The 128,018-nt window shown below is 42.1% G+C and overlaps 2 protein-coding genes across 2 annotated transcripts; both read right to left on the reverse strand.

Moving 5' to 3' along the window:
* Positions 1-37,650: 37,650 nt before the first annotated feature.
* On the reverse strand, positions 37,651-41,609 carry FAM124B (family with sequence similarity 124 member B). Its single transcript, XM_082288102.1, has 2 exons — positions 40,400-41,609; positions 37,651-38,893 (listed from the first exon to the last, which is right to left on the reverse strand). The coding sequence occupies exons 1-2, from the start codon at positions 41,126-41,128 to the stop codon at positions 38,270-38,272; spliced, it is 1,353 nt and encodes a 450-aa protein (XP_082144228.1). The 5' UTR covers positions 41,129-41,609; the 3' UTR covers positions 37,651-38,269.
* Positions 41,610-52,546: 10,937 nt separating this feature from the next.
* Positions 52,547-108,354, reverse strand: CUL3 (cullin 3). Its single transcript, XM_082288188.1, has 16 exons — positions 107,873-108,354; positions 89,203-89,400; positions 81,736-81,849; positions 74,780-74,940; positions 73,375-73,489; positions 71,880-72,108; positions 70,101-70,246; positions 67,052-67,228; positions 65,855-66,025; positions 64,365-64,472; positions 61,168-61,292; positions 60,713-60,809; positions 59,580-59,714; positions 54,530-54,716; positions 53,636-53,781; positions 52,547-53,001 (listed from the first exon to the last, which is right to left on the reverse strand). The coding sequence occupies exons 1-16, from the start codon at positions 107,936-107,938 to the stop codon at positions 52,870-52,872; spliced, it is 2,307 nt and encodes a 768-aa protein (XP_082144314.1). The 5' UTR covers positions 107,939-108,354; the 3' UTR covers positions 52,547-52,869.
* Between the last annotated feature and the right edge of the window lie 19,664 nt (positions 108,355-128,018).

A 128,018-nucleotide genomic window follows, 5' to 3' on the forward strand; every position in this document is an offset into this window, starting at 1 on the left:
TCCTAAATTAGATTCATGGGAATTCATTTGGCAGTGCCCATACTGAGGGCTCAGGAGCACTACATCATCCTTTATGGGCACATTAATATGGGTTTCAGTCTCTGTCACATTTAGTATTGGCAATTATTTCACACACAGCTGTAGATCAGCTCCCTTTTGATCACAATCTGCCACCCTTTTCTACCATTCAAATTTACAGCAACATTAATAGTTCAAAAGTAATAGTGTTTACTGTGTACTGGGTTTCAATAAATTAGGAGGAAGCAACAGTTCGTAAACAAAGACTCCAGAAAGCACCAAAGATGAACTGAATGCAAGCTTTTTCACCCCAATTAACACATCCTTGTCTATTGGCAGAAAGTTTCCATTGCAGCTGTGAGAAAATAATTCCATGGATTTGTCACATCAATTCAAAGTGAAATTCAAAGCCAAAGAGAAAGCAGAAAGCATTCCCTGTGCTCTTACAGAAAATATCACTGCTTCAATTAGGTGCTACAGATGCTTGGAGTAAACATATTTTCCACTGGTTTTCTTAGAACCATACCCACTTAAATCTCCAATATTCTTCTGCATGTTCATTTCTTATCCCAGTTTAATACCACGCCTCCGGGTGTTCGTGGTTAAGGGGATACTGCCAAGCAATGAAAGCCAAGGAAAGCTGGGATAAGAAGGGAAAATATGGCCTTTATATAGTAAATAAACTTTTCAGCCTTAATGTTACGGCTGCTGTCAGCATAACTCAGAAGGGAAAAAAATAACCCAGTGCTAGTTGTACCTTTCAGTTCTTGGGCCATGTGAATGTCCAGTTCTCCAGTTTTGAATCTGCTCCCAATCCAATGGAAATAGTGCACACAACTGAGCATTCAAGCCTCTAATAAGTCTCATCTTTGTGTGGAATCCCTGGGATTCAGAACAAAACCAAAGCTAGATAAGGCTTCTCAATATTTCAGTAAATACCATCCCTTTTTTCCAGTAAAATCTTGAATTCTAGGAAATCTAGATATCCTTTTGATGTAACATGCATGGAGCAATAAGGTTGGAACGGAAACATCGAGTAATTAGTACATGTGAACTGCACATGCATACATGTCACACATATCTGGATCTCTTCAAAACAATAACTACAGTTAGCAGTATCCAAAATATGAATGCTCTAGAAGATACAAACCTCCTCTCCCACCAAAGTCCTTCCCAGAAAATTTTCACCCCAAGTTACTACCATGTGTATCCTTCCCTTGCAAAAGTGTGGGCAGAGAAGCGGGGAAGAAATCACTGGGTTTATAAGTGTTATAAACTGCAGCTTACTTTAGAGCTAAAACATCCTGGCAGATGGTACCCAGCATCTGGGAGAATGCAAATGCCCAGATATAAAATTTGTTTTCTTTATTCCTCTTTATTGGGACTCTATTTGGTTACACTGTATTGTGATAAGATCTATTTCCTATGCTTGTCTCTTAAATTTAAATCTCAAAGCAACGTTTATAAACATTACAACCTATCAGTTATTGCTGTAGTGCAGTATCACTGATCTGAATTCTGATTAGTGACAGTTTGCATAAATATATCACATAAAAATATATCTAACAACACTTTCCCAAACAAACATCTAAGAATTTTTTTTAAGAGATGGCTGAGGAAGAAGAAAAAATAGATTACATTAGCATACCTTGTGAAAACAAATGGTTTGACCTTGTAGGAATAAAGGTAGGAAAAGCTCCATTAGTCAGGTAAAACCCCCTAAAATTATAAAGGTTGGCTGTTTGAGGGGCAAGAACCACCTGTCTTTATTTGTCCTTGACAGCAGCGGGTGCCGCAGGCAGCACGAGCCATGGAGAGCTCTCCTCAGCCCTGCAATAACCCTGTGCCACACTGGATCTGCCCTCAGTCCCGGGGCAGCACAGGCAGGATGCCACAGCAGTGGGCCCTGAGCCTGTCCCAGCTGGTCACCAGTAAGCTGTGAGGACCCCAGTGGGGAGCAGACCCGAGATGACACCAGGCTCCTGCCTGGGGAGCCTTGCTGGGGTGCAGCAGCACAGCAGGCTCCTCACTCCTGCCTTGCGCTCTCCTGTAATTAGTTCCGTGTTCTATGTAAGTGGGAAAATCTGGGTTTACCTGCTCGGGCTGCTGCTGCAGCTTCCCCAGTCCCCCTAGGGATGCCATGCAGATTTTGCTTTTCATCAGTGTGCTGGAAAACCATAGGACCTCTTTGTTTAGGATAGCAGGTCAAGGATGTTCCCAGCTGAAATACTGCAGGAGAAAACAACAATCAAAAGAAGGATAGCTTCTTCCCAGCACCACCAACATGCTGAGAGCCTTCTGTGACAACTTTCCTGGGGCTAAGGGGAGTGAGCACCTCGATTTTGCTTGCTAAATTAGCAGCTAGGGTATCAAGGGCTATCTGCAACAGCTGTTCACCTGAAAAACATAGAAAATATTCCCATCAGAGGTCTGGGAGTAAGAGACCTGGAGACACATGTCTTTTAAAAGTTGTGTCTCTCCTTAGCATTGCTCTCTTCTTCTGCCATGAACACAGGTGAGAGTAGACAGGCGACAGGATGCTGGTAAACACAACCTGCTGCAGAACCTGCAGATGGCCCAGCTGTTACCAGAAATGGGAATGGAATGGGAATATTTTCTTCAAACCAAGTAAAATCTAATCGTAACAGTTTGTTTCCACAGCCCAATCCCCTTTGTAGTGCATTACTAGCTCTTGCTCCAGCCCCTTCCCTCTCTCCCCACTACATCCACCCCCCAAGATCCCTGTGGAGAGGCAGCATCACTCCTGTGCACAGGCTAAGGTGCTGCTCCTCATGGAGAGGCTTCAGGTTTCTGTCCTGTACTCTGAAGGCCCTTCCTCTCCTTCTCCTGCCTGGCTGCCAGGCTGGCTCAGCTGCCTCCACCTGCCTCACCCCACTGCTCTGGCCAGTCTCCAGCTTTCAGATTTGGATGGCAAGGGCCAGTCCCACACAGAAAGTCTAATGAGAACCAGGACTGTCACTCATTCCAAATCAAGTTGCTGCACTATGTATCTAATTCTGAGCACCTCAGTTTGAAAGGCTTGATTCACCAAGTCATTTCCTTATTGCTGCCCTTGTGTTATTGGTGGTAGCTGTAGATTTCCTTCCTGTCCCCTCATAACAGGGTGGTTCTCTCCTCCCCACAGTGGCATCTGTCTTGCCTATTGTCAGCTCAAACACTTTGCTGGGGATGCCCAGCACCAGGTCCAGATAACCCCCAGCCAGTCTGGTGGAGGAACCTGCAGCCCCCCAGGTGATCCCTTGGTGCTGTCTCAGGGGTGTTGCTGTTCCAGAGGATGTCACAAGCTGCAATAAGCAAAAAGAAGTTTTTTACACTCCATACCCAGAATGGGACATCACTGTCCAGTGAGATCAGGTGTTCTCCAGAAACTTTCCCTTATCTTTGGCCAAGTAAATGGTTGCATGTAAGGAAAAGAGAGAAGAGAGAAACTCCCTTTTGTAAATGTTAGTGTGGTCTGCAAGAAATTCATAGGCTGACGAGATAAAATGAGAGCATGCTTTTAATAGCAAGTATGTTTTCTTTGGCCTAAATGCAACCCAGGGTTTTCCAGTGCTCAAACTTAAGCTAGGGTGATATTAATTATTTAACAGGCACAAAAAGAGACCTGAGGAAATTATTCCTCCTTCTTCCTATTCAGTGTGAGGGTACAGCCAACCCTGGATCTGGGATCACAGAGGGATTTTTCATCTGTTCTGAAAACATGAGGTTTAGTTTTCCCTTCATTTCCTTGCTGCTAACAACCTCCTTGGTGCACAAAGCCTTGGAGTTTATCCATGTTCTCTTACCAGGAGCACAGCTTTGGGTGAGCCCAGTCTGAAGTCCATTGCTTGGGCCCTGAAGACAAACACTCACCCTCAGAGGTGCAGCTGGAGCCCATCAAAAACTGCTGCCAGAAGTTTCAGTTCTTTATCTAGTGTCAGGAGGGGAGTGTGGGGTAGAGTTGCTCCCTTCTCAACACCAGGTAAATGCAGCTTGCCAGGAAGCTGCGAGGGTGCCACAGGGACCAGTGTCCATCGGGAATGATCCCCATCCCTGCCGTGCTGCCCGTGTGCCCAGACCCTGGTGCCCATGCACTGGTCATCCTGGTCACACCTCTGGTCCTGCTGATTTGAAATACAGGCAATTAATCTCCTGCCTAAATTTACTGCAAATGCTTCCTGTCATGGCACAGGAACTGCGCCAAGGGATTGTCCTGGGAAATAAACAGCTGTAACAATTTCCAGAAGCCAGTGACTGTGCACACAGTTCCCAGGGCAGATGATTCAGTGGATTCATCTTGTGTTTCATTCTCAGCCTCTCAGCCCCTGACACCAGAGTCCCCAGAAGAACCTATTGCCCTAGCTTTTGCCCCACAGCTTCCTGGCTTTACACCTGGCATGAGACAGACACCACTGGGAAGGCACAAGGGAGTTAATTCTAACTGCACAGGGCAGGGAGCAGCACCTGCTGAACAAACACCAATGGTAAGTTGGGGTTGGCTTCTGCCAGGATTTTACCATCACCACCACCAGCCTTGTAGTGATGTTTGCTGACCATGACATTTAATGCTGACTGCATTTTTTTCACAAGAGTTTGCACAAGCTGGGACTACTTTAACTCAATTCAAGAAACCCAAACCAAAACCAAAACCCAAATGGTCAGAAACCATTCAGATGAGTCATTTGTTATTCTCATTTTTCAGGCTGTGTTGAATAATATTTTCTCCACACATAACTAGGTGGAAACAATGGCGATTTGAGAAGGAGCCCTTAGATAAAGCTAAGACATACTGCAAAAGACAGACTTTGCAAGAGAAAAGAGCTGAAGTAGGGCAGAATGATACAGGCAAAAGGGACACGTTCCTCATCTATCACATGATTTTATAAGATGCTGTAAGTGAAGTTAATTTTAAGAGCTGTCTGCAACTGGTCTTCCTAAGGAATTTTCAAGAGAAATCAGTAGGGCTTCAACTTGATGTTAACCCTCCATGTGGGAACTTACTTTATTTGCTGTGCAAAACTTCATTTCTATTCATCCCTCCAAGTGGAATATGAGTGGGGTGATGGTGGGGGTCTTCTTTTCACCCACTGGATCAAGTTTCTTGTCTTTTATGACCCAGGTGTAGAATTACTACTAAGGCAAAATAATCCAACAGTATACTGTAACACAGCTCCTCCGAGCTGTAGCAAACACCTTCGAGGTTGTTTTGGAATACATCAGTGCTGCAAAGTCCCCAGTGAAACCTCACAACACTCACAGCCAACACAACAACAGCTCAGAACAACTACAGGGAAACAATGAAGCGTCATTTTCTGCTTTTAGCACTGGGCAGAAGAGCTCAGTCTTTACCTACTGTCCAGCAGCAGCCCTGTCACACAGAGAACAAGGTGGGATGCCACTGTTTGATCCCACACCTTTCCAAGCAAGTCAGTGATATTCTGGTTCTTACACTCTTCCAACCCATGGTTTAGCACTGGCTTGTCACTTGTCCCATGCCCCTATTGCCCAGCCATGCAGCCCCACAGTGCAGGGGAAATCCCTTCCACCTCGGCCAGGGACTGCAGCGAGCTGGCAGCCCCAGGCAAGGCCATGTTCCTGGGGGCAGAGGTGGTGATTAAATACAGCTTATTGCTGCAATGCTCTGCAAGGTGGGAACACTCTGCAGAGGAGGAGTCAGAGCTGTGCTGCTGTCCCTAGCCAACATATTGAAATGTCCTATCTTCCAAACCCACGTGTTTTCTCTTCGTTTAAAATCGCAGTGCTTTGTTTGAGGCAGAGCTGATGACAGAAGAACAATCTGCCCTGGCCATTTCTGTTGCAATCCTTGTAAAATATTTTGGCTGTCTCTAGGGCCACTGTGTATCTGTGCTATTAAGCCTGACTTACAACACCTTAAGGTGGGCCACGGGTGATGGTTCAAGAATCCCTGGGTTTTCCCATTTGAAACTCTGGTTGGCTTTGTCCTAAAGCAGAACATAAAAGGTCATGGTTTTGCAACCTCCCTTGAAGCGTGGGAGCTCAGAACATTCTTGGCTTAAACCTCCCTTTGTGGGGAATCAGCCACATGTACCTGCTGAGATGAGCAGCTGTAGAATTTGTTCAGAGGCCCCCTGCTCCTCCCTGCAGTGTGTGAGGAGCTCCTGGCGGAGCACCTGCCCCAGTGGCAGTGAATCCCTCACAGGACACTGCTCAGCTACTGAGGTTTAGCCACAGCGCTGGCCCGCAGCCACTGTTGTAAAAGCAGACAAGTATCAGCATTTCATCAACATTTCCCAGAGGAAGTGTCTCCTCCTGATTTCCTTGACAGAGAATTGAATTGCCCTGCTCCTCCAAATCAAGTGTTGGATTTTTCTTTCTTAAAAAAAAAGAAACACTGTGTTTTACTAAAACCACATATTTATCTCAGGAAATAGTGAGGGCAACCTCCCAGCCAGATCAATGTTCTTTACAGCCTCTGCCACCAAGACACACAGGCTTTCCAGTCAGGAGGTGGCTTTCCAGCCTAGTACTCCACACCACGCTGCCTTACTGTCATCAGAGCTTCAGCTGGGAAAAAGCACGGGAAACCTGTTACACAAGCACAGGGGTGTTTTGCTATACCAAGGAGGGTCCATGACCACATTCAGAACATGAAAGTTACAGAAGTTTCTCAGAATTTCTACTTAAACTTGTAAACAAAAAAACCCCACCCTCCCAACCAACCAACAAAAAGCCCCAAAATAAAAACACGAAACCCTGAGTTTTGCTTCTTATTCAGTTTGGTCACAAGAGACCAGATGTTTTCAGGCTGCTAGATAGAGAACTCAATAGCAAGTTCAGTTCAGTGTCAGCTGTGAGTCTGAAGTACAAGCATAAGGATGTAAGTGCTATGGACAAGATCACCTCATTTTTCTAGATTAGGTGATGACTTGAACTCAAATACCTGCCACAGTTAAAAGCAGGTCTTTTGGAAGGATAGAAGGCTCAGGCAAAGGGATATGGTACTTATTCCATATTAAAAGGATAATGTCCTTTTAATAAATTAGCATACTTGTAAGAAAGATCTAATTAAAAGGCTCTGTACACAACAGCAGTTTAGGAAAAAAACTTGAATGGAAAAAAGCTTTGGGAAAAAACTTTTGCTTGTGAGTTGGAAAAAAATTTGTTTGACAGGTATGATGATGACTTCCAGAGATCAGTGATGGATGCTGAGTCATGGACATTTTGGCCAAAAAAAAAGCATTCTTACCAACAACTCCTCTGGTAAGTCAGGGCCTTTATACACCTATAAACCTGTTTTGTTCTGCTACGGATATTGTCCTGCCAAGTGCATAGACAGGTAATTGCTAAACCTGCAACCACTCAGAACACAATCTGCACTTTGAAAAAGGTGATTTTAGGAGAAGTAAAAAGGCAGAACAGAGTGAGTATCCCCTGTGGAGCAGGCTGCACCAATGCCATAAAGCCTGGAAGCTGATCTTTGCACTGAGAGCAGGACCTTTGATATATAAAGGCATAACAGAGCAGAAAGCAAGAGCCTCACAGACATGGACTCCTAGGAGTGATGTGTGCTGAAACCTGTGCTAGCCCAAGACAGCACATGGAGCCTGCTGAGCCAGACTCTCTAGGACATTTCCTTAACCTGTGTCTAAAAGCTGAACGTGCAGAACATCAGTTTTGCAATATGTTAGTTGTACTTATTAAATAACTTTCCATAACACATACAGATACCATCTTCTGTCACGGCCTGAGAAACACTCTAAACAACCGTTTCCTCAAAAATCAAACAAAAATTTATATCAAGCTGAGAGATGATGACAGACTTCTGTGGGATTAAGCAATTTCTCTCAGCATTTTTGTGGGTTTAACTAAACTGTGAGATTACAAGCAGAAAGGAAAGAACCACCCCCAGATTTTCCATTAAAAAAACCCAAAACAACAGTGAGGAAACATTCTGAAAGAACTATAGAAGATAAACAACTATTAGACATGACGTACCATAACCTTGACCTCCCATCAACAACTGTCTGTTATTCTCATTCAAATCAATTGCTGATAGGGTTTTCTTCTCACCCAGCAGCTCCAGCTGTTTCTGAACATTCCTGCTTGCCAAAGGAGAGCATTCCTGGGGAGCAAAGGAGAACACAGTAAAAAAGACCCAGTAAAACCCTTGACTCTCTGAGTACCAAGAGACCAACCACAAATGCAGCATCTCTTCCAACAGCTCCTCAGTGCCAAGGCTGCCCAGGCCAATCTCCTGGGAGGGCACAGCAGCTCCACACCATTGCCTGTCCCTACAGCCAGATTTAGGATAAGCTATGCAGGTACAGGCCCATCACTCACCCTCTGAGGGGAACTGAAGCGGGACAAGCATCATAGATAAGCAGGCTGCTTCTCCAGAGCCATTCAGGGAAGTTGCAATGAGTCACTTCCAGTCACAGAGGGGAAAAAACCCACACAGAGGTATTAAGAAGTCAGACGGATTGATTGCACCATCTTCATAATGGGAATCTTGGATTAAAGCACCTCACCTGCTGCTTCAGGAGCACTGTACAGCTGTGAAGCAGAGTTGGTTATTTTGAATTCACAATGTATGACTGATAGGAGAATAAACCATGCTTGGTGCTGTTTTTAAAACAGTTGGGATAAAGTGTAGTCATCTGACACAGAAAACCACATTGTAAAATTAGAGATGAAGCCTGCCAGGATGGATTTAGTTGTATTTATGAAGTGTCTGTCAGTGATGTGGGTACTGTCCAAAAAAATTAAACAATGTACTGGATTGCTAGAGGAAAGACCAAAGATCAGCTGAAGTTCACAGAGGAGCTTGTGCATTTCCACACAGACAACAGCTAAGGTGTTCATGGAATGCACACCCTGTGTATTCGTTGGAACTTCTAACGTGCTTTCTAACACATGTTATTATGCCCCCTATACCTTCAGGGGCATAAAAATTATGCACCAGAATTCATATTGCTAATTGGACCTGGAAGTTCTCCCAAGGTTTGTAGTCCTGGCACAACCTCCTTGCACCAGGTGCCCCCTCTACCTCTGCCCAGGGATGCACAGGGTAGGAATGCTGCCTCAAGCCTGGGCAGCCCGTTCCCCCCAGCCCATGCCCTAGCTTGTTGCCAGACATTAGCAGTAGAGAGGTTAGGGCATTTTTCAGCTTTTCTGTCACCTTTACTTAGTGGCACAAGTCTGTGGATGTCTTTCATATTGCAGGCAGGAGATGCTGTCACCTGAGATAAGTCTCACTGCAAATGGTGCTGATATACAACATGTGACTCTGCAAGTTAACACAGCAATTCTCCCTGAAAGTGTGTCTGTGGGGCAGTGTCTTCACAGATTAATCCTTGCTAGGATCTGAAAACTGGTAACTCTCTAATGTATCAAATCGTAAATCAATAAATTCTAGGATATTAAACCTGAAATGGAGCAAAAAGAGGGAAGTAAATGGTAGTATCTTATGCAGAGAAGAAAAGCCATCGACACTGATTTTCTAGGCTGGGAAGTCAGATTTGACTTCTCTCTCAAATCAGCAATAAAAAGAGAAACACTGAAGTTTCCACAGTTATTAGCTGCTTGTTACATGACCACCAAAGAGTTAAGTACCCAAGGCCTGCAGTTTTTCCAGGGTGTTTTGCATTTTTCAGCCCTTAGACTGAGAGCCATTGAGCACATTACCACAGGCAAACCTCTCTCCAACCAGATGCCAGAGCTTGGGAGGCTGGGGCACTGCTGAGCCTGCTCTGGCGAGCTGGGACAGCAGCCAAGCCACACAGAAAAGAACAAGTCAGGTAACTTCTTACAGCAGCTATTTTTCTGCTTACTCTTCTTCTGAGTCCAAAGAAGCACACAAACCAAAATGCACCAGTGAAGCACATGTGAGTGCCCAGAAGGTCAGGCAGGAAGAGGGAAGGGGGCAGAAGGAGCAGCCCCACAGAAGGGCTGAGTCACCCGCTGCTGGGATTAGGGTCAGCAGTGAAGCAGTGCAGGATGGGGTTGGCAAAGGTTTGGAACACAAATGCCCAGCCCTACTGCAGCCCAAGGAAAATGTGCAGGGAGGGAGGGGGACAGCAAGCAGCTCCAGGGGAGAACAGTGTCCCAAGCAACATGGGGTCCCACTCCACCAGTGGCAGGTCTGGCCCTGCAGCAGCAGCAGCGTTTTGGGTTTCCTCTCATATGCAGAACATTTGGTTCATTATTTTAAATTAAAAATGAGTGAGCTGTAGTTGCTCTGTCAAGGACACTGCCCCTCAGACTGCTTTTCTGCATGGCACACTGGGCTGATTTAGAGGGCGAAAGAAACTGGGCTTGGAAACTCCAGTGTTCTGGGGGTTTGGCAGTGTGACAAAACTTCCTGACGAGAGGGACGCATGTAATGCCCTTTCCCTTGCTGTTCTCCTCAGCTCAGGCACCTGTAAGCACTTCTCTTTAGATCATCTGGAAGTGACATACGGAAGAAGTTAGATTTTAAGTAAAGCTTACTCTCTGCTCAGGCACAAGATTGTTCGTAACCTGGATTTGAAGGGCCAGTTCTCTGTCAGTCCCCTGTGGAGGAATATTCAACAGATAAATTTTAATAGGCAACAAAAACTGTGCGATTCACCAGCTTGGACAGAAATATACCCATCATTAACAATCATTACTTCATCCTCTGCTACTACAGTTATGCTGAGTAACAGAAGAGGATAAATTGCTGTTGAAATAACCTGTGCAAATAAAGAACACATACCCAAAGAACACGTACTCAAATATTGGATGTATTTTGCTTCTAATAATGTATTTATCAACCTGATTTTGCATGGCTCTGATTACTGATTATGTACAATCCAAGTGACTAAACATATAATAGCAATTAGCAACTTGCACACAGCAAAAGAGAAAGGTGCTCCCAAGGGTTTTATGCCTGTCTCTGCTCTCTCTTTGAAGTGGTGAATGCGTTACAAGTGGTGGTTGCTAAGAAAAATAGGCAAACAGAGACTAGTACTTACCCAAACTGTGATCAGCATTGCACCACCCTGCCTTGTGCCTGTTGAGAGGAAAGATTCATTATTTTCCCAAGTGAGCTATCCAGGCCAGCCCATGCTGCCCAGAGCAGGGCCAGGCAGTGAGGCAGGGGACAGGCTCCGAAATGCTAAAACCAAAATTAAACCCGAAGACTGTAGTCCTGTGCTTGACAGGTTAGTTACACACAGGCCTGACCATGCTGATTGCAGCAGAATCTCTTATCTTTCCAGACAGGTATTCTGCTGTGTTCAAACAAAGATGCTTTTCCATTCCCATAATCTTGCTCTTTCCCAGGACAATCCTCTCCTGTTACACAGGCAGGACCCACCCTGCCAAAAAACGGGAGCAGGAAAAGCATCAGTTTAAAGTCACATCACAGCAGTGATTTTGAAAGATGCCTTGAATGCACAGACACAGCCATCTGCCGCGATATGTGCACGGCTTGAAGGCTCTCTGTGCTCTGCCAAACAGCTCCAGACCCACAAAGGATTCCTGTGGCAAAGCCTTGGCAAGTCAGAGAATATTCCCATTCATTTTCCTCTCTCCATAAATTGGCCAAAGTCACCTCCTGCAGCTCAGGCCTCAGCAGAGCTCCTGGGCAGGGGGATTATTTCTTCCCAGGATCCTACACACCCATAACCCTCAGTACTCTTTCCATTAACAAGGTTGAAAACCCCAAAAGCAAGCAAGGATGAAAACCCAGTGGCAGCACATGATTTGGAATGCAGCCCTAGGCTCATGCCCATCTTTGTGTGCAAATTTCCCACTGGAAATTTGTGGAGTTTGAGAAATGGAGTGCCAGTCAGGCCTTGGCTTCTACTTGAGTTGTTGAGGATGCAGAGGTACTTCCGCCTCATGACACAGTCTTACCTCTTCCTTCTTTGCCTCAGTAGTTCATACAATTATGCCCCAAAATACAAGTTTTGGCATGAGAACATGAGCAGATATCAAAATATTCTTTTATAAAGATTTAAAATTACACTGCTGGCTCTCTACAACTATAATTCCCTCCCTGAATTTAAAATTTAACCTGAAGCAGAATTATTATAGCTTTCTCTTCAATGATTTTGTGGAGAATTAAAGATATCGGTCAGTACCATGCAATTGTGCAGGATCCGCTGTACAAGAGGATGTTACAAAGCAAGGTGGGTGTTTCACATTCCCTGCTGGGGTACCAGGGTGAATTTTGCCACCGTGAAAGCATGAAGAAGCTCCAGCAGCAACAGAGTTAAACAGAAGTTTTCCAGGCTTACATACCCTTACCTCTGGTGAAAGTAATATAACATGGACCTGGGCAGCAATTAAAAACCTTCCTCCCCAACTGCCCTTGGCCACACTCAGGACTTCCCAGTGACTGTGCTTAGTGGCACAGGCACAACACAGACAAGCCCTGACACGCCGTGCTTTAAACTTGCTTATCTCACGGGTGTCAGCAGCACATGCTGCAGGACCTTCCCTGCCTAGGCATCCCAGAGTGCATACTGTCAGGAAAAGAAGCACCTGGAAAGGAGTTTAGAGGCAGGCACTTAGTAAAGGCATTTTCTTGAATAACTTTTAAAGAAAATCAAGTGCTTCTTGCCCTCCAGAGGAATCTGAGAACAGGATGAGCATGGGCGCCAGGGCATAACAAGCATTTATTTTTAAATCCATTGCAGGTTTTGTCTGTGTTTGGAGGAGGAGGAGGCATGCCTGGCAGACAGCAGAACAAGAACCACACTGGGGAAAGAGAATAATGTTCAAATTAGGTGGGAGGAGAGGGAGAGGAGGAAAAAGAATTGATTTTCTTCAGTCTGAAGGTGCTTGGCCAGAAACTACAAGCCTGAGAACAAGAAAACACTAATTATTTTTTTAAATGCATATTTCAAAGTATTTGTCATTTCAACTCACCCAACATATTTATATTAAACTACTTTTCTTTTCTTGGAGACTTGGTATTTAAAATGTTAATTGGAGACTAAAGAACACCCTTAAGGAAACAGATTTGCTGGCATTTCTGGCTGGGTATATTCAGATTATAGATTTGAAAGGTTGGGGTCTTGGGGTGTTTTGTCTTTTTCCTCTAAAAGGAAAGTAAGGAATTGCTTACATTTTCGTTGCTGAAACTGTATTTCCTCCGAATACCTTCCCACCCCCATTATAAAGAAAAAGAGCAAGATTTGAAAGCTTGAGAGTTTGGCTTTTCAGTGACCAAGGCTGGAAGGATTTCAAAGGCTTCCAACTTCAAAAATCTGGTGGTGCCCAAATACCATATTGACATAAGCTGCAGGTTCTGGCTTTCACAAGAGTGTCTGCACTCCCCATCCCTTGCTAGAGGCAGCTACATTAATCCTTTTTATAAGGAGTGCACCAAGAAATGAGGTTTTATGGAATAATCTAACCTTAAAAGCAGAAAGGATGGGGAGGTCTGACACACAAAGCTTTGTTGTGAGCTGCTCTCAGAGCTGTCCAAGTGAGGTGGAGGAGCAGCTCTGGGGCAGGCAAAGAGCCCATAGGCAGAGGCTGCTTCACCGACCACAGCCCGGAAAACTTTTCTATCTAAAACTTTAAGTTCTAATTTGTTATGACCTCTGCTAACTGGCAGTTAGATTTATGCACACCGCAGCTCCTAATGCATTTTTGCAAGTGTAGTTTTCTCATTTTTCAGTTGACCTACTTCAAGTCAGGCCTGGTATTAAAGAAATCGTTCAAAAGGCACTACAAACTCTATGTTATATGCGAAACACTTACTTGTGTGTGCCCCTGAAAAGCAGGAGTTGGAAAGGGAAACTCAACAGCGTTCTACTTTAATTCCTGATGAAGCTGCAGCCAAGCTGGCATGCAGGCAGCATGCTCTGGTTGGTGGCCCTGGCCAGCTACTCCCTCCCTGCTCTCAGGCCTCCCAGGTAGCTGCAGCCACAGTTGCCTCCTGCTTTCTGCCTCCAAACCTTCCCTTTCCAGGTGTCTATAGAAGCTGCACAATTGAAATCAATCATCTTGAGATTTTTTTCCCCCCAAGTTAGGTGTTTCACTGAGGCTGAGTTTTTCCAGAAGATTTTAGTGGAAATGTTTGTGTCAGGAATAGGAAGGAAAAGGGAAAATCCTCATTTTGACTCAGTGAAAACCTGGCAGAAATTTATCCAGATGTGGAGCAATGCTTTGACATGATGGAAGGGTGGTCTCAGCAGCCTTCAGTGTCTCTGTATCTGCTTCAGTTCCAGCGTGTCCTGTGCCACTGCAGAGAGCCACCCTGGTGGGGCATGGAGAGAGATGGGGCTTGGGAAGAGAAGTTAGGGATACAGAGATGAGAAGGAAAGCAGCACATCACAGGGACGACAGCTGGATGAGGGGGTTGAGAGGAGCCATCACCACTGCCAATCTCCCCGGAGACAGTTTTGGAAGTGGCTGTCTTGCAGCTGTCCATGGCACCCGGGGGAGGAGCACACAGCCCTCCGTGCAGGAGAAACACTGGGAGCCTTCTGCTGCTGCCGATTCCAGTCCTCGGAAGGTCGGTGGGAAGAAACAAGATACGCAGAGCACATGAACTGCATTTCTGGTTGTGGGGTTGAGACTGTGCCTGAGCAACACCCTGGGAAGGGAAGTGAGAGCTGAGGAGCCTCTGTGGAGCCTGGAGCTGGAGGAGAGCCTGCTGGACCCTCCCGTGGAAACTCGGCTCAGCCTCTCCCGAGCCACAGGCTCTCTCTGGCTGCTGTCCTGCGCTGGCAGCTGCACCGCAGTGGCTCGGGGATGGGAAGGGAAGCACAGAGCACGTGTTCACTCCCTGTCGGACTTTCCATCTGCACTGCCTGGGCTCTGCCCGTGCTTGGCATGGCCAGCAGCAGCCGGCAAAGACAAACCGGGAGCTCTGGAGCAGGGAGAGCAGCTTTGTCCAGCTTGAAGGGTGCTCAAAACCTGCAGGCAAGCAGCCCAGCAGCGAGCAAAGGGAGGGACCCAGGCAGAGACCCAGCCCTGTGTCATGGCTGTGTTCTCCTGCAAGCACAGCAAGGCCCTGCTGCCTGTGTCAGGCTTCACCATGAAGGGGACGGCAGGTCATTTTGGTATCCTCCTGCACTCTGTCCGTGCCCCTCAATCTTTATGGCATTTATAGGAGAGCAAAACTGCCAGTGGCATCCAAGGTCACAGCCTGCGTGAGGTCCTAGGGCTGCCTTTGATGCCCGAGTGTGCTCACAGCACTTCAGTGCTTTTATGCTGAATGGGGAAATAATTTCAATAACAGACTTAGGGAGCTCCACACAGACTTACTCTGAGCACAGCCTGCTGCCTGCCTGCAAAAGCAGCTCCATGTACATGATTGAATTCAAGGGATACTCCGGTGTAAATCTGGAAATCATTGGCCCTGAAGCATCAGGACAATTAGGTTGACATCAGCATCATAACCCCACTGAATGGCAGCTTGCCAGTCTCTCATTTCCCTGAGTGCTGCTGCTCAGGACTGGAAGGGGGCTGTGTCCTACAGGGAGGAGGAGGGGGAAAGCATGACACAGCAAGCCCCCAGAACAGCCACTGCAGCAGGGAGAGAACGGCAGCTCCTGCCAGCTAACCCTGAGAGCCCCAGGACACACCAAAGGGCATCACAAAGAACTGGCGGTCAGCTGGCAAGGGCACAGAGACATCCCCTCCCTGCTGTGCTCTCCCTGATGCCCTAAGCCACCAGCTGTCATTTTGACATTGGAAATCATGTGCTTGCCAGTGATTCCCACTGCAACCATCAACTGCTGTGGGTGTGCAGGAGCACCTTTGCCAAGACCAGCTCCTTTTGCCAGGCACAGCTCCTGACGTGTGCCCAGAGGATTGACCACGGGCAGAGCCAGCACATCCCTCCCCAGCCACCCTGCTGCTGTTCCAGTCTCCTGCAGTCACCAGGCTGGTTCCTGCTCAGCCCCAGCTCATGCATGCTCACACTTCAGCCACAGAGAGTAAAAAATCATAGAAAATACAGCTCATCTGTAGTAAGCAAGGATGTTGTGCAACAGCCTATGTATGGTTCTGAACAAAGAATATGTTGGGGGGGGTTTATAGGGTATTAACATGGGAAAGCAGCTTAACACTGACATAACTACTCCAAAAATATTTTGTTTAGTTCTCCAATCATAATCATAATAAAAAATAATATTTTTATCAAATTTGACTTATTACAAAGCCCATGGCATAATCACAGTTCTCAAAGGGTATAACCTGCCAATATCTTTCCAGAGAGCTGTCTGTGCTTGCCACGAGCTCCATCCCTAGCACAAGCCAGCAAGCTGTGGATGACAAGCTGCAAGGGTACACACTCCCAGCTGCCTGTGAAATGCCAGCTGGTCCCCTGGATGATTAACCATGTGCAGGACACAGGTACCTGATGGGGTTTCAGGCACAGTGTGCACAGTGGCAAAGGACCCCACAACTCCCAGCATGAAGCAATGAAGCTCTACTTTGGTAACCTGGGGCACATGAGGCACCTATGTATTGCTGGATGGGGAAATGCCAGAGACCTGCATCTATCTACAGGGTCTTCTCAGGGAGGGAAGAAGCTCTGAAGATGGCATCTGAACAGAGCCTGGAGACAAACAGCTTACCTCTGAGACCAGAGAGGCCAAAGAAGGCAGAGCAGCTGTTTCTTGTTCAAGTGGCTCGGCAGGCTCCACAGCATCCTGTCCCACTGCAGCACAGCACTGGTAAACCACATGCCTGAAGGGGCAAAAGGAGTGCAGGTTCCTGAAACAGCACAGGGAAAGCAGTGGAGTGGTGGGACTTTGTCAAGAAGAAGGCTACAGGGAACTCCCACCCAGCAGAGTGCTGGTGGAGGAGTCTCCTATAAAAAGTCTTTAAAAATCACAATATTCAGACTCACCTTTACCCCCCCCCCCCAAAAAAAAAAAAAAAAAAAAAAAAAAAAAAAAAAAAAAAAAAGTCTAAAGGTATTTTTGCATCCCAGCCAAAGGAAGGGCAATGGGTGCACTGTAACTTCACAAGCACGTATCAGCACTGTATTTCCAATAAATATTGCCCCAAGACCCTTTCAAAATGATAGGAGGTTTACAATAACACTGTGACTCTGCTAACTTCAGGAGGGTTCCTCCCAGCTTCCCTTCAGAGAGCTGAGAAAGAAATTATCCTCACAGAAAGATCATTTCTGTGAGCTCACATAATCCCACTTTTAATCAAATGATAATTTAAGTGTAAGTTCCACTTCATGCATTTAGGAAAACATTGGTGTAATAAACATTCTTATTAAAGCCTCATCCTCAAAAAAGATCATTCCCACAGTTGCCATTTAACAAGGCAGGAAAAAGAAACAAGTGCAGTTCAGAATTTAGGCAGCTATTTAATCTCTTCCTCCGAAAAAGATGAATTTTATATAATACTAGAATCTCATATAGTAGTTACAGAGCCCAAAAGGGAAACTACAGCAGATAAAGCACACAGAGATATTTATTTTATAAAATAAATATTATTTATTTATTTATTTATTTCCTTCTGAAGGATAAACCTGTACCATGAATATTCTGTTAATAGTCTTCCTTGAGTAATGTGCTTACAAACAATTGCTTTGAAACCATAACTCCTGTGAAGTTTTAGGGACCCGATCTGCTCCTTTACTGACAAAAATGTGAAAATTGGAATATTTACAGGAACATCAAGCGAGTTGAAATTCATTAGCATGAAATTCACATCAAATGCAAGGAGAAAACTGAAATAAATGTACTCAGAAGTTTCTGAGCTCTCAGTAAAAGCCAAGACATTCAACACACGGCTTATGCAGGATGCTCCGTTAGCAGAGATGGGCCACTTCATCAGCTGCTGTATCATAGCAGATATGATGAGCTGGCTCATTAGTCTTGCTAAATTATGCATGCTGGATTGGGGAGGGGGAGGGCTGGGGGGGTCAGGAGTGAAGTCAGAAATTTTTCCAGTTCATCGTGTGCCAGATCACTGGGAAAGCTTCAGTAGCTCCTGCTGGCAGCAAGCAGTGCACAGACTGTGCAGGCAGGCGTTCCCCTGCACAGATATTTCCCTTTCACCTGCGATTGCCCTGCTGCTAACAGTAGGGATGGATCAGAACAACTAGCAAGCTGGAGAAAGTCCTCTATATTAATCCCACATTATCACAGTGATCCAGAGTTGCCTGGCTTGATCAGAAATGAGCAAATGCTTTGGGGCCCAGCACAGCAGGATTCCTCCCTCCAAGCAGCAGGATTGCTGCCTGCACCCAGCCGGGCACAAGTGGGAGGAGGACTGAATTCTCCTGTCATTTAGCATCTTCACATCAAAGTGTGTGAAGAAAAGGCACACAGGAAGGCTGGGCTGGCTCCTCCTCTGCACAGCCATAGTGGAGTGTCAGGAAAGCTTCAAAGATGTGTGCTGGAGGGAAGAACACAAAACCCACATATATTTTATACATATATATGGTGTTGCTCTGACTTATAAAAATGCATAAGGACTCAAACCCTTGAAACAGCCTGACAGACAGGCTCTCGCTTCCCAGCCACCCCTAGCTTCATGCTGAAGGCTGCAGAGATTGTCTTACCGAGCTGGATAATCCAGTTCCTCTGAAGACCAGCCCAAAATAGATTTCAGGGCATTTGCTTATTTTATTTCATATGCAAGCCCATCTCACAATGGAAATTCTTCCTTTTGGAGATACTTATCTGGTGGCTGGGTGTTTAGTCTTAAAAGCACTGAGTCCCAGAGGAGCTGTTCCCAAAGGTCTGGGATGCAGTGGCTCCCGGCAGACCACCCAGCAGAGGCAGGTGCCCCAGGTGCCATGAGCAGGCTGGGTGGCCAGCCACAGGAGCTGCTGGAAAGCCATTTGGTGACTTCCCATCCCTTTTCCCAGCCCCACACGGTGCTGGCACACTGGGTTTGCAAGCAGGCCTGGGCAGCACAGCTATGGAAGGTGCTGGCAGAGGTGGAGCCACCAGCACCTGGCAAAGCAGTCCCACACCCCGGGCTGCTGGCACAGCAGGGATGGCCATGGATCACCTGGCAGCAGGAGCTCACTCAGGCCCTGGGAATCCTGCCAGCAGCCCCAGGAGCTCTGCTCACCCCCTGGGCATCTGGGGCAGCAGCTAAGTGCTCCTTATCAGTGCTGGGAAGATACAGCAGGATGAGAGCAGAATAACAAAAGCCCTGAGACGTGATTTATGGAGAAAAAAAATAAACTTAGTATTAGTTTCCAATGGCATTTAAGTTTGAGAGGCCAGCCAAAATGTCTTTTCTTTTTTTACAAAAAAAATCTACTTCACTGAAATACTCTTTCCTACAGGGACTTCTCTGTGTTGTGCTTAGACAGTGTTATAACGATAAACAGGCATCCTTGCCTTAAGGGACTGGAGATACTGCCAAAGCAGGCAACATTTTAAACCTACAATAACCTTTCACTAATTGCAGAAGTCAAGCCAGACAGCCCAAACAGGCACAGAGCTGGGAGAGCACTTCAAGGAAGAGTGACACAGCATGGGCTTTTACCCAGGCACTGCTGCCAACTGGCTTACAAAGAAACTTTACATCACCCTACAGCCCAGAGCAAGGCCCTGTGGCTGGGAGGAGACCTGGGCTCCCTTCAGGGGCCATGCAGCAGCCCTGGGGTGAGACCACAGCACAAAGTCCAGCCCACACCAAGGCTTCCTTCCCAAAGCCTTTATGGGGCTGTGTACCAAGGCCCTTTCACCTGGCTTACATACTAGAGTGGCTCAGGGAGTTAATTTTAAACTGAGTCAATTTTTAGAGTTATTGTTTATGAGCCAAGAGGATTTAATTTGAAATCCTACATAGTTGTTGGGGGTTTTTTTTTTGTTTTTTGGTTTGTTTTTTTTTTTTTTTTTTTTATTAAATTGAGAGCAGTCTTCCCCCAGCCTGGTCCACAACACTTTCCCTGGAGATGCTCAATTGAAAGGATCTGGAACTCATCACCATACCATCTGCCTCTCTCTGAGAGGTGATCAATCATTCTGAAAGTTTAAACACCCACAGTGCCTAATCTATTACAGTGTTCAAATCCACCTATTTTAAACAGTGAAAGGGAGGACATGCTGTCCCCTCACGGCACAGCAGTCAAGCCCCAGCTTCCATGCCTGCCAAGCTGTAAACCCCCAATGTTTCCTAGTTTTGCAGTTAGTACTAAGAGAGGGAACCTTCTTAGGATAGACAGGCAGACAGAGATGGAGAGCTGTGTGTGACACCACCCTGTAACAGGGCTGCAGGAGCAGTGCATCCTAACACATGGGCCAGAGGAGGGATGGGCACTCCCCAAACCTGCCTTCCTTCTGCCCACATGCAGAAACTTGGCCTGGGAGTAAAGAGCAAAACCAATGCCTCATCCTACCATGATCAGCTTTGGAGGTGCACGAAGGGCTCCTTCTCCATAGGACACAGGTAAATTCAGAAGTCAGTGGAAACCAAACAGGTACTGATGGCTCCACTCCACTCTGCTAGGAGCAGGTACAAGGCTGGGCCAGACCTACAACACAGCTTTATCCATCCCAAAAGAACACTGGTCAATCTACAGAAAAAATGCATGGAAATTCATGTTCCTTGTGCTGTCTGCAAGCTTTGGTCTTGCCCAATGTGGGTGTCTTGGTCCACACGGAATCACTGCCTGAGAATAGGAGTGGCCCCCAGTGCTAGTGAGGTTGGCTTTGCTCTGCCCTGTGTGACTCAGGGCACAGGCTGGGTGTTGCTAATGAAGGTGGCAGAGGCCACAGTTCTGGTCCCCTTGGGTCCCCCTGTCCTGCACAGCCCTTTGTGTCTGAGAGGCATCACTGGCCTGTCGTGGTGGGGCTGTACAGAGACCAAGGGACCCAAAGGAGCTTGCCGGGAGAGCAACAGCCAGCCTTTTAATCTTGCTGGCACCTCTGTCAACAGCAACACATTGCTTCTATGGTTTGAACTGGGGACACACCATGCAAGCCATCAGTGCAGGCACTGCTGTGTGAAACACTGGGGGAAATGGCACAAAGCATTTACTATCATGTCTGTTTCTAGCAGATGAGTAGGCAGACTGTTAACAGAGATCAGTTGAATGTAGAACCTCCTATAACAACCCCAGATGACACATGCTGTCATCATTGGCTTAGAACAAGTCCTGATCAAAAAGTCACTGTTTGTCCAGATTGGCAACAAATTGTTTGTTTTCTTAAACAAGAACACCAGGTAGTCCACATGTTCATGATTCATTCTTCACCACGAAGATCTCCACCCCAAGTTTGTCTAACAGACAGTTACTTATTGACCTGCTAAAACCTATTCCTTAGCTTACCTGGAGACACCAGCCAGCTTCATTGTGCCGATCTTCATCTACAAGGAGAAACAGCTGGAGCACCTGAGGGTTCTGCTCATCACTTCACAGTTCAAGCTCCTGGATGTGGCTCTCCCATGTTGGAAATGAGCTGTAGCGATGCAGGCTGCAATTCTAGAAAACAGATGGAGGTTCAAAAAAGCCCCCCAAAGTTGTCTCAGTTGGAGCTTAATAGGAAAGGAACTAATTTATGGTAATGTTGTGGAGTGCATATGCAGTATCTAAAAGAGGGGTGAAAAATAATTCAGGCACACTTATAGACAAGCCTTTCCTGACTCCATTGAGCCTTGTTAAGATAGGGACAAAAGAAGAAAATGGAGTGGCCAGGGGAGGAAGTAGAATAAAGTTGAAATATATAAGGATTTTCTGGATGAGTATGTGATTTAGGGGAAATTTAGGCATTGAAATTTTGTACTAAAACATCCTGGGTTTTCAGTGCAGATGTCCAAGAGACACCTGCACATTGAGCAATTGTCAGAGGGACACCAAGCCATCTCCAAAGAGGCCACAATAGGCACCACAGGATCCGTGAAAACAGAATAAATATGACAGATGCCCTACATTTATAGATTAAAAGAGAAATTTCCCTGACAAGCTCTGAGCCCAAGCCAATTGTGCTGTGCTGCTGTATGCTGACTACAGGGCAACCGAGGCATGAAATGCAGTGTCCATCCCAGACCTTTTGAGCCTCCATCCAGCTGAGGTTCTCTCTGTCCTGGCCATTAGACAGACCAGACTGTAACAGGGATGGATCCAAACCTGGGTGTGACCCCCACTTCAGAGCCACTTCACCTGCCCGAGCATTGCTGGGTAGAAAAGCATTTTCAAACACACTCACCTGAGTAATAACTCATAGTCACTGGGAGCCAAAGGTGGCAAATGCCCCTGTGCCACTGACCAGGCAGCCCTGCTATTCTCAGTTAGTAATGATATGGACAGCCCACAAGACCTGCTGCCTCTCAGGACTTCAACCACAGACCCATGAAACTTGTCTAGGAGACAGTTTTCCTGAAGAAGAGGGCTTTCTTAAGCTAACAAAGCCACATGAGGATTGGCCAAGACTGATAATTAAAAACTATGGCAAATGATCCCAAAATTAAAAATACAGTTAAAGCGTGTGCTTTGGGAAAGAGCACTAAGGGCCAAAATTTAATTTTCCTTAAGTCAGCATATAAAACCATTGGCTACTGAGTGAAACACAGTGATGCCCACTGAGACTTCTCTGGAAAAGAGAGGGAGAAGAATGTATTCAAGATGTAAGACAAGTAGTGTGAGCTAAGTTGTTTTAATTCTCTCCTTCCCCATCCCCAGGTTTCACTCCAGTGTCACTCACATTGCTGGGTTTTTACCAATGTCTACATCTGACACATTTTCAAAGCCCAGAAGTGAACAGCATTCAAAACACAGTGCAAGCTGCTTGATAACAGCTTTCCAGTATTTATACAAGCAACCTCGGGGCTTTGAAAACATCTCAAAGCTCCCGTGTCCCACAGAGGCCCTCCATCACAGGCGTGAGCTCTGGGTTTGGCCCGCAGCACAGGAAAAGCCTGCACTGGTGAAGCAGAGGTGAGTCAGATGTGACTGAACATCTGGTCATCGTCAGCGCGGAGAGCAGCGCTCCGAGGTGGGCGTTGGTGGTGCTGGCCCTGAACTGCTGCCATCTCTTACAAAATGGACAATGTACAAGCTTGTCCTGTGCAAGGCTGTTTGCTGGATTCTGTTGCGGTTTCCATCAGTTCCCTTTCCCAACGCCCATGCTGCAGGAGAAGCAGTGATCACATCCAGCAGACACCTCCCCAGACACCCAGTACAGACCTGGCTCTGTCAGCAGCAGTGGCACTGCCATGCACCCCGTAGGAACAGCTCCACCTCAGCCTGGGAACCCTCTGCTGCTGATCCTGGGCCAGTCCAGGCTGTTTGCAGCACTCTCAGATCAGCTCCATGGGATTAAAAAGAATACCTAGCTCCAATCACAGTGATAGGCTTATGGAGTTTGCAATTATAAAGAAAATGTAGGCCAGCAATTGCATGTTTGACTCTGGCAGCAGGGACTCCCTCTCACCCCTTGAAACGCAGCCATTTTTGTCAGAGGTGCCTTCTTTGAGGCAGTCGCGCTGGAAAATTGTTGGCCAGAAATGTGTGAATTAATCAGGAACTCTGTGAGTAACAGGAAGGGAGGTCTCACAACCAGATGAGTGCTGCCTCGTCACTTGGGCTGTGGGGCTCCATGGAAAATGGGAAAAGCATTATTCATCCTGGCACTCACCAGGGGTGCACATGCTCCCTGCAAGGCTGGGGGGGATGGTGTCCACCTCTGGGACGTGTCTGGGCAGTGCCCATGCTGGGGACACTGTGAATACTGCCATGGGCCAAATGGGGAACAGGAGCTGTACTCATGCTGTGTCACCACACATTCCCAATGCACATAGGAAGCGGAGATTTCTCTTCCTTGGAGCAAGAGAGAGATTATTTATTGCAGCTGCATGGGGTGACATCCCCAAAACCCAGCTGTTCTCAATAAGACAGCAGCCCTGCCAGTGGGCAGTGCTTATGTGTCCTGTCATGGTCTCCAGGCCAGCTCAGCCTGTGTCAACATTGCTCCAGAGCAGAGAGCCCCATGTGGCACTGGATTCCTCAGCTGTGGAGAGGCTGTAGATCCCAGCAGAGCCCTCCATCAGACCTCTCTGAGGGACTGCATGGTGCAGGTCCCACTACCTCACACAGACCAGAAGAGCCAACCATACTAAAACCCCTCAGAGGAGAGGCACTGCCTCCCCTGTGTCTCTGAAGAGCCTTGCTGTGCCCATCAGAGTCCTTCCCACACTTTGTACTGAGCCTGAAGGGATTCAGAGCAGAAATACTTGAGCACACACTTTCCTGAATCAAGGTCACAGCTCCAGATTGTTTCTCTGTGTTCAAACAACCAGGTTAATAAATCAAAATAAGTTCTCAGAAGAGTCTTTTTCAAAAAGGATTAAAAACATCAGGGTTTTGCCAGAAATAGGCAAAGATACAGGGTTTGACCCCTCTTCTGCTGAACACACAGAAAACATCTGCTTGGCCAAACAAAACTACGGAGTAAACTGGATCAAGATGATTCTGACCATGTTTGTGGGCTCTGAAATCCTTTCTTCAGTTGGATAATAAAGCTAATTCATATGCAATTGTTATAAAGTTGGGATATGCATCAATTTATAGGGGGGCTTTTATGCCTCTAGGTAACAAAGCAATCTACCAAGTGTTTAAAAGAGCACAAGACAGAGAATAGAAGCATTTCCACAGCACAGTGTGAGGCTCTCCATTGTTTGTAGGTTAGATTTAATGCACAAATACAATAAAAAGGAAGTCATGCTGACAAAATACCAAGTTTATCACTGTTCAGCACTAGACACTAAAATTCCAGTATTCACCCATCCCAGAGCAACATCACCAGCAAGTCACAGCCCCTTGAAATGCAGAACATCACAAACATAGGAAAAGACTCAGTTTTTGCCAAGAGAAGTCACACTGACAAAAGAACATTGGGGCTTGGCTGATTTAGGCAAAGAAGTCACCTATACCAAATCCCAATTAAACCACGTATCTCCACCCAAGGTTCTCTACATGTTTCCCTTTGGCCCAAGTTGCTGAATATCCCATAAAATCTGATTTAGAGGTATTGACCTCACACTCTCTGAACATGGGCTAAGAGAAACAGTATTTGTTTACCTTCTGCATAATGCAGATTATATCCCAGAGGATTTACACTGATATCTCATTTCACATTTCCATGACTCGTTGTGAGCTGCCTGCCTACACGGATGGCCCATTCCGGGGCAGATCCCACTGCTCTCCCGGGAGCTCCTCCGCCCCGCCGGCAGCAGCTGCTGGCTGCTGCTGCTGACAGCAGAGGCTTCTGAAAGGTGACGGGCTAAATTCGGTTGTTGTTGCTGAGATTGTGCCACTGAGATCTTATCACCCTGGGAAACACTCTGGGAAGAGATTAAAACAAACACGGACGCACAAAGCCGAGCAGAACATTAGAGCTAAAACTGCACCCGTTAGAAAAACACAGCAATGCCTCGTCTCTCCCTAAACACAGAACCTGCAGCGATGTCCTTGGCTCCTAAGTCCTACGGAGGAGGGACGGCCTGACTACCAGCTAGACCAGCAGTGGGCGTGGGTAAGAGAGAAAGCGTGGCTTCAGGCTATCACTGACAGCTCCTAATTTGAGTGATTGTTTACACAACCCACGATCTCCTGAGAGCAGCAGTACTCTGGACTCACCTTTCTTTTGGTACCTTGATGACACAGGCTAAGCCACACTGAAATGGTATGAGGTACTCCCATGTTTTAACTGGAACACTATCATAACTTTTTAGTTCTTGGCTTGCATTACTCAGTCAGGAGCACTTCTTACAGCTCTGGGACACCTTCCAGGCATAACATCTACCAAAGGCACTGAGTATGTCCTAGTTTTTCTCAGAAAACAGCCTAGAGCAAAATGACTACAATTCAGCAAGTGCAAAAGAGAACCAGCAGTGAGGAGGTCAAATACTAATTAAAACCAAACTGGGAAAAGAGCAAACCAAAACTGCTTAATCTATGACCCCAGGAGAAAATTATTGCAAGCAACAAACAAAATCAATTTCAGTCATGCTTTGCAGAACCAGCAGTACACAACTCTGCAGGGCAACACATGAGCAGGGGCAGCCTTGGTATTTCCAAGGCCCAGCACTGCCAGACCAGCATCTGTTTTCTGTCACTGACAGGAGCCTGGGAATGAGCTCTCCCCACCTGCACACTGAGAAGGGAACCGACAGGTGGATGTGGGGCTTCCTCAGCACCAGAGCACCTGAAGGATGAGGCAAACCTACTGCAGGTGTGTGACTTCTGAAAGGTAGCACCAACCACTGGCTGAGTGACCCAAACCCATGGGAAATGAGCCCAGCAAAGATACCTTAGGATCTACCCCCTGGAACCCAGGGCACTGCACAGCACACAAGTGGAACTGTGCACCTTCACTGGAAGTGAAGCGCAGTGGAAACTGAATGCTGTTAAGAACTTCATTTCCAAGCACAATCAATGCAAAGTAGGACCGTCCTATCCCCAGGATTCCAGCACCCTGTAGTAGTAAGCGCCTCCAAATACAGGGGAGGAAAAAAAAGACAATAGTAGTTCAATTAATATAAACACTCATTAATTATTTCTGTCCCCACTATGCACATCCCTCCAAGATATCCCGTTGTCTGTGAATGCCCAGATTCACCAAGAAGTGCCTTAACTTTAGTCTAGCTGGCCTCTCAACTCCTACTTCAGATGGAAGGAAGGGAAGATGCACTGAATAGCTCATCACTCCTCCAAGCAAGAAGATCGATGTCTTCACTGTCATCCAAAAGCCCCTTCTCCTCCTACAGGTGCTAAGGCTTCCCTCCCTTCCACCCACCACTGACCAGCCTCCACAGAGCCATTCTCAGCAGCCAGCATCTCCAGTTAAAGGCATCATCATTATTTCAGCAAATCCCTGAAAAAGAGGAATTCTAAAAACTGAATCAGGGAGTGATGGTGCAGCATAAGAAAACAGAGAATCCAGCCTGAGTACCTGAGATCACTGCAGTTTGTACGTATGCCATACCTCAGCATTCATCCTCTTCCTACTTGTTCTCATCTTTCTTTCTAAACAATAATGTTTTGGGTTGGTTTTTTTTTTAAATATCAGATAGGGTTCCAACCTCTGGATGCCTGTTCAGGTGTAAAGCCTTGGCACGCTGTTGAATTTCTATTAAGCCAGCTCATTACTGCTGAACAATATCTGTGAATTGGCTATTGTTCAAAGAAGTCACTTACCAAGGCCATGCCCAACAAAAACAAACTGTTAATGCAAAGTTTTGAAGTGTATGAAAGAAGGATTAAGGAAGAAGGATGTTGTTACATTTAATCTGTACGATTAGGAGATGAGAGATCTGGTTTTTATTAAATGGAGTCTCCCTGTGATGTTAGGCAAGCTGTACAAAATCCCTGTTTTTTCATTTCCGTCTGAATAAAACGAGAATAATAGTATTTTCCTATCCAGTGGAGAGGTTTAGATCACTTCAGCCCTAATGCTCACATTGCCGACCACCAAACTGTCTGTGAAGCGTGAGGTGAAAGAAAAAACAACTCAGCCAACCACATCTGATTGACTGAATTTTTAAACTCGAATTGACTTTCATCCAACTTCCAAAACCCAAACCAACTACACACGATTAGGCTAAGAATAAGCATGAGAAATGACACTCCACGGGGTAATTTTCTGGAGAGGCTGGAAGCCCCGAGAGAGGGGCTGGGGACGAGAGCGGCTCCTCAGCCGTGACCGGGCGGCTGCGCCTGTGACAATCTCATTCATTTTGTGCGGCGGCTCCGCGTCCCAGGGGCGGCTGGAGCCGGGGGCTCGCTCCTCATCCCGCCGGCTCCCAGCTCCTGCCCTCACCCCACGGGCCCGATGGCTTCCACGGCATTAAACTGCAGCTATGCACCCGAGCCCTCCGCAGCCCCGCGGAGGTCACCGGTTTTTGTCCTGTCTCTTCGGGGCAGGCTGGTGCATTGCATCCTTCCCAGCAACAGGAGTGGCTGTGCAGTCTCCATGCTGGGGAAAGGCCATGCTCAGAGCCGAGCTCTGTGAGCTGCAGGTGTGCAGGGGCTGGGCACACCTGGGCTGGGAGGGGACGCGGTTGCTCCTCTGACACCTTGGTGGACCAAAGGGCAATTGCATCCAGGGCTTCATTTCCCACATTTCTGGGGAAATTGCTGTGCTGCCTCCTACATGTTTTGAAAAGGATGCTGCACTGAGCGATGCTGCCTCCAGAGCCTGATCCTGCGCTCCACTCTGACACGGCGCAGCTGGAACTGCCAGCCACTGCTGTGAGAAATGGCTTTCAATCATGAAAAGGAAAAAAAAGAAAAGAAAAATTCACTTCAAGCTTGGAAAAGCTTTGTAGTAAATTTTCAATGTTTCTCCCACACAATCTTTGCATCAGCAAGGTTATTGTTATTATTATTATCACAATTTAAGATTACAGGCAAATAGCTTTTAGAACATACAACGGGCAACTGCTTCCAAAAAGCATCCAAAATGTTGATGTTAAAAGGGGCTGCTGCATGCCCAAAACGTCTCCTTTCCCATTACTATCAGCAACCCTGTGCAATCCTCCATAAAGTAAAACCACATGCTGGAGCATTAATGATAATGGATGGACAGGCTGAGGCTGCCAACGTGCATTGCTAGGTGTAGGTCAAGCAAGACAGAGCACAAAACAGACACAGATAGGAGAAATGCTCTCAAATAATAACCCTCCAAGCAGTAACCATGTGTTGAATCAAAACCATGATAGATTCCCTTGCAAACAAATCCTACCCAGAAGAACAACTGAGAAATGCAGACAAGTCCCTAGGTGGCCAGCACTGCCATCTTCACCCACCTCTCAGAGGCCCAGGATCTCCATGGTGGGTGTGGAGGGAAGAGATCTCCATTCAACCTTTGCATTCAACTTGCAAAGTATTTTCATTGTCAACACAGCTTCCCTCACAAACAACTCAAACACAGGTTCTGATGACGAGCCTGGTCTGAAGCTTGTCATTGCTCCTGCCATAAAAGCACAGCAGAACACAGAAAACACAGGAGTCCCTCAAATCTCACAGCTACACCGGAATCAAGAAAAGCTCAAATTAGACCTGGAAAAAAATCCCATCCTGCTCTGCTTTTGCTAAATTGTGTACAATCCAGCTGCAGCAAGTCCCAGGGGCACCTTGCCAGGCAGAGCTGCGGCAGCCCAGGGATGCAGCAGCCCCCACCCTCCCTGGGGATCACAGCCATGGAAGCACCACCTTGCCGGCTCACCATGGATGGCTTGAGTCACCAGGGGGATGGAAGTGGTCCCCACACTTCAAAAGGCTCCAAAACATGCTCTCATGAGTCAAACAGCTGAAAATAAAACCCAGCAGCCAGATAAGTGGGGCAAGGGCTGTGAATCTGCAAGACATTAGAAGAAAGTGTTTTATGGGTTTTCCTTCCTTCCTCTCCTCCCTGTTGTTTTTTGGCTAAAGGCTTAAGGTTGTCTCCGGGACACAGCTTTCTCCATCCCCCGTGAGCTGAAGTGACCCAGCTTGCGCCGGCAGGCTGGCTGGTACTGCAGGGGGCTGCCGGCCTGACCTCAGCCCCTGGCCTGGCAGCTCCCACTCTGAAACCTGAATCCCAGGAGTTCCCAGTGCTGTGAGTGCTGCCTCTCGGGTCACACTGGCTGCTGCTGGGTTTGTGTGTGCTGCACTCCCCCAAGGCAGATTCAGCAGAGGCAGGCTGTGCCAACAGCACCTGGGGACAATGACAAGTGGCAGGAGCTGTTCCTCAAGGCCAGCCTGCCCTGCTGCATGGAGAGAGACCAACTCCACCTCCTGGCATGTCCTCTTGCCCCCACCCTGCTCCTGGTGACCCGTCCACTTGAGCCTGCCTGCCAAGTTACTGCACCTCTGACACCCACACACCTCCTGGTCCTACCTCTTGCTCCCATTGATGCCTTGGCAGCAATTCCCTTTTTCCAAACTAAACCTAGGAACCAAACACAACACGGATGGAGCATGAGGGTGCTTCAGGATGACCATGTCACAGTACCTGCCTTACTGATGCCAGCAAACTACAAATCAAATGAACCTCTTTGAACAAGAGATGCCTCGAAGCACAGACTGAGGGATCCCCTGTGTGGGGAGGCACAGGGATGGTACAAAGTCAGGGTTGTTCACAGCTGAGTTTCATGGCAAGCAGAGCAAGAGAGAGAAAGCCCTTGGTGCTGATGAAGGCAAGCAAAGCCAGCACACTGACACAGGAAGAATTAAATGCTGGGGAGGCTTCTGGCCTGTCATCGCTTAGAACTTGTAAACACAACAGTGGTTATTACCAGAGCTGAACAATGAGACTGGAAAACAGAAGTCTCCACTGAGGCAATTGCTGAATTAAAGCAGCTATAAGAAGTAAAAGATTTGCTCTTCCCTACCAGAAGGCTTGGATTCCCATGGTACCTGTCTGGTCTCAACTGCTTTAACACCTTGTGCCATGTGCTGCAGGATGAGGTGCCTGAGCAGCTCAAGTGGGTGTCAGAGAGCTGCACCTAAGGGTGGCCAAACTTCCAAGTTTGTGAGAAATCTAAGTGTCCTGAAATCTGGTTTCACTCCAACTTGCAAAAAAAGCTAACACTTGTGAAATTTCTCATGACACGGAATGATTTTCCCATCTAAAAAGAATATCTGGTAAACATCAGCATGAGGCATTTCTGCAATCAGCTGTTCTCTCCACAAAGCCCAGTAGCTCTGAATTAAAACAAGATGAGAAAACCACAGTTAAATTCTCAGGGAAACTCTGCTCTCATCCTACCCCTTCCTCTGGGGACCCAGCTCACACAGACTGCCTGGAAACCCTCATAGCCTGTCTTAGGTTGGATTTGTAGATTTTGGGGAGCTGGACTGCAGAGCCAGGAGCCCAGTGCCTTCCTCAGTGTGAAACCACTGAACCTGCAAGTGAAACCAGCTGGTGGCCAAACCACCCCACCAAGGCCATTGGGGACCCAGTAGGACCCTCAGTGAAGCCCAGGGAGTGTCACTGTACATCTGCTCCACCAAGACACTTCTGGTGGTGGCAGAACCAGCCTGATAAGTCACCTTCCAACAACTTGCTTCTGGAGAGTGCAGCAACAGCTCGAAGAGCTGGCTGGACTGGCAGGAGGCCACGTAGGTCACACAACACCCACTATGCCCAGTGGACAAGGAAGCCCCCAGGGAAGTGGAGTCTCAGTGCCATGAAATGATGCATTTCATCTAAGCACAAGGTTTCATAACACCCATTTATTCATCCCAGTTATGTGCACCCACCCCAGTGACCATTTCCAGCTTCCAGACCAGTGCATCCAAAGGAAGCTGCTCTTGGTGCTGTTCCTAGCACATGTGGTCATCCTGAGAGGATGCTTCTAACTAACACAGCCAACAAATAAGGGAGGGACAGGAACACAACCAAGATCTGCTTGCTTAGTTCTGCTGCCAGACTGGAAATAAAACTTCCAGCCACTGGAATGGCCAAAACACGTTCCCTTTGTACTCACTGCACACTCAGAATTACCTCTTTTGTGTTATCCTGGGAGTTTCCTTTAATATAATCTCCTTTTTCTGTTGTTTTAATTGTGAATCCCTGGAGCATTTAAAGCCAATTCTGGTAAAGCAAAAGCAAAACCACAAACCACACTTCCACTCCAAATATCCACTCATAAAGCTTCAGGTTCAAAAAGCAACAAGGGGACAGGATGGCTCAGGTGCCCCCCCAACACCTCTGAGTGAATTGCTCCCACAGTCACTGCTGCCTTGCCAGGAGGAGGGGGCAGCTGAGAAAGGATCAGGGATGAGCATTTATGGCCTGGGCTCCCAAACCGGGCACTCCTATGAGTGTGGCAGATCCAGTTGGAGGCTGATGAGAGCCCTCCTGTGTCTGCAGCCTGTGACCAGGCAGCACCACACCCACCAGGGACAATCTCAGCTCCCAGCACAGCGACACAAGGGCACAAGGGACACAGTGTTAGAAGGACTGGGAGGCTTTGGATACCTCATCATCCCTCCATCTCTCACGCCACTCCCAAGGAGGCAAACTTAAGGCAAGAGTATGAGGAGGAGCTTTCTCCTCTTTCTCCCCACCAAGGTGCTGAAACCCAGTGAGGCCAACGGCAAGGGGGGGGTACCTCAGAGCAAGGGACATCTTTCACCTCCAGTCAGTTGTCAGGGTATTTCAAATCCTATCTTTCAGGTTTGGGAACTGAGGATCAGTCTTTACCAGCTGTGGCAGCTAAGAGCCCCAGCAGCTCCTGCCTGAGCCCTGTGAGGCATCTGCTGATGCTGAGATGCTCCTGGAGATGATCCCAATTAAAGAAGTGAGGCTGACACAATTTCAGCTGCATGAGGGAGATGAGAAAATGAGTGTCACTGAGTGTCTGCAGGAGCAAATTTACAAACCTAATCACCTCCCAGCATAGCCAGACTGCCAGTGCCTGAAGAAGGGTGATAGGGGAGAAGAAAGCTTTTGGGACTCTTAAAGAATATAAATTCACCCTAATAGGAATTGGATCTGTCCCTGCCTGTAATCAACAGCAGAACTTAGATCCTGAACTGGAATATTAATACAAGTGTTCAATGGGAGATGAAAACCTCTCAAAACCTCCCTCAAATGATGAGAATTAAACATCAGAAGCACAGCACAGCAAACTGCAATGCAGTTGTGCTGTCGGGAGGAGTCTGCTGAAAGGGGAGGTTGAGAAATTCCATGGAAGATATGACTGCCTCCTGGTAGTGCCCAGGACAACACATCCATTCTGACTGCTTCCTGGCACACTGATTTTTCACTCCAGATACCCTCCAAACTTGGGTGTGATCCCTGTTTCTCTTTAAAAAACAGGAAAACTGAATTTTTAGTCCAGGTTGATCAGGTGCATCCTCTGTGCCTAAAGAAGACCAATACATGGGAACAGGAAAGAATCTGTTATTGTAACATCTGCTGTATTTTGTTATTCTGCATTACTGCTGTTATGGTTTGGGGGGTGGGGAATATCTCTTGACACTTCAGTGAGGTACTAAGTATTTGGGGTGTTCAGTTTAGGATATTGCATTGCAAATGAGCAGCTTTTCCTTAAAATAAAGTTGATAGGGAACAGCTAACACTGAGAAGGGCACAGTACCAGGACAGAGCTTGCTGCTGAAGCCCAGGCTGCAGGCACACCTTCCTCTGGCAGAAGAGGGGCCTGACAGAGTGATCACCCTGAGGAACATACTCCAGGTGGCAGGTAGCTCTTGCAAAAGGCATTTTTGTTCTCTCACATTCTGTTTCCCTCCATGGTGTGTTTGGCCACAGGGGTTACAAAGCAGCAGAGAGCTCCAGCACACCGAGGCACTGCAGGGTGAGACAGAGCCCACAGCCAGCAGGCACTTGGCCAAATGGAAGCCCATCATACCCCAGGTTCCTCCCCGAGGCCCAAGTGGGGCACTCAGGCCATTCCTGTGCATCCTACCCCATCCTCAGGAAGCTTCTGCTGCCAAGGCCCTCTCCCATGTTCCCTGCTGCCCACAAGCAAGCAGCACTCTGAGACAGGGGTGTGTCTTCCACACTTACCACATCAGGCCCCTGGAGACTGAAGGAAGAATGAGTTTTCACTTCCCTGAGGACAAAAGAAAGGTGCTGGCAAGCCTTGCAGGAAAACACTGTCTTGAGAAGGGGACAAAGCAGAGCTCCAGCAGGAACATGCACAGGTTGGGCAGCTCCATACCAGCTAAGCCCCCAGCCCTGACATGTGCACGCTCCACTCCTGCATGTCCCAATCCAGGTGCTCTGTCAGACTGGCATGACTAATATTTGGAGGTTTACTCAGCAAAATCCAGCAGCAAGACCTTACATCTTCACCACACAGGCCCAAACAGCTGCTGCAAAGCCGAGTCTGTGTTCAGGAGGTGCCAGGAGGGTGCCAGGGAGTTCCAGGCTGCAATGGCCTTCCTCCCCTGAGCAGTGTCAGCAGCACCACGGGCAAAAGGGGCTGCTCAGAATTCTCCTGATTTCCAGCCCACACAGAATGATGGAAGAGAAGGATGTGTGCCACACATACAGGGTGCCACAGGGCGACCCCAGACCCTCTGTGTCCCTCTCACAGCCCAGACCTCTCCTTTGGCTTCACTTTGGCTTCAGCAGAAATTTCCTGTTCCTTAGAGAAAAGCAAAATCTCAGGGCCTTTGAGCTTCGTAATTCACTTCGCAAGCGAGGCACAGAGAGAGACAGACATGACCTAGAATGCTCGGTATCTCCTCCTGCTCTGCCCTGTCAAAGCAAAGGTCCCACTCCTCACCCCACTCCCTGCCCTGCTCCATCACGTCTCTCCTAGAGTGATCATTCAGTGCTCAACTACTGAAGAAAAGGGAGAATTCATAGCATTTTTTAGCAAAACATCTTTGTTGCAAGCTTGTCAGTACCATATCAACTCTTCTTACACACAGCAGATGCACAGTAACAACTGCACATGACATTGCAGAGCATCAGTGACTGAGGCTGCCAAAAAACAATAAAATACATTAAGAAGAACTCTATTTTCCCCTGTCACTTACATGACAGATCTCCTTAATTAACTACTTTGCTGTCAGAGAAAATTAATGAATGAGAGAGAAATGGGCTTTCTTTGTTATTAGTACCTCTATTGCTTTCTAATCTATCAGGTTAATTTCGTGTTAAGGAAAGTGAGGATTAAAAGCCCCAGTTGCTGGAAGGGTGGGGCCAGGGACTGAAGCTCCGTAAGGAGCTGGACCACGGCTGGGCTTAGAGATCTGATGCTGCAGAAAGGCAAAGCCTGAGGAGAGCAGTGCAGAGGGACCCGTGGCTGGGGTTGGCAGGCAGCTCCCATCTTTCTGTCGGGGCAGTGGAGCCATAGAGGCATCATCGCCCAGCCGGTGGGGACTGCTCGGGCCGTGCAGGGCAGGAGGTGAGGGGCAGACTGACGCTGGGACTGAGCTGAAAGGGGCACGAAGACAGCAGCTGCCGCCTGCCCGCAGTCCCCGTGCACCCTGAGCTGCTGCTCCCGAGGGGGCGACAGGGACACACGGCTGGGGGAGGAGGGTGACAGAGACACACCGCCGGGGAGGAGGGTGACGGGGACACAGGGCCGGGGGAGGAGGGTGACGGGGACCCGCGGGAGGAAGGATGCCGGCGGAGCTGGTGCCACAGGGACGGGCGGGACCAGCCCCGCAGCCCCCGCAGCCCGGGACCCCGCCCAGCGCAGCCGCGACACGCGGGGACAACAGAATCCCAACAAACCTAACTATAATAACAACAACAATAGTAACACCAAAAATAACAATAACAACAATAATCTGGCAAACTCTGCAATGACCAAGAGGTGACCGGACAATAGAGGAAGTGACCATCGCTGCTCCAGCCCTGCACAGGTGACCAGTGGGCCCCGATTGCACAGCCTGTGCAGGGGCTGGAGCTGCCACACTCGTCTTCAGCAAACGAGACAATTTCTGGTTTGCGTTCCTGTTACAAACACAAGATTTCTGAAACGTGTGTTTTCCTCTATCAAGCAGCTGCAAACCTTTGTACTGGGTACAGAGCACGGCACCAACACAGGTGAAGAGAAGCAAACTCCCACCCCAGACCCACCAGTGTAAATCTGGGAAGCTCAGCTGTCCCCATAGGACTGCCTTAGGATTTACCAAAGCATTAATGAAAGCTGAATTTGGCCCAGAATTCAGGAAAGAAGAGTGCTTTCAGCATTTTCTTCCCCGAAAGAATCAAGTTTGCCAGCTTCTTTTTAACAAGAGAGGCTGAGCCTGTGATCTCACTGACCACGCCAGTGGTTTCCTGGGTGCCTGCCTGCACCACGGCACCGTGCCAGGAGTGGGGAGCAAGGGAGCACCCCCTGCCTTTGTGCTCGTATCCAGGCATCAGGGAGTGCTCCCGCTGCTCCTGGGCAACTCATCCCTCAGAAATACCACTGTGCTTGCTTCAGCGGAGACAAAAGACACAATTTCTGTTGCCAGGGGCTAAACAACAAAAAAACCCCCACCAAACCAACAGCAGTCACCTCTTCAGGCTGTGTTAAAGTGACCCCAGAGCAAGTTCTCCTGCTTCTTCTGACCCCCACTGCTCATGACTCCATCCCTCAGCACACACCCTGCTCCTGCAAGAACGGATTTCCTGCCTCCACCACCCAGACTGTGCCAGTGACCCAGTGACCCTTGTCAAACTCCCTCTTCAGTTTCCCTCCAAGGCTGTTTTCCCCAGTGTGCTTTGCTGGGACCAGCACACAGGATGGGAAGCCCTGGCTGAGCTTGCTGCCAGCCTTGCCAGCCCCACACACCTCATGCATCCACTCCCTCTGGCTGCTTACCAGGAAGCTCCTCTCAGGGTGTGTGGGACACAGACCTTCAGCAGATCCCGCCAACCTGTGCTCCTTATTAGACTGTTTTTAAAAGCCTGAAAGAAATGACACAGTGTGCAAGGAAGAAGGATAAAATAGAGGCTGCAGAGATATAAACGGTCTGGAAAATGTGAATCTTTGCTTTCCACTACTGAAGCCATCCATGGAGAGATGTGCCCTCTGACCCAATACACCTTGCACACCTGCCTGTGTCATAGAGAATTTGTACTAGATATATCCTGTGCTTAAAATACATAGATTTTACACACTACCTGTTAAAAGCAATATTTTCAGAGCCATTCTCCTTTGACTTGAAGCCCTTTTCCACGAACCTGCTGCAGGCAGGTGAAACTTGTCCCTTTTTTTTTCCAAATGATGAAGCATTTCCCCCAGGCTAGATACTGACCTTCTATCCCTTTCTTTTAGGTAAAATAAGATTTATGATAAATACTCTCACTCAAGTACCTTTGGCATGAGAGAGTAGAGAGAAGGCCATGAAATCTCTCTTTAAAGCTGTTTCTCCCACTTCTGGCTTTATTCCCAAGTTCATGATTATCCCATCCATGCCCACTGCAGGCCTGTAACCTCGTGTTTGAAGAGCACTGCCCTGCTCTGATCCCCCTCCTCTCCCCATATGCCTCCAGCCCACCCTTGCACACACCACAGCAGGCCCAGGGATCCAGCCCCTGCAAGCTCCTCTTTGCTGCTTCCCCACTGACCAGACATTTTCTCCAGCTCTGAAAAGACCTGGCTGAGTTTCTAGTGTGCTAGGAAAGATTAAATAATCACCCTTGTAGATATAAAATAGCACAGTATGAGTCATTAAAAAGTCCACAATTTTTGCAGAGCTTGTGAAAACCTGGGGGATGTTTGTAGGTGTCCAGTGGATGAAGTGTCCTGTTGTGAAGGTTTTGGTCCCCAAATTGAAGGATTCATGAGCATCACTTGGCAGGGTAGCACCAGCTGGGAGGGCCCAGAGCAGGGACTGCCCTATACCCCCAGCAGAATTCAGGTATCTTTAAGGGAGAAAATACCTCTTTGTTGTACTCTTTGGACGGTAAGTATCATCAGATGTGGCTTTTCTTTGAATAATTTCACTCCTCCTTCATATTCTTCCCATCTCTTTCCCTCTGAGATTTATTTAATCCTACTTGAGAAAGAAAACTGATCAAGATGGGAGTTATTTCAGCATCTGTTGATGCTGAATCATGACTACATTTCTCCCGTCCTTTTTACTCTCGAGCATTTAGCAATTCCCTCCAAGACTCTTAACTTCTCTTGTGTTTTGTTAATTAAAACCCAAATAGGATTGCCTGCTAATTGCACACTGGTTTAACAAAGCCTGGCCCGTTGCTGTGTTTATTTTAAGTGTCATATGAATAGGCAACAGCAGATTTTACTGGCACTTCTCTTCAAGTGTGTGGTTTTTTGCATGTACTGTGCCGAGTTGGGAAAGAGGCCTCACAAGAAATATTTTTCTTGAGAAATATTTAAAAGAACATTCTTATGTTTCAAATCTTGCATAAAATTGACAGCACTGATAGATTTTAAATACCAACAACAGGGGAAACAAGAAGGAATACAAAGGAAAACCAGCATAAGCCCTGTGACCATGCCACAACCTTGTTCCAGTACATCCTGGCAAGGGATGGTGAGTCCCCACGGCTGGGGGCATCCAGCTGCCTGGGCAGCTCAGGCAAGCTGCACCTTCAAAAACCGTCTGAAGATGTCACTGTCTATTTTTTAGCATCTTAGAACACCTGTAGGAGTCGTATGGCTTATTCCTGTTCATTGCACAACATACCCATCACCTACTGTGCATTAGAAAAACCAAACCAAAACAACAGCTTTCTGTAAACAGTGTTATTTTTCCTGCAGCCTCCTTAGCACCTCTCCATGGAAAGTTAGCGTCTGCCTCGGTGACCCCATTACTGAGGTGTCACAGCTACAGAGGGACAACCTGAGCAGCAGCAGCCACAGGACATCCAAAAGTGCTCTGCTGTCCTTTGGGAAGGATGAGTCCATCTGGCACGCTTGGTTTCAGTCATATAAAGAATTCCTCCTCGTCGTCCTCTGCTGGGTGTGCGGGGCTGGCCCGCGGTGTCTGCGAGTGGCAGCCCGGAGCTCCGTGCGCCGCTGCTTTGCTCCTTCGCAGCAGCCGGGTCCCGTCCTGGGCGGGCAGGGCAGCGCTGGCCCCCGCCCCGGCCCCGGGGGATGGCGGCTCCAGGAGGCTGCTCCGCAGGGCCCTGGGGAAGTGGCTCAGCGGGCAGCGGCCGCTGCCGGGGTTCCCCACGGCGAGCCCGGTGTCCACATCGGTCTCCGTTCCGCGATGCCGGCGGCTCTCCGGGAGAGGAGCCTGCAGCCTCCTGCCCGCCTGCCTGCGCAGCGATGGCGCTTCCCACCACGGCCGGGCTGCTGCGACACCGGGAGGAGAGCAGGAGTGCCTCTGGAGGTCACTGCTGGCTTGCTCAGAGGCAAGGGCTCCACCTGGGTCAGATTTTGTTTTACTCTTCAGAGCTCTGACCTCCCGGCTCCTCCGCCCAGCATTATCCTGCTTTACATGGAGAGGGGCTGGGATACAGTCCTGCGGGATTTTTCCACTGCCTGTACTATTACACTGCTGGGAAAGCCCGATGCTTGTTTCAAGGGTCTTGGAGCTGTTTGGAACCTGTTGAAAATTAGAGAGAACCCAGTTAACACACAGTTCTAGCTTGACCAGTGATGATGCTCTCGCCCAGCCTCATTGTGCTGAGGTCACCTGCAGCCTGAGTCAGTACACCTGGGGAAGGCCTTGCCGAAGTAGGTTGTGAATACAAAAGATCCACATGCATTCCAGGGAAACCTGGATAAACACCTGGAAAGGAGAGCCACTGCCAGTTACCACAATGGGCTTCAGGGGGGAATGTCAACTCCATGTGGAGTCTACAAGCAGGGCCTTGGATTCAGTTTGCAACGTGGCAGAAAGTCGGGGCAGGGGGGTAAATTGCAGGTACTTAGAATAAAGACGTACAGCTGAAGAGCTGCAAAATAAAGCACTAGGCTGTCAGCCTGCTGAGTGGAGCTTGGACACAAGATATATCCTCAAGTTCAAGTGGATTATGCCTTCCTTTGCGAGAAGCACAGTGCAGCATGGTCACATCCCCAGAAAAGCTTCCAAATTTCCTACCAGTGAATTAATGTACATCTGACAGCTCAAAGACCTTGTATCTACAGCAGGAAGAACCACACAGTAATTTAGGAAGGGACTTTTGGAGGTCACCTGGGCCAGTCCCCTGTTCCAGGTAGGACCAACTTCAAAGCTATGTGAAGATACCCAGGGCCTTGACCAGTCCGAGAGGGTGCAAACCAGTTTACAAAATTGATACTGAGTGAGGCAGCAAGGGCTGCTCTGAGATTAGTGTTCAGAGCAGCATAAAAATAGGCTGAACCGAGTAATTAACTTTATCTGTAACGATTTCTGTAAGGAAAAAGAACAGGATGGGCAAATAATCTAAAATCCAAATTACAAGAAAAAAAAAAAAACAGAGGTGGGAGGGGTTGTTACAATGGAAAGAAAGCACACTGAACTAAACTGCCATTCTGCTCACGTGTATACTTCTCACTACATGTCATCTCAGCACTGACTTTGTCTTTTTTAAAATTTGTATTCATATAACCGCTGAACTGCACACTTAAACAGAAGAGGCCGAGATTTCCTAGGACGCATCTCTTTGTCACTCTTGCCCACCTGCAACTCACTTGTGAGCTCACAGCCTCTATTGCAGGCGGTGCTGTATCAACATTACACTTACAAAACTTCTGGTTTTGGATGCCAAAAAGCAGCTTTGAAAAACATTTAAACAGCAATGACTTATCAGAAAAAGATTAGGCTGCTACAATCATTTGTTTGAGGCAGAGCAGGGAAGATGTTAAGCTAGTGTACCCTAGAAAGCATTAATAATCTCCATTTCAGGCAAGCAGTAATGATATTAATTTAACAGTACGAAAACACTCCAAGGATCAGTGCTTATATTTATCAACAGCATCACAGCACTGGCAGACTCCGATTACTGCATTCACAAATTCAAAAGAAAACATGAACAAACAAAATCGTAATTTCCATTTTGAACCAGTCCTGCTTTCCTTGGAAAAAAGTAGGTAAATCCCCTCCTCTGAGAGCACCACAGACACATACCTTGAGCAGAATTGTATTTCCTTCATAGTCCTGTGTTTGCCACCTGGTGCTGCTGATGGGAACACATGGGTTGGGCAGGAGGGGCACCAGCTGCCCGATTTCTTGTACCTTGAACTGCAAGGCTGACGAGTCCCTGGGCTCGGCAGCCACCCCGATGGGCAGCTGCTTCAGGCACAGCTGCACAGCCACGTGTGGGGTGGCGTGCAGCACGAAGACACAGAAAGTGGTTTTCTGCAGAGTGGCTTCTTTCTGGAGGATCATCTCGTAGAGCCTCACTGCATCCTCATAGTTATCAAAGCTGCAGTAGAGGGTGACGCGCAGGATTTCGGGGCCGCAGTGCACCCGCCTGATGCCCCACACGGGCAGCTGCTCATCCAGGCCATAGAAGTCCTGGTGGGCTGGGGCATAGCGAGGGCTTTGCCCGTTAGCAAACTGGGCACGCTGATACCGCCAGGGTGGGTGCTGGAATTGCTCATGGACCTGGACAATCCGTTCTTCTCCCAAGTCCTCGTGCAGAAAAAGGAGGACAGATATTCCAGGAAAGCTGCAGCTCCTCTTGCAGTATCTCTCGTAGTATTTCAGTGGAGGAATCCGCTCAGACACCAGGAAAAGGCGAATGTCCAGGCAGAGCCACTCCAAAAGCCGATCCAGAGTTTGCTGCAGAAGAAATGTGTGTCCCAAATGGGTGAGGAGATGCACAGTCATCAGAGACTCTGCTCCATCATCCATTGCAAAGACTCCTGGCAAAAAATTAAAACAGACAAATTGGTGCCTTCCTTCTACTCTTGTGGCCTCAGGAACACAAGGTGTACTCTGAGACTTGAACAGAATGAGTTCAGACTCCTGCAGGTTGTGCAGTAGCCTGATGAAACACGTGGGTAAGCACAGTGAACGTGCAGAGCTGGCAGGTGGAGAATGACAAGGCTTTAAGCGAGCAGTCCCAGGTCACATCCCAGCAGAGCTCGGCTCAAGGCTCATTCCCAGCTCTGGAGCTCTGGTCACTGAGTACGTGCAATCCAAGTGTCCAGACTCAGCTCTGTGTCCTCCTGCTCCTGTCGTTCACGACACGGGACAGCAGAGATGCACAGCATTGGAACACAAGCAGCGATTTTCCAGGATGAGGTGATGCTCACTTGTCTCTTGGCAGTGGAAGCCGTGGCCGCTTTGGACCCAGCTGAGTCCCACCAGTGCAATCACTGCCTTTTGTAAAGCCCATGTAGCACTCATGGCTGAAACCCTCAGCAAGTTTTCTTCTAGTCAGCAGGCTGGCTCTGGCTCATTGTAAAAAGCCTGTGATCTCTGGGAGTCCCACCCTTCTGGGGCACACAGATAAGCTATTCTGTGAAAACAAGGAAGGAAAACAGAATAACAAAAGAAAAAACCCAGCCATGTGAACACAACAGATAACAATAAGGGCAGATATAAATCAGGAAAGAGGAGCTTTGGGAAAAAAACTCAACTCCTAGTTACACCCTTCACAACACAGGTAGCTTGCTGCCTAATTGGAAACCAGGTCCTGGGTACTGTAGCCCATAAAAGCTGGCTTTCCATTTTCAGTGCCCTCTTTGCTTCTTTTTCCTCCTTTATTTTTTTTTTTTTCCTGAGATACCCATGTCATCAGCAGCCTTAAGCAAAGTCCAAGGGTTTTTTTTTCCTTGCTCCTTGGCTTTACATATTAGTACTTAGCTTAGCTTACTTCATAAGCTACAATAGGAGTGCTGAAAATACACCTCTTTCCAGGTCTCTTCTAGTGTCTGGACAATAAATCACACTGACCCTTCATCTCCCTATTTGCAGCCCAGGAGCAACACAATACAGGTCAAGCCAAACCCACTTCCTATACAGAACTGTTCCCACTGCAGCCAGTATGTAAATCAAAACTGGGGCCTCTGGTGGTCTGTCCAGCTCCATCTAATTGAGAGCAGCACACCTCTCTCTGCTGACATACCAACTTCCCTCTCAAACAGCCAAGCACACAAACCAGTGGTTTACTGTGCAGAAATCCCAGCATTAGTAAGTATGTTATTCATAACTCTGAACTATTTTTTTAATATGACCCAAACTTTGTAAGTAAAATCTCCAAGGTCTAAAAGTACAAGCAGCAGTGCCTTGGTTTCGTTTAGGGAGATCTCTCTCACTGGTAGAAACTCACATTCATTCTTTAAAAGCTATGCTGACACCTATGTACAATAAAAATTAAAAAGACTGTCTAGAAAATGAGGAAAAAATTATTTTGCACCCACCTGCAACACTTTGAGCAAGTAACAACTGCTGTTGGGAGGGAGACAAAAACAAAAATCCAGCCTTCAGACAATTGCAGGAAGAAAGCGAAGAGTGCAAGTGCTTAAAACATTAAAATGCTCTAGATGAGTTCTGAACAACACAATTTCACTAAAATATGGAAAAGGAAATGATTCATCAACTCCTTGCTACAGGGCAGGGGCAGACAGTCATCTGCCTTCCTGCTTGTGAAGAACAGGGGGATTTTGTCTGTACAGGAAAACACTGAAACTGAGCAAGTTCATCAGGGCTCAGCTTGTAGCTGGAAGCAGCTCCCATGACAGGTTCCCCTATTCCCACCCCAGGTGAGCACCCCTCGGGCTGCTACTGCACCACAGCCCCAGTGCCTGCTCCCACTCCCCCTTCTCCCTAGGAGCAGGACCCCCACTCCTGCACCTGCAAACTGCTCCCTCTCAGGGCAGTGAAGAGGGAGTGGGGGGACAAGCACTGCTTTCCTTGTGCAGTGCCATCACTGCTGGCTTGGGCAGCTCTCAGCCCCACTCCTGCTCCAATCTGCTGGGTAAAATCCCATGGGCAGCTGCAGCAGTGTGGTGAAGGTGACAGAGGACTGGGTATGCAAATTCCTGCAGAGCAGCCATAGAGAGTAAGGGCTGGTTAGGGAATGATGCAGAAACCTTGGCCCTCTCCAGCTCCTGCTGTGGCCAGTGGGAGCCAAATTGTTTCCCAGATGGGCAGGTGCTTGCTCCAGAGACTGCTGAAGGTGACCAGCATCTATCCTGGGTTTATAACAGCCAAAAACCTGAGCCTTACTCACAAAAAGGGTTAAATCCTTAACCCTCCGCCATGTATTTCTTCTGTGCTTGCTGGGGTGGGACAGGGAAACAATCTCAGCTCTGATACTCTACCTAATGAAACTGCCTGGAGAACAATTTTAGGCCTGGTTCTCAGCTCTCCAGCAGCTCCAGGTCAGGAGCATGAGATGAGCTGAAGCTCAGCCTTTGCCTGACCCTCTCCCTCGGAGGAGGGGAGCCCCACCACCCAGCCTGAGCACCTCTGCTCCTCTTCCACTTGCTTTGACAACTAAATATCCTTGGGGAAGGGCTCAAACCAGGCTCCTCAGCCTCAGACAAGGGTATCCTCATGCCCTCACTTAGTCCCCAGTTTATTGGCCCCCCCAAGCCTTGGGATAAAGCCTGGGTGCCATGGACCTCACTGCTGCAGCCTGGTGAGTTCAGACCCTTCATCCACAGCTCATCTCAGGTGGAAAAGGGATGGCTGCCACGAGAACAAAGTGCTGGCTTTTGCTGGATCTCCTAAGAAAAGCAAAGTGCTGATTTCACTCCGATCCCTGAATGGAATGAGTCCTTGCCCTCCTCTCTGCTTCCCCTTCCCCCAGCTTTCCAGTCTGGCTGCCAAACGGAAAAGCACATTTTTCATAGTGACCTAATGAACACAACAAGAAAGATTTCTTCAGGAGATTAGAAAAATAGCAGTTCAATCTTATGTGAAAAGTCACTTTGCTGAGGGGAGGAGGGGCAGGTAATTCTGATATGGGACTTAAAAAAATTGGGGCCCCATTCCCACATGGCAGTGACTGGTAACACAGCAGAACTTACAGGAAGCTGCTGGGGCACTCCAGCTGTGTGTAAGAGCAAGTCAAAGATGAATATTTGTATCTGGCACTAATACATACACTGGTAAGCCCTGCACAAATTAAAGTCCAAATGTGAACAACTAATAAACACTTTATGATGTGAAGCCTCAGAGAATACTGTCTGCTGTATGTCTAAAATCCTACAGTGGAAAGGTACAGCAAAATAATTAAAAATTCCTTTTCATAATGAATTCCTGAGTTCTGCCTAGTGCTCTCCACTGCTCAGAGCCCTTTGCTTCAGCTGACACCACCAAAACTGATGATGCATCACAGGATTTAAAAGCTCATAGAAACATCTGTAAGGAAGGTACTTTACAAGGATTATTAGAACATAATTAACTTGAGAGAGGCTGAGTATGTATTACCTAAGCACCTTGGGAGAAGGCCTCATTAAATACATGACTCAGGCTTCCTAATTTCTTTTAAAAACATTTTTTTGTTTTGTTTTACACCAATCTGAAGCTCTGCCTATAACAAGGACAAAACTACTAAATTAACCTGCTAGGTGACAGTTATATACAGCATATACAGTACTGAGATAAAAATCAAGATTAAGGCCTTACTTGAATACAAAAGTCTTTTCGGAGTTTGGCTTCAAAACCCATGACTCCAATTTCATCACTGCTTTTGAAGAAGCCAAAGACCCAATGACCAAAAGAGCAAAAACCCATCTAACCTACTGCATTTATTTAAGTGGACTTCTCTCCCAAACGATTCTTGTTTCTTCTTTTTAGCCAGCTATCAAAAAGTAAGCATCCAGCAAGGGTCTGTCAGCAGGCAGAAAATACAGAGAGCTCCACCATACACTGTGAGTCAGGATCCGAGCACATACACACACAAGGAGAAGGAAACAAGAACACAGCCGTAAAGACCAGAGGGAGCTGTCTCAGGCTGCAGCCTGTCCTACCTGGCAGAGCTTCTGTAGCGCTGCCCTGGGCTCTGCTGGAGCCGCAGCTCAGCCTGGCAGCACCGCGGCTTCAGGTCCTCCCAGCGACTCCAGCTCCTGCCGGGAGGAACACCTCGCCTGGAGGCGCACGGACAAGGGAGAGCTTAAAGGCTCACAGGAGATAAAATGTAAAGTGAGAGGGGTTCCTCCTGACACTGAGCCACGGCTCCCGGGGGAACAGGGATCCTCGTGGCACTACGGCACACGCTGCAGAGGGACACCCAGGATTAAACCACATCTTCCCTGTGCACCTGGTGATTACACTAACGAGAGTACAGCAAAGTTATCCTCAGGTGACACAGGCTTTGGGGCAAGGGCAAGGCTGAGAGAGGAGCAATGAGACACAGAGATTAGTGTCCTAGTAGTAACAAATATGTTGGAAAAAGGCAATGTGTGTCCTTGGCTGGTTTTTATATTCGTCTCTCACCAAACATGGGCTATGTGTCCTCAGCCAGTTATGGGACACTTGCAGATAGTTCCATTCTTCCTCATTTTTCAGTTTGTCTAAAATATTAAAAAAAAAAAAACTACCAAAACACTCTATGCACCCAAACCAAGATCCACTAAAAATAATGAGCCAATCGCAGGTCATAGCAGAAACAAGTATTCAATAAAAAAAGTGAGATCACAGAATCATAGAATGGGTCAGATTGGAAGGGACCACCGTGAGGAATCTGCTCCAATCTCCCTGCTCAGGCAGCATCATCCCAGAGCATACATGGCACAGGATTGTGTCCAGATGGTTGTTCTGGAATATCTCCAGTGAGGGAGACTCCACACCCTGTCAGGACAACCTGATCCAGTGCTCAGAGGAAATTCTTCCTCACATTCAGGTGGAACTTCCTGGGCATCAGTTTCTGCCATTGTCTCTTGTCCTATTGCTTCACACCACAGAGCAGAGCCCAGTCCATTCCCTTGACACCCTTCCTTCAGTCTTTTATAGATACTGATTAGATCCCCTCTCAGCCTTCTGGAGACTGAACAAGCCCAACCCTCTCAGCCTTTCCTGTGGTGACTTGACTTCAAAGAGCCAACATTCAGCACTGACCCAAGATGGCATCTTTGGGATCCCTCTGCCCGCATCCCCAGTGTCAGTCCACTTCCACAGAGGTCAGAGTGGGACAAGGGGGAAGTCAGCCTGCCTATGTGTGAATTTAAGTGCCCAGCTTAAGGGACTCATTTCTGAAAGATTCAACCCAGCAATTTTTATATAAATTACACCTCAATTAAAAACCTTTCAGAAAAAGAAAACAGGCAGATCCAAACAAACCCAAGACTTGCAGGAGCCAGCAAAGTGTTTGTTTAATCAGCTTACATTTGGCATTGTTGAAGGCAACTCAAAGCAGACTTCTTGGAAGGCCAGCAGCAGAGCTGGCCGTGACTGCACCCTGCCGGGCGCTAATAAGAGCGAGTCCCCAGGAGATGGTGACCTTGCCAGCGAGGCCAAGCTCCAGCTTAAGGAACAAGTCAGACCCACGCAGTGTGAAGGCTTCTAATTACTCCCTTTCCTGAAGACAACCTTCCTGAGATACAGAATAATACACTCCAACTTCTAATTAAAAAAAAGTGTTGATCCCACATTATGCTGGAATTGAAGATTTGCATAATTAAGTTGATACCAAATGCTGTGACAGACAAGCTGCAGGAGATTATTAGTCTCTTCTTTAACAGAATTTCAAAAGAAGCAAGATCCAAACAGCCAACAAATATTAGCAGAAGTGGTTCTCAAGGTCTAGGAAACTCAGGCATTATTTGGATTTGGGGTGTATGCTGGTAACTTTGCAAAGGAAAATCTGCACACGAACTCAAAAGCCATAGTAAGGCACCACCAGGCTCTGATGTGGCATCACTTTGAGGACTTCAGGAGTTCTTATTGTGAATTTTTCCTCCCAAGAACAGGATTGCTAAAGTTATGAATGCTATTCATAAAGAGGGGCTGGAAGCACTTTATCCAACCTCTATACAACTGAAAAATCAGAGTTCATTATCAAATTTCATCACTCAAAGAACATGAAACATGCACAGGAAATACCCTGTTTCCAAGATTTCCAGTAATACTCATTTTGGGAGGGCAAAATCCCTCCCTGATTTCCACAATACCTGTTTCCTTATACAAGTAACAACCAGTGAGCCCAGGTCCTGTCATATCACATAACTGCACATCAGCTTCTGGAACAACGGAGCTCAAGGCACCAGGATTTTAGCCTAGACAGTTGTTAGTATTTTTCTGTTCACTTCTTGAAACCCACTCCAAGTTCAGGATGTGCAAGACTCTCAGTACATGCTAAATCTCCTAAGTCACTCCAATGCTGCCACACTTATCTAAAGAAGTGGTTACAGTAAGGGAGAAATAAATAATAAATAATAAACATAACAAATATATGTGTCACTGCAAACTAATCCACGTCCTTCTGTGGCCTGTGGAAATCTCAAAGTTTTTTCAGCTTCTAAGAAACATATTCAAGAAATAAAATCTGGCATTATAACTTAAAAAGATGATGTCCCATGACTACATTAAAAAGTCGTGATTTTCAGATTCAATTTGCAGATCTAACAGTGTTTTGTTTCATCATCTGGTGCTGTGTATGTAACTCTCAGTCCTCATTCACCTCAAACATTTTATTCTACATGGGAAGTTGCTTTTCCTGTCACTCCATGCTATTCCAAAACACAATCTCAAAAGTTTTGAGACACAACCTGCAGGAACACCTTGTTAAAGACGCTACTGGATGCTTAACATAGCTTCAGTCAAGGAAAGGAGAAGAAAGGAAAGGGGGAGAAAGAAAAAGGAAAGGGAAAGAAAGACTGGGAAACCCTGTGAGACCAGCAGGCAGGTGAGGTCACTGCCTGGGACACGCCCGGCTCGGCTGCCCCGGCTCCCGCCTTCCGATGTTCAGAGCAGGTCTGTACTGCACACTCCACATCCCCAGTAGCACACGTTTCTTGCTGGCAGTCCCCCAGGATGCCCCGAAGCTACCAGCACAGGTTAACGTCTATACATAGTGAATACCAGTTACTAATCCCGCATTTTGCACCCTCTGCCCCATAAAGCTCAGCACAATCTCAGAACAAGTTTTGCTCCAGCCCTCCGTTGCTCTCCCGAGATGCAGCTGCCTCCCCGCAAGGCAGCCGGCATGATGACAGCCAACAGCCCTGTGGAGCAAACACACCTCACTCGGCTACGTAGACATTTCTCCCCTGAGCATGCACCACATCCTGCACCACCTTTGCTTCAGCTTCAGCTTCTGACAGACCAAACATCACTGCTCTGACAGGATCTGAAGAATACAGCACACAAATGAAGTGAACCGCAGCAGCACGATGTTCACACAGGAGGAATAGAGTAGCTCTAAGATCGGAGGGTTCCGCTGCATCTGTTGTACCTGGGATAAAAGTTAAGTTTTGAACCGCAGGAGAAAGAATAACTAACAAAACATCACTGCTGTATGTTCAAATGTTATTTCTTTTCCTACCCATAAACTCTGTGTTCATCTCAGTGCTACTGAATGCATTAGCTCCCATGGACTTACTCCCCAGGAAAGCTCCAGTTTTGAAGAAAGGAAGAGCAGAAAGGAGGTTGTTTATACAGTTGACACACACTAATGCCAGCACAAAAAGCACTGTCCTGGGGCAAGAGGTCCAACCACGTCCATACTGTTACACCAAACATGAACCACAGCTGAAAGATTCAGAATATTAAATGCAGTTTGTGGGCACAATATATGAACACTTCCTTGCACAGTGAAGGACAGAAAAGTAGGTGAACTATTGTCCTGTACTATTATCCAGCTTTCAGTTGGATGGATATGTAAGTTCTGCATCTTACAATCTTTTCATATGACACATTCCAGAGGACAGAGGAGCCATTAAAACTCACACTTCAGACTGAGCACAATGGTTATTACATTTACTGTCCAATGTATCAAAATGAGTATCAACAGAAACTCAACTTTGGCCCAGACACACACAAGATGATGCCTGTTACCAGCTGTGCACACTACGGAGTCCAGTTCTAGGCTGCCAAACCCTTGCCCTAAAGCACAGGGCTCTATGGAAGGGGGAGCTCAGGGTCAGAGCCCAGCTCACCGCTAAGCATCATGAGGAACAAAGCAGAGCCAAAGGGTTTGATTGCGCTATGGAGGTTCTGGCCAGTTTTGGACATGCAGAGGCCATAAGCAGTTCCAGTTTTTGCTACTTTTGAAAAGTTGGGAACTCCATCTCTGTGCAAGCTTATCCCCAAAATTATCCATTATGACAGGCTCTATTACTGTGTGTATATATATACGAAAGTGCCACCCATCAGGTACTATACAATTTGATTGCAATACATGTAAATAAAAATACTTCAGTCATCCAGCACATTTAGTTCAAGGCTTCTGTTTCCACAGGCAAAGTAAATCTGACACCAGTGGCTCATTCTCAATGAGCAGTGGCAAGGACAACAAATAGTGTTGCCTTGGAAGCTTTAGGGTTGACAGAGCAGTTTGTCCTTGGAAAAAGGGGTGAGGAAAGACATTGCATTCAGGAGTAGCTTAGCATCACAGACTTGGTCTGCTTGGCATTCATTTATTCTGTAGCCAGTGGGAAAATTGTATGGACTAATTCTAGGAGACACAAAGAGTAAATCAAAGCTGTAAAGGTAGCTAACATGGAAAAGAGCAAGAACTGCACCAGGGATCCATAGGATTATATTTGTTATGATGGTAAATGAGGCATACTCTCAATCCTTTTAAATAAACTTGTGTACAAGGAAAGCACATGCCTACACATCTTCAAACAGCTATAAAACTCAAACCCTACTTTTAATTTAAAAAATTCCACAGTATTAAACTCCATGTTTACTAAGTCCTGTTACTGCATTTAGCTGCACGTTAATGCAAACAAACCAAACTTATTAATTGCACTCACACATTTAACTACAATCCTACCAATGAAATTTTAACAAAATTACAAAGAAGCTTTAAGTAGAAATTGAGAAAGAGAAATGAAATTAGATAAGGCACAGCAGAATTCTACTATAGATCGTAAATGGAATCCCATTAACGTACAAACGTGTAAACATCAAACTCACCTTACGCAGTGTTCTAGTGATGTCTTGTTCTCTCTGACAAAATTTTTCATAGTCTCCATTTTTCCATCCTCTACCTCACTGTTCAATGGTAAAGGGCATATTTTTAACATCTGACTTCAGCAGAAATCCCTTCCTGAATAGTGTCTTCAAAATTCTAGTAAAATGCAAAATATGCTCTTAATATTTGCTACTGAAGATAGCCATCACCGCCTGCTGTTCTTCTGGCAAAAACTCTTGCCCACATAGCTTTTAAAAACACACTTTTCAGCACCTAACTATACAGTCATTCATGTAACACTCAGCCTCAGAGCTTCCAAAAGCCACCAGAAGAAAGAAACTTCAGATGATGCACAACAGAAGTACAGAGGCAAAGCAAAGGACAAAGACCTCCTGTCCCAAATCACAACACTCATGGCTCTGTAGACTTCACAGGTAAAAGGACTTGAACCCATTTCTCCCAGCAAAGCACATGGGAAAGCATTAACATGCAGTATCACAACATTCATGCTAATAAAGAGTAAGTTATGCATAAAAGAAAACCTTCATACTGGTACATGGAAGAGCGATTTATATTTTGAGAAAGATGTTTCTGATGACTTTAAACAAAATCAAACCTCCAAATCAGCTCCACCCTGTATTTAGTACTGTTGTATGGCTAAACAATAACCACATTTCTACAGAAGATTTGCATATACTGTGCAGAGACAGAGGTGCTTTAGTAACAGCCAGCAAACACCTTTTCAGAAGGACCAGTGGCCCAGCTCATTTCTCTTGGGGCTGAATTCTTGATGGACAAGGGCAAGAAAGTTCTTCAGCCACCACCTCCTTCTGCTGATTCAAAAAACTACTGTGTGTGTGTAGGTGTGTTGGGGGTGTGCAGTAAACTTAAAGCTTCATTTAAAAAAAGCTTCCAAATAGTAAAGCTAAAATCTCATCCTAATTCCAGTCCCTCTCTTTAGAAGATAGATCCTACGCTCTTGAACAATAGCCAGGATTTGTAGCCTAACAGGCTGGAGAGAGATGAAAGTGTGGACACGTTATGAGAAATACTCTCCAGTCACAGTGGACCATTGCACCAGTACCATGCACTTGTTCAGTACAGCCCATCGAGAACTGCTATGGCAGAACTGAAATGCTCTACAACCAAGCTTTTCTTTTTGCTTCAGTTCCAGCTCTACATCTTGGAAAGCCCATCCCAACTATATTTTTCAAGATCTATGGGTGACAGTAATGTGAACCAAGACAAAAATACCGTCTTGAATTAAAGCAGAAAGATAGTTATGGCCAGGAACCCAGGGAATATATGCACTGGAATGCCAGAAATATGGTTTAATAAAAACTGCAGTACAATGCACACTCAAAAATTTCTAACTGTGAGAAGAATGATGCCACCAAAGTGCTATTTTTAATCTATTTTTGCAGCATACTGTCAAGAAGAAAAAAGTTCCAGGGTAAGAACTAAAAATTTCATTACAGTAACAATTTTTTATTGCATGTTTAAAATGCATTTTTAAAAACAAATAGTGCATGCTGACTTCACTTTAATCTCCTGAAATATGCACTTATGATGGGGAGCCCTGGGGCTACAGATCCATCTATGATGTTTATTAACAAAATATAATCCCAGTACATTTCCCCAGGGGACAGTATTTAGTTCCAAAAGATTGTCAACCCTGTACTCTAACACACTTGAGTTAGTTGTTTGTGTACACTAAGTCCATTTATTTTAAATTTATTTTGTCTACATTTAGTGAAATAAAAACATCGCCCTGTACAATCCACCATCAGCAGTGAGTACAACAGCAAAAATTATTATACAGTTTATACACACTAAAATCTTGTCCTTTTTCCTATAAAGAAACCAGAACAAACCTAATCAATATAAAGTTTAATTTAGAAGAACTCAAATTACAGAAGGGAAAGCCAAAATTATTACGGTCTTTTCTGAGCCCCCAGAAGTTCCTGATTCATGTTGTTGGAACAGTGAGTGCAACTGGCAGAGTGAAACATGCTCAAGTTGTCTTCTCGGGTCTTCAAAAAATTATTAGCAAGTATTTAAATTAAACATGTCTAGTTAAAGAAACATTTGAAGCAGAGCAAGATAAGTGGGAATTTTGCCTTACCACTTGTGGTTTCTTTTGAACCCAACTTATACAATGCGCGAAGTGCTAAGCAACACTACAGAAACACATTTACATCAACACTGAAGATCTGGGGAAATGAAATTCCAACAAATTTATTTTTTTAAATGAGCTGTATTTTCTAAAGTCATTTTTATTTCTCTGTTTTCATACAGTATTGAAAACAAACGCGGCACATTCACATTTCCCGAAGAATTGTAAGGATGATCTCTACAGGGATAACGTTGAAAAGCCTGAAGCTCAATTAATTCATGTCAAAAACTCTCAAAAGGAGTAAAAGGCTTGATCTGAATGGTCTAGAACATGTATTGTAATTTAATAGAGAAGATGGTCGTCTTAATATTAATGATTTAAAAGAACTTCCCAGTTCATGCGAAGAGTATAGTCCAAGAATAAATCAAATTTTCTGAACGCATTTTATGCTACGTAAGTGTATACTTTGCGATCCTCAGGTGTTCGTGCCAAATATTCTCTCTCAATAAGTCCTTCAATACGCTTTTTAATAACAACTGGACTTGGTAAGAATCGGGCCTTCAGCTGCTGAGTTACCTAAAACAAAATAAAACCCGACAATATAAGATCACAGCACAAGTAAGATCTTGAAGTATCCTAACAGAACACAACAAACAGAAAAATGTATTAAGACAGAGATGGTGACAACTATGAAGCATAAAAAGCAGCCTGCAGGCTTCTGACCGTCCCTCCACTTGCTTGCTCATGTTGGGGTATGATTCAAAGCTCTACAGAGGCATGGTCACAACCTGAGATTGCTCCCAATTTCACAGCTCTAAGGGAGTTCAGGAGTGCAAAACGTGTAACGTCCTGGAGCTGTGTGAGCTTAGGAGTGAAGAGCAGCAGGACTGTTTGTCTGCTAAGAACTCAAATCTCTCAAACCTGGACCCAAGAATCAGTAACAAGATCAAAGCACAAAATAATGTTAAGCACAGTGGTTTGCTTTTCAAGGAATTTAACATCATAACAGCACTAAAAGTAGGAAGGAAAATTAGATATCCTGTGAGTACATCCTGAAGTGAAGGGTAAGGATTTAGGTGTGTCTTCAGACAGGGAGAAAAGAATGGATGGGTTAAATACAGCATCCCTCAAAAGCCTTTCAGAATCACGTTAGCGAGAGCTGTGTAACTTTGATGAGTTACTAGCAAAAGCAACCTCTGTACAAGCATACCTCTGCTACTAGCACGTTGTGTTGCATCTTCTTTCTAGATTTCATTATCCGAACTATAGCAGCTTCTATCTCATGTTTTCTGTCATCATCTACCTTCTGCCTTGTTTCTTTCCTTTCTGGATCAGATTCTCCTTGTTTGGCAGCAACTTAAAGAAAATGGAGAATGTAAATAATGTTAGCAAAATTAACAATTATTTCATTGTGTGTTATCTTCACTATTTATTTCATCTAGACATCAAGTTATATTTTCGTGAGTTTTGACATTCTCAAAGTCGATGTTTTTTTTTAAATGAAAACCAGCTACAAGAACATATTAACACTTTCTGGTATGTTTTGATAGCAACTGACAAGATAACAAACTGTTATTTAATTACTACTATGTTAAAATTTGAACAGTACTCAAATCTGCTTACAGGCACAAGCACCAGCACTTCCATAAGCTAATGAAGTGGTATTATACACTTCGCTTCCCTTATTTGTTCAGCCCAAATCATTGCCCAAAACCATTATAAGCTACCTGGTACTTGAAAATGGCTGTTGTATCATGGGCTAAAAACATCACTCATTTCACAGCAGTACAGCAACTTATGAGGCAATTTTCCTATTTCTGAATCAATCAGTAGCTTATTTTTCATTTTATTATTTAATTTGAATTTTATATTTCTTTCAGTATTTCCTGTAAGAGATAATTACAAATTTTGTAAAGTAAAAGGCTTAACTGACTTCCACACTTTTCTTGGTATTTGAATTTTCATTTTGATGCAACTAATCATCAAGGAAAAAAAAAAATCTCTCTTCCTTTCACTTCTATGGACATCAATCCTGTAAAAGATAATTTGAAAGTTTTAAGGCAGTTTTGGGACTGCAAGAGAGTAGAATATAAAGCTCACTTACCCGTCTGAATCTTGACTCTGTGTAGTTTAGATGTGAACTGATCATTCACTGTAAATATATGACCATTTTCTATTTCTTTTGATTTAGGCTCTTTTGTGAGAACACGTTGTGTTGGTTTGCCACATGCAAGGGACTGTAGGGCTCTAACCAGTTCTCTTTCGGGGATATCAGTTTCTTGTTGAATTTCCTAAAGAAGAATACTTAGTTAGCTTATGGCTGTGGCACAAGTATCACCTGCTGCAAACAACATCAGGGACTGCTTAAAAAAGTAATACTGTGACAGTTGTGGCACTTGAAGGGTAAGAACTCGTTCAGCAGCAAGGTCTCAGTTGGTACTGTGCAAAATGATCCACCTGGGTCAGTGCACAGACAGTGAATTCTGTCAAATGAACAGTGCCATGAGCTGAAAGGAGAAGAATGAATAATCAGCTGTTCCATTTCCCTGCAATTTCTGAGAGGGCTGAAAGGATTTGTTAACTGTTTCCGAGGTTTGTTGAACAGGGTGAAACCAAACCTTCTGACTAACTCAGTAATGGGAAACATCCATGACGTTCACGACCATTCCTGACCAAGAGCTGCACAAATGCTTTTGCATTCAGCCATGCTGTTGAAAAGAAGATCTTTACAAATAGAGCAAACAATGTCTGGTTTCACTGTAGCATAGAAATACTCTAGATTCATCATACTTCCTTTCTAAATAACTCAACTTATTTACAGCCCAGATGCCTTTCGCTAGGACTTCTCCAGGTGAAATACAAAAAGACCCCATTATAGTGCAGCAAACATACGAACTTTGAAGACTGTTTGTAAAAACATGTACATAACCTGGTGCACCTCTGTCAGTGTTCTTAAGAGTCAGCTGAGAAATGGATGTTAGGCAAGTCACCAGTGGTCATGAGCTAGTAAATAAATTACACTGGATGCAGAATGATGCTTTAATATGCTCTAGGAGAAGGCCAACTATGTTGCTCTCTCAGACTTGAAGTGTTTACTGAGCTTCCATTCAGTAAAAGTTCATTTTTCCTCATCTCTTTTCTTCCTTTTTCTAGCCTGAGGAAACTGCAGACACTTCTGATTTCACATTCCCATTCAGACTCTTGAGGGACTCATAGCTGCTAAAGAGAAAAAACAAACCTTGCAGACATGCAGCTGTCCACAAGAGCAAATACTGTCTCAGCTTCCCCAGCTTTGGTTCCAAGGGCAGTATCAAGCCCTTACACTGTCCCCATAAATTCCTGATTCTCATGGCACACAAGTCCATGTGATGACCTTAAGTTAAAAAGAGCAGTAACAACTCCAAGTGATCAAAATGCTAAGATCCATAAAGAACTATAAAGAACTTTTAACAAGTTCTTTAAAGAGTGACCAGAAAAATCAAACTAAATTCTATCAAATAATGTTATTTCTTGAGTATACTCAAGAATTTTTTTTCTAAATTTTCTAAATCAACCTAGAAAAAACAGCCACTTTTCTGTTGTTATCCACCATGGACAACATGCAATAAAAATAATTTCTCTGTGATGCCAAGGCTCAGACAAAATAGGCATTATTTTTCAACTCGACCAAACACTACACACAGAGTGTTGACTTTACATGAAACTGTTTTTGACATAAGGTCAAGTTAACTGGAACGAGGTAAAAAGAATAAAATCACTAAGTCCAAAATTTTAAAAATTCAGAATTTTTGGTACCTCCTGCTTAGAGATGATTTGGAAATACTAAAATGGTCTTAAGAGTATTCTTAGCATAATGCACTCAGAAATACTTACACATTTGAAATAAATTGTGAATATCCACATATTTTAACTATTTGCTAGTATCAAAATGTCTCTTCCCAAGCTGCTCATAGAAAGTTACTATTTCTTCCTTTGTTGTTTTATTTAAAACACAGCTGTCACCTTCATACTTTTTTTTTTAGATTCAGCACAAAGTAGCATTAAAAAAATATCCCAAGAAGCTATAATCCTTTACATGGTCACAACAAAAAAGGTCTTTCTGAAATGGACTGATCAGCATAAAATTTAAGAAACCAAGGGAAGGTGCCAGATTTTAGAGCTTATATAAATGTAAAGCCTTAAAGGCTACAAACCAACCCCAGCTTATTAGTGATGTAATGCCAGTGACGTGCAGATTGCCAAACTTTGACTTTTGCTCAACAATTAAAATTAATCCTTTCAAAACTGAATCAGTTCTACAAGGCCATATATATACTCTGCTTTTAACAAAAATGAAATAAAGAGCAAAAAGGAAAATTGAGTGGGGTTTCATGCTACCCGTCCTTATATAAACCACTGTGTATTTGCTATTGTACTTCACTCTGCAGCATTCCAGCTGAGCCATGAACGCACTCAAACCATTTCACTTTTAGTATTTATAAGCCAGCATTAAAGGAAGGACCACAAAGAACTGCACTGCAATATGCTGCCTCAGAAGGAGCCAAAAATTTCGAGCTGAATAAAAAAAAAAATGGTTGTGAATGTAGATGAGGATAACAGATGTTCCTGTGCTGTTTCCTTCAGCCTGTAGCATAAAGTTTTCCTAAACATATTTTTCTGAAGATATTTGATGTAGCAGTGAGAAATGTGCATTTCTTCCCCATCTCCAAGAATGCCTTATTTTAAAGACCACATTAGATTCATGCACAGGAGTAGTGTTGATTACACAATCTCAGTGCTAAAATATTACCAAATGAGCTCTATCTGGAGGCTACAAAAGAGATCATTCTAGGTATGAACTCTGTCAGTTCTACACAAGAAAACAGAATCAAAATGTGCAGAAAAATCAGAAGGAAAAGAATTTTGTCATTTTGTTGAAATAATAAAAAGTATTTTTAGTTTTATTTACAGACTTCAACTTGTGTGCCTTCCAAAGCAGACATCAGCAAAAGATGAAACAGGTAGCCTAATTTACAGTTCTAATCTCTCACTTTTGTGGAATTATTCCACAACCTAACTTCTACTACAGTCACATTTGTATTTCTTATTTGTTAAACATAGAGAACCACCCTTATTTCTCATGTAATTACAAAAAGTGTGCATTTCACCTTTTAAAATACTGAGCTGCAATGTAAATCAACTGAAAAATATGTTATTACATGAGACTTGATTAGAAGAATTGAATTCTTAGAAAAAAATTAGCATTCTTTGAAGGCTTGAATGAAGGTCATTCCTCTTCCACTTCAGCAGCATTAGCCTATGGGGCCAACAGCTATTTTGCATATACAAATAAAATGTTGCTGTACAGTAATACAATAAATTCATATATTTATTGTGAAGAATTTTTTTTATGCAACAATCTTTAAAGTTTCCATAACATTTTGTGGATAATTTTTGCATTATCAGTATCCCATTTTTTCTTCAATCACATGGCCTAATGGCTATTAGGATTATTATGAGGATCTTATCAAGTTTACAATCGATAATCACACAATGCAAAATAAAACAGCAAAGTCTGTTCAGCTGCGAAGGCAACTTCAAATGAATCTGTTGAGCTGTGAAACTGCAGAAACACTTATGTATCAGACAGTTTTAGGATACACAAGCACACACAAGTCAGCTCACATGCTCTGCTGCACTGAAAGCACTAATTTGACACAACAGAGAAGGAACGGTTGCCCAGCACTCAGCAGTTAATCAGGGTATTCAGTAATCAATGAACAAGGATAAAATTCCTTCTCCTCCAAAGTTTTCATAACCTTTCTTGGCTGGAGTTAAAGACAACTCCCACACACTTCACCAAAGAAACCAAACAACACAAATATGCCTCCTTAATGTTTTAGTTCAAGTGGGACACAAAGGGAGAGCTTAAGAACTCCCAAACCAGAAATAAACAAAACACACAACTTAAAAGCAGATGGACAGATTTCTCTATCATCTGGTCTTTGTAAAATAAAGTATAATTAAGAGCATGTATTAAAAATTGTATTTTTCCCTGCTCTACCAAGTGTTATTTATTCATAGATGGGTAAGGGTCTACTACTCATTAAGCCTGCAATTTGGTGGAATAAGGCAGCCACCAGCCCAATTTTAAAATCAGCTTCAAGAAAAAAAGTGAGCCGTAAAGTCTCCCTCCTTGTTTTCACTCCCTCAAATATTCTGCAAAGTACTCAAAGCTGTAATGCTCCTGCAACAGATTTCACAACATACAGGACTTTGTGTTCTAAAATAATGTTTTAAATTATCAGTAGTTTATTAATAATCTCTTATCAAATCCTGCCTTCTTTAATCACTACTGAGACCATTTCAAAGAAACTGCTTTATTAACAAGCTAGAAGTGTGCCAAATAAGCTGAAAACACAATCCAAACAAAAAGGCAAATGATTACTATGCATAGCACAGTCAAGAGCAGATGAGAAAACGTGGAAATCTACTGTTTCAAACTGCACCCATACTACTTTTCAAGGCTGCGAATGGTCTCTCAAACAGAAGATAATGTCTAAAACAAAACTATCAATTAAAATTAACAATATAATGTTCACACAACAAAGCACATGATACTCCTCCACTCCTAAGGTCTTCTTCTTCATCATCATCTTTTAGCTGACATGTCAGCCTTCCCCAGCAACACCCCTCTAGTCTCCTTGTTAAGAATCTCTCCAGACCCTTCTTCACTGTCCTTTCTGGTTGATCAGCTCAGAGAAGGGCTGAAAGTTCTTTGATTCATCCTCCAGCTCAGTCCAGCCTGCCAATTTTACTTACGTATTCAGGAAGCCAGGATACAAACCCCTCTCCACCCTTTGGTCTCTAAATCCAGTTTCTCAAAGACAAAATGAGGAAATGGAGCCACCTACTGCATTTCAACTTCAGCTTTTCTACAGCTCAATGGCCTAGAACAACCACACTCACAATTCTCAAACATTTCTGAAACCTTCTGCTTCCAAATAATTTCCTCCCCTAGAACTGCTTCCCAGGTGCATTGCTAATGATCTGCTTCTTGCGTTTATTGGCCTGATCCATACTCAAATAGAATGACAGGCACCTGATCTTCAAAGAGGACAAGAAAATGCCTAAAACAGTTATTTAGAATCAGGTAAGAAACCCACGCCACTTACCTCAAATGTGTATTTTTCTCTGTTGTTAAATAGCATTAATATTGTCATCTGGAAAGTGGAGACTTGCAATATGTGCTTCCGTGTATTTGAGCCAGTTACTTGGGCACCTCCTACACCAACTTCTGAGCCATCTTCCTATTTTAAAATTCCAAAACTACTATTAGATTATTCTTAACTCAAAAATGTTTTATCCTGGTAAGATGAAACTTAAATTATGAAAAATTTCTCTAGGAGATCAGCCTACAGAAGCGATAGAAAAGCAACCACCTGGGGGCATAACCAGGATGTTCCTCCAGTAGCTGCCTCACAATGCCAGGAGGATTGAGGTTGGAGGCTCATCTGCAGGTCCTGTGGTCCAGCCACCACTCCAGGCCAGGCTATCTACAGCCACCAGTCAAATACTGACCATTGCTAAGGATGGAGACTCCACCACCTCTGTGGCCCCTGTTTCACTACTTGCCCACCCTCCAAGTTTTCTTATGCTTAAAGTTACCAACATATTTATCCTACAGAAACACAATTTCAACATCCTCACAAATGCATATTATTATTAATACTTTGTTATAAGAATTTTGTTTTCATTTTGGATTGCCTCTTACATTCCCAAGCATCATGCCATTACTAGTTGTAACATGGCATTTTAGTACTGGTCTAATCACTATGAAATTCCTTTCTTGTATGCATACAAATTAAGCATTGTAGTTATATAAACTCTGCTTAGAATCTTGTTTTTGAAAAAATGCTGTCTACACCGCACTCTGCATAGGAAAAGCAGGCTGAAATTGGCTTAGCAAAAAAACTCTAACAAATTTCTTTTCACTTTTGACTAAAAAAACCCAGTCAAAAAACCCAAACCACTCAAACCATTGAGGTCCCTTCAAGATCACATTTACTACTTTGCTACAAGTAATGCTGAGCGATGCATTCAAATTAGATTCGGGGGGAGGGAAAAAAGTCAAAGCAAAACTGCTACAAAGAATCAGACTATAAGGCTGATGGAAGGCATCTTTTTCTCATCCTTACATTCTCAATGGGCTTGCTTTTATTTTACAGAATTCTGAAGTTACTAAAAAAATATACATTTGTTTACTTTTAAAAAGAGATACAATATTTACATAATCTTGATTTCCTACCTTTTTAACAGGCCCATAGAAAGTGGCATTGAGATCTGCAGAGCCCATATGATGCTGGAGTGTCAGCTGTCGCCCACTGTGTTTGGCTAAATAAAATCTGTAATAGAATTGAATTGAAAATAATATATAGTTCTGATTTTGTATTGAATAATAAATACTTTTTAAAAGTTACATAGCCTTTTTGAGCTATTGAGGACATTCTTAAAACATTTATAACCATCCGCTTCTTCAAAACATTAACTTTTGCCAGAATTCTATTTAAAATCTCCCAAAACATCAAGCATTGCATTCTCCAATTTTCACATGAGCTAAAGAAGAGCAGTTTGTCAGCACATCTTTAACAGTAAAACTGTTAAAAAAATCTGTACACGTGAATAAAAAAAATCTGTACGGGCAAGTTTAAAAAGTTTCTTCTCAAAAGAAGAAACTACCTAAAAATCTGTTTTAATACATACCTTCTAAATATTTCAAAAGCATGTCTGGGAGCTGGAGGGATGTTGCACTTTGGTGTGGCTGACTGGGTAGGCCAGTAACCTGTTGTGAGGACACGCACTGTGAGATCAACACCTCCTAATGAGACCTAAGGGTAATTGGAAGAAAACATACACTATTTTAAAACAAGACCATGTTTCACCACTTTTTCTATATCAGTGTAAAATGCTTAGAATTTTGTCTAACTATGAAAGAAACAGATGTATCTGTCAACATTCTTTTTACAAAACCAGACAAATAAATTAATTTATCACTGTCAAAATAGATGGTACAGCAAAAATCCTCTACATTATTCCCCTCTGGCATTTAAAAGCATACAGAATTGAACAAAATAAATTCTTAATCAAGAACTAAATGTCTGTGATCATAAACAGAACTTACAATATGTGCAACAAATCTTTCTAAATAGGTTTTCTGATGACATGCAATAAAGCTGGTTTGCACTAAATGTGTCAGTTTCAAAGTAACTCTTTCTAAATGTACTCTCTGGAAGTAGAGAGGAAATACTGAATATCTGATGTTGAACCCTAGAGAGCTTACATGTGGACTGCAATGCCAACAGTTACTCACTTTAACACAGCCCACCTATCCTCTTTCCTTAAAGACAGCCCTGACTGTGAATATGCAACACTGGTGAGGAAACATGCCCCAGCTGAAGTGCTGATCTATAAAGATGTGCTGGCAGATGGTAAAGATCTGGCTACCAGTGATGCATAATTCCCACTAGGTATTCCAACTAAGCAGAACATTATTAAGCTTAAAACTGACTGCTTTCAGCTCTAGGAGGTAGAACCAATACCTTCAAAGAGCACACATTATGAACAATAAAAACCAAAGTATACAATATTCAACTTATATAAATCCACTACACAGAAATAGAGCATATTATGTTTTAGAAGGTCAAAAACTGCCACCTGAACTCAGAAACTTTCACTATTCAACAGCAGAGTAGCATCCCCATGCACTACAGCAGAGTTTTTGTATTGTGTGTACTGAATGCCTGTGTGCACCAACCAACTGTGTGCCCTGGAAACTTCTGAAAAACCTAAAGAAGCTTCAACAGTTTTCTTCCTTTAGCCAAAGTGTGGGAAAAGGCCATCAGTGCAGACAGAAGGACACAAAAAATATATTTATCTGGAACTGAAGCATCTGAGCTGCGATGGCAACTGTTTCCCAAAATTTTTTGGTCTTTGCCAGACCAGAACACAGCATTAATTTAGAATGGCTCCCATCTTACATTATTAAGAGCACTAAGCAGTTGGTGACAAGAAAAAGTTTTGGAAGCACTTTATTATACAGGACATCTTTTCAGCATAAAAATAGCATGAACTAGTGGAAAGTGCCCTGAAGTGATCCAGTCTTTACAGAGCTCCAGCAAATGTTCCAGGAACACATTGCAGAAATTTCTCAATCTATTAGCCTGGACTTTCCCTGGTGCTGAGCTTTCCACTTCCTGAGAGCAAACCAATCATCTAACAAAGACCTTGGCACAGCCTGTATCTCAGGATACAGAATCCAGCAGGAAACTTTGCAGGTAGGATTATTTAGAGAAAAGCAGACGCCTGACTCCTCTAGGAGGCACTGTACACATTCAAGGTATCCAAATTGTTCAAACCAGAGCAGAACAAACTATTTCATATAAAACACAGTATCACCAGCAATTTAACAGTAACAAAATTGCCCAAATCTTCCTGTATTTCCTCTCAAATATTACTGACACTAATAGAAACACATGTACTTCTGTCATAAACAGTAACTCCAGAAATTTCTATAAAAGGACACGATTAGGTTGACCAAAAGGCAACCATTACATGAACTGACATCTTGCCAAGAGAAAGGTGAAGTTTCAAATAAGGCCTAACAGAACATCTGTTAACATTTTAAATTCATCTTCTTAGCTGTACATAGCTAAAAAGAAGATAGAGACATCATTTATTAACTCACTCATTTTAAGACTGTCACGTAAAGTACATGGACCTTTAGCACAATCCCCTTTCCCTCTGCATGTCGAAGTCTAGCATGACACCTAAAAAATGGGAGTGCTCTAACAAGTTTTTATTGAAATTAATATTTCAAGCATTCCAGAAGCAAAACATGACTAGCCTCTAAAGCAAGGAAACCAAACAAACCAGTAGTAAAAGGTGCCTGTCCACAAACACCTTTATCCACATCCTCTCCTCTTCTGAATCCACTTAGAGAACATGCTGCTGTTCTACTCATGATGATTCACAGTATGCTGATGAAGAGGATTTCAGCCAATTGCTTCAAGACTGCAAAGATTTCATGTCACCTTGCACAACCAGGGACATTGGACAGAGCAAATCCATGAAAATATTCTTGGCATTCAGACTTCTGAAACCAAACAGACTTGATGTACAGACCCTGCCTACCTGCACACAGGGAATTACTTGGCTGCTCATTATATACTGTTAGCTGCTGAGTATCAGTACAAAAAAGTGTTTTAGAGAGAGTAAATTGGTATCTCAAAAAGAATGATGTCTCCATAAAATATTCCAGAGGCCTACTTTTACAAGAAGGTGTAATTTTTTCTAATTAAACAACTAAATTCAATTGACAATTTGCAATAAAATTTGAAAAACTGAATTTTGAAATTTGCAATAAAATGGCAGTTTTGCTTTTAGCAAAGGCATTAATTGTGTCAGGAAAGTTCAATATGAGATGGCGTGCTTTGCAAATACCTGCAGCATGCAGTATTTTGCTTGCTCTTAGCAAAAAATACACATCACAACTGGCGATTAACTTTGAAGAATGGGAGTGAGAAGGCTTTGCTGGCAATGCGGGGTTTGGGAAACACACATGGCAGCTGGTGGCTGGCCCCTGGAGCATGGCACGGCCGGGCGGTGCCGCCCGGCAGAGCTGCTGAGCCGCACACCCACGGCCCAGCCCTTTGGGCACACGGATTTTACAGAACGAAACTGGTGCTACTTGAGCTGTGGATCGAGCTCCGAACCGACTCTGGCATTTCAGGCAATGCTAACACAGTTTATAACATAAGAAACACAGTAAAAGGAACAATCTGCACAAGTTGACAAAGTCCTCGGCACACAAATTTAGGAACAAATGAAAAACCACAAGCACGGACAGAAGTGCAGGGTTTGTACTGAAGTTAAAGGACAAGCACACAGACCCCAGCACTTACCCCTGTCGCCTGAAGATGTTGCCTAAACTCATCCATCGTTGTGTTTGAGATGCTCATGTCCCTGAACATTCCTTCCAGTTTTGACGTGAATTGACATCCACATTCAGTCTAAAATCACACAAAATAATTTGTTGTACCAGCACTATGAAAATAAAGCTTCTGATAGGCAAACTACAAGACTAAAGCTAGTTTATAAATCCCCAAAATTACATTTCTGTACTTTTACTGGAATTTCCATTTGCATTACATTCAGATCTTAGAAAAGTTTCCTATCTTATATAAAGATCTAACCCTACACAGCTCTTAACTTGCTTTCCTTTTCTTTTCTCCATTATTGTATCTTTGTTTTAGCTTTCTATATCATATTAAAAAAACTCTGAAAGCTTATCAAATCAAGACATACACTTCCACTTGCTTTGACCACAAGACTGTAAAGGGAAAGGAAAACTATTTATATCACAAGGAAACTCCTGTTGTCCTAGGACTGTTTCATTTGAAGGCTGTCTGCAGGTTACCCAGCAAGATTCCTAGGCCTCATGAGAATCAGGGACATCTGCACACAGACAGATGTGCACAAGCTGATGCATTTCAGTTGCACATGCAGGACTGTGTGCCCATTTCTAAGCCATACTGTGATACAATGGAAAAGGAAGCATGTTAGCTTCAGCAGTTCTTAAGAGGGTACTTCATGTCCACTGATTCATCTTCCAAATGTGTGCCTTCTGAATCACCAGGCTAAAAGTGGTGGAGAGGTAATTGAGAAAGAATTAATACTGAGAAATTTGGAGAAATCTGATACAAACAGGCTTCACTCACTGATAGAATATAAACATAAAAATTAAGGATCAGTGAAGTTTGATTTTAGGATCCTTCTGCTTCAGAAGTTCTCTAGTTATTTGCCATGCTGCTTAGGAAGAAGCTGCAATAGAAGTTCCTTTAAGGTCTGTTCAACTTTAGGCTTTACTTTCTTCTCCATCTCTTGGTCTATTTAATCCATCTCTTGGTATTTAACCATCTAAGGAAAATGTGTTTCTAGAGACTGATATGAAGGTATTTTTTTCCAAACTACTTAACCAAAAAGGAATTGAGTATTATCACCGGTCTGCTAATGGAGGCAACTAAAAAACACCACAAGCAATAATAAAATTGCACTGTGAATAACAGAAAACCTGGGATAACACACAGTCTTATCTTCAAATTCAGTCACTGCAGTTGTCCTATTATTGAAAAAGTTTTAAACGTACAAAAAGATTTTGTTTTCTAGATTGCACTCATCACAGGGGCTTTTCAGTACTTCCTTTCAGTTCAATGAAAATATTCGGAAAAACCCTTTGCATTTTCTTTTGAGGCTTTCAAAATCAACTCTGTATTTAGCACTAATCAAGATGAATGTTATCTATACATCTAATGTAAAACCAGAAGAAACCATATCTATGTAAAATAAAAAATAAAGAGAAAACCCCCTAAAAAGAAAGCAAGTACTGTTTTACCTTTAATTTGGAGATCATATTCTTCTCAGAGTCATCTGAAACACTCTTGTTTGTGAGAAGTCTTCTTGCCAAGTGCTGCTTGTAATAGCGTTCAAAAACATCTTTCTCTTGCATAAACCTGAATAATACCATTGCCTTATCCAATATAGTTTCTACTTCTTGCTCTGTTAGCTGTAAAAGAAATAATTTGTTGGGTTTTAATCTTCCAGCACAAGTGTCTTACACAACCTACATACTAAAAGTAATTCATAGCAGCAGGTGGTCTAACAGTAGCCATCAAAACTGGTTCACCATATGACTGACAGCCGAAAGAACGGTGCACAAACTTAATAAAGTGGAGTAAGAAATAAACCTAAAATGAAGGGAAAGGCAAGAGAAAGGGAGAAGGGAAACACTGAATGGGTAGAATGCCTTGATAAATACATTAAAAGTTCCTGTGTAAGTTCTAAAAAGCACTGATAGAAATCAGTATTACGAGTATGAAAAGTTAATTTGGAATGAAAGCTTTTAAGACTTGTTTTGCAAAGCCCGTCTAGTGCCACAACAAATAAAATGATTATTTGTTTTATAAAAAAATAGAATTTATTATTTGATTACCAAAGCGTAAGTTGCATGCTCTAATATTCAGTTTTATTGAGAATAACTGAAGCCTCAGCTGAACCATCCGTCCAGTTCTGGGTTCTGTACCTCAGAAAATTACATGAAAGAAGCAAAGACTGAAGGCAACAGACGTACTTAGATGACAGATACGGTAATAGACCCCTGGTATGTAAAAACAGTAAAAAGCCGAGAAGTCAAACCCTTTTCCCTAACCAAATTAATTTTCAAAAGAAATTATTAGCTATTGAGAGCAGCTTCCAAACTATAAATATATTTAAGGAAATTAGATGTAAGGTTTCAAAAGAAGGGAGCTGCAGAATCTACTACAACCTGACTGTTTTTTGAGAAAGCATCTGCTAGAAGTAGTTCAGGTATGCTGCTTCAGAGGTAGGTGACATGCCACACAGATCTTGTACCTGATTTTTCTGTAAGTTTAGATCTGAAGTATTATGAGCTCAGATGTGTTATACATACCTTTTTAAGGTAGTACTGTCATTTCTCTTAATATAAAAATAATTCTTAGAAAAGTAGCTTAGTTTAATTCAATCCAAGTTTACACAGCAAAAAGCATGATATTTTGAGTTGATTTATACTTACTCCCTTGACTCCCTTTTTCAGCTTATCATCAATAAATAATGAGAGGTACTCTGGAGACCTGGAGTTGAGGTTGAGGAAGTACTCAAAGTCACCCGCAATTGTCTGCTTGAAGAGCCGATCATTATTGAAAGATTCTTGAAGAAAGCGATCAAACCTACTCTTCAAGTCCAGTAAACCCTTTCAAAAAAAAAAAACCAACAAAACCATTTTCACTGCTATGAAGTTGTAAGCTGGGAAACAATAATAATAGATGAGGCAATAGACAAGACTAGATCTACAGTCAGAGGTTCTGCAATGCTCTGTTCAGCATCGTTAGAAACTATCTGAAATTTTGTTTCCATTTTTACATTTCTATTGCTGCCATGAATCTCTTATAGAAGCAATTTTCAGATAAACTGGCTAAAATATTGGTGTCAAATACTGGTGCAGTTTGCTGTAATACACTTCTCAGATTAAGAAAGCTTTTTAAACACCCTTGTTAAACAGGTTGATTTCCTGTATATTTGAATCTGCAACTTAAAGGAGGTATTTGTTGCACTCATTAAGCATTTTCTATTTCAAACAACACAGACAAAGTCAGTATCATAAACACAGCATCTGGGAAAGCTGAGGTTAAGCACCCATTAAGTGCATCCCTAGAGCTACTCAACAAGTTTTAGGAGAAAACACAATGCAACAACAGGCCTAAACTTGTCAGCGTTTTTGTTTCCCTCTAATTTAATCCAGGGACATGTTCTGCACTATTCAGTCGCGTGTTTCCTGCTGATTCGGAGTCACTGGGCGCATGTGAAAGTTGGATACAAGCACCAGGGACCTGAACTGAACCACTTCCTCTGAACTAAACCATTGGACTCCTAGCATCATTTTTAGGGTTTGCATCATCTTCACCCAGGGTTAAAGCAACTGCATATAGAAGGCGAAAGCATCTTAAAATCACCTGAGCACCTTGCTAAGTATATATGACACACAAAGGTTATAACAGACAGTATTTGGCAGGCAGGGGGAGGAAATTTCACTTGAGAGTTAGATTTGTAATGGACAACCACTGCCTGCAAAAACTGTTCAGGTTAAATGGTATTTAAGTCTCTAGGTTTTTAAGAAATTATTCATAAGCGGTTACTTAAAGAAGCCATTCAAGAATTACTCAAAGAAGTAGTAATGTTTCTTAGGAACTCACCATCTCACTTAAAGGAATGATCTTTAGACAGGCTAATTAATGCGTATTAGAAATTTTAAATTCAAAGTAAATCTCACTATCTCTCTGTTTACCAAGGTTAGCTCATGTCTCCTCTCCAGGAGTACACCATCTGAACAACCTGGTGTTAAACGGGAGAAACTATTAGTACCTTGAATTACAAAAGCATTTCAACATCCCTTCAAACTATTTATACAAAGTTTTAAATCTAATCCCCTGGCAATGCTTGTGCAATCATCTCACCAATTATGCTCAGGGTGATGTCATGTTGTGGAAGCAGTGCTGAGCTATGACGGAGCTGTTTTTCTTGATGGTTTAATGCAGCTTCTTTGTCTGTCTCCTTAGTGCTATTGTCCATGACAGATTCATGTGAACATGGCTGAGATGAGAAGAGCAAGGTGTTTTCTCAATTCATAGGTATTTCTCTCTGCTTCCATCACCTCAGTGGAAGTGGTGGATAAACCTTTTTGGGGGTTTTTCAGTAACTGAGTATCAATCCCTGCCCTGGGACATCTTCGTGAGATGCTGGGGTCCATACTGAGGGGCTGAGCTCTGCCAAAGCACATGGGTATGGCTCCAAGTCTTCCTCAGCCTCTTTGCCTTTGTGACAGGAAACCTTGATAACAGCGTTATAATTAAGTTTCTATATCTATCTTTCTCAGTTGAATTTTTTATGATACCTCTTTAGGCCCATGAGGAGTGAAAATTACTTCAAAGTAATCCAGATACTTATTTTCCACATCATTTGCACCCCTCCCCCCCCCTTTTTTTTTTCCTAAATCACACCACCACAAATGTAAGAGTCCTTAATCATTACACCTAATAATTTTTTCAAGGGCATTCTCTCTTCCTTTTACCAGGCCTTGAAGAGGTGATTCTTGTTCAAGCCTGGTAAGAAGTTTTCTTCAGCACTGCCAGAAAATTAATAATCCAATCAAAAATGTTTTTATACTCAAATGGCTTCTTCAAATAGTAACCAGTTCTAGTGCAGTTATTGTTTTCAAACAAAACACCAGAGACTGACAGACATACAATATTACATGTTTCTCACTAAGAACAGACACAAGGACTTGAACCACACATTTTTAAAAACCTCAATGTTTAATGAATACACACCTTCACATTAAATACAAAACATCTTCCAGCTATAGAAACACAGCTTTAAGGTTCAATGAACTCTAAAGGCTTTATATGCAAATTTCAAACCATCTTCTCAGAGACAATGGAAAAGAAAAGATGACAAGAAGTTCTGAAGCATATTTTGTGATCTTTATAAATTAATGGTACACATCATTTAGTGAGAGAGAGAACAAGAAAGAACACTCACATCTTTAAACATGCAGACCTGTTCTGTTTCTCAGGGAGACAGAGAATGGAATGAGTAATTTGTTATGACTGATAAACACTCATCTCTCAGTCACAGTTAAGCTTGCCATGAAATATTGCCATGTGATTTTTGCCTCAATAAACACTGATAGCTAATGTTACATAAAATTAAACAAAGTGGACACTATAAAGCTATTTGCCAGCAGATGTACAACTCACTCTGGAGACACAGCATTTAGGGAAATCCAAGAAGTTCCCAGCAGTTAGATAATTAGGCTGAATATGTTGTTTATTAAAAGCAACTACTAAAAGCACAAAAACTGAAGTTGCTTGGAAAGCACATACTAAGTAAGAGTTCTAAACATATCTGAAGGTTCAGGGAATGTACATTAAAAAATGTATAAATTTAGCTTATTAATAACAACCCCTTTTGAATCAATACTAAGCTATACCTTATAAATTGTGTAGGTGGTGAACTGCTAATACAGGGAATGTGGGGAAGAAAAGGACGTTAAATACTTTAACTACCTGAATGTAGTCAACTGGATTCTTTCCTTCTCCCTCTTCAGAAACCAGTGCTTTACCTTGCTCTCTCAGGTATGAGCTCATGCACTCACACATTGTCTTCAGACCATTTGGCACACGGCTGAACAACTTGTACATACAAGCAAGGTCTGCAAACAAGAATGAGACATTATGCAGGACACCTCTGTGTGTTACACTTCTGTAACTCATTCATCTCAGAGCTAAAGCTGATAGAAGTTCAGCCACTTGAGCCACAGAAAGCATCCTGTAACAGCTCAAGCATAAGATTCTTCTAATCTCATCTTTCCTTCAGCCCTAACAACATGCTGACTGCAGCAGCCTCAAAATGAAAAACAAAGACTGTATTCAATTATTCTAGGTTGTCTGTAGCAGGGAATCTGTCATTGCTGACCTCCAGGCAAGCAAAAGATGATGCTAATGCTAAAGGATAGTGAACCTATTAGAACTTCAGCAATATTATGTTTTCCAGTGGTATTTAAGAAGGTAGCTCCAAAGATTATCATTCCCAAAATCAAGCACTGTATCAAAATTTTTTTTTCTTGTTTATTTTTGGGTTGGTTTTTTTTGTTTTTGTTCTTTTAACTAAGTTAAACCAAATAGGACAGGACTAATGAGAAGCTTGTTTTTGCATTAAAAGCAAAACCTGGTAAAAATTTGGAGTTTAATGTATATTTGTCTTAAAGCCAGTCATATACTTTTACACTATGTTTCATCCACCTAAAATACTGAGAAGTGGCTTAGGCTAAACATTGCTTTCCAAAAGAACAATCCATTCTTGTACATTTATGCAAAATCTCATCTTCACAAAGCAGCATTTACACTCTACTATTTACCTGAGTCAAACCAAGGCCTATAAAAGTTAAACAAATTCCTGTATTTTATTAATAACCTTCAATATCCTTGCACCCTCAGCCTGAAGGTTATCTAAACTGGATATTAAAGAAAAAGTGATTAAGTATGGTAAAATCTCTTTCTCAACACAATAATTCTTTTTTTACAGCTAGGAAATGTGCTCACTTTGTGCTCTGAATATCACCTAGTAATTGTGAAGCTGCTTTAATGAACAAAGGCCATTAATCTATGCAGCAAGGCTGCTCCCCATTCTCATGGCTTTAGTGTGAGCACTCATTTCTAAATATAGATACTACAATCACTCTCTTCGTTATGCTGCTTCAGAAACTTATGCTCTATTTCCATAACAGCTTTCATTCAGTCACTCTCTCCCACATTAACATCTATTAGGGAAAAGCAAATCAAGCCAAGCCCTTCTGTTTCAACCACTTCCTTAGAAATGGCCAACTCCTTTCTGCAACAACGCTCCCTCCCCAAGAATTGGTCCTGCAATACTTCTGTTTAAGTCTTTTACACAAGTATTTCTTATATAACTGCCTGTGGGCCAAAAAATGTGATGCATTTTTACAAATACATATTAGAGGAATGGAAGTAATAAAATGGCTCATGGACAACTGGTGACAAAAATCACTACAACAGATTTGTGCTTTTCTCATGAGATACTTGGTTTACCAAAAAAGTACCTGTATCTGGTACTAAATAGAAACAAGTTAAGTGTATGGGCTCTGTTTTAAGAGCCATCTAATAGTCACTGAGTATTCTCAGATGTTTGCAAAACAGAGTCACTAAGTGTTTCCACAATTGCACAGGAACACACATGTTAAGCTTGACTTAACATGTTTAAAATAATGTTTAAAAATAATAAGCAGTATTAGAAGCATTTGTGTTTCACCAGTGATGCAGTCTTACCTTCTGTCTTCCCATTTTTCAGCATATGAACTAGCCCAGAGTTCTCCATTTCCACTATAGTTTTCATATGCTTGGAAATAAGCTCCCTCTCAACAACTTTCACAATGGGTTCTTCTGTTGATTTATCCAGACAATGCATCACCCGCTCTATTTCTTCATTAATTCTAGCTTCTACTTTCTTTATATATACAGAAGCACTGTTTTCAGCTAAAAATTTCTGACTTTCCATCTGTGATTAACAGAAATTAATACTTTAGACATTTTTGTAAAGGGTAAAAAGAAAACATGTCAGATCAACATTTACAAGCAAGTTCAAATCAAACACAGCATGTCCAACACATCCAAGACTTACAAACACACTTAACACAAAATAAAGGTTCTATTATGCTAAATGTGTTACATAAGGGGGTACATGCAATATAAACAAGGTATTTTTCATACTAAGGCAACCCAAGCCAACCTGGTTTCTAGTTACTGACTAGGGTTTTAGCCACACATTCAAAGAAAACAAAGATGGGGAAAGGGAAGGATCAAAAATTCCTTCCAAACATCAGTTTATGGCTGTTCTCATTTTCTTTACTGACAATGCTGAGCACATTATTTCATGTCAAACTGTTTTTATTCATATTGGTCAGCAGAGTCTTTGGAGAAAAGATGTCTTATTTTTCGGGCAGAGCTAAGTAATAGAACTTAAAAGAAAGTAATTATTTTTCTTAATTTTATATAAGCACTTATGAAAAACAGAACACAATGACATTTAAATGGCTGTGCAACATATACTTCTGCTTTGCAAGGAAGTTTGGAGGATCAGAGCATATGACAGCTGATCCTGCGTAAGAACTGGGAGACTCACAAATTACCTTATCTAGGTATATTTTAACAAGATTTTAAAATTCCTATCAATTTCCAGCAATAGAAGATCATGATTACACTCAACAAGCACCAACTGGCTTTCCTCCTCCAAGTATCTTACAAAACAAAAACCTCACAAAATATTTGCAAGGTATTATTTGGTGGCTGATCAACAATTGCAGAGCCACTTGGATATGCTTAATTCCTTGACTTGTTTATTTTATTACAAAAAATAACTCACAAATGTAGGAACAATGAAGGAAACAAAGTTTCCTCAAAAGCAGTTTGACAGGTTTCCCAGCCTCAGTTTGAGCCTTTCATGCTACTGGCATTTCAAAAAGACTGGGGGCAAAGCAGAGGTAGACTAAGTTACATGAAATAGCCTAAAGCAGGCACAAGATTAGCATGATGATTACTTTATATGTTATTGGCACCCATGGCTCAAAACTACATTCAAATTATGCTAATTCTGTAAAATCTGTCTTACTTTTTCCTGCAAAATTAGTGACTATTTTTCTTATTTCATTTAATGGAGATGGACATACTCTTCAAAAAAGCAACGAGTATGTTAAGTACCACCAAATCTGACAATTCCAGACAGTAATAATAACATTCCAAATATGGTATTAGAATACTGCTGTACCTGAAAAAATTCTGCAGACATCTCCAAAAATGGAGCCTCAAAGTCTTCTTCATAGACTGACCTTCCTTCAAGACCTAGAATCATTAACATCTGGCAAGCATTTCTTATTGCGCCTCTGCCAAAAAGTAAGTTGTTAACAACTTGAGAAATCTACGTGCTTGTAAGACAGAGTACACAGCAGAATAACAACTCATAACACAATATTAGCTTTAATAAAAAGTAGTAATAGAAAGTCCATTCTAATCTGTTCAGTACATGACATTTTCAAGAACACTACAGCAGCAAAATTGTTTGGTTTTGTTCAAAACTAAAGAGCTGACAATATTTATTAAGTATTTTAAATGCAATGACAAGGACACACGTCTCAAGTTCTACTAAGTCATAAAATGATGAAGAATATATTATAACATATAAGAAATTAACCCAAAATACTACTTGAAAGAAAACTGCACACATAGGTCAGAATTGAGTAATTCAAAACAATTGCACACATGGAAGTTGCTATGCAAAGTTTGAAGCTTTTGGATGGTTGGCTGTTTAAAAAAAGCCAACCATACAAAAATCTAAAAAAAAATTTAAAAACCCCCAACTGAACACAAAATAAACACCACCAAAATTCAAATATATCAGCAAGTTAATGAAAACAAAATAACTGCATCTAGAAAAAGATTCCACTTTCTGGCAGCAGGGGACAATACACAGCTGTAGCTGGGGAGTACTTTTCTTTTCCTAAATTGCATGTTAGGCAATCTTAGTCAGAGAACTGCAGCCAGGGTAGCAAGGAGTTTACATATCCCTACATGCAACAGCTGTTCTGAAACTGGAGAAGCACAGGAATACTTGCAAATCTGCAGCTCCTTCAGCTGCAGTATGTGCAGTGGGTGGTACAAAACTTCCACTTCTATTAAACTAACCAATGAAGCTGAGAAACAGACTTAAAACTTAGAGATGCAACTAAACTGCTGAAAAACAAACGGATCAAAACATGAGGAGGAGGAAATGGAATTAAAAGAGGAAACATCATAAATAAACGAAAAAGTACAAGAAAATTAAACAACCTCTAAGTACAGGGGGAAATACAAGGTAGCAAGAGGCGGAAAATTGTCAAAACTCTGCTTTGTGATCAAAAGCTCTGGCACAGCGTGATAATAGAGACATTTGATGAAAGTTTTAATAAGAAACTGCAAGATAAATATTAAAAAATAGATTATCAAGATTCCCTGTTTACCATTATGCTGAAATATAATATACAAAGAAATATGTTACTCCAGAATACAGAGAACTTTTAGTTGTGATCACAAATGTGGTCTTAAGTAATGAATTATTTGTGTATGTTTCTGAGTTACTCTTTAAAAACTGAGAGGTATTATTTACAACCAAAGACATTCACTTACAAACATCTTACCTGTCTACAACTTCTCCTTTCCTCTCTCTTGCAATCATATCCAGCAGAGTTTGCCTCAGGTGATCCCTGATGCAGCCATAACGTACAACTTGATCTCGAAAAATTATCAGGCCCAAGTTGTAGACATTCTCCACGTTGTTTTGTTGCACATATACTCGGTCCTAGAACGAGGGCATAAACAGCAGTAAAACTGGGAATTCACTGCATCTATGCTATTGAAAAGCACAAGAGATCAATTATTTCTCTGTTGTGGAACTATGACCAAATATATTTTTTCCCTGTCTTAACAGAAAGAAACTATGTATACCCTCAAAATTCAAAATCAGTCCTATTTTCCAAAACTTCATTTACACTGGAAGTTCTACTTGGCTTCGGAGCATAAGCCCAGCATTTATGACTAAAGCATGCCAGAACAGATCTACAGCCTTCCCACTTTTTAGTCTGGGTGCAGAGGAATCTCCAACTATTGACTAAATCCATAGCACTATCTGCAGGAGGTTTTACTTACCTACTCAAACCCTTCCATCCATCTCTTTCTGATCTTTAAGAAAAATTATTTAATTTCCCTCACCCTCATTCTTCCTACCACTCCTTTTAGGCAAAAAATAGTCAATATTCAGTGAAATTTCCTGAAATAGCATCATTAGATAAAGAGCAGCAAATATAGAGCTAAAACAAGAAGAGTTACGATCAAAATCTTTATGGATTAGTACTGCAAAATTGTACATAAGGACTTCTGTAGACATCCTTCCTTCCACCCTCCCCAAACTCACTTTCATTCAACTTGAGCAGTATTTCAAAACCTTATGTTTCATTATAATCTTGCCCATACACACTCTCCCCCCCCCAAAAAAAAACCAGAAGAGGAAGAGAAAAAAAGTATTTTTACGTTTCAACGTAAGTTTAAATTCTATCTCCCTATACAATCTCCGCCTATAGGAAGGATCAAGTTCCTCAACTACCCATTTTTTTATCCACCTACCTTTAAAAACCAATGCTGATCCTGAGATCAGCATTTAAAGACTGCATAGCCCAAAATCCGTCATACAGAATTGACTGAGAGTGCTAAGCAGACCCTGAGTCTCTTACTGCTACCCAAACAAATGCTCCAAAAATTTGTCTCTCCTTTCCTCTCTCCCAAATCAACTCCGAAAAAAGGAAGGCTATTAACAAAGTCACTAGCAGGCAGAAAATGCATGTATTTGATTAATAGCCACAACTAGGTCAGACCACTTACAACAATATTAAGAACAGAAAAAATGAGTTTTTACAACCCCTTTCTGAGATAAGCAATCATTATTTTTGTTAATTTCTGTCAGGGCATAATCCATTCCTCTAATATCATAGTTTGGGCAATTGCTAAAAATACTGCTCTGCTACCATTTAAGCATCAGGACAATAACATCAGAAAAAGATGCAAGTTTTGTACCCACTCACAAATCTGGCTGGGATGAGGTTTTATAAAAATGTACATAGCTGTAACAAAACAATAATACTAAAAAAAAATCAAATTCTATAAAGGATGATGGTCAATTTACGAAATTAAGTATAAAGATTAGCTTCTCCCCTGGTTGTATCACTATCTTAAGTGCTTTATCACATTCAGAATTAAGAGTAAAGCTACTCAAACACCCGGAAAATGAAACCATTAAAAGAAAAAATAATATGCTTCAGACGGTGGAAGAAGTATTTCAAAACTGTATGTTTACATAAATTCCACAATTTCAAAAAATAAGAAGGAACAGACAGCACACAATTTAGCAGCTGAATTCACATGGCAAAATTCTCCACATACTAACTATATGCCAGATTCCCACTTGGTGACCAGAGGAAAGCAAAACACTGCGTTCTGCAACTAATGAGTGATTTCCCACTCTCTGCCTTAAGACAGGCAGCACTTAATTTAAATGAAAAAACAAGACGGGAACAGGTCAGATATGCCTATTCTGTGGTTTCTGAAGCAAGCTCAGCTCTGTCTCAGAGCAAAACATTTACTAATTGGTCTCATGAAGTCAGTTCAGTGACTTGTGGTGGGCTAGGTCTTTGGAATAGGTTACTTTTGGTTTTCTGTTACTTAAAAACAGGGTTGTTTATTTTACTTCCTTATTTACACACTTGCATCAAGAACAGAAGTAAATGTGATTCTCAACTAAGACAAACTTAAAATACATTTTCCAAGAAATGAAAGAGCAAATTAAAAAGTAGCGTCTAATAGTATATAACTTGAAGAAAAAATAATAGAATTATTATTTCAAAAAAATATTCAGCCCTCTGAAGCACAGGCAGCAGGGTATCTAAAAGGATTAAAGCCACGGCCATGACTCATCGGCATAGCTTCTGTTGTGGCAGTGCTAAACAGTGCCATTGTGAAATAGTAACTCCTCTCGGTTTATCAGCAGCCTCTGTAGTAAGCCAGACCTCTCTACAATACCCAAACCAGAGCAGCAACATTAACACTTCTAATCCTGCTGATTTGCTCATCCTTGGTAACAGATCACATTTGCGGGAAGCTCTCCCAATCTAAAAAAAGAATCACAGAAAGCCCCATTTGGGAACAGGTTTGACTGACAAGGCTACACACTACTGAACAGAAATCACCTCCCACGGAGAGAAGCAGTGGGTGCGTAAAGGTAAGAGTAACTTTCAGGAGACAAGGACGGAGCTTCAGACAGCAATTATCATAAATTACAATCCTGCTTACACTGCAAAATAATTCTGATCTGAAGTCACTTACTGTAAGGTACCAACAGTCACATTTTACCCATCTCTGCATGGATGCACTGCCTGGAAGATGCAGCAGCCTTCAGTATACCCTTGAGTACATAGTAAGTGTCTTTGATCCTAGTTCTGGAAATAAAAATAATACTTCTCCCTATTACCTTGTGTGTAAGCCATGGACAATGAGAGTCATCTCATTAAAACCCACATATCCAACCTGTCAGTGCTGGCCTAATAAAAGACACCAGCTTTGCGCACAGCACAGATGAGAAGGGAATGCTCTGCCCTCTGAAAAATCCACAGCTGTATTTGCAGGAGCAATTGTTCACTTCTGACAGTGTGTAACTGGCACTACCCATACGCCTGTAATGCAGCCAGGGGTGTGACTGCTGAGCTCGCATACCTGAAATTGCTTTAAATTTAACAAGCATAAGCAGTAAAGAAGAGACACCACAGAATCCAGTTTAACCCAGTTTCCATTAGATATATTCTAAGAACACACACACTCACACTGCTTGAAGAAAAGCCCAAACAACTCCACCTCCATTCCTCCCATTCCATAGAGCAGCTGAACAAACCCTATTATAGGTATATTTACCTACACTGCTGCTGTGAGGCTGAATTGCAGATAGGTCCAAATGTACTTCACTACTTCAACACATCTTAGTACCTCACTTGACTTAGGAAAGACGTTACTTAGCACATGACTTTACTGCTTCGGTGCCTCACTGCTTGTTGCAGACAGTGCCAGAATTTACAGTGTATTACATCTACTCTGGCACCAATTACTGCAGCCTAAACGTGAAAAGGACGATAGCTCGTGCTATATCCTACAAAATCCAGTGGAACTATGTAAACTTGAAATTCAGTCAGGGAAACTGGAATGTCTCAAAATAATCAAGACGAATCTTTATTGTGCAAAAGGTTGCAAAACCTCACACTGCACCTGCAACAGAACTGAAACCAACAGACTTTTACCAGAGAGTAATCACAAGAGACAAGGCAATACACAATTTTAAAAACATAAGGCAAGCTTGAGAGTGTCTTGTGGAAGAGGTTCTGCATGAACCATAAATTCCTCCCATAACCTCAAACAGCAAGTATTCTAGTCATTAAGCATCAAATGCACAAACCCCACTGTACAAAACAAATGCCTTTCTAAAAAAGATGCATTTGAATTGATTTTTATTTTAAAAGTGGCAAAATTAAACAGGAAAGAAATAAAGGTGGTTTGGAAAGGTGTTTGTTTTGACTTAAATCATACAGGAGCCAATGGGTGAAACAAAGCTGGAAAACAAGCGTGGTAGTATAACAGATACAGTTTAGTTTAAGATGTAAAATCACTAGGCTGAAGCAGGAATTCAACAGAGTAAGACCAGAATTCAAGAGGATGTTAAATGTTTTACTTTCACTGATGTCACAGTGTGGCCTGTTGGGCAATAGGTGCATTTCCTGAAACTGGTGGGTAATTGAGATGGCCTACAAAATAAGAGAAGGATTGGGTCATGCTTTACTTACAAACAAATGATAATTGCATATACTTTTCCTGGTAGAACACAAGCATATCAATTTACAATGCCTGGTGACTGAGGTTATACAGCGTTTGGTGCTTTTTTTAGGGAAAATATTTTTAATGTCAGTTATATTAGATTTGCTTGAATTAAAATGTATAAATTACTTCTGACATAAGCATATAATTATAAACGTATAGGTCATTCAGACTCAACATCAGAAAATAAGAACAAATCATTCCTTATTTTATAAAGTTCTTGAAAATTGTTTCTTTGAAAAGCAGCCAGGTCTGACCTTTCACAGGTGCTTTATAATTTTGTGATACTGGCAGCTTTTCCAAACCTTTTGGATGAACACATATTCAAGACTGAAGTTTCTTATTCTTAGTCTCTTTTGAATGAAGAGAATTATGTTTAACTCAAGAGAACATCCCAGTGACAAAGGTGGAACTGCAAATCTCTGAAAATAGTCCTCTTTTAAACCACTGCTTATACTTGAATTTGCAATCAAAGCATGTATTATTGACAATTTGTCTTAAGTACCTCCAAGTCATTTGTATTAGGTCTTCACACTAGATAGTTCTACCTAATAAAGATTAAAATTATAACTATAAACCCCATATTCCATTACAGAAGTTTAACAAACAAACATCAGTGCCCCTAAGTTTAAGGAAGCATTTTGAAAGAAAATTTTGTTCTATTTTTACTATTATACTATAAATATATTTTATTGTGGATGGTTTTTTTTTTTCTGTTTCTGTGGGTCTTATTTTGGTACAAGGAAAAAAAAAAATCTGTGGGAGGCAAACAATTAGTCAAGCAGAGGCCTCAGCTGAACACCCACTTGAAATAATTAGGAACTGTCAAACAGCACACAGAAGGCTATGTAGTCCTGAGATCCCCAAGCTTGTTTATTATTCTGCTCTGAATCTAAAAGATAACCAACGAAGTTCAATTTACACTTGTAGGAATTTTGCAGGTTTCCATCTCCTGAAATTTTGGTGAAAAAGAAAAGGCCTGTTGGATGTTCGAACAGCACTTGCAAGCTTCAGAACAAAGTCAAGGCATTGCTCTTCTGTGCACAAAAAATACTTAGGAAATGGCTCTCCTGTCCCTCCAGGAGTGGTAACTGAAGCAGGCAACCCTTCCTCAAAGAAAAAATATTTTGGCCTTTAATATACTGGTCAACCCACTAGAACAAGGAAAGCTTATAAGCCAGTTTTCTCTGCCACTGTTTGAAGGATCAGAAATGTACTGATTTTAAGGGCAGCAGATAACATTGCATTATCCATTACTTTGGACCATCCAGCACCTCCTGTGCTGAACTATAATATTTAGCTAAAATACAACAGCCACTCCCCTAAAAGCTCTGGATTCCATCTTCTAACCTTTCTGAAAATGCACCACTACCTTTGGTAGATTAATCTAATCATTACCTATTCTTGAATATGCCTAGATGCACATAGCAGCAATTGATTTGTATTTGTCCTTCGCAAACAGATCAAGGAGTCCAGGATCTCTCACAGCAAAGACAGTACATCTTCAAAATAATCTGTCCATCTGCCTTTTAGCATGATAAGACACACAAATCATTCAGTGTCACTGAAGGCATTTTATCCAGCACTCTATTTTTTGATATGTGGTCTTTTACCTACTGAAATAAAACAAACCAACTCCCCCAACATGAAGGCCAGTAAATCCATTAAAAAAATTATGTCTGTGATTCTGTAATTACTCCAAATTATTTAACTGTACTAGCTTATTGACCAAAGAGGACTTCACACCGAATACAAACATGGTCAATGTCACAGCATGAGATCTTTAACAGCAGTAAGGCAAGATCTTAACTCCAGTTGTTCAGCAAATAGAGTACAATTCCAGTCAATCTGCTTTTTGGACCAAAAAAGTCCATTATTGTCTGTCCTTCACTGTCAAGTACTGAATCAATTATTATATTCAGGATGATATTTTGGAGGGAAAAAAATTTACACAAAAAACACAGCATCTCAACACTTCCTATTGAAGTCAAAACCTTTGTCTAGAAGCTAAGCAAAAATATTCTCCTGCATCCTAGAACACCCCCAGCATTATGGGAATTTTAATACATACAAACTATCTAAAGCATAACAATCCAGACACAAAAATGTCAGGCCCTCTCTCTTAAAAAAAAAAAAGCCTTTTCCATTGGCTACAGGTAAGAAATTGTGAGCATGCAGCCAAAGATCACATTCTATGTACACTGCTTAATCTTCTGCACAAGTTCTTCATGAACAGCAAAGGATCCAACCAGAAATCAACATTCAAGGACACACACTGTACCCAAGTTATCCTCTTCAAATCCTAAAGCTTAAAGAACAACTACACTTGAAGTTTCAGGAGGCTTTACTTTCCACAGTAAGAAAACACCATGAGCTGAACTAACACCTAAAATCTGCCAGAATGGGTCTGACTAGCTTATTTTGTAAGAACTGCAAAGTTCAACTATTTTTTAGATCAATTTTTCAAGTGATAATGAGATAACCTAAAAGATGAATCCAATTACAATTTCTCAAATGCCTGCAGCAGTCTTGTATGCACACAAAAAATTCTAAACAAGGGACAGAGAGCAGTCTTTGGAAAAAGACTGGTAAGCACGCCTTGGTTTTCACCCCTCTAGTTTATTTGCTTGGATTTGTCGAAGAGTAAATTTACTACACTGTTAAATGTGTGAAATAGCAGAATACCCACCATATACATCAGAATGTCTCTAATCATCACCATTGCTGTTTGATGATCATTCCACGCTTGGTTTAGTGTTTGTAGAAAGTTGTTATTCAAGGAGTTTAACACATCTTCTCGCACCTGAAGGAAAAAAAAAGATGCATTGACATAAACTCAAGTCAGCTTCTCCTGCAGCATTTAAATCTTAAACTTAGCTTCAGCACAAAAATTCTTGCTCCTCTGTGGATATGAATTGTGCGAAAAAGTTCTTGCTTTTCCTGGGTGCTGACTATCCCTACCTCTTATTTCCCTTCTGTGGAAAAATAAGTAAGAAAAATTATGCTAAAAACAAGAGAAACAAAATAAACACGGGTTTTAAATTTCAAAGGAATTCCTGAAATCTCAAATGTTAAAAATAGTCTTCGACAACTCCTCAAAGCTTTTATTTCTTGTGTTGTAGTGTTTCAATTGCTGGTAATTTTACTATCACAAGTAATTTCAGAACATTGGGTAGCAGCAGTAAATGCTACAAACAGGAACAAGTACAGGTGGAAAATGGGCCATAATGACATTGAGAGAGACAAGCTGAGACAGCATAAAGATATAGAAACAACAATTCTGAAAGGAACCAATTGCTTTGTGAAGACCAGACTCTTACATTAATACCAACAAGAATTCATAGAAAAAAGAAAGTCATCTTTGTTTTTTATGAATCTATTTTCAATTTGCAAGTTGATCTGTCTCCTCAACTTCAGACTTCATGCCTCTCTGCCACTACTCTCCCTACTAATAAAAAAACCCATCCAGATTCATATTTTGATTTTACACAGTAGGCATACACTGCAGTGCTCAAACTTGAAACTAATGTCAAAGAATGTAAAAAAATTGTATCAGAGTTAACAAAATGTGGGAATTGACTTTAGACATAACATGCAAAATATATTCTGCCCGCTGTTGTAACCAAACAGAATATTCACATTTATAGATTTGCACGGATACTTGGCTGATTGTGTAAATTTCAGTACAGAGGATCATACAAGGAAACAAAACACACATGCCAAGCAGCCACAAGCTGCACCAACATCTCATGCAACCACCTCGTCAACCACAGGCCTCATTCTGTCATTTCAGTTTTATGAAGTTATTAGGCCAAACCAGGGTAACAATTCTGTCTGCTACACTACTAGATACACTCACAAACTCAGATGAGCAAACTAGAGACAGAGCATGGCACATCATCCAACACAATGGTCTCAAGAAGCTCTGGAAACTTATCCCAGTAATATTCACCTTGTTACTGCATCCAGGCAACAGAAGTATGCCTAGGTTGTTCAAAGCTTTCTTACATCTTCAAACACCTACTCTGCAGACCTGAGCAAGGCCTCTCTTCCTTGCTTTTGGAAAACATAATATGCAGTCATAAGCACTGCTTAGCTGCCTCATTCTTTCTGATCACGATCATCATTTACCCTCTTGTCTCCCAAATGTGTGCTCTGTTGTCACCCAATCTCCATAGTTTTTAGCCAAAACAAATATGCATTAAAAACTTTAGCAGACATACTTGTGAAGAATATGCAGAATCTCCCAGAACAAGAGAAACAAACATGACATGGTTGCTTTCACTTCTTTGGTCAGTTTGGAAAAACATTGGAAACATTATTTGGTAGCTCATCCACACTGATAAAATTTACCAAAGCATGATTAGATTACAAGCACAAATAACCAAGGGTAGTTATTGATCAATTTTATGATACCCTTTATTTTAACAGTGCAGAGGCAGTGTGCTTTATAATTGCACACATCCCACATCCATCACACTAATCCTGCTGGGCTAGCCAGTGCCAAATCACACACCAACTGGTAACAAAAGTAGTGGATACTTGCCACGAGGTAGCAGTGACAACCTGCTTCCAAGCGGACACCAGCATGCTCTGCAATAGTGGCACTTCTGCTCCATATGGTATGCCACGTGGATTTCTGGAAATGGGCTTGAAATTCAGGAATGGATGCTGTACAACAGAACTACCCTCAGAGTTTCCCTGTGAAGCTTCTCAATGACATTCTTCTAGGTTTATTTTAAACTGCAGAGAGGTTTGGAAAGCCGTTCCTTCAGCTGCTACAAAAGGCAACCAAACTACTGCCAAGCAAATTATTGCTTACAACAACTTTCTAGTTAACAAGTGTTCAACACATTCCTTGTATGGGCCATTAATTCAGCAATACTACAGGGAAACTGCTATAATGCACAAAACATCTTAGCCATGCAAAGGTACAGAGTCACACCACCTTGGTAGAATAAATGATCTGAAGTAAAAAAATGTGTATGCCCACACTCTTTGAACAAGAGAAGAGACACAGCTGCTACACTGCCAAAGCCTTAGAAAATTTCAGTCTCAAAGATTTTTATCAGCAGAATATTACTTTCAATGAGCTGAGCTGGTAGTGATTTCTGTGACAATATTTGCAATTACAAAGTAAATTGAAGGAAAAGCCAGCTTAAATAGGACTGTCCATTTACAGATTCACTTGAAAATAAATTAGCAACTTCATAATATATGTAAGGTCTTCTTACAGTTGGAGCAAGGATGAAATCTTGCGTATAACTTCAGGCTCAACTGTATTTTATACTGGATACAGCTCTTCAGGAAATACAGAACCCTCCCCCCAAATAAGAGTAGCTTGTTGGCATAAGCTTTCAATACCTTTAAATAACTCTTTATTAAGTGTACATAAAGAAGACTTATGGCCTACTATTTCTTTCTTACAGTGCCTGGCCTGATGCAGCAGCACAAATAGTTCAGTTATGTAATTTCTACTACTGTAAAGACAGCTAGAACCTCCTGAGGGGAGGAGCAGTACAGAACAGCACTTTCTGAACTAAGGCCTCAAGCTCTCAGAACTTTTACCATCATTTCTTTTAGAAAAATCCAAGTAGTCTAAAAGATAATATTCTAAAACCTTAGGAGTCCCAAGTAGGTTAATGGATTGACTACCAGAAATGTCTGTTCATCCCTGCTGCTGCTATCCTACTGCTGAAAGGAAAAAACAAATACTGAAGAATACTGAGGATTCTGCACTGTAACATACTTTTGAGCAATTCCCTCGCATCCTTTTGCCCTCCATATAATAGCAGACTTGCTCAAGATCATCTGAAAACATCATTAAGAGAATATAAAGGCAGATAACACTTCATACATTGTCAGTCAGGCTCACAGTACACTCTAATGCTCAGTAGGTAATTTGCCTCCTACGCAACTTCTCATGTCATTCCTCCCTATTTCATTGATGTTATGGAAATATTTCAAACTCCCTGATGGAGATGACTCTCATCTCTTCCTTTTCTCTGCAACAGTAAGGGCAAATTTTAAAGCTTGCAAAGAATCCCAGACATAACTTTTTAAGTCCCAGAGTAGACACACTTCTTTCAGCCTATACCTGCACAAGCACCCCACAGCATTCCTTCTGCACTGAACACTGCCACCATGACCAGCTCTGTGCCCTCCTGACCAAATGTGTTCTCACATGCCTGCCTGTACTGTTATTCTGAAATAGCAGGTACTGGACAGACCCCTGAGGGACTGATGGCCATCGGGACTCTGAGCCATTGACCACAGCCAACGGGTGCAACCACCCAACCAATTTCTTATCCATTTAACTCCACTCATTGAATCTATCTCTTTCCAATTTAGGTAAAAGAAGGTTTTGGGGGGCCATGTCAAAAGCTTTACAGACATCTAGAGAAATTACATCTGTAATTCACTTATGTGGTCACTCTTCATAGAAGGCCACTGTGCTGGCCAGGCAAGACTTGCCCTTAGTGAAAGACTTGCCCAAATCACCTCCCTGTCATCCATGTACCTTAGCATAGCTCCTAGGGGGATCTGTTCCATGATCCTCCCAGACACAAAGGTGAGGCTGACAGGCTGTAGCTCCCAGGTTCCTCCTCTCTACAGTTTTGAAAGACGGGTACAATGTTTCCCCTTTTCCAGTCACCTGGAGCTTCACCTGACTGCCATGACTTCTCAAATATCATGGAATGGCTTGTCAGCTACATCAGCCAATTCCCCTCTGGGCTGCACCTCATTGGACCCCACTGATTTACGCATAAAAGGAACATTAAAAATATTATCCTGTAAACTTTTTAACTTCAGCTTCTTTTTTTACTGTAACACAAATGATGTTGCTTATCATCCAATGGTTTAGAGAGGTGTAAACTAAGCTCTGTGTGTTTTAAAAACACTTAACAACATTTGTGTGAAGTAATAAGACTAGGCTTGAGAAGTGTGAAGGAAGACCATCCACATCAAACTACAAGATTGTCAATGGGCAAGAAAGGGAGAAATCTGTGAAGTACCAAACGCACAGGAATTAAATACTTGAATTAAGATGAAAAGTTTCAATACTTTCAAAATTCAACAGTATTTTTAAATAGCTCTACATGCACTATACTTAAAAATAATGACGTCAATACACAGGTAAGGACAAGTTTTAGCATGTTCTTACCCCACAGTAAAAACAGGATAGTTCAAGACAGCTGACTTCTCTCAGTGATGCAGAGTACCTGGCTCACTAGTGCCGTCATCACACAGCCAGAACCTGGTGATTTGGAACTACAAACCATTGGGGTCTGCAAGTCTAAAACCAAGCATACTTGATAGTACCTCACTTGCATCATCTTGTCTTGATCATATTTGCAACTATTATTTTATTTACAATTAAACAAGCTGTAAAGACAGCGCACTGTATAATGTTTTCTTGTTGAGAAGTTAAATACTTTTCTCATTAGTGTTTGGTTATTAATTAAAACGCTGAATAAGCACAACTTTCACCTGGCAATTAAATAAGCATAAAGCACAAATACAGTTCTTAACCGTGCCTAGCCAAAAATGAAGGCTTGTGCTTTCCAAGCTTTAAAACTACTTGTAAAAACAACTGAACATACACACTGCCTCTACCTAGTCTCTTCATCTATTGTAAATTAACCAGCATGACTGGAATACCACAGGAACACAGATTTTTCTCTAAAAAGATAACACGGAGATGTGGGCAGCAAATGACAACTGTGACTCAATGATTAATGCAATTTCAAATTTGGGGTTGGCTCCTCAGCAGTGCTCCCTGAACTGAGTATAGTTCTTCAGTAAAATCTATTCATCTGAGAACACTTCCATTTTTATAAAAATTACAAAATTTAATGAACAATATTTCAGTTGGCAAAATTCCCCTCTTCTAAATTCCAGCGTCCATCACTGATTCTCTGAATAGAAGTCTCATGAAGACTTGTGATGAGAGCATTTATTGTTCATTAGCTACTTAAAATTTACCAGAGAATTGCTCTTGGAAAGACAGCGAATGTAAAAGATTTTGCTAAAATTTCTATGAAAAAAATGTGAGGTTAAACAAAACTTTTATCTATCTTACAAAAAGTACTAATGGCACAAACATAAGATGTCATTATAGAACTGATCCTATTCTTGATAAACAATGCACTTTTTTTTCCCATACTTCCATCTGTAAGTGCCTCAAAATAATGTGTCTAAGCAAACATTCAAAAGGGACAAACAGTAGCTTTGATTCTATATAAGTTTTTGTTATTGTTTAGAAATTTTTGGCATAAGCCACATTTTTTTCAGTCTTTTCCTTGGATTATTTAATTTATAGGCTGGCATCATCAGAATAATTCAGCCTCTTTAACTCTACAGCAATTAACTACTAAAACTCAGTTAGCCTTTCAAAAAGCTTTGGTCATCTATTTTTATGTTACCCACACATATGAATATAATTTGATTAATCACATTAAAGATCAGAATACTAGATCATCAGATAGAGAAGATTTTTTTTAAAGCATCAGATACAGGAATATTAAGTATCAGAAAGGCACTTCTCTACACTGCTATCTGTGCAAGTCCCCTCAGCCTCTGCACTGAAAGTACAAACTCAGAATCTTCTGCTCTTTTGTCAGCCTGCCACGATCAGCACTTCAGAATAATTAATTCTGCAAATGCATAATTTTAAATATACAAAATAGCTAAGAACTAAGATAAGTTGCAGAATACATAGGAACAAAGATAAAAAACCCTCCTCAAATTAAACCGGGATAAACTAAAGCCTAGGAATAATAAAAGTTTAGTGTCATGATTATTAAGTGCATAGGCACATACAAGAACAACTCACAAAAAGCCTCAGCCATTTGCCACATTTTATATGAATAGTACAGATTATGAATGCGCAGATAATGAAACCAGAAGTGTTTGAGAGTCACAGATGTGCTACAATTATAGAAAAGAACTGCAAATTATTTAGCCACTTCATACTTCATAGAGGATGTCTCCTCTGGCACAAACAGTAAAAAAGCCCCACATTCAAAGCAGTTTCAGACTGTATTTGTCTGGACCACACCTTTGAAAACTAAGATTGTAGAAAAGAAATAACACATTTCTCTGCCACAGCAGTAACTCCGGTTGGAATGCACGAAAAAGTCCCCAAGCACCCTGCATTATTTAGCCGTAAATCTCCCATCCATTCTCTGTAATTCAGCCAGAAGTAATCATCCAAGACACATGATGGTCTCTGACTTTCCTTCTCAGATCTTGTAAAAACAGGACAAAAACTCAGATACTCCATCTGAACCCACAGCCAGTATATGGGATCAAAGTGGACACGTATCTCCCTGCTATGGATGTTTCCATGAGGAGTAAGGCAGGCATCTCCGATAGGCTTGGAATCCTACTGCCACTAAATATTATCTGGAGTCCTAAAAAGCGAGTGTTAACTTTTTCCACTTACATATTTATTAATCAATTCTAAACTTCTCTCAAAGACTAAAGAGGTTGATTCCATGGTTTAACACAAGACCTGAAGATTCCTTTTCTCAGATGATACATCTTCAGAAACAGGAAGTTTCTGCAAGTCATTTTGACTGACTTACATGGTTTTGCAAAGGCTGCCATGGCAGAGTGTGAACTACTCAGGACTTTTGCTATTGCTGAGCTGCTGGTTTTGAACAGTGCATACTGCCTCTTCAAATAGCATAATCCCAGCACAACTGTCTCATTAACTTGTGAATTAGTTCATTAGCCCATAACAAACAAGCTGTTACATTAGTATTTATTTTGTTCCACAGATGAAAAAACTGACTGGCAAACAACACAAAATTTGGCCTAAGAAAGTCACAAAATGCCACCAAAAATGCCACAAATCTTAAAAAAAAAAAAATTATCAGGTCTTAACAGTTTTTCTTCAAAAAAAGTTGTTTCCTGTTACACATTTTCAAGCGCTTCCTATGGTCTGCCTTCCATCAGTAACTTATAACAAACAGTACCTGGAACATGAAATCATTTGAGCTTGATATTAGCTCCATGCTACCATTTTTGACAGAAGCTACACAATTGCAACACAAGGTAACATAGTAAAGTTAGATTTTCTGTCATTTAAGTAACTGTTCAGAATTCTTCCATATAAAACACTTCTATTTTAATTCATAAATGGACAAACCTTGTTTATTAGATGCTCAGTGACCACTTCTCTTAGTCCAGTGTAGAGTTTCTCACCGTGTTTATGCAACACCATTGTATAAGCATTTCTATACAGCTCTTCAAAACTGAGACCACTATTGTTCTTACGCTGAATCTCTTGGATTGCATTTTTCAGAAGATCCCAAATGCTGTTCACATATTTCTCATCCATAGTCATCTGTAAAAACAAAATATTACATTACTGTTTAGAACCAGAAAAAAGAATATAGATAATGAGGTAATTGCTCTGCCCCATCTTGTTGATTCCATTATCCCAAGATTTCCCAAACTTTATTAAAAGACAAACAGTATTTATGAAACTAGTACAGATTTCAAGGAATATTTATAAAAATTGTAATTTGTAAAAGTTTAATGGTTTTTCATATCAGAGCTGGAAATCCCCAGAATCCAACTCCAGAGCCTTTGCAGGTGGAAAGGCAGGTAATTGTGGACATGAGTCTCTTCCCTACTCTTCTTCCACAGTGTTAACACTGATAGATAGTTAACTCTCATTCCACATTAATACAGTATTTGGCACCTCATAATCTATACTGCTTAATCTGTTATTCAAATGCTGTAAACTTCAGTAAATACATGAAAAGAAAGAAAAAAGAACGATTCAGAGGAGAGAAACTCTTACAAGAAATAGTCTCAATACAACAGCAAACTTCTATCTAGTACTTAGTGAGAATCATTTCACAGCACTGCTTTACCAATGCAAAGGTGCTTCAGTATATGATGTTTTATAGATAAAGCAGTATCTGGGATTGCAAGTAAGTGTAGCAAAAAAAAAAAAAAAAATCAGATGTCAGTATTGCTTAAAGTCTGTGATTCAGCCAAGTTTCATCGCCCAAATGAAAAAAAAAAAACCAAACACTTTTAAACTGAAGCACTTTAAAAAGCAATGTTTAAAGCTAAGTTTGGTTTAGTTTATACAGAACCAGGAACTGATTTACCATTTTATAGCTAAAGAAAACAGCTGAAGACAGAAGGGGAAAAAGCTGCTATTGCCAGAATTACTATGGGAAGTGAAAATATCCCAGAGTCTATCAATACTGTCAAAGTAGCCTTGAAAATAGGAACTGAAAGTATTAAAAGAATAAAGAATAATAGTATGACATTATAGAGGAAAATTATGACCAGCTCTAATCTACCTCTCCTCCTTCCACCAAAACACACTAAGTGAACAGGGGAAAGATACGAAGACTAGATTGATTGCATTTGTAATCAAACACAATTATTTAGCAGAATTTTTTTCATTCCAAGTATATTTTAACATCTGTTTTCAAAATATCATGTTAAGTTTTCTAGGCATGATAAATAACAATACAGCTCACAATAAAGATAAGCCATTCACTTCCTTGGAAGGGAATGGGCTTCTGAATAAAATCAAAACAAGACACACCATCTTCTATCCTGCTCATCTTTTGGAGTTTTGGTTAAAAACAAGGCTTTTTATTATAAAAATAATCCTATGGCTACTTTTTCCACTCCTCTGATACCAGATCCACTTGACTACTAAACTCTATGCACCCCAAACTTAAGAAGTGTCATTACATATCAAAAAGCAAAACCAAAATAAAACCACAAACACGTTGAAAAAATTTTAGCTCCCTATCTCCTAAAAGCCAAGCCTCAAAGTAACAGAGGAATGGTGGATGGAATGTCACAGGTCGCTCCACAGTCCTTCCTCATTCTGCTACGCACAGCATTAAAAGGTCAGTAATTTTGGTTTTAATTTGCATTTGCTACATTGGTGCTTCTTCAGGGAAGTTATTTTCTACAGCCTTCCTGAACCAGCAATTTTACACGTACTGATAATGAAGGCAACCATTTAGAGTTGCAGACAGCAATCCAAGTAAAAGCTTTTCAGCTTCCCTTTCAAAAAACCAAGGTTTTGTTTTCAAACAGAGACTCCCCCTGCTAATCAAAAAACTCTCAGTCAACACAACCTTTTTATCTCAACTGCAACTTAATTGCACACTGTATTCTAAGAAAAGGTATGATCTGTATATACCAGGCAAATCACTGTGCACCAGTTTGCAGAGGTTTTACAGTGGTCCTGTTTCTGGGTTGGTCACAGTGAGCATCTCTGTATGCTACATACAGAGATAAAGCAGCACATCTGATAATTCAGATCCATTCAGCAAAAAGCTAAAAGTAAACTGTTTAATTCTTGTACTCTTAATCCAAATGCTATTAAAAAGACGAAGGAATGATTGCAACATTATTTCCTCACAAGTCCCTGAATACAAACAAGAAAACAGAGCTCTTTGCCACTTAAAAATTGACACACCACGAACTACTCTGAAAGCACAAGAAAGATCCACAGAAGATAATTTTAAGGAGCACACATCTCCATAGGATAAATATGCAGAAATATATGAAAAAGTATCATTAAATTATCTTATTACCTTTTAGGATTAAGCATTAAAAACTCTGCTTTTCAATGCAGCTTCCTATTCTGCTTCTGACTCAGATTAACATCTGTGAGGTTGTATGGGAACAGGTTTGCTCAGGTTCTAGGGTATCAAGTTAGAAGAGCACTGCCTTCCAAAAAGATCTAGCTTAACTAACTTGTTTGTAGCAGTGTTTTCTAACAAAGCAAAGACTCCTAATACTTTAAATAATTCCATTCTACTTGGCAGAAAGTCACTGCAGTAAAGTTTGAGAAAAAATGTATTATTTCCTCTTTGATGCTGAAAAGTTGTTTAGCATTTCAGCAGAAGAGGTCTTCCTGTATTCTCAAGGGTATGCAAGAATTGCAATGACTAAATCTATTCTTGGATTATTTAACTCTTAGGTTTATCTCTTTTCATTCTCATTCCTTAAATCAGGCTTGTAGGCAGATTTAAAATCCAAACAAATAACCAGTAAGTTTTTGATGATGCTGGAACACTGGCATTTTTCAGAACTCTCTACAAAAGCATCTCTGAAAACAGAACTGCGATCCTAATCCCCCAGTCTGACCCAACAATGAAGATTTATGCAACTCTCTAGATCCCCAGCAACAAAGTCTGTAAGTGATCCACTTCCACAAATACAAGATCAGAGCCCTGATGTTTTCCCGTGTTCATTCCCAGATTTCTTCTAATAGTTATATTTTAGAAGGGAAATCCACAGCTAGAACACAGTTGCCTTGCTTGTGTCCTGTATTCTTGCAGATTTAAGCAGAACCCAGACTGCTGCTTCTGCTGGTCTTTGAAAAAACCACACAGGTTTGGAAAGGCCTTCAGAAGGAAAATCCCAGTAATTTCAGTAGTGTCTACACCCAGATTCACCAAGATAGTTAAGAAGCCAGTATCCAAGCAGAGGAAATGTGTTAATGTACTCGCGCTTATCTGAACATTACCTTTCTTGGGGAATGGGAAAGCAACCAAGTCTGTTATTGGCAGGAGAGAGAGCTGTTTATAAGAAGCCACTGGTTGGAAAACTTCCACACACTGCTGCCCAAATGCTAATGATTCAAAGATGCAACTCGAGCACAAACATCTGAACTCAGAGTGTAGCACAAGTACTTCTTGAGGAAATTAGACTAAAATGTCAGTGTACATGAAAGTGCAATCATTTCACAAAAAAGAGACTGCAAAGGACTCAAAAGGTCCTTTATTCCACAGTGCATGATCAGAGACACTCAAGCCCCTTCCTTTAACAATGTTTGTCTACCATATTAAAATCAAGTCAAATAAACACTGTCAGCAATCTATTGCCATTATCACCTGTAAAGCAGGTAAAGCTGGTAACAGTCCTGAAGAGACTTCTCAGCCTCTCCCTCCTAGAAGCTCACAGGCACCACCTCTTCTGAGTAACCTGCCAGCATTCAATCGGAACAAGCAAACAGCAATTCTGATTGTTTTCTGATTAACATGTAACTTTATACAAAATGTTATCCGCCCCCTTCTAGTCATGTAGTTCAACCGGAAGTGCAACATCCCATTCCTAGGGGGAAAGAACAACCCCATGCATTAATAATGCCTGCTGGGGCCAAATGGCTGGAGAGCAGATTTGGCAGAAAAGAACCTGAGGCTCTTGGTGGACATCAAGTTGATGACAAACCAATGGGCCCTCGAGGCAAGGAAGATTAATGGTATCCTAGGCTGCATTTGGAAGAGTTGCCAGCAGGCCAAGAGGGGGCACTGCTCAGCACTGTGCTCTACTCAGCACTGAAAAGACACATGTAGAGCACTGTGCCCAGTTCTGGGTTCCCCAGTATAAGAGAGATGTGAACATACTGGAGACAGTCCAGTGAAGGGCCACAAACGACCCTCTAGAGTCAGCCTCTAGAGCAACCCTGCAGGGATCAAACCAGTGTATGTAAAATCCAAAAGAAGGGTGTACTGGAAAGGGAGCAAGCCTGGGCAGCGGTGCCCAGTGACAGGACCAGATACAACGGGCACAAACACAGGAGATTCCTCATGAACATCATGGAAACTTTTTTGTTGAGTGGGTGACCAGGTACTGGCACAGGTTTCCCAGGGAGGCTGCAGAGTCTCCATTCTTGGAGATATTCCAAAGCCATTTGGATACAGTCCTGAGCAATCAGTTCTAGGTGGCCCTGCTTGAGCAGCAGAGAGGACACCATGACCTCATGAAGTGCCTTCCAACCTCAACCCACTGGGTGATCTGGTGATACACATTACAGCTGTAAGCTGAGGAAGCCGGAAAACCAAGGCTTCCTGAGTAAATGTGATCTTTTCAAACTGCCTGTACCAGTCTTCCAACGGAAATGCATTGTAGGATAACAAAGGTGAGCAACAAAATACTTGTGGTCACCAGTAGAACCTGCCATTCGTTCCCTAGCTTATACCAACTACAGTCAAAAAACAACACTAAAACTCCCAGATGCAGGAACATCCAACATACCTGCTACTGGAAATCCATATTACTTTACAGAGAAATAAATGCTTTGGGGTATAACTTCCATTCTATTTACTTTAACTTTTACAACAGTTTCCTCTGAACACAACTTCATTCCATATTCTTATCAGTTGTTTTATCTTGTCACCATTTTGCTCTTAACACTACAGAGCTTGCTCCTCTTATATAACCATGCTTGAAATGCTGTGAATTGCAAGGAAAAATTACAGGAGTAAGCTGCTAAGAGCCTGCTGAACTCTTGATCGTTTACACCAGATTAAAGTAGCTATTTAGTTTTCTTAACAAGAGGTGGTTAAAAAAGAAGTGAGAAAGAGGTAAATAAACGTCCTACAGAGTGTCAGTAGGAGTATCCACCAGCAACAGCGACACACAAACCAGTACTCTCAAGACTAGTGACCAGACACAGCTTCTCATCCTTCTAGCAGAAGAAATTTCTAGACAAGTTCCATAAAGTTCCCACAAAGATCTCAGACCAAATAGCCATTGTTAAATCTCAGAAGTTTTAACAGACTGTCAACACACTTGCAGGACATTTTTACTGTTAAAAAGGTTGCAAACACTTCTACTCAGTTTTTCTACTGCGTAGCTGCAGAGTGTTTATCACGAGTCTACACATCAGCAGGTGAAACACGTCAATCTGAAAGTGATTACTGCAGAACAAGGCTTCTCAAAGTTTTCAAAGAAAGCAACCATCTGCCTCATTCCTTTCCACGACATCCTTCACAGGTCTAATACCACGGAGCACTGGGACAAGAACCAACTGAAATTACAGAACACAAGTGTTTATGCTCTCTACCTTGAAGGAAGTGAGTGGATACCAACAATTCAAGTTAGCTAGCAGTGCTGGGAGTAACACTTCCACCTAATAATTGCAATCTATTCTCACTCCCCCATTTCCTACCCCTCAGCAGAAAAAACAAGAAGGGTCCGACAGCTGTCATCTAAAACTGCCACCACAGGGGTGCAGTCCAAGAGGCAAAGGAGATTGTCACCAACAGTCTTCCCTTCCACTGCAAGACAGGATATTCATCAAGATGGTATTAAATAGTCTGTTACACAATAACTCAGTATCCTTAGCCTTTATCCTTCATTCTGGATGAAGTTTGGTTGAGGTTACCCAGAGAAGGGCAAGAGCAGCACATTTCCTGCCTCAGAACCTAATCACTATTTGAATTTTTATAAACCCTTTGAATATTGTTAATTTAAAAGACAAGAATTTACAATGACAGAGATATACTGTCTAGCATTTGCTCCAAGAATATCTCTGGAAAATGGCATATGGAACTACATTTTTTTCAACTACAGAAAAGATAAAATATACTCCTATTAATGTCAAATGGAGAGCTCAATATCCACACTTTTCTGAGTTCTGAAGTTTTCCTCACTATGTAATGATGAGTATCTGGAAGAGGATGCATGGGCTACACACACTCTCCCACCAAAAAAAAAAAAAAAAAAAAAAAAAATCAACTGATCTCTGAACAACCAAAACCACCACACACAAAGTTCCACAAAGGTCCTCAACAGTGTTATCTGAACAGGTTGACTGTGACACACCAAAAACATGACTGGAAGCAAAGAGAAGGAGCATGAAGAAAGTAAGGGGCACCCTGTCTCACTGCTCTTCTCCTGAATCTGGGCTATTAATCTTAGGACACCTGTCAAGAGTCACAGGGAAATCATAGAAATGTGCTACCAAAACTGTCCTAACAAGTAGGACACCTTTTGCTCCTAGGTGACCTTTAGCAACAACCAAAGATGACAATAGAGTATTATCCACATCTCCTAAGGAGTGTCAGGAAATGTCCATTACACTATTACACTCCCTCAGAGGGTGTGTGTGGTGGGAGGAATCAATGCCTATGGCTTGCTTATGACATCTGCCAGTTGTCATTTACAAGATTAAATACTGACACAATTTTTAATACCTGTGTTTTGTTCTTCACTCTTCCATTGATATTCAAGCATGCTTATGACATCTGCCAGTTGTCATTTACAAGATTAAATACTGACACAATTTTTAGTATCTGTGTTTTGTTCTTCACTCTTTCACTGATATTCAAGCATTGCCCTTGTTTGGGTGGACAAATCCTACAATAAACTTCTCCAGATTCCTCCTGCAGGGAAGATTCACAGCCTGCACCATGTTCCATTCCAGGCTCAGAAAATGAGCTGAATAACCAGTGCTGAGTGAAATCCTCTAAAGGCCAAGGGAAGAATCAACTCTAGTCTCACCCTCAGAAAGGCTTGAGCCTCTGCAGGCAGGGCTCCACGACAATACTTAACCAGTAATAAAAACGCAGGAACTGCAATACCCCACCTCTCCTACCCCAGCTTTACTCAGCAGAAGCAAGCAGAACATGCAATTAAATCAAAGAGGAGTCCTCCTCAACTGAAACATCCAAGAGCTTCAGGCGAAACCCGTTCCTTCTCCACTTTGCCTGAATTGGTTCGGCAGCACTGAAAAGCTGTTCTGCCAGCACGGGGTAGATGGGTTAAGTAGCCTAAAAGTGATTGCTCCTTAAGAGAAGGAGTCACCTCCCACACAATGATTGACAGCTTTGGTTTACCTCCAAGGCACTGTCTCAGAACATGCTAGTCTCTTCACGAAAAAAGTGCTACTTTGGGGTAGAGGCTTGAAGAGGAAAGGGGGTTGGCTGCTTGGTTTTAAGCTTTACAGCAAAATGTAATACGCTCCAAGAACTTCCTTTAATAGTAAATCCCAGGGAAATAGATTTGTTTCTTCTCTCAAAATCTAACATTTGCCTGCATAGTAGCTAGGCCTAACAGGAGTTTCATTACACTACAGCAACATTTAACAGCCTATATGAAAAGTTTAAAACAAGTCTTTAATAGAACATGTAATACTGCAGCAACAGTTTTGACATGTTTAGGCAACTGAACAAAATTAAGGATCAGATACTCATTTATCTTTCATATTTTAGGAACCAATTCAGAAGAATGAGACTAATCTTGAACTGCCAACATACCTCTCTTACTCTAGATTTCAACTTCCCTTTAACACAGTTTGTTTTTCCCAAATTTTTGCCCTTCCTCATCTTTAGTCCTGCAAATCTATGGAACATAAAATGCTGAAGGAAAGGGGAGGAAATTTAGAAAAACGACTCCTCCCAAACACCTGCTTCATCTAAGACTATGAACTATGTAAATTTGAGCAGCCATCACTTACCAGATAAACACAAGGCAGAAGATAAATAAAGCTTTTGTTTCATTTCTTTAAAAAAATGCAAAAAACGGAGACACTCTGAAGAGGCAAACAAATAAACTGAAACACAAAGTTACACAGTAGTGGTTCTGTGAACAGAGACAACTTTCCTCTTACAGACCTTTACATACTTTCCCAACACTATCCCATACTAATGAGAAACTACAAACTGTTATACTCCCCAAAAATCAACTTATGAGTTCACTTTGCAATTTATGATGTACAACTTACAAAATCCACCTTCAATCACTCTGTTAATACAGATAAAAAGAACTCTCATTAATACAGACAAAAGCAGAATATTACTTGTCTGAGTGGGCCAATGAAAAATGAATGCTGGCTCACCAATCTCATTTTTCATCCACTTACTGGTATATATGGATTCACCCAGAGCAGTCTTCAAGGTTCTCTATAAAAACTGCATCAGTTGATTAAGTAAAAACTTGGGATAACCAAAGTTGGTACCATCTGCATCTGCGATCACTCATACAAAGCTTAACTCTGTCTCTTCCACACTCATCTGACTTCTACTTACTTCCCACAAAACCCAATGCTTGAAATAAACATGCTTAATTCAGCAAGGATTAATGGATGTTGTCCTCCAACAGGACTGGATACTGAGGAAAAGCAAAGAGAACACACCAAAATTAAGTTCTTTTCAACTTAAACTTTCTAAGATGCTACTATTTACACTAAAGACTTTATTCTACAGTTGCATGCTTTGCCCAAAAAGGATAGCAGAATAGTGTTTAATTAAAATACAGAAATCCAAGTTTTCATAACATCTTTTTTTTTCCCCAGCATGTGCAGACAAATCTAAATGCCTTTCAAATATCAAAAGGCATTAGCTGTAAATGAGTAAATCTCCCCTGCCATGATGCAAGCTTCTGCCCACCTGACATCACATTATGAAACTTGTTTTTAAAAAAATTGTATTTAAAAGAAAACAATTAATTGGTTTTGTTCAAGCTTCTAGAAGAACTGAACTGATAAGAGGCTAAATCTAGGAAATTCTAGCTCAAAAGATAGTTGACACTGATATAGAATGGAAGTGCTTATACAGCCAAAAGAGTGACATTGTCTGTATTATAAACCAAGGCTCTTTCAAAAACATTCAGTGACATTTCTACAGTGCTCATTACTACAGCACCTGAAAATGGAGGACTATAAAACACCTGCAATGAAACGACTCATTTCCCAAGAGCACTTCACACTAACAAGGGTAAAGAAGAACTGTCTATACTGCTGTATATATACTATATACTGCTGTATACTGTCTATACTCTTACTTCTTTGGAAACTCAGAGCTGAAGTCCAGATTTAAGTTCACAGTTCACAAACTCTGATCTTTCACTTTTAGCTTTGCAAATTAACAGAAGCATTTTCAGACCTGAAGTAAGTTTTTGACTCATTTTAGTAGATGTACTGTCACCTATGGTGCAAATAATGTGGGGGGGAAAAAAAGTGTTTTGTGTCAGGATTCCTTAACTCAAGAAAAACCCATTCTGAATGAAACAGAGGAAGAAATATAAGGATTTGACAGGAAAGATCTGTCTACTTCCTCTGTCCTATCCAAAAGGATAAAAATTATTATCAATATTTTGAAGATTAATGAGAAGTTCAGAGTCCTCTTGACTCACTTCAGAAGTAGTAATCCTAAAACAACTTTCCTCAAATTAAAGCTACGGAAAAAAAAAAAATAAAAAGGCTTGTGTAACAGGAGGAAATATGTTCCTGAAAGAAATACAATAGCTTTGTTTCTATGCTAAACAAAGTTGGTGTTAAAAGAAAATATTTGAACCTAATTAGAACAACAGAATATGGAACAAAGAAAAGCTGGATTTCTGGGAGTGAATCATCCCTCTCACATGTCAGTAGGACTCTGGAGGTCTAAAAAGTATGGGGAGGGACAGGTACAGCTCAGCTGTGTATCTGTGGCTGTCAAATAGGCTCTTGGCAAAGGTGAAAAGATAAGACAGTGCAAACAGTGGCACAAAGTTTTATAAATTACTGGGCATGTCTTTTCCCATTTACAAACAGGGCCAAATCCTAAAAATTTCATTGAAGTCATTTAGCATTCCACTGCAATTAAAGCTTGTAAGAGCCAAGGACAAGCTTTTCAAAACCTGAGAACTGTGTGACTTTGAGCAAACTACACAAAATATACTTGCCTGCAAATTTCCTCAAAGCAGCTTACTTGAGATAAGAGGCCATGTGCAGGCTCTTACACTGCAGGAGAAGGTGGGTCATTCCTCTTCCACTGGACTTACTTCCAATTTACTAAGACTTAAGAGCAAAAAGGGAAGTTGTTTGCTTACATATAACCTAACAAGATTTGCTAGCAAAGACTGAAGATCGCTGGAAATCTTAAATTTCAATGGGATTTAGGTCCGTGACTCTCTTCACTTCCTTTTACAGCAGTGTGGGACCTCAGCATTGCAGGTAACATGCAGCAGATTGTCTTGACAACAGGTCACTGTCAGCAGAAGCAGCACCTTTATACCCCAGATCATTCCTAACCCTAAACTAATAGAAATACTGTTTTTAACCTAGCCAAAATAGATTAAAACTTTGATTCAGTATGTGGTCATGTGTCGATTTAGTTTTAAGACCATCACCCAACAAACACTATAAAGCAGAACTAAAAAGCCTTAATTTAATAAGGGATTAAATTAATTAGGTTTTTTTGGCACATCTTTTGTATTGATGACTTGTACAATATTAACATTATAATAACCTTAAAAAAAGGTAACAGAGATGCTGCATGCCTCAATCCCAGTTAAGAAGTGTCAAAGGAAAGAGCAATGCTGGTCTGCACATCCATACCTTCTGTGGAGGCATCAAGTCTCCTCAGAGTATCATTTATCCAAGTGAAAAAATCTATTAGTTCATTAACTTTCCAGCTTTGATGACCTGAATCCAGAAAGCTTCCCTGAACCACAAATAGCCCATTCCTCACCTACTCAACACTGAAGGCAAATCCCACAAGGATTGTTTCTGGGTTTTTTTTCAATTAACCTACAAGTAGCTCAGTATTTTACAATTGTTCAAAAAATCAACACTATTTAAAGAGGAATCTGTGAAATACACACCAGCTCATACAGATTGTAGACACATTTCCTGTAGTCATTTTAAAACAAGGAACACAATGAATGATGAGGGAGATGAAGGAAGAAAGGGAGATGGTAGAGCTGAAGGACCTTGAAAGGTTTTGGGGGCTTGATGATAACTCCTCCTCCATAATAACAGCATCAGAACAATTCGAGAACTTGCATAGGAATTGAAAGACAAAATTTGATGGTGAACAGAGGCCAACACAGGATGATTCTTTTTTCCCTCCTCAGATTACTTCAGGTAGGAGAAGGAAGATACAATTAATAAATCTCTTACAAATTTACAGATAATCAATACCCCTGTGTCCTGACAATAACCTCTCTCTGGGGAATTTCTGTACCACACGGTGCATACACCATGATCAGATGCACAGATCAGCAGTGCCTGGAAAACTTAAGACTAACACTGAAATGATTGCAAGAGAAAAAAATTCACAGGTATACAGAAAATTAAATTCATGTATATAATATAAAATAATAGGTCCACTCAGATGCTATCAACAGTTTAAAAACAAAAGTAGTGTGGAAGTAAACTGTTTATTTTAACAATGATTCTTCACATACAAAATGTAGAGAAACAGACACGCACACCCTATGCTCAGACCACATGTAGTCTAGGAAATTAATGTTATGAATTTATTACATAAGCTTGTCTAATTTTATATCATTCACATGTATAATTTAAGTTATTGCATTAGTTTATATTTATTCTCATTAGCATTAAACAAAAGTTGGCATTTCCACAAATGCACCTCATTCATAACCATAAACCAATAAAGCAAGTTATCTGCTCACATTTTGCATAGTATTATACCTTACTTAAACTACAAGCAAGACAGCTTCAGCTCTCAAGCACTGATTTTATACACAGCTAATTAAAGAATTGAGGCCACTCCACTGCAAACACCATCCAAACATACATGTTTATTACAGTGTTGTCCTCCTTGCAGCACTAGGTATTAAGTGCACTTTTCACCTTTCCTAAAATGTCAAAAAAGTCAATATGGAAGTTCTTTTGTTAAGCCATCTAACAGTATTTACTTATGCTGAGATGTCAGTACTTGTACCCCCAGAAAAGAAACATCAGTAATTAAAAAATTCTACCAGCTTTAGCTGACATTCAGAAAAATAAAATAATCATGAAATTAAAAGTATGCTTGGCTGTACTGGAGTTTTCTACCATGCTACTTTCCTGCTCTATGTTTTCACAAAACCTGACTCAGAATGAAAAGCATGACCTTACTCCTCAAGAGCTGGTTTTCCACTTGTACAGCTACTAGAAATCAAAGATAACATCCAGCGAACATATGTACAAAGTCAAGAACCTATTTTAGACTGTAACACAATCACTGTTTTATGAATGGACTCAATCAAACTATCTTAAGAAAAATCTGTCCCAGTCTATCACAAAATGTTTTCACCACATACAGGGACACTGACACTGCACATCAGTGGTGGTGATGAAAATTTAAAAGCACCTGCACTCAGACCATCTGCCCTACAGATCAAAGCCTAAGACTTCAGAATACCTGTTTGAAATGCTGAAAAATGAGGTCACTTATGCTGTATGTAACTGTCCAGAATAGAATAAAAGGAACATTTTGAAAATTTTTACTCTTATAGAAAAAAGCCTATTTTTATGTTTCATACTACCATTACAATTATTCATGCAGAATATCAAAAATTCTTCAAGAGTTTTATAGCCACTCTCATAAAGTTCTTTTACCTACCACTACCAGGGAAAACTAGTAATTCCTGCTTATTACTATACAAGTAAAATTCTGTGCATTACTATACAAGTCAAGTGAAGGGATGGAGACACCTAATGAAGCCATTTGAAAAAGCTCAGATTGAATTAGCCAGTATAAAAATCCTAACAGAACACTTTAGCTTTAGCCTTGTCATCCTGTGCAAAATCAAGCAAATTTCAAATACAGCAAGCTTCATCAATGGCACTGCTCCTTCCAGTGCCATGCAGAGGCACTGGCTCAAAACTCTAACAATGATTGCTCAGAATTTAAGACCAATTTAGCAAGGAAAAACAAGAAAATTTGCAACTGAAACCTGAACGTCTACAGAACTGAGGAATGCTAACGAGATTAGGTTAGGCAAAAACTAAAAGATAATATGTACATTGTGTTACAAAAAAACCAACCAAATAAAAAAACCACTTACAACTAACTACTTAGACTACCCTGGAATGAGTGCTGTCACCTCTTAAAAATTCTAAATATATTATTAGGACATTCAGTTTGCTCACAGCATTTCATGAAAGAAAAAGATAATGTGAAAACTGGAAGGACTTCATAAGTTTACATGTCCAGTAAATAGCAAGTATTTCCTTATTTTTCTTAATTTGCAACAAAAAAACTTCCTTTGACTAAGACAAACAGTGTTTTCGTTTTTTGGTCTGTTTTGTTTCTAGTTTTTAAGCCTATTAAAATTTCAGTTGTGAATATGAACTTACAACTGCAAATGCTACATGGGTTAAGCTAAGATGCTCTCGTAAATGTCTGAGACTATAAAGTAATCAAGATTCACAAGCCAAGCATGTAAAACATGGAGTTAACCAGGTGATCTTGCGGCACATGGTATGTTCACATTATTTTAGTCAGAGATGAAATAACCTGCAGTAAACCACCGCCCAATTCCACTCTTTTCCCACCTTCCATGCCTCCCCATGCTCTCCCCAACACTCAGGCTCTGAGGGTTATAAGCCACAGCAGATCCTCACATACTGCTTACATAACCTGAATGCTTCAAAATTTAACCACACTTCAGTGTTTTTTCTTGGGGTTATCTGCTACAAGATGCTCAAGATGGACAAAATTTACACCAACTTCTGGATCTGATAGATCTACACATTGCAGGCTGAAGTACAAATTTAACAAACTTAATCTCAATTTGCATCATCAATTCCCCAAGACTCAAAACAAACCACAGAAGCAGTTGGTGCTCCTTGAAAAAAAAAGCCTTCTGCCTACACAAAACTTAGAACAAGTGGCTGTTAGAGCGAGGAGAAAGGAGTGCTGGCAATGAAAAGATGAGTCTTAATATTTGCTCATGGAAGAGCTGGAGTTACTTACTTCTAAGTTTATATAACTTTCCTTGAGGAAGTAACATCAATTGATAAACAGTTGAAAGAAACAAAAGGCTGTCTTTCTGCAGAAGATTGAACAAAATGAGAATTCTCTTAGGCACTAGTATTTCAAATAAAATTAGTCAGTGAAACTTATGTATTTTTTTAAGACTTGTTCTATATTGCAAGCGCATGTGTAGAACCTCTCTAAATGCTGTGAAGAATTCATAATATAACTATGTAACACTAATCCACCAAAATAGTTCTGAGAACTGGCAAAACATTACTTTGTAGCACTGCTGTAGAGAAGAGAGACAGCTCTGCAGGAAAGGAAAATTATGGAAAGCATTCAAAAACCCCCTCCAACTGTAATGACCAAACCCAATAACCTACACTGGGTCATGCTGGTTTTCAGAAAGATCTGTTTAACCAATCTTATGGTGACACCTGCATTGAGAGAAGAATGAGCTCTTGTAAAAAAGTTCATTCAACAATGCTTAATGTTACTTGTTTTTAAATTTTGAAAATTAATTCCCCAAATGCTTTCTGAATTCTCACAATCTGTTTATTTCTGTAAGAAAGGTGCATTTTTTTTATTATATATAACTTTTCCATCAAAACACATTTAAGGCTACAGTTTTCCACTGGCTAGCCAGTGACAGCAAAACAGATCAAATATACTTGCAGGAAACATAATTTATACATTCTAGATCTCCCTTACAGAAATCACATCTCTGCAAAAGTTTTAAGTGCAAATCTACCATTTTTGGCACCACTTTTCACAGATCAACTAAAGCATCTTAAAATCAGATTTGCTGCAAAATTGTCTGAGAGCTTTGAAAGTTATTCCGGTAGCCAGCAGTAATGGGCTCACTGGGAGTTAAGGAGTGAGAACCAATTTGAGAGCACCTTTAAACCAGGGAATGAAACAACCCCCAACACTTCTTCAAAACAGGTGCAATTAATTCACGTTCTGTAGTTGTATCAAACCTGCATTTTCATATGATGCACATGTATTCAGTAGACTACTGCACTCTTCCAAATAATTTAAAAACCCAACTTACTAACTACAGTCAACTTACGTCATGGACAATTATTTGACATTTCTGAAATTTGGTTATTTTTAGCATCCATATTCATATCTGTTGCAGCGTGTATGAATTTGAAACAACAAAATTTGAAGATTGCTTAAGAAAAAGGAACCTTCTGTTTCTCAAAAGCTCTCTTCCACTGCTCCATCTCTGGCTTTAACATCACCCTGAATGCTCTCTGGATAGACCTTATATAAATATGGAACAGCTATATTTTATGGAGGTGTTAAAAGTACCAGAATACTGAAAGTAGCACACTGGAAGTCTTCTACAGTGGTACATAAGGATAACTGCACTTAACCTCATGAGTTTGCTTTCCTGAATATACAACAAACTCTCTTAGAAATTTATTTCTATTATTCTTCCCAGGTTTGAAATATGCTCAAGTCTGAAGCCTCAGAGAATGTAGCCTCATCTGGACTACTTCTGATGCAAAGTTTATCTTTAAGTCACGATGAACAAGAGAATACAAGAAAGTTCTTTTTAGTTAGACAGTTTATAAATGAGGAAAAGAAATACTTTTTTACTATTGTGAAAAGAAAAACTGGTTAAACATACAGAAAGCCATTTTCCTCAGTTACTTTTGATTACTGTACAACTCACTTCAGCAAAACAGTGTACCCCACGTCATTGCCATTGAGGTACGAAAAAGTCCATCACAGCACATACCAGGAGCTAGCAAATCTTAATGGATACTTGGGATGATAGATAATCTGGCACCAATTACAAGAATAATAAAAAAGAAATCTAGAATAAAACAAATTCCTAAGCATTAAGATCTCCAGGTAGAAGACTGGTGCTTGTCCAGAGTTTTGGTCCATTTCTACTAAATTTTTCTTAAGGCAGAAAAGGCAGTCTTAATCAATATTTGGCAAATTACTATTTCTCCCTTCCTTTGGCTATTATAACACATAATAACAGAAGTATGGAATGCATTATAAAAATGTAAAATATTAAAAAACCGGAACCTACTCGGAGGAAGTTATGTTAATACTGCTATGCTCCAGGAACACAACCACTCCAATTTGGCTATTTCTAGCCTAATATAATAGTAAATAGCTACCTCCATGCAAGAAGCAAACTAATCTGAAACAGGAAGACCTCCTGAGGAAACATGATCAATAAGAAGACAAATTGAAGCAGCCTACAAAATCACCTCTGGAAGCATTCTTAATTGAAAGCTGAAGAGCAGAATCACTACATTTGGGACAAAAGAGTGAGGATCCATAGCTGCTGCATGAGTACTACATTTTCTAAATATAGACTCTACCCCCCACAAAAATGACACAAATAATGCCACTGCAGTCACTAGCACGAAGTTATTTCCTGAACCAAGCTTTACAACCACTTAGGCCTACACAAAATGTGTGTTCAGATTTTTACATCAACTACAGCTGCTGACTTCTGCAATTAAGAAAGGGAAACCCCTCCTAATCTCTTAACAAAGTACATGCTTCTTTTCTATAAACACTTTATCAACAGGATTGTCAACAAAATGTCTTAGGTAAAAAAAAAGCTATGAGGGAACACCTGGAAAGTTATTATCAACAGATGTCCCAACAGTTGTAGGCCTTGATGACTTGTGACTTACTGAGTTATTTTAGGGAGAAGACACTTTGTTTTTCACATTTTAACCTAGATATTCTTTAAGCAACTGAAAAGAAAGACAATACTAGTTAAAATAGTTAAAAAAAAACTTGACAATATTTAACTTTATGTAAGAACAGGGCTCCATTAGATCATTTCTCACCCCCGCAAAACAAATCTCACATACAGAAGAGGTGAAAAATACAAACTTAAGTTTATCCCATTGTTAAGTCTGCCTTTGTTGTCTGACCCATAGCTACATGTTCACAGTTCGAACACATGAATCTGTTTATCAAATTAAAAGACTGCTATCTTTGGTGCAGTTTGTTACAAAACATGCACATTGCTTTTGTCATGGCTTATTTTTGTACAGGTTTTCCTACTAGTTGTTAGTAAAACCGTGACCACATAGCAGCAAGTCTTCTCCTTTATTTCTATAATCCAATACTGATACTCAGAAAAGGCTTTTTAAAGAAATAAATGAAATCTGGAGATGAAAAAACCTATCATCAGCTAAAATTCCTAATTTCATAGTCCACTTTTTTCTTTTTGCTTTTACCACTAAATGCAACTGTCAATGATTAAAAGTAGAGGAAACTGCTGTAAAGTTGTCTTCTCAGAATATAAAGAACCTTCTAATTTCATCAGCAAGAGATTGGATGAAGCAAATATATTGATATATGCCTTGCCAGTGAAATGAGATAAACAGGTATGTCCAGTTCCTCTATAAAGGCACAGCACATTAGTTCTACACCACTGCCTACTGCATCGAAAAGTTAACACTAAACCCTAAAAGCCAACACTAAGCCTTAAAAGCCAGAGACTCAACTAAGTATCTTCTCTTTAACATATACACCGCTGAACACACACACACACTCTTCCCTGGTCATCCTCCGGCAGACTGAACCTTTCCTATTCCTCTCGTTCCCCAACGCCATTACTCGTGCTGTAGTTGTTATTCTGCTGTAAGCTTTAATTGAACCGACTGTCAAAACACAGCAGCGTTATGGCACTTTAAATTAATAATGTGGCTCCTTCCCCTCTGTAACTCAAAGGGAAGGCACGCTCACGACTCTACCGAACCTGCAGCAAAGTTACCTATGCCTACATGTTTATAGTAACACCTCCTGAACAGCTGGCATTGTGCCATCTAAATTTTATAATCATACTACTTATAGCCTCTTCTACGGAGCGGAGAGAGAAATTCAGCAAGAGGAAACTCTGCAGAAGACATAAATAAACACTTCCCCCCCACACCTTCCGGGGCTAACTAATTTTGTTAATGAAGGCACATAAGCTTCGGTTCCCTCTTTGAGGCCTTTTCCTTGAAAACAAAGAAATCAGCCCCCACTGCCCCCCTCTCCAGTGCCGTGCGCGGATCTTCATAATTGATTTGTTTGACTGATGAGGGAGGCGATAATCGCGGGGACCACTTCCTCCGCCTCCCACTCGCCGTGCAGCACAGAGCACCGCTTCCCTAAGGAGCAGCTCCCGCACGCTCCCCCGCCGCGCAGGGCGCAGGGGGTGCCCGAGACCGGCTGACAGCTCCCCCCACCCCGTTCGCACCCGCGGCCGCCGCTGCCCGCGCCCCGCGGCCCCGGCGCACATCGCGGCCCACAGGGCGCCGGGGCCTGCGGAGGCCGCTCGGCTGGGCCCGGCCCAGGCCCGGTACTCACGGGGAAGGCGCGGATCCGCATCTTGGTGTCCTTCCGGCTGCCCGTCCCCTTGCTCAGGTTCGACATCTTCGGGCCCGGCGGCGCCTCCGGCGCGGGGCGGCAGAGCCGGGGGACGCGCGGCGGGGCGGCAGACCCGGGAACGCGGCCGGGGGAGGCCGCTGGCGACCTTCGCTGCGAGCGCGGCCCCGGGGGGGGCACGGAGGGCGCGGGGGCCGGGCCGACCGGGCCGGGCCAGGCGGGAGAGGCGGCGGCGCGGGCCCCTCGCTCCGCTGGCGGCGCTTCCTTCAGCCTCCGCCGCGATGGCGGACAAACATCGCTCACTGCGCAGGGCCGGGAGCCCCCCCTTCCCTTCTCTTCCTTCCCTTGCTCTCCTTCCCTTCCTTCCCTCCCCTCCCACCGCCCGGCACACTCGGATCCGGCCGCGGTGGGGCGGGGGCGGCGGGAGGGCCGGGGGCGGGGGCGGAGGGGGGCCTCGCCGCTCTCGCGAGGCTTCCGCCACTCTCGCGAGATGTCCGGTCTCCGGCGGGCCGTCACCGCCGCGGCGGGCCGGGAGTGGAGGGCGGGGAAGGCGCCGCTGATTGGCGGAAGGCAGAGCCGCGCGAGGGGGGCGGGGCCAAGGCGGGCGGGCGGTGCGTCCCGTGAGGGTGGCGGGGCGGCAGGGTTGCGGGTGTCCGGGAGAGTTTCCAGTCCCGGCGGTGCTACAGGATCGCGGAGTCATCCGGGTTGGAAGAGACCTGTAGGATCATCCAGTCCAACCGTCCACTCAGCGCTGGCACTGTAATCCCATATCCACTAAACCACATTACCCAGCGTCAGATCCAGACGCCTCTTAAACACCTCCAAGGATGGCGACTCCACCACCTCCCTGGGCAACCTAGTCCAATGCCTGCTCCATATCCCACTTGTCGGGCTTTGTGGCAGTTGTTTCATTAGGCTTAAAGTGCTGGTTTTGGGGCCATTACAGGGAAGCGCCAATGGGCCCCGCAGCTGCTGCAGCCCCGCGGGCAAACGGGACACAGCCCCGACCGGGCAGCACCTGCCCCGTGCCTGGTACCTGGTGTCAACCTGGCACTGCGTTCCTTTTCCTGTTCCTTGCCCTTGGAAGTCTCCCGGCTGCCAGGGCTGCCCCTGTGAATCATGTCAGCGGCAGGCGGGTCCCGCCGCCGAGTGCCGTGATGCAAGGCAGGTGTATTCACCGATGCTCCGTGTCTGCACAGTGCCGTGATGCAAGGCAGGTGTATTCACCGATGCTCCGTGTCTGCACAGTGCCGTGATGCAAGGCAGGTGTATTCACCGATGCTCCGTGTCTGCACAGTGCCGTGATGCAAGGCAGGTGTATTCACCGATGCTCCGTGTCTGCACAGCGCCGTGATGCAAGGCAGGTGTATTCACCGATGCTCTGTGTCTGCACAGCGCCGTGATGCAAGGCAGGTATATTCACCGATGCTCTGTGTCTGCATCGCAGTGCGTGCCTGAGAAATTAGGGTGCCACCTGAGGCAATGCTTACATCTGCCCGGAGTTAAATATAGGTCGTTTAGCAAAGGGCATTTGCTGTAGAAGGGAAGAATGGTTAGAAGATGTCAGATTCTGTAAGTTAGCAGAGAGGCGTCTCTGAAAGTTAGGCTGGTCAGCCGGAAAGAATCTAGGTCCCAGATGCCAGGGGACTGACTGAAAATTTAGTGGGTTTTAAAGCTGAAATGTGTGTCAAAATATGTGTTGCTCAAGATCCCCCAATGGAAGGAGGTGGCGTAGCCAGGAAGAGGATTTCTTTCGGGTGACTCTTGAACTGGACTTTGAATACCAGGGCATTGTGTGATGCACATTTTGCATCCAGCTCCACGTACCTCCATCATTACTGTTTTCCTACAGGTGCCTGTACACTGCACATGTCTGCAGGGCACAGAAGCAGCATTCCTTCTCTGAGCTAGTTAACCTTCTTGTAACAGTGATTTCACCAGTTTTGTCTCTTGGAGTTGGTTACAAACACTTCCTATTGGGACTGTGCTTGTTCATATACGATGTATTTTTTTAATCTGATCAGAATTAAGTATATACGCCTAGAGTAGGTGTTATGTAAGAGCAACACAATAAACAATGATTGCAACATGACTATGCAACAGGAACCAGTCCTTTTCAAAATTACAGTATAGTCAAAATGCAGATCAAACAAAGATGAGATGAGAAGGGAAAGATTACGAGTTGTTAATAAGAGGAATATGGCTTACACATCGTTTCAATATAATTTCAATGTCATTTCTCCTCCTAAGTACTTCCTTTGCCAAATGAGGACAACCTCTTATGTTTATATGTTTTTTTTTCTCATTCCATGACAGTTAAGATAAAGTAATTTGAAAAAGTTTAATTTTGACTCTTGTAAAAATAGTTTCCAGAAGAAAGTAAAAGTAAATTTATACTAAAACACAGATTTTTCATTTTTAAAATGTCACAAGAACACTTTTCAACAAATTTGGTGCTCTTTTCAAAACCCCAAACTTTCCCCACAAACCATTTTTGAGGAACTGGCATTACTTCTTTCAAGAAAGAAGAAAAAGAACAACTTTTACTGTCCCCATTACTGCAGATGTCTCTGGATTAACTTCTCTAATGATTGCTTCTGTGCTTCCTGACACTGGCCTTATGCTTACAGCAGCCCTGGAACCACCAGCCTCTTGCCTTCTCTTCATCTAAGCTGCTTTTAATGCACATTTTTTATCTAAAAGTGGAAGAGTGCTGACTCACCCTCAGACACTGTTCAGGCTGGCACATTTCATTCAACAAAAAATAAAATTATGCTCCTACCAAGTAATCTCAATTCTCATGTCAAATAGCTTTCTTTTACACAGGAGTTTGTAGCTACCACACACTAGCACAAGTGTAATGATAGCTCTGATTTTGTTACTAAAAGCTGAATTTGGAGCCTGAGCCTTCTTTTGGTGCAGATTTGTGACCCAATGTGTCATATCTGCTAACACAGATTCCTCTGTAGTTCCTCCTTTCATGTCTGAAGTCTGTTCTGTGACTGTCCAAGCTAGAGACAATTACCATTTTTTTAGTGCAAATTTTCTATTTTCATACATAATGTACAAAATGAGGTTTCACTAAAAGTTATCCTTTGAGCTTACACTGAGAACTAATTGAGATGTTTGTTATGTGCGTATAATGTTATTTCCAAGTGGGTCAAGCCAGAAGGAAGACAGGCAGGTGGAGGAGGACAGATTAGCATAGAAAGAGTGAGGCACCCTATGGCTTACCCGGGTCAGCCCAGCTGTGTCCCAAACATCTCATGTCCTTCTGCAGTCCGGCCACAAGGGAAGGGTTCTTGTGCACAAGAGGGTCGCCCCTGTTGGAAAGTTCACAGCTGAGCATTGAGCAGCCTTAAACCCAGCTTACAGCAACCACAACATGCACGGCTATGAAGATCCCCAAAATGTACCCTCATGCAGAGAAGAGATCAGCATTCTCCCAAGCAGTCATTTACAGTTTGCGTTTTTATATTTTCCTGAGGTCCTATCAGTCCTCTGATTTTAGATACTGATGATATCACTAAATGACACTGGACATGGCTTAGGTGCCTGCCAGTCCACACAGAATATCTCCACCTGAATAACACACTACCATCTTGCTGCCAGCAGCAGGAGGATGGCCCTCTGCATTGACCTGTGTATCTTGAAGGTCACAACAAATCTTTAATTACTTAAATACTGGGTTTAGAATCTGTTTTATATCTTAACGTATAATCTTAATAATCTGAAAGGCATCAGAAATTTTAGAAGAATGTAAACAGCACATTACATTGGAATCAATCTAAATTTACATTTTTATATATAGACCTTTAAAAGCAGAACATAGCTTGTGTTAATGTCCAGAAAAATATTCACTACATACCTGTACGAGTATGATTTTTTAACTTCAAATGGTGACGTTTTGCTTGGTAAGACTTAATTGTGCTTCACTAAAGCCAGGAACCGAGATTTTATTTTTTTTTAAACAACCATCCTTTCCAAGTAATCCTACATGCATATTCTGAGGTCTTCCTTACATAGGGGTAAGGGATTGAAATACAAAAGTATAAAGAAGAAAAGTATTTCTATCACACAAGGATGCAGAATGACCACATCCTGGTCTGCAGAGTACCTAAATGCCTGACTGCAAACTCAGGGGCAAGCATTTCAGGGCTTGAACTCACTGTAAGGTAAAAAATTAATTAAATAAATAAAATAGCATTTGCTTATGTGGTTGGAAAAACAGTGAGATCCCTCCCTGTAAAGCTCAGATTCAGGGGGAGGGCTTCCCTCCCCTGCTTCTCTTTATTATTTTTCACTTTTTTCTGTAAGTGCCTGCATCACTTTGCACGTGATGGTTGCGTTCAGATTTACGTGACAGATACGTGACACAGTAACCGTATATAAGACAGTTCAAGAATCCAGTGAATGATTCCGCCAATAGCAGAATCTTACTCTAAATCACTGAAAGAACAAAAAATGCTCAGGATGAGTAGATAAATATATACTTTTAGTGCCTTAATTCCTTCCCTGCAAATCAAAACCTGGTTTGTGTACAAGGTTCCTAGATTTCAGTAGGTAGAGGGACAGTAGCTTCCTGTAAAAACAGGATCGATATTCAGAAATATGATTTACCAGGACACTATTACATTTCTCTTGGAAGAAACAGAACAATTTCAAGGCATAGTGTTTCACATTATTTCTATCCACTTGGAGATTTTGTTTTTCTTTCCTGTATGTCCTGGGTGAAGAAAAAGCTTGTTTTTATCTTCCTCAATCACTTCTTCAGAGGAGTTTAGGCAGAGGTATAATTCACTGTAATAAAGCTACCTGCACTTCAGTTGGATCTGTAAGTTTGGAGTTGTTTTTTTTCTTATTTCTTCCTTCTCTGGAAATAACATACAGAGTATTTTATTTGCTTTAAGAAGGAGCACAGTTGGGTTTTATTTTTTGTGTTGTTTGGGGTCTTTTTTGACATGGTAGAGGCAGTAGGGGTGGCTGAGAGGCCTGGGGGTGCAGTGAAAGGCTGTGGAGTGGCAAGACAAGAAGGAAAACAAGCAGCATGAAGTTATGCACTTGATCACTCATGGAAACTTGTTGCTTGGAACATTTGGCTAGGATGTGTTTAAATTTAATTTCTGTTGCATTTAAATGCCACCACAAACACAGTGAATGCTAAAGTATGACAGTCTAAATAGCTCAACAGTTTCAAAATTAAACCAGACTAAATTACTTTCAAATATTTTTGCAAGTAGGACGAAAAAGAGATGTAGAGGTACTGTCTCAACCCTATTTTCTCTGTTACTGACCTGACTTACAGACAAAACCCTTGCTGGTGGGCACAGCTTAAGCCAGGCTCTCCCTCAGAGCTCTGTGCATCGCTTTCCACGCCAATCAGCCCGCCAGGAGCAGGCTCCATCAGCACTTGTTGCACAAGACGTGCCTGCAGTGCCGGCGGACTCGCAGTGGACTGTTTACAGCAGAGCGCTGAGGGCGGGCAGAAGGAGATGATGAGGTTGCTGTAATGAGCACATCATGTAGTGGCACATTTCAAAAACAGGTCTAACGAGACAATGTACATTATAACCAAAATTAATGCTGTCCAAACAGCACTGGCTTCCCTCTGAGTACCTGACCCACTTCAAGATCGTTGGAATAATACTGAAGTGTCAGTTCCAGTGCAAACTCCCATCTCTGATGTGGTCTTTGGTGGTGATCTTGCACAATGTGACTGCAAAAGACAGCAGCAAACTGATGGCCTGTAATTCCCCAGCACTGCAGCTTCTGTGATGGCAGCAATTGCTGTTAACGACTGCACCATCGGCTGCTTTCACACCCTGCCTGGGTCTCTGTCAAACAGGGACTGCAGCAGCACCGTGGGTGAGTGTCTGTGTTGTCACTGCTACGACTGCTGCAACAGGAGAGGGTGTCCCATCGGGAACAGGCAGGCTCCTGGCTTACAGCCCCATTTTCTAGCTGTGAAACCACTGCTTCACTGTCAAGTGCAGAGTTTAAACAGGCTTTCAGTAGTGTGATGGGAGATTTAGTTGGAGCAAATCGTTAATGCAAGGCTCCCATTAGAAAAAAAAAAAAAAAACGTGCTACAGCATTCCAACTGAGAGTGAAGGCTGCAATGCTGTGGTCGGACTAATGGTTCAGGTTCAGATATTTCCCCTATCACATCACATCACAACAGTCTGCTCTTAAGAGGTGAACAGATGCAAACATATTGTGTCAGAAGATAGCCTCAAAAAGCCAGATGCTTCAAAACACTCAAGGCAACCTTTCAGGAAAAAAAACCCAACCCAGTTTCTGTAACCAACCATGGATGAAAATATTGTGTACCAACCCAAGTAAAAGTTAAAAAGCTGCACCAGTACCATCATACTACACAAACACCTACCAAAAGGTTAGGGGTAACCTGTTCTTGGTATTTAAAGCACCCACTTGGGAGAGTGGTTTCTGAGAGTACTACCACTTAAATTGAGTAGGAAAAGACAGCCCAACAAACTGGTTCGAAACTGAAGCAAGATCAAAAACAACGCAACACCAAAGATGATTATTCCTTACAACTATTTACCTACATATGTGACAGATCTCTCATTATTCAACCTGTCAAATGAAGCGTAGCAACTTGCTAAATACCAAGTCAGAGTCCAAATGGCATGAGTTCTGTCAGGACTAGCCACTAATGCCACGCTCTTCAGAATCTCTGGATTTATTCACTGTAGTAGTAAGAGCAGCAGCAGCTCTTGCCACCATCTGCAGGTGCAGATGTGTAATGTAGACTTTGGGGAGCATTTACCTGCTGCTTTTGTGGCACAGACAGTGCTAATGGAGAATGTCTGAGATAGCTGACAAATTTTTCTGCGTATGAGATCTAGTGTCTTAGTTTCTGTGGGATTGGAGGAAGTTACTTTGACGCTTGAGGGAAAAACACATTTCACATTTTTCATGGTTACAGTCACCAGAGATTACTTTATTTGTGGCTGTTACTGACTTTCACGCCTCAACTATTCTGACGTTTCCTGTTTGCTAAGTGACAGAGACTTGCTTGTCTTGCATACTTAAAATGCCTGTACATTTGTGGCCTTTTCACATTCAGGTAAAACTCTAGGTTTCCCATGTGGGAATTTTCTTCTTCTAAAATGTACATGTTGTTTCAAATGTTACTTTTGCATGGGAGAAGGCTCTACCCAGGTGTAGTTTTCATCTTTTCCAGGTCCTTTATACTGGCACAGCAAACCTTGCGCAGCAAAGTGACTAATGTTCAGTCTCATGTCAGGTATTTAGTGGCCAAGCAGCTGTGCCAGTTTAAGATGTGGCCAGCATCCAGGTGTTTGTTGTTGCTCTGCAGCAGCTGTACAGTCAGCCCAGAGCATAAAAGTCTGTATAAAAAAAATCAGTGTTCAAATTCCAGTGGAAAAGTCAAGTGGGGGAATTCACATCACTCCTACCAGCACTTACTAACCTGCTGTCTTTGCACTAAAACCCAGGATGAGTGCCCAGATGATTTATTCTGACATCTAAGCTGTACCAGAAAGAAGGTAATTTCCAGTTTATGGCTGGGGATGGATGTCTTCAACTGCCACAAAGCCATTTCTACAATGACCATGTGACTGAAGCCTCAGAAAACAGTCATTATTTTACAGACAGCTGGTAAACATCCTCTTCCAGACCTGGTTCTGCAGGCTAAAGATGCCAGGCATCTGGAATGGACATTCCCATAAACCAGGGCTCTCCCTATAGCTCAATGAACTGGAATGGTGCTACTCTTTTCCTAATCTGCCTGAGACAAAGCATGCTGGTTAGTCAAGCCTACCTTTGGCAGCTGTTTGATCTAACCAAGCCGAACTTGCCTGAAACAGAGTACTGTGCATTTTTTGCCCTGGATACACCTTTTTGACAGAGTTGTGCTGTTGGTAACTCCTGGTTGTGGTGAAAATGCAAAACTGGAGGCAGAGAGAGCAAGACTTTTGGCAGTTAAAGGGGTTTGCGAAATGGTAGTGGCACCTGACCATCAAGTAGTCAAGCAAGTTGCACAGTACAACTGTCCATTTTATTTTTATTTCTGCTTAAAAAATGCAAAACATCCATGAAAAATACAACTGTCTTTCAGCCTTTAAACAGCTCTCAACTCACAAGGTTGAGTTCAATGCAAGAACTAATCTTTTAACAGCTTTTATTCCATGACAATAAATTCAGACGATGCCTCTTTAAACCCTAAGATTATTGCTACTATCTTTATTACACTGTCATCTAAGAGCCAACAAACAGTACTTTATCTGACACTAGACAATCACAAAAAAATAGGCGATGTTCTGTAAAAAGGTTTGCAAATGATGCAGATAAGGCAGGTTATGGGGAAGGTGTGGTGGGAAGGAAGATGTGTTTTCAGGAATGGGATGATGGTCCTTGAACTCACAGTCTGAAAGGAGGCCTAAAAGCAAATAAGAAAAAGATCACATAGTAGATATCTTGAACCTGGTGTGAACATGCATGAGATGATGGTATGCATCTCCCTCTTGTGCAGAGTCCAGTGAGTTTGGCAAAGCAGGCCCGTGTGTGCTGCACCTGGCTTTTGGAACAGTCATGACATGGACGCAAGATAAAAATAAACTTTGGATGCCAATGAGTTATTTGTTTGATCTTCAAGAAATACCTAAATAAAGAATGTCCTCATGAGAGGGCATGGTGTGTTGGTAGCACAGATCCATTCCCATTAAATGGCTACAGCTTCTCAAGACATTAAAAGACAAAATGCAGAAAAAACAATGGATGAAGAGCTGTATACACCTGAATAAAAGTCTGTATGCAAGACCATCTTCCCAGGATGGATGTATCAGATGTATGGCAAAATTTTCCTAATATAAATACAATGTATTAAGAAAAGTTCGTTGTTACTGATGTTCTTTACACAAGCCTGCTGTGCTGATAAAAAGAAAATAAATATTTGATCAAGCAGTGACACCTTTTCAAGGTGATACTCAAGTTGGCAATCACATTTCTTAGTGTATCTCTCTGACCCAAATTCTTTCTAGGGATTGAAATCAGCTGTGGCCAGATCTCAAGGCTTATTTGACTCCAGCTACATGGCTAGGGGATGCTTTATTCATGTCATTATTGAAATCACTGCTTCAATTTAAAATGCTTTCAGTCTGCAGATTTCTACCCATAGAGGATAAGCCAAGCAATATTCCTCAAATGAGCTGTGTTGCACATAGCACTACTGAAAATCAATTTTTATTGCATATACCATTGATATTTCTTAATTTGAGCAAACAGCAAGTTCGATACCACAGTAAAAAAAAAAAATCTGGCTCTGTAAAACACTTCTGTTTTAGTATGGAGAGAGAATACTAGTAGTAATTTCAAGACAGATGATAAGAATTATTCCTGGGAGATAATTTTCTTCTTCTCTGTTTAATGGGATCCTTCCAATATCTAACTGGAAGTGGAGGAATAAGAAAAAAAACCGTTCAAATTGCTTAACAAGAATCTCCATCACCAACTTTTCTGATTCTTCTAATTGAGAAATTATAGCAGCTAGGGATAGGCACATGTTATTATCAGAAACCTTTTGCAACCAGTAACATGGATCCAGTTACATGCTTCAATACTTTCTACTGGTTTTATGACTGTAGTATAAAAAAAAACCAAACAAAAAGGATATGAAAACACAAAAACCCCTCAATATTCTGGCATTTTCAAAATGCTACAATTTCATTTTTTGGTCAGTATTACTACAAATTTCTTTCCATTTTACTTTAAAGGCCACCATAAGGGATAATTCTGGCGTCTCCAATATGCAGGACAACTGTATGTATGCAGATCATACACCATCAATCTACCTGTCTTTAAAAAGGCTCTTAATTTACTTGCAAGGGTTTGGATTCACCTTAGCTAAAGACCTTCAGCAATTCTCCTCCTCAAAGATTTCCAATTTTATTTTATTTTTTAAGTGAAGCAGGCATCTTAGCAGGACACAAATTTAACAAATGTGTGTATTAATGAAGTGCGTGTGGGCTGAATGTTAACTGCAAGCCTTGTCTCTAGTACCAGATTGTTCAGGAAAATAGAAGTAAATTCTAGGGTGGTCCTGAGGTGTTTTAGAAATAACAGGAGCAACACTTGTGCTATTTTAGCCATTTTGATGTCGAAATGCTATCACAGTATAGCAACCCCTAGACATCAGGCAACAGCTCAGCAAACCTAGCTTAGTTTACAGATTTCTTAAAACCAGGAATGCCAAAGAGTTTTCTTCTGCCAAATTAGAAAAAGTCAGCCAAATGGAAAGGTGTAAATCCTGTCCTCTTGGGCACCCAGCATCTCTAGCCACCTTCAGGGCCTGACAGATGTCGAAGTTGTCAGCTATTAGCAGCTGTAAAGAGCATGAGGCATAATGCCAGCTTCTAAATGAAACAAACAAAAATACTTTTCTTGTTAACTTTTAAAGGCATGTATATTTCTTTCACACTTAGTGCTCAGTATATGGTCTTACTTAAGTGAGAGGCTGGAAAAGTACCAAAGACTTATATATACTTACATTGCCAAAAGGAAGACTGCATTTTTGAATGCAGGATCTAGGAAGACGTCCCCCGCTCCATCTCTAGGCCAGCTGGACTATTGGAAGTTGGGAAGATTTTTGACCAGAGTGGAAAGTCTTAAAGATAATTTCAAAAGCCCCATCAATCAGCCTAATGCTGGGCCAGTTGCCATAGCAGAAACACGTCTAAAGAATTTTTGATTAGTTAAAAGGGCAATTCATTTAATTGTAGATTCTCACCCAGGGAGAATGGCATGTGTTTGGTTTTTTATTTTATTCTTTAGATTTTAAATTTTTTTATTATTTAATGATGCTTTCACATTTCAGAACTACCCTGATTTCAAGGATTTATCCCAATGAATGGACATCCCTTATTCAAAAAAATTGTTACCCTTAATAATATATTCCAAACTCTTCTTCACCATGGTTAAGAGAACACATATATAAATGCACTTCCAAAAGGGGGAGAAATTATTAAAAGTGACTCACTTACTGGAGTTTTGTGTAAGGTATAGCTGGTACATCCTATACAGGAGCTGTGGTGTTACTTACTACACACACTTGGGTTCCAGTAAATAAAATTCTGGGCTGTGGAAAGAGTGACATAAGTGATTATTAACAAAAACCAGGTCCAGTTGCCTGAGAAGAAGTGCTTTGATATTCTAGAGTTGCTTTTTTCCTACAACTTTCCAGTTGTGGGAAAGCATACAGAAAGAAGAGAGGAGTTTCAAAGTCTGACTCTGCATACCTTCTGCCAAACTTCTAAAATATTCATATGATCTGAAGAGGGCAAAATAGCTGAAAAAAACATGTAGTGCAACAGGTGCAATTCTTTCCACAGGGAACATCAATTTTCTACTTTCCAGAGTTTCCAGAGCACAAAACATTAAACTCTCCATTTCTCTCTTCGTGTCCTTTTCCACTTCTCCTCTTTTTCCTAAATATTCCTCACCAAAAAACCCCAACTAAGCCAGCCTTCCCTGCACAGAAATCTACACCACACCAATCAGTCCTTTGCATAACTCTGCCAAGCTCTTTCCACACATGTCAGCACTAGCTTACAACATTATTTTTAGGATTTTTCTTTCTGATTGAAACTCTTTGCATCAGTGTCTGGGACTCCTCCTCCTGAGCAAGCTTCCTGAGCCACCATGGTTTTTGAATCTGCTACAGCACTGAATGCAACCAGAGCAAGGCAGGAGGCTTTCACTGCTGCTGAGGTGTTACTGGGCCAGATGCCTTGCTTTAAAAATATTTATATATATATACATATACATACACATGTATGTATATTTATTCTCAGTAGGGAAGGACCTACCTTCTTGTTCATAGCACTATACATATTACTGACACATATCTTAAGGAGGCCTTCTAAACCTGAAAGTCAAACATTTAATTAAAAATTAATATGCCTTTCAGCCTCCTTGCACATGAAATCCATTGGAGCCCAGTTGCTGCATGTGGTGAGGCGGTGCCAGGCTGGCTGTCAGATGCACAGTGCTTGATCAGACTCACTGCTGGCAGGAAATTCATCCAAGGTCCAGTTTCTGCAGCCATAAGGAAAAAAAGTATCTACTTTTAGTTGGCAGGAATTTAATGATTAGAGCAGGATTTTTACTCACAGTGGTTTCTTCTCAGTATTACACAGTGTATGGAATGTAGACGACTTCACTCTGTGTTTTAATGAAGACCTGTAGCAATTGCAGAGTTTTTCATTCAAGGATTTCCCAGGCCTGCAAGAATGACTTGGCTTGAAGGATTGGGCATCCAAACACACAGATTACCCAATGCAATCTGTTATTTTCCTGGTGTTCATTAGTCCTAGTCCTATGAATCAAGAGCTCTGTTGGGTAATCCTGCAGGCATTTTGATGACATGCATGGATTCACAAGATTCTTCAGGGTTACTTTATGCACGGAGTGCTCTGGTACTGGTGGTTGTTGGAGAGCTCTACCTCATCTTCCCTTCTTTTAAAAACTGTGTTAGGAAATATTTGCTGTACACAGGAAGACACATGAATCACAGGAACAATCCTGAATATAGGATGGATTTTCAGACCATCATGCCATAGGCATTACTTGTCAGAAAAGCCTAAAGCCTGGGCAGTTTCCATGACAGCAGTGACCTTGCCGCTTAGGGCTAGTCACTGTTTTAGCATCAGAATATTCCATTGTTATTCCTTTCTCTTTTCTCCAGAGCATGGAAACCAAGGCATATAGTTGAGAATGTTAGCTTATCTTAGAAAAAGAGCCTCAATAATATTTCTTACTCAATTAACAATTCTCTCACTTTAGGCATGGAAGCAGGAAATATCTTCTCTTTAATCCCATTAAAGAGATCACTCTTCCATGTGAGAAAAGAGGTGTTGCCTAGAACCTCAGCAAGTTCCATACATAAAACTGCGTTAGAAATTTTGGTAGCTGGATGTTGGCCACAGGGAAAATGAGGCTGTTGGCTTACAGGCAGCAAATGGAAGTCTGGTAAGCAGTGGAAGCCCACATAACTTAGAGTCTGTCATCCTAATGGCCAATCTTTGAAAAGACTTGTCACTATAGATTTGGGTTGGCTTTACCTGTGATATTCATTCCTGCATCTCTGCTTTCAGCTGCAGTTAAGATTCTAGTAACTAGCCTGTACATGTTACTGGACAGCAGGATTATTGTTGTTTTCAATGTATTACACCATCAGGCAAGCTGTTGGGACAGAACAGCTGTACAAGTTAGAGCTAGCCTCCTCCCAATTAGCTGCTTGGTGGTTCTGCTTCTCAGTTAGAAGCTCACATCTCTCCAGCTTTACATTTGTTCTTGCTTATTTCAGCTAATTAAAACAGGTCCAGAGTACAGATCCCATGGCCAGCAGCTCTGAAGCTACATGCTGGATCATCACCCCTGTGTCTCATTGCACATTGCACTGCTCTTCTGTTTTCCCCTGGGAAAATGTGGACATCACCATTCACCCGCATTACAAGCACTGCTTGTGCAAGGCTTTGAAGAGAGGCACAGCATACTCTGGTAACTGATGTTGACTTCATACACTACTCACACTCATCAAGCATGGATAAAATGAACATTTTTTAATTAATTCACAAATTAATTTTAATCTATTTCTTAAAAACACCATCACCATCAAAGAACTGAAGTCCTTCAGGTCCTTCACCTGCCCGGCAGTCTTTTCTTGCAGCTCATAGATACTGCACACTGTGATGGCCACACTGTGCAGCACAGATTTTCCCAGTCAAGCCTCAGTTGGAGCTGGTTTGTTTGCATTCCAGTGCTTCAGAAACACACAGCTTTGCTTTCCCCACAAGGCTACTCTGTCAGGGTAGGGAAAAGAAGGGAGAAAAGAAAGGGGAAACTAGCCAAGCAGCAAGAAAGGAGGTGAGCAAAGCCCCAGCACACTCCTTGAGGGGCTGCAGGTGCTGCTGTGCATGCAGCAGGGAAGACAAATTGCTCCAGCAGCAGTGTGATCCTGCACAATTTGAAATGGTTCCATCCACACAAACAAGCTGCAGTGTGCTCGCTGGCCACACAGACAAATGCAGGGGCTTTGCTGTATCCGTGTAATTCTGTGCAGCCAAAGATAGCACTGCACCTCTGAGCTGTAGTTCTTGCTGCAGTACAGCTCCTGTTTTACATGTGCATGTACACATCATCCCACTGCACTAAATCCACAGCCAGCTCCCACACTAACTCCTGTCCCTCCACGTCCATGAAAGACCAGGATTTGGATTTCCCTTCTTCCAGCATCAGTCCTAGTCACAACAAAAAAATGCAGCAAAGCTGGCATTCAAACAGCAATAAGGAGTTAGCTGTACTTGCAAACCATTTTTGTAAAGGCCAGTGATGTCCAGATTTGGGCAGCTTTCTGCTATATCCATTGTGAGGACAATGCCAGTTTCCCAGTGCGTGACACATCTACACCGGAGCATGGCACACACATACACTGATTGTCTGCTTCTGATCCTACTGGTAGCCCAGAGGTGAGCACAAACAATTTATCCTGCTTCTTGGACAGATCTTTGGACACTCTTTGTCAAGTTCTTTGTAGCTACAACTAAACTGTTTCATCCATCTGGGGCAGAACTAGTTCAAGCAGACTAGATAGTGGTGCAGATACAGGTTCTTATTCTAAAAAAAAATAGCCTTTCAACAAAATAATTAATCTTAAAATAAGAGAGAGACAGTTACCCCCTAGCCTCAAAGACACACTATATAAAACCAGTTTTGATGAAACCAAGACGGTTCAAGTTAAGAATGGAAAACACTGGTTTTGGCACAACAAATTATCAGAGGAAAAATCAATCTCGAGGGAAATGCTGGAGATCTCAAATAGATGTAACTCCACATTTAACATTAAAAACCTCAAAATCTCAATTTTAGTATATCTAGTGTTCATATCAGTGCAGAGCCATGCACAAAACCAAAACCAGAATAAAGACCAGTATTGTCCCCAAATTAATCCACAAGAGCTATTAGATGGCTACAGCAGAGGTCAGAAAGATGCAGTGCATTTTTGGTAGCTAGCCTAAGATAGAAAGGTATTTTTTTTTTTTTAATTGCTGTTTTACAGAAAGGTATTTTCTGATCCCGAGGATGAGCGTAACCAGACACAGCAGAAGTCAGACCAATAATTGAAACTATGTAGTGAATCTTTTTAAACATCTAATGCTGTCTGTTTGGCTCTATTGTTTTCATTGGAGAGGGAAGAAAGGACCTTCCTGCATTACAATATAATTTCACTATATAGAAATACACAGGGAAGTCAGAATACACAGTAATCATCAGCAAGTGCACCACAGGGATCATTTCTCAGGTTTTCTTAGTAGTATAGAGTTTAGCTCTTGTCCACTCTGCACAATAGCTCAACACACTGGGCCTTTCAAGTTCATTCATTGTTGGTTGGATGAAAGTGGGTGGTATAAAGATGAAAGGAAAACAACTGAGATTTTGGTGCAATCCTCTGAAGGGATTTGCCAGGGTGCCAGCCACTCCCCCCATCGCACGATCCAGCTGCCCTCCAAGTACAAATGTCTGGCTAGTCAGGTGCTGGTTAGATCATCACCAACACCTCCAGTTTCGAAAGGAGAGATCAAAAAGGAGATTGCAGTTGTCGGCAAAGACACAGGAAACACAGGGCTACCTGTGTTTCTTACTAGCTGCTCTCAGCTAGTCTGCGTCTGAGTTTTCAGCTCACCCTACCAGAGACAGCTGGGTCACTTTAGTTCTCCAGCTAAGCCATTACCCCTTGTAGAGCCCATTACAAAAAATAAAGCTGCTCTAACATCCAGCAAGCACCTATCACCTTCCTCACTCCTGATCACAGCATCCTCCCTGTGCAGGAGGAAGAGGAACCTTCATTCCATTGTGCGCAACTGACATACACTGGGCACAGAGACAAGCACTTCATGCTTTCAGTCTTCCTTTTCCTTTCACTTCACTAGAATTTACATTTCTTCTTTAGAACTCACATTCTTTTAAGTCATTAACCATCCTGGCTTTGACATTTATAAATTTGTGGCTAAGAGCCCTTCTACTCAACAAATCAACAGGGTTCCCTTAGAGCTTTAGCCTTTGAACTTCTCTCATATTACCATCACAGGTCTCCATTTGGATTTTCCAACAGAGTTTACTATTCCCTATTTTGCATTCCCTACTAAATTACAAACTTTACTTCTCTTGTTTAAACAACAGAATTGTTTTTTGTTTACTTCCTCCTTTTCATAAAGTGCATCGCTGTCAAAGCTCAGGTCCAATCCTTCTTGGGGATCATGGGAGCTGTAGTCCTCTGGAAACTCAGACCTAAAGCTGTAGAACAGTTTGTCCCTAGTGACAAAAAAGGATATTAAACTTTACCTTTGCACAGAATGGATCCAAGTATTTTTCAAAGATACCACATGGGATACAGCTCACAGATTCAGTTCAAACAAGGAAAGCTAGAGTAAGCATGTATTTGCTAATAATGGTATGAGAAATCTAACCATGCTGTATAATTAGTATTATTGCGAAATATTACTTGGAGGAGTAAAAGCAACAAGGAAGCTGAATATTACCTCTGAAGCACCAAGAGAGCATCAGTGGTAGGTGGTTCAGTGGGAAAGGGTAGCCAAGGAGAAAGCTCACTGGACCATCAATATATTCAGTAAGATTTGCAATTTAACAGTTACAGGTCTTGATATCCACAGCTGCAGGAAACCTGGGCCCACCTCTTAAGCACAAACCCCAGATATTTAATATGCCACAATGGAGGATATCTGTATTATAATTTCCAAAAGTAAAGGAGCAATCTCTCACAATATGAAAGACAAATAAAGCTACAGCCAGCATTTACCATTTGTTTGAAATTATCAGGGATGTGCTGCTAAACTGCTTTGGGCTCTTGAACTGGGCTTTTGGAGATTTTGAGTTACATAGCAGATGATAGGTGACATGGATATTGCAGGAAATTAAAAGCACAGGGGAAGGAAATACACAACAGACCCCCCAGATACCCCTTGTTTAGCAGCACCTCCTGCACGGGCTGGCACTACACTAGTTCTCATTTGGCACAACCACCTTGTCATTTGGAGTTACTTTTCCAAAGAACCAAGATTCCAGAAAGCAACCAAACAGATCCATAGGCTAATATGTTGGAGCTGTGAGGCTGGAGTACAATACAGATACAACAGCAAAGCACCAAAGATTGATGAGCCTTGGCTTTTACCCATTTTTGCATTATTCTTGACTGCATTCTTCCAGTCTCCTGGAAACTGTGCCATCTGTAAGCTGTAGCTGAAACGAGCCTGGCCCAAGCAATTGAGACAAGTGATTCTTTGTAGCTCATTGCAGCAATGTTACAGCTGGAACCAATTTCATTAACTAGCAATCAGACAGGGAAAATACAAGCAATGAGCTGTTTTCTTTGTAGAAAACAAAGATATTAGACACTAGCTCTTGAATGAGCAGTCATACAAGAAGCAAGCTAAAGAAAATACCCAGAGGAACATGTACAAAGACTTTAACCAGAAAGTTTCACACAAATGTACCTCCAGGGTCTGTTCCTCCTTCACATGAGACCTTTCCACGGATGCCGCCCTGACTCCCACAGATCGGAGGAGTGCTGAGGAAGGGAAGAGTTGGTGAATCACGCACAGGGAGAGCAGAGCTCCATGGCAGCAGACATGGAAAGCTGGGGGAGAGGGAGTGATGCCGGTGACCATCCAGCTCTTGGAGGAATCATTAATTTCTTAAGTTCCCTCCCTACCTGTGTGCTCAAGGGCACCCATGAATAGGTTTTGGACCTGGTGACTTTTCCCAACTTAATTCCCATTTAAAATATTATTGACAACAATATTGATGGTCTCCCATCTCCAGCTCAGCGTAACAGAGGAGCTGGGGTTTTGAAAGCTTGCTTGAGGACAAAGCCTGCACTTGTGCAGTTTCACTGCTGTTAAGTTAGTCTACATTCATGTCATTTAAATTTTGCCCAGGGTCTTTAATAAGAATTCAAATATAACTGCTGGGGGTTTAAAATATGTGTTTTGAAAATTGGAGCCATCCAAACTATGCAGGGCAGAATATCTCCTGTGTTTATTTTTATTCCTAATCTAGACTCTGCATCAGCTGTCTTCATGGTTTGGTAGTGTGAAGTACTGGAAGCCTACCAATGCATATATATATATAACTTCCTTTTTGGTTTTCATCAGTAGAAAGACAGATTCTTTTTCACTTTGAGTCACTAAAAAGTCACTGTGCAGGCTAATTCAAGATAAATGTGAACACACGATATCTGAACAACGGATGTGAGGCTGTGTTTGAAGGAAGTATGCTGAAAAGGCCTGCATCCCTAGGGGTCTTTGGTAGGAGACAGTGCTGGCAACCACTTGGAGAAAGGATTCTGTTACTGCTGTGGTATTTTGGGCTCCAGAGTGCAATGTTTAGAATGTGCTCTGCTCAGACAGTCTTGGGAGGAGCCCCTCCACCATGGCAATTCACATATGACTTTGCATTGTTTTAATGATCACACAACAGAGAGAAAAAGAAGAAAAAGGAGGATGGCCTTGCATACACAGACCATGACGGTCTATGACTGCATTCTCCAAGGCTGTAACCAGAAGTTATAAATTGCTATGTTGCATATTTTCACCTCTCATCTAATTGAAGAAACAGTGTATACAGCTTTGCAGATGGCCCATTTATTTTGCTGAACTATCTAGGGCTCAAGGATGCTGTTTAGAACCAACTGGGTACAAGCACAACAAAGGCCAGGGGAAATTGGATCTTGATAAAATCATTTGTCAGGTATGGATGAATATCTTTTTTGCAAGGCCACAACATCTCCCTTCTGAATTAATGAATCTTTTGCCACGAAGGCAGAAAAAATATAAGGCACACTTACTCACAAACTGCCAGAAAGGTTGCAGAATTTTACAGAATTTTACAGCAGCACAGTTCTCAGGCTGCTGTTTGGATATCAGCACTGGACACTTAGTGGGCTATGGGAGGAAGGAAAGGTTGTGTGCAGGTGCAGCCCATGGAGGACTTTTCAGACACCTTTCACCTGAAGGTATCCTGTGCCCTTGGCAAGAGGCTCAGACTCTTAGGAGAATTCCAGCGTGCAGTTCTGTCTGAGCCTATCCCTATTCACCCTGCATGTAGTGGGAAGCAAGAAACCCTCTGAAACCAAAGCCATCCTGCTCCAGCCTCCCCTCTACATGCCCAATCATACTTGCTCTGCTGCAGCAAGTGGCAGGTTGGCCAGTGCCAGATCTCTGCAAGGAGGTCCAGCATAGTCTGAGAGACCTGCATGTGCTGTGCCAAGAGAGACCAGAATCCCCATCATCAGAGCACAGAAACAGATTGGAACGGGGAGTATTGTTGTCTTGATTTTACACAGAGTGGGCTGACATACAGAAACATTTGGGGTTTTGTCTTTGACTAAAGACTGGTGGTTATACACAGAAATATCTGCTGATGTCAGAATTCTAGGAAGTACTGATTACATTGTGCCAAAGGAATAAAGAATCCCTGAAGAGTCACTCCAGAAAGTGTATTATGATTTTTTTATCTCTTGATTTCTGTTCTTTTACTTGGAAGGTTTCTGTTATCCAGCCAGAGACGGCAGAGGTGGCCAAGGACACATCATGGGCCAGGGGCTGCAAAGGGTGAGCAGCCTAATGACACACAAACAATCCTGACTTGAAGAGTCTTTGTCCAAATTTCTCTCATAATCACAAATGGACTGGAAAAGACAATAGAATCAATTCACTAACCAAAGAAGGGCTAAAGCAATAATAAATTCAATTCTAGTATGATTTACCTTGTACAATATAGATACAGTATGTAGGTACTAATGTGAATTTTGGATAACTTACCTGAATTGCATCTCCAAATCTTTTGGATAGTTGCTAACCTTTGCTACTAAAATCACTGTATTGTTTATTTAGGTGTCATACAATGAGAAAAAGAAAAGATACTAAAGTACTAGAAGAGAGGGTACTAAAGTTCTTACTGTAATTTCAAATCCTACCAGTGACTCAGGTTTTATAAACCTGAAAATGAGTTTCATTTCTATATAATAGAATTTAATTTATAAATTGAAGGCAGTAAGCATACCCATACA

This window comes from Coloeus monedula (genome assembly GCF_965178545.1).
Source record: "Coloeus monedula genome assembly, chromosome: 10".
Classification (NCBI taxonomy): domain Eukaryota; kingdom Metazoa; phylum Chordata; class Aves; order Passeriformes; family Corvidae; genus Coloeus; species Coloeus monedula.

Bases quoted from the DNA above. Each gene is read 5' to 3' on its own strand.
- FAM124B (XM_082288102.1), bottom strand. From the start codon at position 41,128: ATGGATGATGGAGCAGAGTCTCTGATGACTGTGCATCTCCTCACCCAT. The intron at 38,894-40,399 runs GTATGTGTCTGT...AATTTTCAACAG, and splicing joins GAAATACAATTCTGCTCAAG to GTTCCAAACAGCTCCAAGAC.
- CUL3 (XM_082288188.1), bottom strand. From the start codon at position 107,938: ATGTCGAACCTGAGCAAGGGGACGGGCAGCCGGAAGGACACCAAGATG. The intron at 74,941-81,735 runs GTGGGTATTCTG...CCCTCGTTCTAG, and splicing joins GAGACATTCTGATGTATATG to GACCGAGTATATGTGCAACA. The intron at 67,229-70,100 runs GTAGTTAAAGTA...TTTTTTTGAAAG, and splicing joins ATCCAGTTGACTACATTCAG to GGTTTACTGGACTTGAAGAG.